Source organism: Macrotis lagotis, chromosome 7 (genome assembly GCF_037893015.1).
Source record: "Macrotis lagotis isolate mMagLag1 chromosome 7, bilby.v1.9.chrom.fasta, whole genome shotgun sequence".
Taxonomy (NCBI): domain Eukaryota; kingdom Metazoa; phylum Chordata; class Mammalia; order Peramelemorphia; family Peramelidae; genus Macrotis; species Macrotis lagotis.
The window spans coordinates 200,536,177-200,680,355 of record NC_133664.1 but is presented as its reverse complement, the minus strand read 5'-3'; the positions used below and the strand labels follow the sequence as shown (position 1 = coordinate 200,680,355).

At 37.5% G+C, this 144,179-nt stretch overlaps 1 protein-coding gene across 1 annotated transcript; it reads right to left on the bottom strand.

Moving 5' to 3' along the window:
- Positions 1-47,948: 47,948 nt before the first annotated feature.
- On the bottom strand, positions 47,949-110,667 carry CD9 (CD9 molecule). Its single transcript, XM_074194427.1, has 8 exons — positions 110,420-110,667; positions 68,484-68,586; positions 56,390-56,487; positions 55,514-55,588; positions 51,477-51,575; positions 51,234-51,323; positions 50,215-50,298; positions 47,949-48,477 (listed from the first exon to the last, which is right to left on the bottom strand). The coding sequence occupies exons 1-8, from the start codon at positions 110,483-110,485 to the stop codon at positions 48,412-48,414; spliced, it is 681 nt and encodes a 226-aa protein (XP_074050528.1). The 5' UTR covers positions 110,486-110,667; the 3' UTR covers positions 47,949-48,411.
- Positions 110,668-144,179: the final 33,512 nt, after the last annotated feature.

The window sequence follows — 144,179 nt, the reverse complement described above, 5'->3', positions numbered from 1 at the left end:
TGTAAATGTATATGTATATATATCTTTATATATGAATATATGTGTGTATGTATGAATATATACATATATATATATAAAATTATTCTATACATACTTCTATTAACAGTTTTTTTCTGGATGCATATAACATATTTCCTCTTATGTACTTTATGGTTAATTTGAATATTACCTTATTCATTCAAAGTTACTCTTAAAGCAGTATTGCTGGGGCAGCTAGGTAGCACAGTGAATAGAGCACTGGCCTTGGAGTCAGGAGTACCTGAGTTCAAATCCAGCCTCAGACACTTAATAATAGCCGTGTGGCCTTGGGCAAGCCACTTAACCCCATTGCCTTGAAAAATCTAAAACAAACAAACAAAAAAACCAGTATTGCTGTTCTTGAATATGTTTATTTCAGTCATCATTATTTCATGCAAGTCTATCCATGTTTTTCTAAAATCATCAAGCTCATCATTTCTTATGGCACAGTAGTAGATCACTAATATACACTGCAATGTGTTCTTTTATATTTTTTCCTTCATATATGATATTTGAAAGTGTCTTTCTCCCCTGAACTCTTAGTCTGTCTCTTCTCTGCCAGAGGTGGAAAGTGTTTTATTATCATTCTAAAGATAAGTAAACTGAGACCCAAGGAATTTCCCAGGATCACACAGTAATGTCCTCTGATTCTAGATCTTGTGTTCTTTTTTTTCCTTTTGTTTTTTTACAAGACAATGGGGGGAGGTTAAGTGACTTGCCCAAGGTCACACACTAAGTTATTAAGTGTCTGAAACAGAATTTGAACTCAGATCCTCCTGACTCCAGGGCCAGTGCTCTATCCACTGCACCACTTAGTTGTCCTGATCTTGTGTTCTTTTCACTCTACTATGCTATTCCATTGGTACCAGGGAAATAGCTCTGCCCTTAGGATCCTTCTTAGCTGGATACAACACTGAGCTCCTCTAAGCAGTGTCCAGTAGCATGGGAATAATATGGTGGCCCTCCCTTAATCTTAGTGTCTTGGACCTAGCACGCTGATAGAGAGGCCACAAAGCTCTCTGAGTGCTACGGGAACAAGATTAAAATGTAATTGGAAAATATTGAACAAAATAAATAAAAAATATAATAGAACAGTTGATATTAATCTGATTTTCTAAGTCAATATGTGACTTCAGAGATCCTTATGGACAGTTTAGTGAGCCCTCTTTCTATTTAAATTTGATACCACTGCCTTAATACACAGTACTGAGATTATGAAGCACCAGCCACCCAACCCTTTTGTCATATTTATGTGGAATTCCTCAAAAATGTTTCAGAACTGACTGCAAGAATCTGGTTTGGAACAAAGTGAGTATCAATGGATTGTTTCAAATATTATTAAGGTAGTAAAGGCTCTCTTGGGGATACTCATTCTCTCTGTGCCAAAACCAACTCCATAGAATTTAGAGATGTATCTGACCCTCACACAGATGGAACCTGTAATAGTGTGTAGTGCTGAAATCAGGAAGACCTTAAGTTCCAATCTGTCCCCAGAGACTTACTAGCCCTGTGACTCTGGGCAAGTCACTTAACTTCTATTTGCCTCAGTTTCCTCAGCTGTAAAATGGGGATTATAATAGCATCTCCCTCAAAGGGTTATGGTGAGGATCAAATGAGATATTTGTAAAGCACTTAGCACAGTGTCTAGTACATTTTTAGTGTTATATAAATGCTTATTCCTTTCCCCTTCTAGCTATAAGACCATTTGGTCTCCAGGACCAGATTTAAGTAAGCCAGGAGCAGCTGAGATAGATATCTGGAGATAGGTGGAAAGGGACAAGTATTGCCAAATCATCAACTATATACAAGAAGTGTCTGGTGCATGAGTTATTTCTTTGCACGCTCAAGGTTCCCCTCCCTCATCCAAGATGTTCTGATTTTCTGACATGCAAAATAGACTACTGGTGGGTGGGCCAAGAGAATATTGTGAAATTTGCCATTGCTTTGGCTTTGAGGATTTTTTTAAAAAATTACTTAATTTTTATTGATAACTTTTGTTTTTATATCATCTAAATTTCTGCCAGTATTACTTCCCTTCTAGTTCCCATCTCAGTATCATCCCATATAGCAATAGAAAAAGTAAGAAAAGAAAAAAGAGAAGAGAAAAAACGAGTGAAATTGATCAAGACACTGAAAAGTATGAAAATGTATGCAATCTTATACTTTGCTGGAACTTTATCCAGATCATTCCTGCTAACCATGGGTGTCTCACAGGGCTCTGTCTTAGGCCTTCCCTCTTCTCTCCTTTCTCTATATTTTACTTGGTGATCTCATCAGCTTCCACATTTTAAAATATCTCTGATGTTAGCCCTTATCACCTCATTCCTAGAACATTGTAAAAGGCTGCTGATGGGTTGCCCTGTCACAAATCTTTCAAACTCTAGTCCATGTTCCTTTCAATTGCTAAAAGTAATTTAAGGTAAAAATCTCTCATCCTACCCTGCACCTTCACATTCTATAAACTTAGTTGGCTCCCTCTGCCCTCTAGGATCAAATGTAAAATCCTTTATTTGGTGTTTAAATGGGTGTTATATGGGATGGTTCATTACTTGCCTCTGCCCTTCATCAGGAGCATGGTTAACATGGAACCCATGCCTTTTGAAATACAAGGTTATAACGACCAAATCCTCAGTATGACCAAACCAAGATGACTGATTCACAAAACTGCCAAAGCTTTGTGACAGGATCACACCTCATCCAACACAGGAACATGGGTGATGTTTTCCTTCTTTAGGGAAAGGCAAATAATTCAATATCCTTTGTCACTTATTCTGATGCCTAACAAAGACTCATCAGAGTTTCGTTTCTTTTACCTGAATCCCTCCTGATGCAGTTTTATGTAATTTTCTCATATTTTCACCGTAATAGAAATGGAAGACAGCTTCCTCTGTTTGATGACACTTCTGAGACAAAAGCCCCTGGTTTAGGTATCTCTGGGCAGTTTATATAATAACAGACTCATTCTCCCATTGGTCTCAGTCCCTACCATCAATATCATTTGGACCTCCTAGAATGGTTCTCTTTCTCTCCAAGGTAAGAACATTATTCAAGTTAGGTCATAGCTTTTAGAGATGGTAGGCAGGAATCAAGAAGATACATCTTTCTGATTTCAAATCCAGATTGAGACAGCTGTGTGTCCTGGGCAAGTCATTTAACTCTGTTTGCCTCTGTTTTCTCATCTGTAAAATGAGTTGGAGAAGGAAATCACAAATCACTCTTGTATCTTTGCCAAGAAAACCCCAAATGAAGTCACAAATCAGACATAACTGAAAACTGAATGATAATAATAAAGGGGACAATAAAGTCATTTTAAAGGTGAAGATGCCCTCCTCTGATCCTAATCCAGTTCTGTTGTGAACTCTAGGGCTTCTTTTGGGAATGTCAACATTTGTGTTGTGTCTAGATGTACAACGTGGGATAGGGGAACAAATATTGATTAAAAAGTTCAATGTCTAAGTTAATTTCAAGTCCCCAACTCTATTTCTGTTACTTTACATCTCTGAACCTCAATTTCTTTATTCATGAAATAGAGATAACTCATAGGAGATAGCTATGAGGAAACACTTTTTAAATCTTAAAGTACTGTATAAAAATTAATTATCATTTAGTCCCCAAATGTCCTTCTTCAGTGTATCTTTATGGCATGGTGATGACCTTGGATTCTTGAAGTTTCTGAAGGTATGAATTAAAAAAAATTATTACTGATGAAGGGGATTATTTAAGAAAAACTTTGAAAGATGTATAAAATGATGAAAAATGAAGAACCAAGATAAAATTTATCTTTTCTTTTTAAAAATTATTTAATTATTTTATTTTAACATTCACTTGAAAAAATTTTGAATTCCAAATTCTCTCCCTCCTTCCAGCTCCTTCCCTACCCATTGAGTAGGCAAACAATATGTCAGTTGTACATGTGAAATCATGTAAAACATTTCTATATTAGTTGTGGTACAAAAAAGCAAGAAAAATAAAGTTAAAAAAGTATACTTCAACTTGTACTCAAAATCCATCAGTTCTCTTGCTGGAAGTGGTGAGCATTTTTCATCACAGCTTCTTTGGATTTATCTTGGATCATCAGCTTCCATGTTTTTACTTATCTCTATGCTGTTGATCCTTGGATCTATTCATCCAAATCAGAGGACTTGCTACCTCTTCTTGGTTAAACTCTTTGATAATCAATTTCACTTTAAAAATTCACATGTTATATCTATCTTTGTTTTTTATTATCTACTAAGTTCTTTTTTTAAATCATCCAAAACATCTTATCATGTTTGTGGAAAGCCTAAAACCAATATATTTCAAGTATTTTGGTCAGATTAACATTTTTTAGTTAACAAAAGGTTAATAATCAATTTTTGAACATGTTCAATTTCTACAACTCTGAGATTATCATGGGATAATTTTGTGAGGCAAAATTTCTTCATCACATCTACTGATTTGATTTGCAAAATCCCATTCATTTCAGAGAAATCTTTATAGGCAGACATATGTAACAATAGCAAACTGAGAACAGGGCTCACAATTTTGAATTAAGTTTAATAAATTTCAAATATAATATAACCATTAATCCTGTAATATCAATATTAAAATAATTGATTGATAAACTTGATCCCCCCCAGGAAGTTCATTAAACCATACTTTTATCCTCAACAGAAAAAAATCTTGGAAGTTTGCAAAGGTTTTTGTTTATATATATAGCTCTATGGTTTGTTTACATATATTGGCTCTATGGTTGTCAAAAGGGGAGTTATATCAAGTTGTATTTTGGAAAATATTTTCCCTAACTTTTTTTACAGACCCAAGTGAGTCAGTTTCTCATCTCATTTTGAGCCAATTATAGCAATTCTTTTGAGGAGACATCAGCAACATCATGAAAAAAAGAGGATGAGGCAAAGCAAGATATTCCCTTGAGTACAGGAATAGTTTCTATAAATTCCTTAGTCAAGATGTCAACAAGTAAACAAGTATTCATTAATGTTATGACCAGGGTTATGTTCTGAGGCAGTCCTTACCTACATAAAGGAAGACAACATATAAAAGATAAAAGGGGTGGGAGAGGGGGAGAGAGAGAGAGAGAGAGAGAGAGCGAGCGAGCGAGAGAGAGAGAGAGAAGAAAGACAGAGAGAGACAGAAACTGAAAGAGAGATGTAGAGACAGAAGGACAGACACAGAGACACAGAGAGAGGCAGAGATAGAGAGACAGAGATAAAGAGCCTGGTGTGGATCTAGGAAAGGAAAGAAGGATGGTTAACCTGGGTATTTTCTCAAAATGGTGGTTCCAGGAGGAGTTTACCAGTTGGAAGGAAAGGGCTGGAAGCATGGAGAAGATTTCCAGAGTGAGAAGGCAGCTTTATCATGGTGAGGAAGAACTTCCTTAAATCCTTGATATAAATTAATCCTTGATTAATAATAAATATTTCTTGAAAGAAAGTAAATAGTGTTCAACAAACTTCTGTTGAATTAATTGCAGACTAGAAGAGACACTAACAGGAGCCTGAGAAGAAGAGGCAAAAAAAGTGGAGGATCAGCTCTTTGCTTATTAACATTTGTTTGCTCAAACAACAAGCATTGATTAATCATCTACTATATATATCTGGCACTGTGCAAGATATATATTGAAGATGAAACAATCCCTACTTTCAGGACCTGTTGCAACAGATGGTTGTGATGTCAATTAGATCTTGTATTTTATCTAAATAGAGATAAAACCTCAAAAGTCAGGAATCTGAGCTCTTTGTACTTGCTTTCAGCCTTTCCATAAAAAAAACTTTGCTCGGTTTCTTTCCATCTCTGACTTCACCTTGTAGTTTCTGTGACTTCTCACTGATAATGGGTCATAAATCACAGTGTCAGGGAATTAGCATGTGGAAAAGACCTTGGTGATCTCCTAGGTCATTATGCCAGACTAAAATAGAAACAAATTCCTGTGGGTAGACTTAGAAAACCACTAATTTACAATACTGTTATGGGTCAGTTAGTTGCTGAGTTTAAATATGACCTCAGATACTTACTAGCTGGATCATTTGCCTCAGTTTTCTTATTTGTAAAATGAGCTGGAGAAGGAAATGACAAACCTCTAAAAACCCCAACTAGGATCATGAAGAGTTGGGCATGACTGAATTGACTGAACAAAACCAGGAGAGAGGGTGAAAGGAAAACTAATGACTAGTAGCTGTTTCAGAAACTTCATCACTTCTAAACCATTTCAGAGAGGGAGTAAAAGAATCAGGAAGTTGAAGAGTTAGAATAGTCAGTTAGTCAATCAGTTAATTAAATGCTTATTACCTGCCAGGCATCATGCTAAGTATATCATGGCAAAAACAATTCCTGTCTTCAAGTAGCTCAAATTATTTTATTAATTAATTAATTTTCCTCAATTACATGTAAGCAAAAATTGTTAGCATTTATTTTTTAAAATTTGAATTTCAAAATTTCCCCATCTTCCCTTACCCTCCCTGAGAAAGAGGAAATATATACATATATTATATTTATATATTGATATAGATTTGCACATGTATAGTCATGCAAACCATTTTCATATTAGCCATGTAGCAAAAGAAAACAGACCTAACCACATCCCACAGCCCCCAAAATAATAAAGTAAAAAAGTATACCCCTATTTGTATTCAGACTCCATCAGTTCTTCCTCTGGATGTGGATAGCATTTTTTTTACCTTAAGCCCTTTGGAATTGTTTTAGATCATTGGATCTGAGAATAGTTGTCATTCACAGTTTATCATTGTATAATATTGCTGTTAACATAACAATATTCTCCTGGATTTATTCATTTCACTTTGCATCAGTTCATGTAAGTCTTCCCAGGTTTCTGAAAGCATCTTGCTTGTCAAGTAGTTCACATTCTAAGGGAGCACCCTCAGAATTACAACACCCCCATGCTACCTGAGGGGAATACCCTCTACCCACAAGACATATGAAGGATAACTGAGATAAACGAAAGAAGGGAAGCACTAGCATTAAGAGGGAACTAAAAAAGTTTTTTAAGAAGGTACGATTTTTATCTGAAGGGATCTGTCACCTAATATGATGTAGAGTAAATGTATTTGACTTGAGGGTAACATTGGGTGAAACAGATTGATAAGTGTTAGGGACAAACCCAGTGAGACAGAAAGACCATGGAACTTAGGGGAAACGGAATAGTCTTTGAACAACAGAGTTGGATAGACTGAAAGCTTGAGGATAGAAAAGAAAGAAAGAAAAATTACATCAGAAAGGTACTTTCTCCATTACAATGTACCATCCTCTGAAGCTGGTCACCCTGTGGAGGGCAACTTCTTGTGTTTGACAAAACCACAATGCACCACCAGAGGGGACTGAAGAGCTAGAGATAGTATCATGCTGGGGTCCTATCTCCGTGCTTCCCTACTGTTTCCAGTCCAGTTTACCTTTGGGCTTGGGGCTCCTCATACTTAAGGTCCAGAGCTGGTGATCATATTCTCATTTTCTACCATAAACAAAGCAAATGGAACACTAAAGGAAGTCCATTTATTTTTTATTTGGGCTCAAATCTCACCTCTGACTCTCACCTCTGGCTACTCAATTTCTCTGAGACTCAGTTTTCTCTTCAGTAAAATGGGAATTCTATACCTGTAACAACTATTTCACAGGGTGAATATGTAAAGTGCTTCCTAAGCTTTAAACTGCTGTACAAAGTCAGTTAAATATGGGAAGAGGCATGGTTCTGTTCTGCTATGTATAAGTTTCTTATCTGTGCCCTCTTGGCCTCAGTTTCTCCAACTAGAAGAATTAGGGACTTGGTTGATGATTCCTTTCAATTCTAAAAATAAGTGATTCTGAGAGAATGTTGACTAAGGTCTGAAGAAGCTACTTCCCTGGAGATGGAAGCTAGGGAACAGGAGAGATATTGGTCCTACTCTCACCCTTTTATCCCAAAAACTTGGAATGACTTATTTTATTTCCAAGTCCCAGTTGATCTGGAAATAAATGAGAGGTAAAGAAAAAGAGAAGTAGAACTCAGTCCTGGAAGACATGATATCCGGAGCCTTTTTTAGGTTCTGTTTTGACTTGAATGGCTGAGTATATGACTCAGTTTCCCTTTGGATCTGAGGAGGATGACACCAAGTTGACTGTGAGTAAAGGTAGTGGTGAGCAGGACAAAAATACCTGTATGTGTGTGTGTGTGTGTGTGTGTTTTCCTATGTTTCCTTCCCAGGGGGAAGTTGGATTTACTCTGGTTGCCTTTCCCAGGAGGGAGTTGGAGCAGTTTCTCTCCCTCCCTCTTTCTGTCTGTCTTTCTCTCTTTCTCCTTTTTTTCCCCTCTTTTTTCTTTTTTTATTTGTTAAAGATTTTATTTGAGTTTTACAATTTTTCCAAATCTTACTTCCCTCCCCCCCACCCCCCATGGAAAACAATCTGTCAGTTTTTTATTTATTCTTATTTTGTACAAATAATTTTTTTATACATTACTAAAATATTCTTGTTTAAGAGTAAACATAATACCCCTCTCCCAAGAAAATATAGACCCGCATAAGTGATAAAGTAAAGGGGAGAGAAAAAATAAAAATTAAAATAAAAAATAATAATAATTGTAGGTATGGCCAGGTGGCGCAGTGGATGGAGTACTGGTCCTGGAGCCAGGAGAACCTGAACCCAAATCTGGCCCCAGACACTCAACAATCACCCAGCTGTGTGACCCCATGCAAGCCACCCCAACCCCATTGTACTGCAAAAAACCAAAAAAAAAAAGGACCCAAAATAAAATAAAATAGTAATAATAATAGTAGGGGCAGCTGGGTGGCAGATAGATCACTGGCCCTTGAGCCAGGAGCACCCGGGTCCAAATCCGGCCTCAGGCACCCAACAATCACCCAGCTGTGCAGTCCTAAGCAGGCCACCCAGTCCCATTTGCCCTGCAACACCCCCATAAAATAATAATAATAATTAATAATAAATGTGCTTCAGTCTGTGTTCCAACACCACCAGCTCTGTCTCCAGTGGATCACATTCTTTAGGATAAGTCCATCACAAAAGTTACTTCCATATTTTTCCACCACTGCCATTGCTGACTGCAACTCCCTCCATTCATACTTCTCTACTACCATGATCTATATTTTCTCTCTCCTTTCACTCTGTCTCTGCTGTAGGGTAGTTGAGTGGTGCAGCAGACAGATCCTCAGCCCTGGGGCCAAGAGGCCCCAAACCCACATACCAGCCCTTACCCAGCATCCACTTGGTGCTATGGTCCCAGACAGGCCATCCAATCCCAGCCCCTGGCAAGAAGTAAAAAAGAAAATATGTTATATCTCACCACTCTCCCCCCATGGTCCATCCTCTCCTCCATCACTCACATTCCCTCCTTTCCCCCTGTCCCCCTTCTCTCCTTCTTACTACATATGTCTATACCCCATTGAGTATATATGCTGATTCCTCTCCTCACCACCTCAGATGAGAGCAAAGATTCCCTCATTCCCCCTTGTCTTCCCCCCTTCCATATCATTGTAATAGCTCATTGTAATAAAGAAAAATCTTATTATATGAAATATCTTGGCCTATTCCTCCTCTCCTTTTTTCTTTCTCCCATTATATTTCCCTTTTATCTATTGACTCCATTTTTACACCACAATATATCTTCAAATTCAGTTTTCTCCTGTGCTTCATCTATAAAAGCTCCCTTTACCTGCTCTATTAAATGAGAATGTTCATATGAGTATTTTCAGTATCATTTTTCTATACAGGAATACATGTAGTTCATCATCATTAAGTCCCTCATATTTTCCTCTTTTCTTCCACTCTCCATGATTCACCTGAGTCCTGTATTTGAAGATCAAACCTTCTGTTCAGCTCTGGCCATTCCAACAGGAACATTTGAAATTGCCCTGGTTCATTGAAAGTCCATCTGTTTCCCTGGAATAGGATGTTCAGTTTTGCTGGGTAGTTGATTCTTGGTTGCATTCTAAGCTCTTTTGCCTTCCGGAATATTATATTCCAAGCCCTACGAAATTTTAATGTAGTTGCTGCTAAGTCTTGTGTGATCCTGACTGCAGCTCCATGATATTTGAATTGTGTCCTTCTGGCTGCTTGTAATATTTTCTCTTTGACTTGAGAGTTCTAGAACTTGGCTATAATATTCCTGGGGGTTGGTGTTTTTGGATCTCTTTTTTGGGGAGATCGGTGGATTCTCTCCATTTCTATTTTTCCCTCTGCTTCTAGGATATCAGGGCAAATTTCCTGTAACCATTCTTTGAAAATGATATCAAGGCTCTTTTCTTGGTCATGTCTTTCAGGTATTCCAATAATTTTAAAATTATCTTTTCTAAATCTGTTTTCTATATCAGTTGTTTTTTCAATGAGATATTTCACATTTTCTTCTAATTTTTCATTCTTTTGGTTTTGAAGTATTGAGTCCTGATTTCTTGTAAATTCAACATTCTCCCTGAGTTCTCTTCTTTGTCTGATGTATTTGTTTTCCTTAGAGAGCTTTCTTATCTCTTTCCCCATCTGGTCAATTCTGCTTTTTAAAGCATTCTTCTCCTCAATAACTTTTTGAACTGTTTTATCCATTTGACCTATGCTGGTTTTTAACATGTCATTTTCTTCAGCATTTTTTTGGATCTCCTTAACTAAGCTGCTGACTTCTTTTTCATGTTTTTCCTGCATCTTTCTCATTTCTTTTCACAATTTTTCTTCTATCTCCCTCACTTGATTTTCAAAGTCTTTTTTGAGCTGTCATGGCCTGAGCCCAATTTCTGTTTTTCTTGGAGTCTTTAGATGCAGGAGCTTGTACCTCCTCATTTTCAGATTGAGTGTTTTGATCCTTCTTGGGATCACAGGCGAAGTATTTCTCAATGGTGTTCCTCTTTTTTCTCTGCTTACTCATTTTTCCAGCCTGAGCCTAGTTTTGGGGTGCTTTCTGAGCTTTTGGGACACCCCCACAAGGATACCTGTGTGTGAGGCTCTGTCCTCCCTCCTGGTCTGTGAATGATGATAAGCACTACCCTCTGCACGGGGCTGAGGTAGGGGGGGCCTGCTGTTCTATGCGGGGCCTAGACTGCGATCAGGATCTGAATGTGGTCAGAACCCCAGAGTCCTGTTACAGGGACAGAGGACAGAGCTCGGCAGTCTCTCTCCACCTCCCTCCTTAGGTTCAGCAAGCTCATGCCCTGGGGGCTCCTGCTTACAGGCTCTGCCTGCTTCTGGTTCCTGGATCTGGGCTGCCCTGGCTGGGCTTCACATGTTCACTCTGGCAGAGGTTCCCCCCATTCCCCCAAGTTGTGTCTGCTGCTCCCTGGGGCATAGATCAGGAAACTGCCCCTGCTGCTGTGAGCCGTGGCTCCCAGTGCCCTAGGGCTGCCTCCCGGAGGTTGAAGTTCCTTCACTTTGGCAGGCCACCACTCTGACCCTGTGGAGCTGAGCCTTTCCACTCTTTTCCAGGTTACCTTGGGTTGGAGAGTTGCCTCACTGGATCCCTCTCTGGGTTCTGTCTCTCGAAAATGTAGTTAGAGTCCTTAGTTTATAAGTTTTGCTCCAGAGCAACTGAGAGAAGGTCCTGTTCTGATGCCATCTTGGCTCCCTTTCTCTTTCTCAATCTCTCTCCCACTCTCTTTTTCTCTTCCACTCTTTTTCTCTCCCCCATCTCCATTCCCCCCCACCTCCATCCCTATCTCTGAAGATATTTCACAATATCTTGTCCAATGTTGAGATCTATCCTAGACCTAGGTTGGCCTGGTCAAAGACACTGAAAATTGGTTTCAAAACAGATATATATATATATATATATATATATATATATATATATATATATATATATATATATATATATAAAATATATATATATAATATATATATGTAATATATATATTATATATATATATTTTTATTGTGAAGCTCTGAATGAAATGCTGAGATCTGGTATCTCAGCTATATAAGCCTTTTGAAATTTAGCATGGGGCTTCAAAATATGGAACAATAAAGGTCATAATAAGGTTTTCATATCTGAATCCATAGGGGCCAAGGTTTGCTCTTCCACAGCTTTGCTCTATATCTCATTGCTCTTTCATCAGCTATTCCATTGATGCTCCCCAATTCAATCACTGTTCTCAGTTATTTGGTTGGTGCTTTGACATCTTCCAGCTGAAATTTGTCCTCTGATCTGCTTTGTTACTTTCTGAGAATCTTCTGTAGTAATACTAGTTACCTCCTTTCTAGGTACTCACTCTGAGCCTGCTGGTGACATAAAAATTTGTCTAAGGATTCATTGATAGCTACTGCTGGAAATCACACTATCAATATACAGAGCATTTTAATAACTGCTTTATATTCTTAAATGACTGGAAAGTTTTACATTGTATTCTCAGTTTACAGTGATAGGGGTCTGACTCTTGGGGCTGTGAAACTTAGTTATGGAATTATTGAAGGTCTAAATAGTCCAAAGGCATTTCAAAGTCCCAGAGGTAGGAAGGAGCTGTTACATAATGCTCAAGTTTTTAGGGGTTCATAGAGTCACTCCCACTCCTTTTCCATTTGTTTTTCCTTCTCCTGTTTTTCTCTGGGACAGCTGGTCTAGATTATGCAAATCAGCCCAGGCTGTCTCTTAGAGATCACTAAAAGGGAAGGAGAAGGTGAAGAGGAAGAGGTAGGATCTTTGGCTTCCAACCACAGTTCCTGCTTTGCTACTTTCCTAAGAAAGGACCTACCCAGTCTACTTTAAGTGCCTATGACTCAGATGGGGAACCCTTTCCTTGTCTTCCAATTGTTTTACCTTCAACCACCCATGGTAGGGAGATTATGATCTGAAGAAGGAAAGAGAGAGAGGAAGGAGAGAAGGGCATGGTGAGAAATTGTTTAGGTGTAAGGGTGAGAGAGAGTGAAGACTTATTTTCTAGATGTGGCCAGGAGGGGGGAGGCAGTACCACCCCACAGAAGGACAGAACTGGCTTTGTGAACTCCCAGGGGCAGGGCATTCAGGCTTTCATTCCTGTGGTTGACTCACTTCCATGGTAGAAGGATGAGTCAGCCTTCCTTGGGGCTTCCTGCCTACCCACTCCATCTGCTCCCCCTTTTCCATTGCCCTTCCCCACCCTCCCACAGTCTGGGCAAAGCTGAACAGATTTAGCCTTCCTTGTTTCAGAAAGGGCTCAGGCTGGAATTAAGAAAGCAAGGGAGACTGTGTACTTTGCTCCTACCTCTTTATCCCTCCCCTGCATCCTTTGTCCTTTCTGGGCCTCCATTTCTTTCTCTGATCTTCCAATTCAGGCACCCTGTGAGAGGTGATGTGGGGCAAGGGATATGGAGGTAGAAATCCAAGTCTTAATCTGGCTTTTTACTACTTAGGTGAGTCAGGGTAGGTCAGTCACTTTTGGGATCAAAGGATTTAGTGCTGGAAAGGACCCCTGAGATCATTTAATACACTGATGTTTAGGGAGATGCCATTGCTTGCCCCAAACCCCATAGGTAGTAAGTAGACCTGTGAGTCAAAGCATGTCATCGTGCCTTTCTGGACCTCAGTCTTCTTAATTGTACATAAATTGGGAGCAAAAAAATAATAAAAAGGAGAAACCCTCAGAATACTATTGAGGAAAATATTTTATAAGTTCTAAACCTATTTAAATCAGTCAACCAACTTTATTAAGTGCTTAGCATGTTTCAGGTATCATACTGAACATTAGGATAAAAAAGAGGCAAAAGACAGTTCCTACTGTTAAGGAACTTACAATCTAATGGGTGGGAAAATGTAATTTAAACTTTCTGATGGATTCATTTTCCACTTCTTCCCCTCCTGACATTGAGTTGACTTTTCCCTTTCTGAGCTACAATATTTTTTATTTGAACCTATTTTTTTAATCTAATAGAATGGATTTGAGGTAGATATTGTGTTTGTGTGTGTGTGTATGTGTATTCTTGCATGAGAAGTGAAGTGGTGCAGTGGAGTCAGGAAGATGCATCTTCTTCACTTCAAATATGTCCTCAGACACACTAGTTTATGCCCCAAACAAGTTCTTTAATCCTTATTTGCCTCAGTTTCCTCATCTGTAAAATAAGCTAGAGAAGGAAATGGCAGACCACTTCAATATCCTTGCCAAGAAAATCCCAGGTGGGATTTAAATTTCAATGGTTGTGTTATATAATGGGGTTTAGTGCCACCACTGCCCACTCTCTTTTCTTTCTCAGGACAGTTGATTCATAAAGCCTGGGAATGGTTTATACTTCCTTGCCCCTCCCCTTTCAAAAATGAAAACCTTAGAGAAAGGTAGTGGATGATGTTTGTCCTTCATTATTGAAGAGGACCATGACATCAGGGAGGTGATGGCCATGACAAGCACTTGAACTGAATTTGAGTGAGGGGATGCTGTGCTATAGGTCTCCAGCCTCACTTTCTCTCCCAGAACCATATAGATTCAGTGACCAAATATGAATCAGAACAACTGGAGATGGTCCTGGATGAGAGGCAATCAAGGTTAAGTAACTTGCCTAAGTTCACACAGCTAATAGGTATCAAGGGTCTGAGACTGGATTCAAACTCTATCCACTGCACCACCTAGCTGCCCCACCTAGTGGATAGAGAGGCAGAAATGACATGCTGCTTTGTATCTACAACAGTCAACTGACTTGCCTTAAAAACTTGTTCTGGCTCAGCAAAATGCTTTGAGATTCATTAGATATAAGAACCCCTCTTGGCCTGTTTCCCCCTCCCCTCTTTGTTTGGTACCAAACTCCCCCCCCCACCATAACCTTATTCAATTTGCCTATTCAATTTGCTTTTATTTAGACTTTATCCCATAATTGATTATCTTTTTTATTTTCTCATGGGGCAATTGGGGTTAAGTGGGTTGCCCAGGTTAAATAAATGTCTGAGATGGATTTGAAGTCAAGTCCTCCTGAGTCCAGGGTCAGAGTTATAGCCACTGACATCTAGCTTCTCCCTTTCTTGATTATCTAAAAAACAAAAACAAAACCCCATGACATCTGTTCATTATGGGGCACTATTTGGAAATTATTGCTCTCTTATGATTTTTTTCTTAATTGCTTTAAATGAGAATATTAGAGCAGTTAAGACCTTTAGGGACCAACTGGTCTCAACTTTCATTGTACAGCTGTAAACATGTACCTAAGCTTTAATGATACAAATAATTTGCACCTTTAGTACACAGTTGTTTGATCCATATGAGTGCTCTTTGGTCCCTTGGAGCTCTAGAAAGACAATTCAGAGCCTCATAAATCCTCTGGTGTCCCTATTGAACTCTTGTAAAGGACACTCCTTCAACAATCTCCTAGGGGATACCGTAAAGCAGGACAAACACCAGCAAATTGTCCCTGGCAAAAAGGAGATAATAGGGCCTTGAATTACCTGTTAAGGCTGGGTTGTTGTGATGAAGAAATACTTTGCAGTAGGAAGGTCCAATTTGATGAAAGGTTGCAAGTCTTGCCTCAGGTTAAAGTAACATTACAAACACAAGGAGACAGACGGTTATTATGTTATCATTTTAGCCATCGGTCAATAAATGTTTATGAAGCCCTTTGCCAAGTGGCGGAGAAATTGTTATTTTATAATTTTATCACTTTGCTATCTTTTCCATCTGTCGTTTTCCTGAACTTTTGGGGTTCACCAAAGGAGAGACTCGGACGTCAGGAGTCCTCCTCGTGCCACCAAAGGAATCTCCGAGACTGCGAACTTGGACGCTGCTTCTTTGGCGTCCCCTCCGGCCGCTTTCCAGACCCGCCTCGCCACTCTCGGGACCGCGGCTCCAAGAGCCTGTCTCTTTCTGATTGGCCCAGAAATGTGGTCCGGTGCAGCCGCCAATGGAAGATTCAGGCCCCGCCGAGCTGGGCCGCCTCAGAAGGCATCCCCATCCTTCTAGGGCTCCCTCCCTCCCCCTCCCGGTCGCTCACAAAGCTGTTCCAGGGGATCTCTCCATTTCCCCCAGTTACCAGTGTGACACCCCCACCCCGCCCAGTCATTCCCGGCATTCAGCATGGAGCAGCTGCCTCCTCCTCCCTCAGCTGTTTACATTCCTCTCTCGGGTATTTCTTACACTGACAATCAGCTTCTATAGAAGCAAGAGCTCTGGACTTGAAGCTGGTACACCTGGGCCGTACCCGTGGTAGATAACAGAGGAGAGACTGGAACCCGGGCCCAAACAATACATCAAAAGAAAACAAAGCCAAACCTAGAAAGCAGGACCGACAGATTTTTTTTTTAAGATTTTTTTTTTTGCAAGGCAATGGAGTTAATTGGCTTGCCCAAGGCCACACAGCTAGGTAATTATTAAGTGTCTGAGGCTGGATTTGAACTCAGGTACTCCAGGGCCGGTGCTCTATCCACTGTACCACCTAGCCGCCCCAACCTACAGACTTTCTAAAGCAGCATCCACTAAATAAATGTTCCGTGTCTTTCTAGCTACCTGCAACCCTTCCCTCATCCCCCCTTCTCTTTGTATCTCCACTCTCTTTTCCTTTCCCCATCACCTCCTCTTTCCCACCCTCCCACTTTTCTTTCTCCCCTTCTTCTCTCCTCCCCCTTCCCTCTTCCTCTTTGCTATTCCTATCTTTCCTTTCTCTTCCCTTTTCCTCTTTCTTCTGCTACTTTTCCTTCTCCTTTCCCCTACCCAATCTTTATGGGCTCTGCTCCCCAGCCAGGCTCTTGTGCCTCCTCATATCAGGGACAACCCACCTCTTTTCTCCCCAGTGGAATTTGTCCCCAATCTCCTTTGCCATAAAGGCATAACTCATGTTCCTCTCCAGCCCATTGTTCTCCCAAAAGTTCTCCTTGGGAACTGACTAAACATGGGTAAATATTCGTTTTGGCTCTAAAGGAGAAAGAAGGAAGGGAAGAAAGGGTGGGTGATTGAAAAAATGACTCAACATATTCTCCAGAGCTAGGCACAGAAGGGAAAGGGCAATGTTGTAATTACCATGGTGCAGAGTGGAAAGATATCCTGTCCTTCCCTTCACTTACTTGTTTATACCTTTATTTTATTTTATTTTTTTTATTTTTTTGCTAGGCAATAGAGTTAAGTGGCTTGCCCAAGGCCACACAGCTAGGTAATTATTAAGTGTCTGAGACCGGATTTGAACTCAGGTACTCCTGACTCCAGGGCTGGTTCTCTATCTACTGCGCCACCTAGCCACCCCTGTTTATACTTTTTCTAAAGCAATTGATCCTAGTCAAGATAGATGCTTCAAGTTTTGGGGATAGATACTAACCATGCAGTTGAAAGTTGGGGCCCCTAAAGCTAAAGGAGAACTCTCATCACCTAGCTAAGGGCTCAGATAGACTGAGGAGGTACCCTATTTGGCCTCACTGGATCAGAGCAAAGACCTGGATTGAGAATTTACAGAAAATTGTAACTTGGGGGACTAACACAAGCCTTAGCTTTATTACTATGTGACCCAGCAAGAAGGCAAAAACTAAAACAACACACACACACTATATTGCAATAGATATTCAGCCATACCAGGTCAGGATCACATACTATGTGAAGGAGAAGTGTAGTGGAGCAAGATCTCGGTGGAAGTACATGTTTAGAGTGGGGTCTGAGCAGGAAGGTTTTTAGTACCTTTACAGATTAGTTTGGAAACAAGTAATCCATGTTGGATATCAGAAAGGACATTTCTTTCTTTTTTTAAATTTATTTATTCTTATTTTGTACAAATGATGCTTTTTTATATACATTACTAAAATATTCTTATTTAAGAGTAAACCCCCTCCCCCAAAAATATAGACCCACATGAGTGATAAAGTAAAGAGAAAATAATAATAATAATAATAGGTACAGCCAGGTGGCGCAGTAGACGGAGCACTGGCCCTGGAGCCAGGAGCACTGGAGCCCAATCCAGCCCCAGACACCCAACAATCACCCAGCTGTGTGACCCTGGGCAAGCCACCCAATCCCATTGCCCTGCAACGCCCCCCCAAAAGACATAAAATAAAATAAAATAAAAATAAAAATAAAAATAATAATAGTAATAGTAATAGTAATAATAGTAGTAGTAGGGGTGACCAGGTGGCACAGCGGACAAAGAGAGAGCACTGGCCCTGGAGCTAGTATCACCCCGGTCCAAATCCGGCCTCAGACACCCAACTATCACCCAACTGTGTGGCCCCAGGCAAGCCACCCAGCCCCATTTGCCCTGCACCCCCCAAAAATAAATAACAACAACAACAACAACAACAACAATAATAATAATAATAATAATAATAAAAAATGTGCTTCAGTCTGTGTTCCAACAACCCTATCTCTGTCATGGGTGGATCACATTCTTTTTAAATCCATCACAAAAGCTACTTCCATATTTTTCCTCCGTTGCCTTTGCTGATTACAACTACCTCCATTTGTACTTCTCCACTGCCATATACTATATTTTCTCTCTCCTCAGAAAGGACATTTCTAGTCAGACCTAGAGGTGGTGGGGAAATTCCTTATGTCCTCATCAATACTAGTGGGGAGTTTCCTATTTGGGACTAGAAATTGGATGAGATAGGGGATTGTTAATCTGGGGACCCAGAAATAGGTGTTAGTGTACTGCCATTGTAATATTAGAGAGCCTTGTTCAATCAAAAATCTCTATCATTTATATATTTAACAGAGGGTCAGGATGAGTCAGGTCAGTGGAAAAGCACAGGCAATCATTGTTTATCTATTTATAGTAATTAGATCCACTTAGCTTAAGCAACTCCATATTGGAATTCTATTATTAAAATATTAAACAATATTTTTCAAAAATCACATTTACAAATTTAATCACAATTTAAAAAAATCACAATCACAGGAAGACTGTCTTAATTTGGAATGTATCACAAAACTCCCTTGTTCAGAAATATTTGTAGAAATTCCTTTAAATATCCTTTTCTTTGTATTAATAAGTCATTTTTTTGGCAAGGCAGTGGGGTTAAGTGACTTGCCCAAGGTCACACAGCCAGGCAATGATTAAGTGTCTGAGGCTGGATTTGAATTCAGGTACTCCTGACTCCAGGGCTGGTGCTCTATCCACTGTGTTATCTATTGCCCTTAATAAGCCATTCCTTAAAAACCCTAGAAAAGGTAACCTCTTAAACTAATCCTAGTCATTAATTTATTTCTTCCTTTTTCCATCTAGCTGGGGGAACCTATTTTGAAAGGATAGAAATTTTGAGCCCTTGTACCCTGAACACATTTTGAGAGCTAGAGGGGAAATTTAAAAGTTATAGTGCCTGGGAAGTTGGGGGCAACCCATGGGGGTACTGAACAGATGGTAGAAGGTAGTGCAACTTTGGAAAACTATTGTTAAATCCACAGGGACAGGACTACTATGCCAATCCTTTCTCCATTAAAGAGTTTCTCTGATCTGGACCTATGAATGCTGTTGGACTAGGTTCAGTTATGAGGGAGTCTGGCCTCTAAAGAGATAGGTCAGGCTCTCTGCTTATTAAATTCTCATTCAAATGCCCCAGAGGCAAAATTTACTAATAACGTTGGTAATGGATCATATTTAAGGTTCCTCAAAAGAAGGATATATCTTACAATATGAATTAGATATGACATGGGCAATGCAATGGATAGGATGCTGTGCTTAGAATCAGAAAAAACCTGAGTTCAAATCCTGCCTCAGTTGCTCTATCTGTGTGACTTTAAACACATCTTTTAATATCTTTCAGTCTCAGTTTTCTTGACTATAATGAGGATTAAAAATAGCATCTACTTCATAGGGTTGTGGGGAATATCAAAGGGAATAGGATATGCAAAGCAGTCTGCAATAAAAAATAAGAGATAGGATTTCGTAATTTATAACTAGTTATAATCTGCTGGGAAACTACTAAAGTCTCATCAGATGATACAGTAGTTTGCTGATTAGGCATAATAGTACCTTCTTGATAAAGGTAGGTTTCTGTGAGTAGCACCAGAAGATAGAAGGCACGTGAGTGATTAGAAGAGATCCAGATGGAAGGTAAGTTTAGCAATAGAGGAAAATTTCAGAGGGTAGCATGGAAAGAGAGGAAAGAAGGCTGGGGAAGGCTAGGGTCAAGATTATGTGGGTTGAGGGATACTGCTGGGGCTTGTGGCCTTCCTACTGATATCCTGCTTATCCTACTAAGCCCTGGTACTTTGTTCAAGAGATGTGGGTCTCCAGGTGCTTGTCAGGGGCTCAGTCATTCCCATCATGCTGGATAAGGAAAGATTGATTGATTGATGTTGACAACCCTGGGACCCTAAGGGTCAGCAGCCTAGAGGGCAGGGCAGGACAATTGAGCATCTGCAGCACCTTAAGATGTTGGTATCTGGGGCAAAGACTCTTCTATACTGTGCTTGCTCCTGCTCTGGAAAGGTGAAATGAGGTGGGTGGATTTCATTACCTTTGAATCTCAAATCTCTTGTTTCACAAATAGGAAATTTGCCTCAGTAGGAGGGTACAGGAGTTCCCAAGGGAACAGACAAGAGAGAGAGAACAAAGGGTTATTTCATTCAAGAATGGATGGCAAGGAGACTTCTGCTGTGACCTGTTGAGAGTATGCTGAGCTTTTGTTTTTGCCAGGAGCATGCAACACCTGTGCATGTCCAAAATGCAAATTGTCCTAGATGAGAAATTGAAGGAGCTAGAGGAATTAATTTCTATTCTCCAGATCATAAGGAGAATGAATCATTCCTTGAAATAATTAAGGGATTCAAGGAAGAAAAAATGAAGAAAAAAGGTTAAAAAGGCAGAGGGGACTTTTCTGCTATCAGGCAAGAGTTGAGAGGTGAAAAAAAATATAGCCATCTGAAAGAATAGTTTATTATAATATTTATTATTTATTTAATATGATGTAATATAATATAAATTTATGATAATTTTCATTATAAATTATAGTGAAATTTCATTATAAATTTCCTTCCAAACAGTAAGTTGTGAAAAATATTTAAATTATATATTTTCAATACTTGCAGATTCTAAAGGTACCTGGTAGAAATCATGATTTCTATAAAGTTTACTTGTGATTGTTGAACAACATAAATTATTTTAAAGATACAAATATAAAATTTCAAATTTGGGAAAATTTCTCAGGGAAAATAAATATTTAAGTAATTTTTATAATTACTCTTAAGTTGTCCACCTCTGAATGGTGAATATCCAAATATAAATAAGCCATGTAGCTGATCCAAAAAGGAAGAGTCTGTATAAGTACCGTACATGCATTCTGTTTTAAATGTATATATTCAAATATTTACTCACTTAAAAAAAAGAAAGAATGGATGAAGAGTAACTGCTGAACATTAGAAAATATAGAGTATTCTTCCTGTAGAGAGAGGAGCTGAGTCATCTTTAGAAGTGGGAGATGGAACATTGTTTATGGGGAAATGGAAGTAAAGTAATTGGACTAGGAGAAAAGGAAATGATAAACCCAAAGGAAATTATAATATATGATATAAGTGATAAGTGTATCAGAGAGTGGCAAAACAAAATATCATTTGGTATGTCTGAGGAGGGTAAAAATCTTTACTAACAGAAGGAATCAGGGGAATCTTCATGAAAGAGATGGTTTCCTTTACTGGTATTTGGGAAGCATTGAAAAAATTAGCTTAATCAAATACTGGAGGATTTGGGGCATATTTTGTGTCCTATGACACCCCCAATTCCTTTTGTGGATGGTATGGGAGGAAGTGTTTTTTTTCTAGGAATTAGAAGACCTACATTCTAGTCTCAGTTTTGTCTCTAACTACTTATGTGACCTAAGGTATGAAAATTTTCTTTCTGGACCTCAATTTCCTGTTCTGTAAAATGAAGTTATATTAAACAATCTTTTAAGTCCTATTTCAGGAGGGATTTGGTGAAAATGGAAAACTAGGAGTCCTAGTCTTTGAATCTGAAGTGCAAGGACATAGATTGAGCACAACTCAATCAATCAACAAACATCTATTGCACAGCAGCATGAGGGGAGCAGATAGAATGCTAGACTATGTTTAAGTTATGGCCCTGTGTTCCAGACACCATGTACATAGTTAGACAAAGACCAAAATTAAAGTTACTGCTCTCTGGGCACTTATGGTCTAGCCTTAAGAAAGCACTTACAAAACAGATAGAAGTTAATTTGTAAGGAAAGTCCATGGCAGCATCAGGAAAGACTTCAGCCAGGAGTTAGCACTTGAATTAAGAGCATTAATGGAAACCAGGGATTCTGATAAACTGAGGTGACAATGAATTCCAGACATGGGGGGAGGGATAGATAGAAAGCATTGGCCAATGTGGTTGTATCATTGTATTCATGGAAAAGAATAATATGCAATTAAGCTGGAAATGTTTATCCTGGAATAGGGAATCATGAGTTTATTGAGTAGTAGGGTTGACATGAAGAAGTTTGTGCTTTAGGAAAATCAGTTAGCAGCTGGAGGAAGGATTGAGGAGGAGAGAGACTTGAGGCAGGGAGAGCAGTTACAAGGCTATTGCAAGTGTTTAGATGAGAGGTGATGAGGGTTTGCACTAGGGTGGTAGGTACCTAAAACTAGGAATGTTGTATTGATACACAACATTGGGTAATGGTGTCGAAGGTGATGGTGATGATGAAGACCATTTTCAAAGAAAACCATCACATCAGGGAGGTGAATCAGATTTAAGTGAGGGGGTACTGTGACCAGCTAAGTCAGCAGCCTCACTTTCTCCTTCAGTTCTGGATCCAGTGGCCAGATATGAATCCAGACTACTGGAGATGTCCTGGATTCAAGGCAGTTAAGTGACTTGCCTAAGGTCACTTGGTAAGTGTCTGAGACTAGATTTGAACTCAGTTCCTCCTGACTCTGGACCAGCACTCTACCTACTTTGCCATTTACCCTTAAGAGACTCTATATCCTTCTTACAGAGTATATTTCCTTTTCTGTTGTCTACACTACTGTGCTCCTCTCTTCTCCAAAAAGCCACCTGATGTCAGTTTTTTCTCAATTATTGTCTGCCATATTCAAATCAATTACTAGCCTATCACAGATCCCTTCCAGATCCAAAAATTCTCTGCATCTTCTATTCAGCATATTTTTGTTGTTTTTAAGTTATTTCAAGACTCTTTAAGAGCCCATTTGAGGCAAAGATTTTGGAGTGATTTGCTATTTCCTTCTCCAGTTCATTTTACAGATGAGGAAACTGAGGAAAACAAAGTTAAGGTTTGCCAGATTTGTCTGAAATCTGTCTGAAGTTAGATTTGAACTCAGGAAGATCAGTTTCACTGTGTCACCTAGCTATCCTTATTCAGCATTCAGCTTTGAGAGTCTTATCCTGGAATCCATAGACCTTTGATAGATTTAATAGAATCTTGGATGGGAAAAAAATTACATCTTTATTTTTATTAAGTTCTAACTGAGGGGCAGCTAGGTGGCACCAGCCCTGGAGTCAGGAGTACCTGAGTTCAAATCTAGCCTCAGACACTTAATAAATCCCTAGCTGTGTGGCTTTGGGTAAGCCGCTTAACTCCATTTGCCTTGCAAAAAAACCTAAAAAAAAATTCTAACTGAAATTTAGATGTCCATGACATTAAAAAAAAAAAACAACTTAAGATCTATCAGGGGATGATGACTTCAACAGATTATCATATTCCTAACTATATACCTAACCATATCATATCCCAGTGGAAAAAAGTATGGAGTTCCTGGAACTATAAGCCTATGAATAATCTAGTTTCTGAGACAATATGCCCTTTTGGGATCCCGCATATTTCTCCTCCCTACCATCAGGGAAGCAATTAGAAATATTATATATACAGGAAATATACTATATTCAGAGAAGTTGTTTATCTCAATACACATGTATTTACTGGAGACAGCATTTCATCTGCTAGCTTATGTATAGGTTCTGATTACTGTCTGCTGGCTTCATGGTGAAACAAAGCATGGTATTGGGTAGTAACTGGCATCTGGCTAACACAAGAAATAAAGGAAGAGCTGGGACCAGAATCAATCAAATACTTACTGAGTATTGACTTTGTGCTTAGTAATAGTCATATAAAATACCTACCCCCACTCCCAAGGAGCTCTGAGTCTACTTAGGGAGACAGATGAATACATATGAAACCACTATGAACCACACAGGAGAATCTACATTTAAGCACACTACATAATCAATCGTAAAACTGTATGCTCCAATAGATGATTAGAGCAAAGGGAAATCAGTGAAGGCTGGGGCATAGGAAGATGGAAGGCTTGAGTGGCTATATGCTAGTTGGGTTGTGGGGGATAGCGGAAACAGGAACTAATAGGGACAAGTGTCAGTTCCTGCTTTTCTACCCTTTTGTTTTCCAGAGTTTTGAAGGATAGATATTAGAACCCCCAAATTCTGGATCTTTGGTTAACAAAGTACCTGGGAAGTGGAAATGAATTAGCTCTTGATTCCTCAGTCTTCCAGTTTAGATGAAGATCCAGGAGTGTTTGTACATTAAAAGCAAAAACAAACCAATACTGGATGCAAAGGTTGGAGTATTGAGTCCTTTCTCCACTCCTTTCTCTGTAAGGGAGCCCTTTACTTTGGAACCACATAAGTGGGCTAGACAAGGTACAACCCTGAGGGAGCCAAAGCTCTAATAAGAGAGGGGATTGGCTCCCTTTGCTCACAATCTCCAACTCTTTTAATCACCATGCCAACTGTGGGGATTGTAAAGCTTAGGTTTTTGACTCCTCTGCTGCCTCAAATAGGAGAATAAAAGGGTACTCAATGTACAATATGCATCAGATACGGGACAGATATTTATTTCCTACACACAAAAGAAATATTAATGCACACAAAGCATCATTATCAAAACAACTTAAAACAAGTTTCAGCCACTTGATTTTAAATGATTGTTACAGTCTGCAGGGAGGCTGATATTGAAACTGCTGACTACATTTCACTTTGGCTTCCAAACACTCTCAGTCTATATCTTTAGATCCTAATGGGTAACATTATCTTTTCCAAGAGGGTTGGAATTGTTTCTGGGCCATTCTTCCTAATTGGCCAGTTATAAGGGGTTAATAGACAGAGTATGTGGTCATGAGGAGTTCATCCTGAGAGTCACTGAGCCCGGGGACAACAGGAATGTCCATACCAGAGTGCTCTGAACTCAGGAAGGAGCTCTGGCCCTTCTCTCTGTTTGTTCTCTGCCTTTCATCCTTATCTTGTTTAAGATTCCCAGGAAGGTGGGGTGGCTAGGTGGCACAGTGAATAAAGCAGTGGCCCTGGAGTCAGGAGTACCTGGGTTGAAATCCGGTCTCAGACAATAATTACTTAGCTGTGTGGCCTTGGGCAAGCCACTTAACCCCATTTGCCTTGCAAAAACCTCAAAAAAAAAAAGATTCTCAGGAAGAAGCTTTGGTCCTTATCATCCTCATCCTGTTTAAGCCAGGATACACATCTTTTGTGGCATGCCCATTACTCTTTCACAGTGCCTGGAGATGAGGAATGCTGATAACAGGGGGACTAGGCTTATCTGTACCCTTACTCAACTATGTGAGTTAGAGATGTAGAGATGTAGTGTCATGTTAATAAAACCTGTTACGCATCTCTCCTGGTCGAACTCTCATTATTGAACATGCCGGTCGTGTCCATGTGGCGCCAACGAAGACCTTGGAACTAAGGTATGACCCAGCTGCCCAAAAGGAAAAGTCAAAGGACTTTTCAAGTGGCGCCCGAATGGGGATGGGGGTGGGGGATAGGGCAGAATAGGAACCTGGACCCTGTTTAAACAGAAAGACAGGAAGTAGTGAGAGTACCCCAAGAAAAAGGTCCGGAAGATGGGAAATGTGTTACCCATAATTAAACCAGAACAGGAAGTTTGGGCTCAACAATTATATAAAACTGTAAAGAAGCAAGGAGTAACTATAAATCTTCCAGATTTAAAGAGTTTCATAGAAAGAATTCAGACTGTTTCACCAGGGCTTCGAGATATAGAATTAACACCTGAAAAATGGAAAATAGTAGGAGAACAGATGACTAGCTATGAACAAGAATGCCCTGATTATCTTAAAGAACTAGATTTCTTGATAATTAGTATAGTGAAAATGCCTTTGGGGGAATGGAGCGACCTAAAAGACATTTCTCTATAGAAAGCCAAATAGACAATAAAATTGTACAAGATAAAAAGGAAATAGAAAAAAGAAATAAAGTTATACAGGAGGATGAAATTTGGCCTCCTCCTCCCCACCAGCTCCTTCTTACTAGTTTAAGAGAGACTCTCCCCTCACGGCACTCCTGAGACATCAGGAATCTGCCATTGGTCTGTGTTTGTGGTTATGTGTTGAGATTGTCAGTTTGGAAAATTCTGTTGCATTTGTGTGATCTGTGCTTGTGCCTCATCTGTCTTTATGTGTTTAGATTGTCTGTTTACTTGTGTGTTCGGGCTCTTCTATTGATTTGCTAGATGGGGAGAAAAGTTCCCCTAAAATTGTCCTTGCGTTGCCTCATTTAAATTGCTGCTCTTTGTTATTTTGGCATCTAATGCCCTCACTGGTTCTCTCCTTGAGCCTGCTTTCTGTGAGTAATCTGATCCCCCTCCTCTTGAGCACTTCCAAGAGGGATATTTTTTTGTTTTTATTTTTAAAAAAGGAATGGATTTTGGTGTTAAATTGACTGAGGCCAAACTACTCACCCAGTTATTTTACTATTATGAGAAGCCCCCCCCACCCACATTCCTTGTTTATGTTCCCTTCTCTTTCCCATTCTCTTTGATTCTGTGCTGCTGGAGTGTTTCCCCCTCCCTCCCCCTTTCAGGAGGGAGAGCTACTTCAGGAAAAATTAGTAAAGTAAGTAAAAAGGACCTTATTTTGAAGTTAAAGAAACAGCAAATATTACCAAATATGTAAAACAAAGAAATCATAGAAAGAAATTCTACTTTACTTTGAAAATAGAGAAAATAAATTTCAGAAAGACAAGAGAGTCAGGTTAATCCTAAAGTGTATAATATGGTTACCAAAATGCCCATATAGGGGAAACTAAATAATCTTTTTTCCAGAATGATATCGCATCATTAGAGCTTCAGGAGTTTATCAATATAGATTCAGATATTGTTAGTTATTACATAAAATTATGGGACATGTAAGGGTTGAAGAATAGAAGACCAACACCCCCCCCCAGAAAGAATCTAGGATGGTCTCTCTCTATAAAAGTTATTTAGTTTACTCTATTTGAAGAAGGGGGGGCAGGGAATATTCTAATTAGGCTAAGGGATTTTTGAATGACTGCCTTCTCCAGGATTTTAGCAGTTGTAATCAAGAAATGTTAAGTATTAAAACCTCGGAATGAAAAAATGCATTGTGAAAAGTGGAATCAAATCTGTAGTTTATATAGCTGTATAAGCTATGTGATTCTAGTTTGGTATAAATTAAAGTCAAGAAGAGGTAATGAAAAGGAATGGTGGAAAATGTGAGTTGTATAGTTTGAGTAAGAGATTCTGAAAGTACTGGAAAGAAAATCCAGACTTAGAGACAATTGGGGTTTCTTTTGAAACATTTGTTAAGTATGGAAAGTGTTAAAAGTATGTAGACAGAAGGTTTGAGCAGGGTTGACTTTGTATACAAAAGATGGATTTTGGGAACTTTGGAAAATGGTGTACAAATCATTATAAGAAAAGAAGAAAGTATAGAACTGTAAGTCTATAGGGAGATATGTGTTTATATGAGGTTGGGGTGATTTAAAATTGCATTAAATTGGTACTTTTTGCAATGTTTGGCAATGGATTGGTTAGAAAAATAATAAACCCCATAAAGTGAAAAGTTTGATATGAAAGCAATTGCTAGGTAAATGTTAATTTTATTATGTTATTATTGTTCCTATAATGTGCTAATCTAAAGATACATGTAAATTGAATTAAGGGGTCTGTAAAGAATATGTTTGAGTTTGGATTCTGATGTTTTATGGCCCCTCCAGAGTCATGGGAGTCAGGACAGACTTGTGAGTTAACTTTAGAATAACTAAACAAGAGGAAGTTAACATTTTACACTGATTGGAATGTGGATCATGTATTTGGGAAGAATCTGGATTGAGTAATGATAAACAGTAAAGGTAAAAAATTAGTACATATCACTTTGATATCTCAAATTGTGGGGAATCTCTAATTCCCAGAATATAGAATGTTCTAATATTAAGAAATGTTGGTCAGTGAGGATAGAAAGTTTTTATAAGTGAGAGCATTGAGAAGTTAGTATTGCACTGATAAAGATAAGAAGAATTTGCAAACATTTTAGGCTTTTGAAAAGAAAATGATTTAAAACTAATTTGAATATGACTTGGAATTTAAGACAAGTGTGAAGAAAATCTTGTAGTCATAAGAAGGGATTTTTTAGCAACAATTGGTCTTAAGAATTCTTTGTATTTTAAGTTTTAGAGAATAAATCATGTCACTGGAATTCCTTACAATCCTACAGGTCAGGCTATAGTTGAACATGCTAACAGAACTATTAAGGCGATCCTCGCTAAACAAGAAAGGGGAAGAGGATGTTTATCACAAGGAATTCTAGACAAAGCAATATATATGTATAATCTTTTACAAATTTCTAATTTGGACGATTTGTCTTCAGCCATGAGACATTTTATACAAATTAAGAAACAATTGGAAAGAAAATACTTTAAAAATAATTCTGAAACCAAATCTATGGTATTGGTAAAGGAGCTCAATGGCTCATGGTCTGGACCTTATAGAGCATTAATATGAGGTCCAGGTTTTCTTTGTGTTTCTACAGATCATGGAGACAAATGGGTTCCTGCAAAAAGAACAAGAAATGTAGGAACTGAGGAAGAATCGATGAAAGAGAAGGCAAGGCAAGAGAGGAAGAAAGAATCATGCTCATAAAAGACAATTAAAGATACTCATAAGAACATTTATGATGATGCACAAATGTTAACTGTAGGAAAGGCTGATATCCCTGATCATTGATGGGCTTTCATTCTGTCTCCACCATGGCTGAAAGCACTATCCTGGACAGATACTATGCCAGAATTTATTTTACATGAAAATCTTGAAGGGAGTGTTGAAGAAATAACAAGTAATGAATCCATACAGAACTTTAACAAAACAATGACTTTCATGGGATTGATTAAAGGATTTCCTGTGTACTTCCAGAAACAAATGGGAGGAATCTGGTTGAGCACTGAATAGAATTACACTAAAAATATTGTCTGCTGATAGATGGCGGACTCAGATTGTGGATGGAAGGATGTATTTGGGGGATATTGCTGTAAAAACAAATAAGAATTCTATACAAATTGACACCAGGAAATTTCACTTATATACATGGAGATTAAATGGTACTGAGATACCTTTGAATGAAACTAAACAATATCAAGGGAATGGTTAAAGTCTTCTTATAATTCTATTCTTCCTCATAATTTGTCACTTATGTATCATTTATCCTGGTTTCATGCCTTTTAAATATTGTCATACTCATCAGTGTATCAAAGTACCTTTAGACTTTATGAATTATACAGAATATTTAATATCTTGTCATAATACCACAAGAGACATGCAAGATAGAGGAGCAGTAAATTATCCTCAACTGCAATATATACATGGATCTGGGATAGAGGTTAAAGGGATAGAAAAACTTGTTGCATCGGTTGGGGGACATACTGTTCAAGGAATGCCTGAATTGGTTAATATTGATATAAGGAATAATATAACTAGCAATATCACTATTAGTGCTAGGGTATGCTTGGGTAAGGGATATGCATTTTTAGTAGAAGGAAAATCTAATATTACATTAACTAAATATTCTGATGGGGTGTTCAATTTATTTTTTTTTATTATTTTTTTTGCAAGGCAAGTGGGGTTAAGTGGCTTGCCCAAGGCCACACAGCTAGGTAATTATTAAGTGTCTGAGACCAGATTTGAACCCAGGTACTCCTGACCCCAGGGCCGATGCTTTATCCACTGCACTACCTAGCTGCCCCTGGGGTGTTCAATTTAACCTGTATAAATTGTTTAGTAAGAACCTGCATAGGCCCTAAATTTGCTGTAGGTATTTTTTCATAGTAACATGACCACATTATGCATTTACTATTGTAAAAACAAAAAATTGGTATAGAACACGTAGTGATCATATTTTTGAGACTATTAATGAGAAAATATTATCCTTTGAACAGAGAAACAGAAGATGTATTTCTTGTGTTATTTTGGGCATTACATTACTGGTAAAAAGCCATTGTGGCCTCTACAGCCCTTGCTATATCAATATCTAATACTCAGAATCAAATAGTTGAAGCACAGGGATTACAAGAATTAATGTGGAATGTTTCAGTGGGATTTAAATAACAACTTCAGGTAGATGAGCAATTTTATAAAGCATTATATCAATTACAGAAAGCTACTATGTTTTTGGGAGAAGAAGTACAATATTTGGAATTACAACAAAGGTTACAATGTGATTATAGATATAATCAATATTGTTTGACCAAAGAGTGATATAATGAATCTCAGGTAGAATGGAATGTTATTAGAGCCCAGTTACATGGATTGAGTATGGAAAATGTTACATTAGAATTGTCAAAATTAGCCCAAATAGCTGATTATATTGACCAGGCAGCAGATTCTGATTTACGACCTAATCAAGTTTCAGATAAACTGATTCAGTTATTTCATACTCCATCTGATGGTCTGTTGCATGTAGTGCTACCTTATATATTTATTATTTTGTTTGTGTGTGCCCCTTGTGATGCAAGTCCTCATCTCATGCATAAGAAGGGTTTTGACTGATGTTTTTTGTCAATCCTCCAAGACAACCCTTTTTTCTGGGAATCTATAGGGCGCTTCATGCTTAAACAAGAAAGGGTAAGGGGTTAATAGACAGAGTACGTGGCCATGAGGAGTTCATCCTGAGAGTCATTGAGCCCGGGGACAACATACCAGAGTGCTCTGAACTCAGGAAGGAGCTTTGGCCCTTCTCTCTGTTTGTTCTCTGCCTTTCATCCTTATCTTGTTTAAGATTCTCAGGAAGGAGCTTTGGTCCTTATCATCTTCATCCTTTTTAAGTCAGGATACATACCTTTTGCGGCATGCCCATTACTCTTTCACAGTGCCTGGATATGAGGAATGCTGATAACAGGGGGACTAGGCTTATCTGTACCCTTACTCAACTATGTGAGTTAGAGATGTAGAGATGTAGTGTCCTGTTAATAAAACCTGTTACGCATCTCTCCTGGTTGAACTCTCATTATTGAACATGCCGGTCGTGTCCGTGTGGCACCAATGAAGACCTTGGAACTAAGGTACGACCCAGCTGCCCAAAAGGAAAAGTCAAAGGACTTTTCAGCCAGTCAGTTCTGAGTAGAGGAACATAGGATCTCTGGATCTATCTCACGTACAAGGTGGTCTCCAAAATTATAAATATCCACCTTGGGATAGATACTCATTCACTTTCAGGTCCGGAAAGGGCAAACACAAAAGAGGCAGTTCAAACCCAGGCTTAGACATGCCTAGGCTGGATATGCTTGGGATGCTATGTATTCATGGCTATATGGTAGGTGAGTTATGAGGGGATAGGGGAAAGAGGAACTAATAGGGATGTGTCAGTTCCTGCTTTTTTACCCTTTTGTTTTCCAGGGTATGAGGGTCAGGCCTTGTTTTCTTAGCTGGGTTAATTGTTCTACTTAGTCAGGGTCTTCTTCAGACAGTCATTTACAAGAACATCAAGCTTGTCTTCTTAAAAGCCAAAGTTGTTTATCCTGTGAAAGTGCAAGTAATAATGCTGTTTCTCTAGGATAAGGGACATGAAGTTAAAGCAATAGGTATGGCTAGTCATTTCAGATGGTCTGAGGTCCTACACAGACTACAAAGGCAGAGTTAGACATATACAATCACATTAAAGGACAGTTAGTTAATTAATCTGTTTTATTATCTATCATCTATTATGTTTTCTATCTATTTATGTTTTGATTCATATTTCTCTTTTTATCAGTGTTTCACATGGTTGTTAATTGTATGCCATTCTTTTGAAAGTTTTTCCAGATCCTTTGATGTCTTTTTTCTAATGTAGAATAACCTTTGTTCTTTTCTCTTCATTTGTTGTCTATCTATCTAATCTATTATCTCTCTCCTTTTCTCCTATATTGACCATTTTGGAAGTGTAGCAATTATTCATGGCTTAATCTCACTACTTTTAAGCACAGAATCTATGACCAACTGTTTTAAAAATTTTTTTTTTCTAATTTTATTTATGGCAATGGGGTTAAATGACTTGCCCAAGATCACATAGATAATTATTAAGTGTCTGAGGCCAGTTTTGACTCCAGAGTCCTCCTGACTCCAGGGCCAGTGCTCTATCCACTGTGTCACTCTGTTTTTTAAATTGGACCAGTTCAGCCCTCTTTAGGTAGCCTGGTGGCCCTTTGCTTCTGAGGCTTACCATATTGGTGCCAGACTTAGGACAGTGCTACATCAATTCTAGCTCTGCTGAAGCACTAAAAACCCATGTTTAAGTGATTCATCAGCTTCAGCCTCCCCCATTAGCAGGGATTACAGGTATATACAACTAATTTTTACTTTAAAATAAATTTTTTGATAGCATTTGTTTTACATAACCTATTTAAAAAATATAGCTCACCTCCATTCCTTTCTAGAAAAACTGATAATTTAGAGTGAAGATGAAAAAAGAATTGACAAAACTAATCTGACATTATCTTCCATATTCATAGACCTCCACCTCTGCAAAGAAAGTTGGGAGATCTTTTCTTATATCTTTTCTTTGGTACCAAGACTAGTCATTATAATTTCACAGCATTCAAGTTCTTTTGTTTTCTTGCTACACTTTCCATTTACATTATTATAAATCTTTTTTTTTTAGGTTTTTTTTTTTGCAAGGCAAATGGGGTTAAGTGGCTTGCCCAAGGCCACACAGCTAGTTAATTATTAAGTGTCTGAGACCGGATTTGAACCCAGGTAATCCTGACTCCAGGGCAGGTGCTTTATGCACTGCGCCACCTACCTGCTCCTAAATTTTATCATATTATCTTCTTGGCTTTGTTTACTTCAGTTTGTGCCAATTAATGTTAAATTTCTCTTGCTTCTCTATATGCATCATATTCATTTCTTATAGTACAGTAATATTCTATGACATTCAGTTTGCTCAACGTGTTGAGCCATTTCTTAATCAATGAGTTTCCAGTACTTTATTTCTATAAAAAGCCCCATTATAAATATTGTGTAGTACATAAAAACTTTCTTTGTATTGCTGACCTTCTTGACAATCATGCCTGGGAGTGAAATATCTGGGTCAAAAGTTATGAACATTTTAGTCACTTTGTTAACCTGATTAAATTGTTTTCCAGAATGGTTGAATTATTACTCCATGTCTTTTTCCAGACTCTCTAACACCGATTTCCTTCTTTTGATATCTTTGCCAATTAAATAGGTGGGAGTCAAAACCTCTGAGTGGTTTTGATTCACATTTCTCTTTTTTTTTTATCAATTTCATATGGTTGTCAATAGCATATAATTCTTTTGAAAACTATTCACAACCTGATGCAAAGTGAATTAAGCAGAACCAAGAGAACAGGTTCACAGTGGCAGCTGTATTGTCAAGATAAATAACTGTGAAAGATTTAGTAATTCTCATAGCGATTCACCAGAATGTCAAGGACTCAAGATGGAAAATGTTATCTACATCCATGTAGAGAATTGATGGACTCAGAATGAAGATTGAAGCATGTTTTTCCCCTTTCTTTATTTTTCTTCCTTTTTTTGGAACATGACTAATATGGAAATGTTTGGCATGACTTCATATGTATAATGTATAATTCCTTACCATCTCAACGGGTGGGAAGAATTTGTAACTGAAAATAAAAATGAAGAATAAAGAAAACTTCATATCCTTTGACCCTTTATTCAAAGAACTTTTTTCTTTTATATTTCTGTCAGGTATCATCCATTTGTTTAAATAAATATTTTATTGCTATCTTTTGTTTTTATATCACCTTTATTTCTGAATGTATCCCTTACCTCTCCTTTTACTACCAACTCATCTTTTATGTAGCCCACTAGATTGACCATTCCCCCCCCCCCCCAGCATTTTTATAGGTCTTACAGCTTATATGGTTGGTTGGTTGGTAGTTGTCCTTCATTCTTGAAAAGGACCAAAATGATTTCACTATATTAGTCAAGTTGTAATGTGTATGACTGGCTGATCAGACTAATATGAACTTGAAATGGTCTACCACAGTTTAGGCATAAATAGTTCATGTGAACACTTGGGGTGGATTTTCCAAATTGGCATATCTCCAGTTTTTGTTCTTGAGCTACTTCAGTTCTGCTTTGCTCATAGAGCACAGCATCTTCTCTGATGAGGGCACCCCATGTTGGGTGGTCCTGTGCCAGTGTCTCCCATGTCACAGAATGGATTCTAGAGTACTTCAGATAGACCTTGAGAATATCCTTGCTTCTTCTGAACATCATGTGATGGCTTGCCCTGTGTAAGTCCTCCATAAAAATTGTCTTTTTTTTTTTGACAAGTGTATATTTGGCAAATTGCGCTCTCTGTGGAAGAGTTTGAATGTTTGCCAGTTTAGTTCGAGAAAGGACCTCAATGTCTGGTATCTTATTCTAACCAGGTAATCTTCAGAATCTTCCTAAAACAATTGAAATGGAAGTGATTCAGTTTCCTGGCCTGTTGCTCATATATTATCTGGATTTCACAGTCATACACAGTTTAAATAAGATACAGGAGATGATACACATTGTTACCCAGAATTTCCAAATGTCTTTGTTGCTGAATGTGTATTGAAGGAAGAAGCCAGGAAAGAGGGGATATTGGAATATCTATCTGGCTTAGCTAAAGGGGTAGGTCCACACACCCTTTCCAGGGGACTTTTTGTTGGTAATTGATATAGCTGACAGACCCTAGACTTCCTTAGACTGCCAAAAGCTGGTGGAGTGAAGACAGAAGGTATATTAGATGAGCCTGGGTGGTCAGAATTATTCGCATCTTCTCCTCTCCTAAATGGGAGCTTAACCTAAAGTCTCCCTTTCCTCTTTTGAATCTTTTGACAATTACTTCCTAGTTTTCTTTTGCCAGATTGGGAAAGACAAGTCAATGGTCCATTTTGGGCTATAAGTCCAAAGCTGTCAGGTTAATTGATAGATGATGTCTATGCTTTTGTTTCTCTGTTAATCTCTCAGTTCCTAAGCCCGATTAAAAAAAAAACAACTTGGTGGTTGTCACCTCAGGGTGATGGGTGAAACTGGGAGGAAGGAAAGAAACCAAAATCTATTAGGGAGAAGACATTTTTCTGCCTTTAAAGAGACAAGTTACTGGTGACGATGAGAAAACCTGTAACCAATAGGAAGTATATGAATTTTGTTTATCATTTAGACTTTAAATACAGTTAGATGTATAAGGATAAGTGAACTATAAATAGCTGAGTTGAGAGTTTGGGGTAAGGACCTGGAAACTATCACCAGGGCTACATGATTTTGGTAATGTATTGACTGGCCTTAGGTTTGCTAACTTTATTAGAAGGGATTTTGATCTCTAAATCCAATCCCATTAGAACTCTTGTAACATATACACATTTAGTTATATAGACATATGAACATATTTAAATATACTTGTATATATTTTATGCATATATATAAATAAATACAAAACTCATATTTGTATATGTATGTATGTCTATATGCACATTTCCTGTCCTCCAGTAGCTTATAATCTAATGAGAAAACATGCAACAAATATATAAAAATAAGCCATATGCAAGAAGTCAGAGAAATTGGCCAGAGTTGAGAAATAAAATTTCTTGTTCATGGAACAGTTAGGAGGCCAATGGCGTATAAGAAAACTGGAAAAGCTGGTTTATAGGTTATGAAGAGGATTTTTGTATTTGCTCCTGGAGGTTATGGGGAGCCATTGGGATTTACTGACTAAGGAGGTTAACATGGTCAGATGAATACTTTAAGAAAATCCCTTTGGTAGTTGAATGGAAAGTGTACTAGAGTGTGAAAAGGTTTGTGGCAGGCAGACCAATTAGCAAGCAATTGCAATAGAACAGGCATGAGGCTATTCTGGGTAGCCTGCACCAAGATGGTGAAGGTACCAGAGAAAGGGGCTTATTTAAGAGATATTGCCCAAGGCGAAATTAGTGAGATAGTGAGGAGTCAAGAATGATTGGCCCTGGGGGCAGCTAGGTGGTGCATTGGATAGAGCACCGACCCTGGAGTCAGGAGTACTTGAGTTCAAATCTGGCCTCAGACAGATTTAATTACTTAATAATTACCTAGCCGTGTGGCCTTGGGCAAGCCACTTAACCCCATTTGCCCTGCAAAAACCTAAAAAAGAAAAAAAAAGAATGATTGGCCCTCAATAGTAATAAGGAAGGTCTAAGGGAGCACAACTGAGCACACTGAGTTTAAGACGTCTATTGCACATTTAATTCAAGATATCTATGGGGAAGCTGGAAGTGAGAGACTGGAGGTCAGCACAGTTTGGGGCAGGATAGGGAGGTTTGAGAATTATCAGCACAGAGATGAAAATTGAATCCCTGGGAGAAGAGAAGAGCAATCAGGACAGAATTCTTTGAGACACTCAGGATTTGTAGATGTGGCCTGGACAAAGATCCAGCAAAGAAGAGTGAGAAGGGGTGGACAGTTAAGTAGGAGGAGAACCAGAAAAGAGCAAAGAGAGGATCCAGGAAAATAGGGTGATCAGCAGCATCAAGGGCTGCAGGGAGGTCAAGAAGGGTGAATTCAGAGCTGGGGTAGATTCTCTTTATCTGCTTGTATTTAAGTGAGAGAAATCTTTCCCACCTGGGCAAACATATGGCCTGTGAATACAACCTCTGTTTGTTTTTTTGCCACTTGGCATTTTTTCTTTCTATTTTTAGGTGAAGGAATATTGGAGATGGCTGCAACCCTGTCAATTAATAAAGATTGAAATAGTGTAATAATAATTTTGATACTTCCTACTCAGATTAATCAACATTTATTCAGTTTATTGTGATTTGATGTATCAGTGATTATATTAGTGAATTAAACAGAATAGGATTAAATTTAAGTTTGTTATGGATGCTGATGCTGTTAGAATGAGTTATGAATGCACTACTCCCCCCCAACTCCCAAACTCTGTAACATATTCTAATAAGGTTCGTTTGCTGGTACAATACCTCCATCCTATGAATCATTACTGTCCACTCCCTATGAGCTTTGCTTCAATCTCACAATTTCTTTGGACCCTAAGATCCTGTTGGTCAAATACTAGGGTCTTTTTTTTTTTTAGATTTTTCAAGGCAATGGGGTTAAGTGGCTTGCCCAAGGCCACACGGCTAGGTAATTAAGTGTCTGAGGTCGGATTTGAAGCCAGGTACTCCTGACTCCAAGGCCGGTGCTCTATTCACTGCGCCACCTAGCTGTCCCCAAATACTAGGGTCTTTAGTAGAAGATCCTGAAATATTGTCAAAAATATCCTGTGATCTTTGGAAAGCCCCTGCTGGGATAACCTAGAGATGATGACCTATGGAAGGTTTCATGACCTATGAAAGGCCTGTTGACAAAGTTGATTGATGGACATTTCCCTTGGCCAACCATAAGATTTCCCCAATTCTGGAATTGATTGTAATATTTCCTCTTTTTAGTGTTCTCTCAAGGGAGAGTTTCATGTGTCAACTCAAGGTATCCCTTCCACATCATAGGGGGTTAGGAATGGGGCAACCCTGAGATCTGGAAAATCCATGTAAAATGTTGTAACCTTTATATGTTACCTGTTGGCTTTCCCATTCTTTTTGCAAACTTTAACTTTTTACTTATTTTAACTTTAAAAAAAAATTGTGTATATTTATGGTATTAAAAGACAAAAAATGTTGATATTATACAATACTAAACAAATAATTTTTCTTTAGGTTTTTTTTTTTTGCAAGGCATATGGGGTTAAGTGGCTTGCCCAAGGCCACACACTCCAGGGCCAGTGCTTTATCCACTGCACCACCTAGCCGCCCCCTAAACAAATAATTTATGCATTTCTGAGTTCTTAAGTTTTTTCTGTGTCATCTGCTAGCCTTTGCATGTCATCTACCACTTCTGCAAAACTCACCCCAAATTCCAATTTAATTTCTTATGCCAACTTGTGATATATTAAAATTGCAATGGGGAAAAATTGTGATGTGGAAGGAATAACTGTATTAAACTATGAGTAGTATGAAAGTGCCAGGGGTAATAGGACAAATTCTATAAATTATTTGCATTATATTGGATTAAACTGATATCATCTGATTGGTATTGTTTTGAATATATGATAAGAGACATTTTCTTGTAATATGAAGGCTACGAAAAGCTTTTAAGGCAAGTTATTTAAAACTGCTAGAATAAACATGTCTGTTTCAATATTACTATATGTCTGAAAACTGCTACTCATCTAGTTAGGGTTTTATTTTGTTTTGAATTAGAAAATAATAATGACTTATTGTTGGGTGAAAAGAGGATCCTCTTTAGAGATCCTTGTCTAGAAGATTCCTTATCACTTCCTATTCTGGCAGGGTTATGAGATTTTAATAGCCCTTCTGAAAGTGTATTGTGAAACTGCAGCCCTGCAGTTTAAGGAAATCTTCCAGTCAAAATGGAGAAATGTACAAGTAAAACTTTGAGTAATAAGTAAATTTTATTTAAGATCATTTGGAGGGGCATCTAGGTGGCCCTGGAGTCAGGAGGACCTGAGTTCAAATCCTGTGTCAGACACTTAAGTGACCTAGCTGTCACTTAATAATTACCTAGTCACTTAACCACATTGCCTTGCCAAAAAAAAACCAAAAACAAAAACAAAACTAAACTCCAAAAAAAGGATCATTTGGTAAATCATGAAATTGCATTTTGAACCATACTATTCACTGTGCATAAATTTGCATTTACCATATATAGACATAAATGCTGATATTTATTAAGATAATAGCATCCTATTCCCCACAAGCATGCTCAGATGAAGAAGGGAAACACATTACAAGGCCAAACAGATGTCTTGAGTCAATAACTGAGGAAGGTAATCACTCCTCCCCCAGAGTTTCTATCACCAGGAATATCTTTTTTTGTGGTTCATTGCTCCAGATATCATCAACTTGACTAACAGCCCCTTGTCCAACTTTCCTAAGGTTTTAATCAGCATGTATTTTGTATTACAGCCTCTGGCGGCTATCTTTTAAGCTTACACCCTATTTAAGCACTTCAGTTAAGTTTTATTAATATGCCTAAGGCAGGTCATGATCAGCATTGTCTTGTCACAAGCTTGAAGCAAGTCCTAGTTTTTTTTTTTTTTTAGGTTTTTTTGCAAGGCAAATGGGGTTAAGTGGCTTGCCCAAGGCCACACAGCTAGGTAATTATTAAGTGTTTGAGACTGGATTTGAACCCAGGTACTCCTGACTCCAGGGCCAGTGCTTTAGCCACTGCGCCACCTAGCCACCCCCAAGTCCTAGTTCTAAAGCCACACCTGCCATTGTTATTCTCATCAAGGAAATTGTGCCCAAGTATGACCCACCTGTCTACATAGACTATAACAGAGGATCTCATTTCACTGATTCTGTTCTCTCAAGTGTATTCTAATTTTGATATCATTCCTAAATTCCACACCACCATACCATCCTCAAAGTTCTGATCAAATTGAACAAGACTATGGTGAATAAATTATCTTTTGAATTCTATTTGAAATGGCCTGATGTACTCTTATTGGCTTTATTCTATCTGTATAGTAGAGGGGGTGGGCAGAGAGCAAGGAAAAAGAGGGGAGATTAAAAAGATGTCTGTAGATAAAATTTGAGAAGTTTGATGCCACTATTATGTGAAAATTTTCTAAATTATTGTAAAATATTAAGGGTCAATGTTAAAGGGGCCATTTCCCCATTGAGGTTATTAAAATGAATATGATGCCTTCAAAAATTATAATGGCCCTTTGCCTTAAAATTTTTATGTTTTAATAAGAGGTCTGAAGATGAGTATTTCCTTGCATGATCATCAAGAAATATTATTGAGCCAATGATCTATGAGAGTAGCAGCTAATGAGAATGACATCTGCAAACTACTTCAAGTAGAATTTTGTCTCAAAGAAAGGTGGGCAGTATGACTTTTGGCATGAGTTATGATACTTCAGACTTGAATTCTCCAGTGAAAGGCATGTTGACAAAAGCAGTTAAGAGTGATGCACATTTTCCTAAGATTTTCCCCAGTTCTGTAGTTGATCAATCAGTGAATTGCAATGCCTCCTACTTCTAGTGTTCTCCCAAGTGAACAAAAGTAGCAAGCACCCAAGGGGAGGAATCTCTGACCATGAGGAAGGTCTTGGATCCAATTAATCAGGGACCCCTGAACTCCCTAATAAACTGATCAATTATGCTCAGAGTTTCCACAAGAGTGAAGACAAGAATGACTGAATCTGCAATCCTGCACCTCAGGACCCCCTGCACTTTGGAGAATCCTATTCATAATAGGTACAAAAATTTGTTAAAGATACAAACAAAATATGTGGAATAGAACAAAATAATTATGAATGATCTATACAACCAAGTAGATGTTATCTTATTTCCATGGGATATATTGTATGAGCTGTGGAGGTATTTGAATTCACCTAACTGAAGTCAGCCACTCATGTGGTGTGAAAATGGTTGGAAGACTGAAAAAAGGGTGCCAAACCTAGTGAAATATGGCTACCAGATAAAAGCTATTTTAAGTCTCTCCCCAGAGAGGTAGAATGGTAGAATATACTCCAAGTTGTTGTTAGGGAAATGTTTGTGTTTATGTTCTTGCTATATCTTTCCAGTAAACATCTCTTTATTGAAGTTAATTGATGATAATTGGTTAAAAAATATTGGAGCTTTAAACAATTGGGGAGGTACAGTGAGCTAGGGCCCCAAGCTGATAACAATAGAGGAAGAATCATCTGAATCCCTCAGGGTACCCTGGGGACCTAACCCATTAGAATTGTGAATTGGAATAAGGAATCCCTGGTCTATTTAAGATATGCATAAATACATAGATATTCATAAAATATAGGCATGTATATATGATACTACAGGACAGATGGAACTTTTTAGCATTTATAATAAAGAATAAAAAAGAAAGAGAAAAAAAGTGGATCAGTGAAACCCATTGATATGTCAGACACAGCCAACTGCTGTCATCTCTAAGTCTCAATCTCTCAAATAGCTGCCACCCTGGACAGGCACTCATCCCCTCATGCCTGGACTACGGTAAGAGCCTCCTAGTGGGTCTCCCTACCTCAATTCTAGTCCGTTACAATCCATTCTCAGTTACTAAAGTAATCTTCCTAAAGCCTAAGTCTAACCATGCTCAATAATTATCCAATAACTTCTAGTGGATCTCCATCACCTCCAGGACAAAATATAATCTCTGTTCATCTTATCTTTGCAATCTTCTTTCTCTTTCCTTTCTTCCACATCTTCAGTGTTAAGTGACACTGGGCTTCTTGATGTTTCTTATACAAAACACTTCCTCTTCCAATTTTCACTTACTATCTCATTACCTATAAAGCTTCACTCCTTGCTATTCTGATTTCCTTCAAGATAAGTTAATTCTATTTTATGCAAGAGAATTTTCCTGATTCCTCCTAGTGCCCTCCCTCTCAAGTTACTTCCATTTTACCCTTGCATGAACACAATTATTCGCATTATCTTCCATTATAATGTGAACTCCTTGAAGGCAGGAGCTAATTTTTGTCTTTGTACTCCCAGCATTTAGAATTATGGTTGGTGGATGGTGTTTAGGAAATACTTGTTGATTTGACTTGTTAACTTGATATTATATAGCCAGGACATTTACTTAACATGCACTAACATTTACTTAATATTTATCTGCATTCTGAAATGGGTTTTAAGATGGGAAGTTAAGGTAACAGGAAACACAGCCATCAATCAGGGTCCCAGCTTGTGAAATGTTGTCTCTGGGGGTGTCTTTTCTTCCAACCCATCTGCCACTGATGATGAGTCTCTGTTTGGAACAACTTTTCTGTTCTTACAGTAAAGCTTGATTTTGGCATGATGTGTCACAGAATGCTTATAAGTTGGAGGACCTTTAGAAGTGATTAGTTGAAACTTGTGACTAAAGGGTTTCAACAATGAGTGGCTTTTAAAGTTGGAAAGTTAGGATTGGCCACTGGAAGTTTATAGTTTGTAGTTTCATGCCTGGAGGCAGAAGTTTCTCTTATCCAGCAACCTGGAGGTCTCTTTTCTCTCCCCTCTTTGAGGGTGGAGTCACTTAGCACTGGTGGGTCTAATTAGACTTAACTAAAGTAGGGGTCCCATGCTAGTAAATGTTTAACAATCAGCTCTCCAAAAAGAAAGTACTCACGATTCACTTTTAGACAAAACAATGAATCAAGCCCTGCCTCTGTAAGCTGATTTCTGAGGTGTAAAGACTCACATTAGAAAATTTAACTGACTGTTGAGAGAGAATCAGAGCTGGCTCTAGTACATCTCTGTACAAGTAATGGGTTAGACACCTACAAAGACAACAAACTAGGTATTTGTGCTCATGGGAGAAAAGTATATTCATATGAATGGAATGGATCCAACCAAAGGATCACATACACACATCTTGAGGGAACTACCCTCCCTCTCCATCCCTCCATGGCTGAAGCCAGGAAACTGCATGAAGTGTCCTAATAGCCTCCTGTCAAATGAGATAATTATAAGGTATGTAAGTCACTTAATAAATGCTTATTCCCTCACTTTCTCCAATCACTGCTAGCACCTAAAGTGAACCATCAACTTTGAATTCAAACTGAGTTTTCTTTTTGGAAAATTTTTTGGAAGGATGGAAAGATGAGTCTGGATGGCAGGATCTTGTACAGTGGAAACTTTGGAATTGGAATTAGAGAACTTTTCTTCTTACCTATTACCTTTGTGATCTTGGTGCATTTTCTTTTGGAGACCATCTAGGTTAAATGACTTGCCCAGGGTCACATAATTGAGGTCAAATTTGAACTCAGGTCCTCCTGTATCCATAAGGGCTTTATCTACTGTGTCACTTAGCTGGCCCACCTATGTGATCCTAGGCAAGTCACTTCACTTTGATGGACCTCAGTTTCTTCATCTGAAAATGAGATGATTGTACTAAATAAACTCATGCAAAAATGATCACTAAACCATGAGTAGAGTTTTGCCACAGTGCCACATAGTGGCATTATTTGTTTGCTTGTATTTTTACTTTTTAACATATTCAGTGTAAATACAATGTAAAATGTAAATTTTACATTTACTTATTTCCCTATTACATCTTAATCTGGTTTGACCCACATTTGGGAGTATAATGGACTGTCTGGGGCCCAAGGTGTGTGTGACATCTCTAGGCTGGATCCCCTATGTAATAGCTAATTTTTGATATTTAGAGGTGGAAAGGAACGTAGTACAACCCCCTTGTTTTACAGCTAGGTCTCAGGGCAAATAACGAATCTCTTGAAACAATAATATCACCTATTCATAGTTAAAATTATATAAAATTTGCTCATTGGTTCCAGCCCACTAGAAATACACAGTGTGAATTCAAATACTACTTTTTCAGGGGATCTGTTATTCACACTAATCTGGACTTAGTTGTGTAGATGTGGAAACTGTCCAGTGTCTACTGACCTCTCTGTCTTCTTAGGTTGACCTAATTTGGAAATACCATTCACTGTGATTTTTTCCTAGATTTTCTGAGGAGGAATTATGTTGAGGAGCTTGGTTTTACTTCTTCTTGCTACTTCACCATCTTGGCTCCCCTTCTTGGAAATAACAAATTTGAAAACCAAAGATGAAATTTTTTCCCCATTCAAGTCTGTGGATCCCATAAAATCTAACCATGGGCCCCAGGTTAAGAACTTTGGGGTTAGAGGGAAGAGGGACAAATAGAAAGAGGATCATAGAGTACAACTCTTGCCCCTGACCCAAGGAATTGTACTATTATCTTTATTATGTTTAATGCACAGTTCTGACTTGATGCATATTTATATAACATTCTTTGGATTTTTAACTGCCCTGGGTCACTAGAATCTATCTGAATAGGGTTGATTATATTTAATCTTTCAGAACTAGAACCAATATTGAGACCTGGGTGGTTGTGAGGTAGTCAGGATACATCCATCTTCAGTACCTTATGTCTACTACATTGACTTGCCCAATGTCAAATAGCTGAAGGACTAGGAGTTGTAATAGTAGTATTTGAGGAAGGATTTGAACTCAGGTCTTTCAGATCATAGGTCCAATATCTGTGTACCAGGATGCCACCTAGCTGCCTCTTAATGGGTTTTCAAGGTTGGATAGAATGAATGTGGTCAGATTATGGAGGGACTCTTAAGGGCCATGCATTGGCATTTGAACTCAATGTTATGGGTGACAGAAAAAAATGTGGACTGGGACCCGAGTTCTAATCTTGATTTGTCAATTATTTGTTCTATGACTTTGAGCAAGCAACTTCAAACTTTTCTGGGACTTACTTTCTTCATTTGCAAAATGGAAAATAAAGCTTTCATCTATAATAATAATAATCCTTCCTCAGGGTCATTACAAATCTCAAAGGAGATAAGAGGGGACAGGTAGTGTGGAATTGGGGGGAGTCAGAGACTGTCTTGTTGACTCTGCCCTTGGGCAAATTACTTGCCCTCTCTGGGATTGTTTTCTCATCTGCAAAAAGAGGACATTGAACTATATGAATGCTTAGATTCCCTCTAGCTCTGCTGTTTTGTGATTTAAGATTTCTTTTATCTTTGAAGTTCTGTGACAAGGTGACTCAGAGTCTGAGTATAAACCAGAGAGCATTTGTAGCAGCTCAGGACTTTTTTTTTTCATTTCTATACCTTCTGACCTTTTAGGCTCACTAAATTAGGTACCAAAGTGGTTCTCATCAGGACTCTTTGGGTCACTTTGTAGATGCTGTTGTATCTGTGTGATGCCTATGTTAACCTATCTCTTTAGCCTGAGAAGTTGCAACCCTCTTCACAGATCCAGTAATGAGAACTTCTGACCAGGATGAATTACGGCTACAAAACATGCAGATAGTTCTTGAAAATCTTAAAAGTGAAGGAACAAGTTAGCTGTCTCTGGGTCTGCTATTGCTTCAGTATTGACAATAACTAACTCAGAACTCTTACTAATAGCAGCATTAAAGGTTAGGGGGTGAAGGGATCTTTGTCTACATGTCCTGCCTGTGTTTTATTACTGCTAGAGTTGAGAAGAGAGAAGCGAACAGAACACTAAAGCTTTCCAGGGGAGGTAGCTTAGCAAGTGATTTCTAGGAGGCCTTGAGCATCTCATTATGTCTTTGCTAAAGCCCAATGAGAGCAATTCCTGCTCAAATTTCCTTCCTTCCTGGATAGGGCGACCTATGAGGTTCTGAAGAATAACAGCAACCACAAGGCCATATTTACCCCAGAAAATATTTCAGCTTCCCTCTGGAATCCTGTAAGAGGGCAGTCATTCAGACTGCACTATGCACCTGTAATTTTAATTAAAAAGTCAATTTTGACACTAGAACTCACAGATCTTTCCTGTTTCACCAGTCCACTTTCTTTTGGAACAAGTCCTCAAATTTGTAGATTTAATTTTGGCTCAAGCTGTTTCCTTTCTGTGAGGAAGGTTTTTTAAAGAGGTGTGTGAGTTTGTGTCTTGGTGGAGAAGGGTTGACTCCATGGGTACTTCAAGCTCAACTATTCAAAAGATATCTCTACTTGGTTGTCCCACCAGTGCCACCAGGCAAGATGCCTCAAATAGGACAACTATCTCTTGTCCTAATTGATCTCTTTTTGACTTTACTCTCAGTGATATTGCCATTTACATAAGCTCCCATGTTCAAAATCTGAATGTAATCTTTGACTCTTCTCTGGTTTTGCTTATCATAGCCACTCTGTCATCAATAATTTCACTTACATTTCCCCTTCATCTGTAATTCCATTGCTGTCACTCTAATAGAAGCTCTTATACTTATTAGCTTGGACTTTTGCAGTTACTTCCACTCTCAAAAGTAGGCTCTTCTGCCTTCATTCTCTCACCACAGTCCATTCTTCTCACCCCTGCCAGACTTATTTCCATAAGACACATAAATGCCTTTAATGGCTCCCAATGGTCAAATGAATAAAATTCAAGCTCATTATCTTGGTATCATGGACTTTCACATTTTAAAAAAATAAGTTGATAATGATCTGTTTTTTTTTTTAACATCACTAGTTTTCCTCAGTATCTCTCCCCATCCCAGAGAGCAATCCAATAACAAATACTATTTTATAAAGAAAAAAATTAGGATAACTGACCAATGTATTGATAAAGTCTGAAAATTATGTTTAATATGATCCTAGCTCTGCAAAGGAGTGTTGGAAATCTTTTCATCCCTCTTGTTTCATGTTCACAAGTCAAGACATCATCCTATGATATCATTAGTCATCTTTGAAAATAAAAGACAAACAATATTATCTAAAATCAACTGGGCTTCACTAGCCTCAGTGACTATTTCAAGTCTTTTGCCTATTTCCATCCTATAAAGATGTTGCCCTTACTTCACTGAAAAAATTGAGAGCTCTTTTCCTCATCCTCCCTGCTTAAATATATTTCCCTCCTTAACTCCTCTTTCTGAAGAGGTGAACTTTTTGTATCCCAAGGCCAATTTCTTTATATCAGAGATGTGCTAGACTAGAATGTAAATGAGAAATATTTAGCAAAATAAATAAAATACAGCGTAATCTTAATTTGTTGTTTTTTGAGTCAATATGAAGGCAGGGAAACTCTATTTTGAGTTTGAACATTGTTATAAATCCATCCTTGATCATACCTTATTTAGAAGCTTACTTCGACTATCACCCCCACTTTAATCTTGCATCTACTGGCTTCTTCCTCTATTCTTAATTACCTCTGAAGATGTTTTTCCATGCATCCAGGAAAGTTGTGATGACATGAAACTGAAGCATTTTGAAAAGACTTGAAGTAACAGATTCCAGTCTGCCAATCACATGGTTAGAAGAAGACTTTTGATTGTCCACAAAAGTCACAATCAGGATTATCTTCAAAAAAGGTACTAGTGTCAAAGGTCTTAGTAGTTTTTTTGGTTGCACAATTCTTGGTGATTCTCTTTGACTCTACTGATGGCATCCCTTGAGAAATCAAGTTGTGAGGGAAGCTCCCTGGTTCATCTCCCGAAGTTAGGTGGTCCTGGGTATATCAGTTTGAATTCTTTTCTAGTCTTATTTGTTCTTTTCTCTTCTAGGTGAAGGGACTGGAGACCTTGGCAACTCAATGTTTTTTTGGAATCAACTTGTTATGGACCCTGATGAGCAAAGAATGACTGTCAGAACATAATTAGAGGTAGCTGAGACAAAGACACTCTGGTGATGATGCCACTTTTAGATGTGAAGTTGGTGGGAGGCCAGTGCTATGTAGGAACTGTTCCAAGAGTGAGTCCACTCTCCTCAGTGACTGAGGTCTAGTTATTTCCTTTCTCTGGGCATCAATTTCCTCATCTGTAAAACTAGAATGTTGACATTCTTAACACAAGGGAGAGTATTGTCCCTAAGTTATTGGCAGATGGTATCTTTACTTTTTTCTTGTTATTTCTCTAAAGTATTTTTATAAAAAACTAATTGATGTTAAGTGGTTAAATGTCCAGTTAACAGAAACTTGATAGTTTTCTTTATGTAGTTAAGGAATCATCATGTGGCTGGATTAGGCTTTTTCCTTTTGTTAGAGTGAGTAGAACTAGGAGTAATGAGCAACATTTTCAGAAGTAAATGTAGGCCTGATGAAAGGAAAAGTCTTTTTTAATTTTTAGGAGAATGGGCCACTTGGATAAACAGTGGCTTCCCACTTGATGTAGTTCTTCAATTAGAGACTGAATGACCATTTGTGAGGATGGTATAGAGGGGTACTGGCTGAGGTCCCTTCCAACTCAAGCTTCAGAGACTGAATTATTAATCAGGAAAGGTGGTACTCACCAGATATATGGGTGGTTTGACTCTATATAGCAACCCCAAGAACATTCCATTTGTGGATGGGTTGGGGTAGGGAGAGAGAAGACACCCAAGGCAGTACTACAAAGAGCTCAATAAAACATTTAAAAAATGTGGATTGTAGGTATTTAATTTAGTTCAATAACATATTTCCTTTCAGTGATCAAGGGAGAGATCATTTAGAAAAACCAGTCAAGCTTATTGTCATAATCTTTATTATGTATGAAATTGTCTTCAACATAAGTTACATCCTGATTAAATCTGAGATAAGAATTTTATTTTAATCTATTTAAAGGCCAATATGGTCCTTTATTCTGTACAATATCTTTAACTAGAGTCTAGCAAATATAGTACCTTTCATTGCAGGAGCAAAGCAAAAACTAAAAAACCCTCAACTACAAACACTGGTATCAAATAAGGCATTAAAAAGATAACAAATATAGAACAACTTTGTCCGTTTAAAAATGCAGAATGAATACTAAAGTTAGTGGCAAACACAACAAAAATAAAACAAAAGATACAAACAGAACAATTCTAGAGGGCAGACTTTCCTGCTCAGGGAATGAAAGCAAAGACTCTAGACCATTTCTCGGTTCCTCCGGATAGCACAGCATAGAATCATACTGAAAATCATGCCAAAAATCTGGAAAGAAAAGAAGTCAGAAATCAGATGATTCTACTGGAAGGAGAACAGGCTGTCCTGCTTTTGGCAGAGAGGTGATGCATAAGGGTCATGGAGAAAAAAGAAGACATGTTCAGAAATGGTTAATAAATTATTTGTGCTGTTTGACTGTAATTACTTGTCATAATGGAGAGGCCTATCTAGAAGGTTATGAGGAGTCAAAGGGAAAGAACTTTTTTTCATAAGGAGCATCAATAAAACATTTAAAGAGGAAAGGAGGAGGCTGATAGGAAGGTAATGGAATGATTGTCTCTCAGGTAGGGCAATTACAAGCAGCATATTGTCTACAGGAAGTTATTACTCAAGTTGGGTATCAGAGAATTTCCTGCTAAAACTTCCAGGAACCTGCAATCTGCTATCTCTCTGAAAGCTGGGAAACCTCACTGAGAGAGGGGAGGATCAGTCTAAGTCTTCAGTTCATAGAAGAGAACAAGCTTACAGAACAGTAGAAAGAACACTAGATTATGAGTCAGGGGACCTGGCTTTGAATTTTAACTCAGTTAATTAATTACCTGTGGGACCTTGAACAAATTATTCCCCTTTTCTGAAATCAGGGGGTTGGACTAGATGATCCATAAGGTCCCTTTGAGTTCTGAATCTCCTAATCTTACACTGAGGAAACAAGTCCTGAGAGGTAGACTTGTCCAAAGTCAAAGAAGGAACAAATGGCAGAAGTAGGACCAGAATCCAGATCATAGTCGAGACTATTTCTCATCAGGGACAGGTCTAGAGGAATATCACTAAAATACACCTTTGTTCAGGGATTCAAGTGGGAGATCTGTCTCAGTCAAAGCTCTCTGCCTGGATTAGAGGGAAATCTATTTGCTTAAGAAGGGTCAAGGTCTTTTCCTGCCTTTTCAAATTTTTGTACTCTGTTGATCATGCTTCATTCTATCACAGATAAAAGAATGTTCAAAGGTAGGTGCCTAGAAAGTTTACTTATCTTATATTATATGAAGTCTAGGGACTTCAGAAGAAATTCAAACTGTGCTGATCAGCTATAAAGTGAATTATTAGCTACTTTAGCTAATTACCTACTGTCCTTTTTTTGCTGACCAACTTTTGGTGTTTTTTTTTAAAGGTAAATATACTGAACTTGATAATCTCTAAGGTATACTTAGGAGTTCTCATCCTGAATGTAGCTAATACTGGATAAAGAAATTAAGTGGTAAAAGTTAAGCAAATTTAGCTTGCAGTGATCAACACTGGTTTGTAAAAAAGCTGGTAAGGGAAGAATTAGGCAATAATGACAAAATTCAATCTTAGGACTGTGTAGAAATAAGTAAAGGGCCTGAATAATAATACATAATCTCACATAAGTCCATTGAAGACTGAGTGGTCTATAGTTGAAGTTGGGAGGATGGAGAAGCAGTGCCAACATAATTGGTAGTATGACTCACAATATGGCTGAGTGCTGAAGGACTCCCCCTGCCCTATTTAATCTGGACATGGGGCTCCTTTAACTATTTCTCCCTGATCACCTTTCCCTAGGTGGTACTCACCTACCTACCACTTAACAAAAACCCTACTGTTCATTCATATCCTGGTTTAATGGCCCTATTCAGCTGCATATCTTTGCCCATGCCAATGCCCATCCTTCTCAGGTGACCAAGACCTGATTTACATGACTTTCCTTCTAACCTTGCCTAGCATTATACCATGAACAACTGCCCCCCCTTCATCCTTGCCCCTACTCACCATCACAACAGCAATCCCTATGCCAACAGCTCCAATGATGTGGAATTTATTGTTGAAGACTTCCTCAATAGCTGCTGGGCAAGACTAGGCAGAGAATACAAGGACATGTATCACAACCCATGCTTTGACCAGCTTTACCTATTAGATATTATTTGTTTTCTTGCAAACCAACATGATTGATGAGGAAAACAACAAATGGGGAAAAGGCAGAGAAAAAGAGAATTCAAAAGAAACTCTGGTTGAAAGCTAGGAGGGAAAACCTGGAAAAACATGAAAAGTGGTTAGTTAAAAACTGGCTGGGAGATATAGAGAGAAGTAAAATTTTAAGTTGCTATCTTAGGAGCTGGTCTCAGGTTAGGTAACTTTCTCTGTTCCCAGTACCTACAAAGCTACACTTCACTGTCATCTGAGATTCATGACAATCCTGGATTGTTAGTAGTATATTTTTCCATTTTACAGATGAAAAAACTGAGGTTCAGAAATGTCAAAATTATTTGCTCAATAACACAGAGTTTAATCTTTGGATCCAAGAAGTAATTATCCTGATTCATATCTGGCCACTGGATCCAAATAGGTCCAGAGGAGAAAGTGAGACTGGTGACTTAGCACAGCCTCCCCTCCTCAAATCCAATTCATGAGCACATCATGGCATGATCTCCCTGATGTCATAGTATTCTTCAAGAATGAAGGACAAACAACAACGATGTCATGTTGAAAATGTTCAGTTGGCAAGTCAGGAGGGAATTCTAAAGTATGAAAGTTATATTCACTGTGTGAGATACTTTAGATATCATAGTGATTGCCAAAAATATTTGAGTTCTCTCCCCAACCTCTACTTGTTTTGCTATTGTGGACAAAATAAGAGGCCAAAGGATAACATACAGGAAATAGTTAAGACAAAGCTACCCAGAGGGGAGGAGGGATTTATTTAGAAGATACTTGAGAGTTTAAACAATGGCTTGCCCAGATAGCTAGGAAGTGATGGGGTGGTGAGGAAATAAGAAACGATTGTTTTTTACCTTCATAGTTATCCCCTCGATAAAGTTCTTGTTGGGACAGGTGTCTGTGATCAGCTGATCTAAAGGTCCAGCCATACCACAGCAATTTAACTGTAATAGGATAAGTGCAGGCCACATAGAAAAAAAAGACAGAACAGTTTGGTTCAACTATTAGCTGAGTTGGCATGAAAGACCTGTACACACACTCAGATCATCAACCCCTCCAAAGAAATTAGGGAAACCCAGCATAGAAGAAAAACATACCGCATGATGGATGGCTTTGAGGGTTTCCTTGGTGGGGCCTTCTTTGCTCTTTATCTTTTCATATGTTTCCTTATAAAAATCCTGGATCTCACGGATCACCTATAGGAGAATACAAGGAATAACAATATTTATTCCACAAATCCTTTTACTCATTCCTTGTAGCAACTGTTGAAAACTTTCTATTTAGGGACTCATTCTCCTTTCCTTCTTCGAGTAGATGAGTTCATTTATTATTTTTGGAGAAAACGGATGCCATGTGAAATGATCTCTCATGTTCCTAAACCTCTTCCTCCTCCTCCCTCTGCATGTTCACATTATCCCATGACTCCCATTCTTAATTTTCTCCTCTCCATTGGCTCCCTTCTGCCTTCAAACATGCTCGGGGCTTCTGTATCCCCAAACAAAACAAAACCCTTTGCAACCTCTTTCCATCTACTGCCCATCATCTCAAAAGCAGAGGTGATAGAAGTTGGCAGTGTTGGTAATCTAGGGAGATACTAATTAATGGCATACTTTTATGAAATGCACACACATTTATAAATACCATTATAGTCTGTTCTCCTTGGCATGCTGGGATGTATTTTGCATAACTTAAGTGAAGTCCAAAATGTTCTAGTGAATTCTGGAATCTACATGAAGACCTCCATTGACAAAAAATTCATAATTTACAAAATCTTTTATTCTGGGACCAAGCAGAACATATCTAACCCTTCTTTCACAGAACTGTATTTCATCTCCTTGAACAAACTTCTCCTTTGAGGTTCATTCCATCAGATATACCAACGTTTCAAGAGCTGGTTGTTATTCTCTTATCAGGGGTTTAATACCTGGATCCCAGTTATAGGACCAAAGATTGAGCTGGAAAGGACTTCAGAAGTCATTTAAGTTTTAAATTCAGGTCTTTCTTATTCAATCAATTACCAAATTTTATGACCTCTTCTTGAATCCATCCACTCATTTCTCCCCACTGACATTCCCAACTGTTCAGGCCTTTTTTACCTTTTGCCTGGGCTTTTGTGGTATTTTCCCACTTTTCTTTGTATTTGCTTTCTTCAAGCCATTTTCTGTACATTTTCTGCCAAGTTGCTATTTCTAAAGCACTGGTATGATTTTGTCACTTTTCTGCTCATTAAGTTTCAAGAGTTCCCCATTGCTTCTAGTAAAATTTTCGGTCTTTATGGTCTGGTTCCAGCCTATCCTTCAGGCAGATTATATATCACTTCTCCCACATATGTCACACTCTTGCCAAATTAGACTCCTTAATATTCCTTGCATATATTTCATTTTCTACTTATGTATTAAAGATGCCTTTGTACAATGCCTAAACTATTTTTCCTTCTTACTTCTGCCTCAAGCTCCCTTCAAAACTTAGTTTCAGTGACTTTTTTCCTGATTTACCACATTGTTAGTGTGTTTTCTGAAATTATTTCATACTTTTTTTTAGTTTACTCCTTACACCTGTAGAGACAATGTGATCTAAAGAATACAGAACTGGTATTGGATCCTGCAAGATCTGAGCTCAAGATCCATCTCTAATATACACCAGCTGTGTAATCATGCATAAGTCACTTAATCTCTCAATGTTCCAGACAATTCTCTGACACTGTTTCAGAACAGCTGTTGATCTGTACTGACAGAGGTAATTTCCTCATTGAAATTACAGACCTGGTTCAAAACAAAATATAAATATAAATTCTAATCTTTGTTTGTGAACAAATTGTGTCTCCCTAAGAGAATGTAAGCTTATTCAGGACAGAAACTTGTCTCACTCTTGTCTTTATTCCCAACCAAGTTCATGAATTCTTTGAAATCTCTACGTGGTCCCCAAATTAAGGGCCCTTACTTTATTCTTTTTAAATAAGTCAAAACATTTTGTTTCCTTATAAAACCAAATACATCAAGTCAATATTATTATTATTATTTCTTTTCATATTTTTCATTGGAAGAAATCAGAGAATCACAGAACTTCTAGAAATTAGAAGGACTTTAGCATCATTTTCTTCACCTGTAAAATGATAGGGATAAACTGGATGATCTTAGAATTTTCTTTCACCTTTAGATTCTAAGATATTAATTAAGTGCGTATTTCTCATAAGGCATTATGCAAAGTGTTGGGGAGAGATATAAGGTCCCTTACTTTTAAAAAACCATCAGATAGCATAAGCTTAAAAGAGTTTTAGCATCCTTTGAACATTCTCCAATTCATTCATATTTTTCCTAAATGTGGAACTTAGAACTGATCACAGGGCTCCCAATTTTATCTGAACTGGCGAGAATATATAACAAGACTATCATTTCCCTTAGATCCAGATACAGAGTAAACTCTTATTAGTTTTTCTGTTTATGATGCAACACTGACTCAAACTGAACTTGTGGGCTACCAAAACTTTGAGATTTGCACACTAGACCTATCTTTTATCATTAGACTGAGAGCTCCCTGAGAACAAAAACTGTCTTTTGCCTTCTTTTATATACCCAGCAACTGGGCAAAAAGTTGGTGCTTATGAAATTCATTATTGACTAAAGACTGACATGTGAAGCATGTGAAATTGCCTTTTGAATCCAAGTAGAAAACTTTATTTTTAACTATTATTGAGTTTCATCTTATTATATTTATCCCAAACCCCTAGTCTTTCAAGATTTTTTTTTGAAACCTTACTTTCTCATCTAATATATTAGTAATCTCTCCCAGTTGGGAGAGTGGCAAATTTGATAATTAATAATGACACCTATGCTTTTATCCAAATCATTCATAAATATATTAAAAGGCACAAGACTAAATATAGATTTCTGGGGTGTTTCCAGTGGAAACCTTCTAAAGTGATACTGAATGACTAATAATTACTCTTTAGGGCAAGTCATGCAACCAGGAAATTCAAACTGTACTGCTTTCTAGCCTACCTTTTACCATCGTATCCATAAGAATGGCAGAGGAAACTGATAAAAACTTTGCTAAAAAATTGCTAAAACACAGGCTAACCTAACCCGTTCCTGATGAAGCTAAGCTTTCTCTTTAACACTTTTTGATATCTCTATTGATTTTCTTCTAACAGTGCAGCTGTTTTCTATATTATCTATTTTTGTCTCTATGTACATGTGACTATATAACTATTAAACTTATTTAAGCTTAAACTGCACCAAGGCTTGAGGCACCCTATATAGACATATATATCTAGATAGCTTAGATATATAGATCTAAATATATATACACACCTATATGTACAAATCTATATAAATATTTATCTACAAATATCCATTTGAATAGAAATATAGTTATATATCCAAATAGCTACAAATAGATGTGCACATGTATAATGGATGTTGCAATAGTCTTAGCAATATTTTAAGCTTTAATAGCTTAATATCCAAACTGAAAAGGAAGGATGAAAGAGAACTTGCCTTTCATCTTTCTAGTTTTAAACATTCAGTTGTCCTTTTCCCCATGTGACATTCTCTCACATTCCTTTACAATGCAAATTAAATGACTCTCCATTTCTTCTTTATACCATTCCCTCCATTGAAATTCCTCACCCCCCATCTTTGCCTCTAGAAATTTTAGCTTGAATGTTATCTTCTTTCATGAAACCTTCTTGGATCCCCTCAGTCTAACTGGGGTCTTTTTTACCTCTGATTTCATATAATTTTTTGCATCTCTTAGAACTTTTGTCATGTCCTGACTTGTATTCTGGTTATTTATCTTTGTCTTATCTTCTCTATTAGGGAAGGACATTTGTTTCCTGCAGCTTTATAACCTCTATAATATTTATTACACTAACTGGTTTTATATTTATTGAGAAGATACTTTATAAATATATAATGACTAAATATACAAAGTGTCCATCTCAGCTCTGCTTTTCTTAGAAGGCAATGTTTTCTTAGGTCCTTTTTGGGGGGGTAATGGTGGGAGTGTGGGAGGAAGATTGAGAAGGAAGGGGTAGCCCACAATATCATTCAAGTGTTGGGAGAGCCAAAGGGCATGAGACCTGAGAAGTCACTATCTGATGATTAGCCTGTTACCCATAAGAAGCAAAACCTACCTCTTCTTTGTGGGAATAACCCCAGATGGCTGCAGCTATTTCGATGGCAAATATCACCAAGAGGAAGGCAAAGAACTAAAAGACAAAAAATGGGGAAGACGATCAGGAGAAGAAAAAATACATACAAACACACACCAAGTAGTTAAAGCATGGAATTTCTGTATGTGTTCTGAACAATCTTAATTATTTCCTTGATAGAGTTCTCAATGTGTCCTGAAACAAAGGAAAATAGAAACCCTAGGGGAAAAGAGGATTCTGGGGCACAAATAATTAGTTATATGCTAGGGAGTAAAAGGGAAAGTATTATAACAAAATATAATAAACATAATATATAATTATAATAGTAGGATTAAAGTCAGAAAAAAATCAAATGTTTAGAAGAGATGAAATTATAAAAACATTGCCACATTTTACTTCCAAAGATCCTAAATCTTAGGAAAAGGGAAAATAGTTGATAGATTCTGGGAAGAGTTAAGGGAACTTGAATTATTTTTAATGGAAAGAGGGCAAAGATACCTGTGGATTCAGGGAAAAAAAGCAAACGTAGTCTTCAAAAAAAGAAAAAGCAAAGTTCTGGCACTTAGTTGACTAGAGGCAGCCACGGGAAAGAATCCAGGAGGAAAGAAGAGAAAACCAGTCACCATCAAGGAGGAGAACTAGGATATAAGAAGTCTGGCCACCTGCCACCCCCCCCATCTCTTGTAAATAGATAGAGCGGGCTACCCTAAGGGAAGAGTGCTAGGGAGATAGAATTGGGATGATAGTTCCTTTTCTTGGAGAACCCTATTTCAAACCAAAGAGAGATGTTATCTGAGTTTAGATGGGACTAAGAGGACTGGAGGGTAGTGATGAGACAATTTCAAATGGGATACTCACCAAGCCCAACATGCATTGTGACTCCTGTATGGCCCCACAACAGCCCAGGAAACCCACCAGCATCATGAGGGCACCAGCCCCAATCAAGATATAAACACCTAAGAGGACAGAAGGAAAAGAAGATAAAACACTCTGGCTTTTTTAAAAAGAGTCCTTAGCACAGCTATGCAAATAGTTAAAGAAAATGCATCTACTATTCTAGTTGATTTTGTATACTAGGTTCAAGAAACAAGCATGGTGAAATTGTAAGAAAATTGGATTTAGAGGCAGAAGAAATAATAATTGAATCATCCTGATCAAATTAATGGGCTTCTCTAGCTCTTCAATTCTCTATTATAATGTGAAATGGGAGTGACTATCAAGCACTTTTTGTTTTTTTACACAAGGCTAGTTGGAATGATATAGTTAATAGAAAATACATGCCTCCAAATTTGCCAAGGAAATGATTCGGGGAAGCGGTTGACCTACTGAACTTCACAAAAGATGTCCTCTGGGAGTATTATGGTCAAACTGGACTTAAGTGGTAGAAATCTTCTAAAGTAATCAGTTGCTAGCTTTTAAAGATTGTAAATTCTTAGAAAATAAGAATTATCTTTTTGTATGTGATGTTCTTTATAAAGTACCTTATAAAGGATCGTAGTTAAATAGGTACTTATCAATGGAAAGAGGGCTGGATGTGGAGTCAGGAAGGTACTATTTGGCAACATGACCCTGGACAAGTCATTTCACCCTTGTTGGCCTCATTTGGAAAATGAGGATAATAATAACACCCACCTCACAGAGTTATGAGGCTCAAATGAGATAATATTTACAAAGTACTTTAAAGGCTAATAGAAATACTAGCTATGATTATTATAAATGCTTTTTTGTTGATGAAGTTTTAAAATTATTTTTAATATTTTATTTTCCCCCAATTACATGTAAAAACAATTATTAATACTCATTTTTTAAAAGGTTGAGTTCAATATCTATCCATTCTCCTCCCTCCCCTCCTGACTCCCTGCATATTCAATCACATAAAACATTATTTCCATATTAGTCATTTTGGGGAAGAAAACGTGAACCCAAAAAAGAAAAGGAGAGAAAGAATGGAAGAAGCAAGCAAACAAACAAACAGAAACAAAGAGGGAGAAAAAAAATGTTTTGAGATACATTCAGGTGGCTCCAATCTTTTTCTGGAGGCAGATAGCATTTTTCATCATGAATCCTTAGAGCTAGTCTTGCAAATTGCTGAAAACAGCTAAATCATTAAAAGCAGCTTATCGTACAATATAGCTGCTATTGTGTACAATATTCTCCTGATTCTGCTCATTTCACTCTGCATCAATTCATGTAAGGCTTTCCAAGTTTTTTCAGAAATTTGTCTACTTGTCTTTTCTTACAGTATAACAAAATTCCATTGCAATAACATACAACTTGTTCAGCCATTTCTCAATTGATGGGCATCCCCTTAATTTCTAATTCTTTATCACCACAAAAAGAGCTGCTATAAATATTTTTGAACAAATAGGTCTTTTCTCCCCTTTTTTTGATCTCCTGCTTGATCATGTGTATTCATAGTTTGATAGTCCTTTGAGCAGAGTTCCAAATTGCTCTTCAGAATGGTTGGATCAGTTTACACTGCCCGCCCCTCCAATATTTATCATTTCCCTTTTCTGTTTTAATAGCCAATCTGATAGAAGTGAGGTGGTTCTTCAGAACTGTTTAACTAGGACCACTATTTCTCTAATCAATAGTGAGCTAAAGTATTTTTTCATATGACTATGGCTTTGATTCTTTGTCTGAAAACTGCCAGGTCATATCTTTTGATTATTTATCAATTGAAGAATGTCATATATTCTTATAAATTTGATTCAGGTCTCTATATTTGAGAAATGAAGTCTTTTTAAAAATTTATTTATCTATTTTAGGCAATAGGGTTAAATGACTTGCCCAAGGTCACATAGCTAGGCAATTATTAAGTGTCTAAGGCTGAATATGAACTCAGATCCTCCTGACTCCAGGGCTGGTGCACCCCCTAGCTGCCCCAGAAATGAGGTCTTTATAAGATATAATTGCTATAAGATTTTCCCCCAAGTTCTCTGTTTTCCTTCTATTTTGTCTACATTGGTTTTATTTATGTAGACTTTTAAATAATTATTCTTTTTGCATGCTCTCTATTTCTTGTTTTCTCCTAAATTCTTTCCTGATCCATAGACCTGACAAGTAAAATATTCCATGCTTCCCTAATCACCTTCTTTGTCTAAATCATGTACCCATTTGACTTTATTTTGATATAGAGTGTGAAATGTTGGTCTATACCTAGTTTCTGCTATGCTGTTTTTCAGTTTCCCAGCAGTTTTTGTTAAAGAGTGAGTTTTTGTCTCAAAATCTAGGATCTTTGGATTTATCAAACACTAAATTTCTATGGTCATTTACTACAACATGCTGTGACTGATCTTTTTCACTGATCCACCACACCAGCACCAAATAGGTGTTTATGAATTTTTAAAATTCTGAAGGACATCAGAGAGAGGAAAGCCTTGGAGGAATGAAGAACTTTGGAGAACTTAGCAAATGAAGATACCAATTGACTTGGTGGAATATTATCTTTTACAGGGTCTAGAGCAGGGATGGGGAACCTTTTTCCTGTGAAGGGCTATTTATAGATATTTATAACATCATTTCAAGCCATATAAAATTATCAACATAAAAATTAACCTGCTATATTTGGTCAAAATTTTAATTCAACCCTAAAAAGTTCCTAGATTTATTGAACTTCAAAAGTCTGCCTACAGTTGCTGTGACAACATTAGACCAAACGATTTCATGGGCCTTTTATGGCCAGCAGTGGGATGATCCCTGTAGGAGATGCCAAATGAGGTTGCTTAAAGTTTAAAAATGGATTAGAGCACTGCTATTCATTGTCTAATTGAATATGAAGACTCAGACAAGTCATTTGGAATGACTGCTGGAGTCTAATATTATAATCTCACATTTATGGAGTACCTGAACTTCTTTTACAGCCTGATGAAATATTGTTCCCATTTCACGGACAAAGAAAAAAGAGAGGTTCAGAAAAGTAGTCAGATTTGCCCATGGTTCCACAACTAGGCTTTAAAATAAGAATTGAACTAAATGATCCCTAAGGTCCCCTTCTAGCTCTAAAATGGTCTATATTATTTTATCTGAACTCTGGCATGTTTAGAATGGATTTTTGTCTTCACTGGATTGTGAATGCTAGAGTGGAACTTTGTGAATGACACTGTCAAGGGTTAAAAGCTACAAGTATTTGGAAAGAAGGTGAGGAAAGGGGGTGGGTAAGCACCAAGATTGGTGTGAATGAGGTCAAATATGCCCATGCTCTGTCAAAGGGTGAAGGTAGAAGACTCTGGAGGACCCTACTTTTATATTTGTTCCATCTTGTTGGTTATTATATATTCACCATTGTTCTCAGAGGTAGGGAAGACATTACCATTGAGTCCAAGGTTTATTCAGTCTAGTTTATTCATCAATTCAGCCACCTGGATGGCAAAGGCAATCCCAGAATATAATCAGAAAGTTTCATGGAATAGTTGACTGTTTTGACTTGAACCTACATTATATACAAGACATTGTGGAAAGGTTAAAAAAATTCTCTTATCTTTAGCTGGTCTAAGAAATTGAACCTGTGATCTCATTGGCCAAAGGAGCTTCTGGTAAGAAACTTCTACTTCTGCCAAATTGGCATCCTCTCTGTAGACTAGGGCACAGGGAGGAGGTTAAGTTCTTTGGCCAAAGTCAACACTTAATAGAGCCAACTGCTCTCTATTTATATTTTGTACCTGCTTATATAGATTTTTCTCCTACATTAGAGTATAAGTTCCTGGAGGGCAGGGAGTCTTTGCTTTTTTCCTTTGTTATCCTCAGCACCTAGCCACAATATTAGGTAGTTCTAGAGAATCCAGATCTTCAAGACCCTATGAACAGGGTATACCACCTCTCATGAATATACAGAATTGTAGTTAAAATGATAACTACAAACATGAGTTTGGATTAGGATACTAGGACCATATGTCATAAAGATAAGATGTGAGAGGTGCCTCAGAGTACTTTTAAACTAACTCCCTCATTTTCCAGATGAGGAAACTGAATCCCAGAGAGCTTTAGTGATTTGCCTGATCACAAAGATAAAAAGTACAGTTAGCATTCCAAGTCAAGCCCTCTGCCTTCTTAAAAGTCCAGTGCTCTTGTCTCCTTTCCACTGAGGACTACTTTTTTCCTTTTCTATTGCTTCTTTCATGGGCTTTTCAAGTGTTTATGGGCATTTCATTTATTCTTATTCACAATGCTTAGGTGGCACAGTGGATAGAGCACTAGCCTTGGAATCAGGAGGATGGGAATTCAAATCTTGCCCCAGACACTTGCAACTTATTAGCTATGTGACCTTGGTAAAGTCACTTAACCTTGACTGTCTTGTATCCAGGGCCATCTCCAGTCATCCTGATTCATATCTGGCTACTGAATCTAGATTGACTCTGGTGAAGAAGGTGAGGCTGGTGACTTAGCACAGTATCCCCTGATTCAAATCCAATTCATGTGTTGTCATAACATCACCTCTTCTGATGTCATGGTCTTGAGAATGAAGGACATCATCATTCACCGTGCTTGATAACTACTTCCAATTTATGGACAGAAAAAAATAGGCTTAAAAATGGTCTTATTCAAGATCAGAGATAGGATGGTGATGGTTTCCAACCCTACTGTATACATACAGATCAGAAAGTCCAGGCCCAATCAGTATTGATTTCTTTGCATGAGACAAGCAAGATGGATGATTCTGAAACTGAAGGCCAGTAATCAAGAATTCATACTTCCTCTGCCTTCCGCAACTACTACTACCTGTCTAGAGTGATGTCAAGTCCCTTGGGTTTACTGTAAAATTCTTGCTGATCATGGTTATAATTTCTGGACAATCCCAGGGATGGATGGTTTATGGGGGAGGGGGTGTACAAAACCAGATTGCATCTAAATATCTCTTAGAACCATGCTTTATTAAAATACCGTGTTGAATGCAATAGATATCTAATACCATAAAGGAGTCAATACAACCACAAAATATCATATCTGCCAAGATTTTATGGTTCTTTAAGGTGAAGAAAAATATTTTCCTCAAAACAGTTATATGACAGAGTATAAAATATTATTTCCATTTTAAAGAGGATGAAACTGGGGTTTACTGAGTTTAACTGATGCTTACAGACACATAACTAGAAAGTGTTAAAAGACAGGATTTGAACTCAGGACTTTTGACTCCAAGTGCAGTGCACTTTTTAAAAAAATTTATTTATTTATTTATTTTTGCAAGGCAAACGGGGTTAAGTGGCTTGCCCAAGGCCACACAGCTAGGTAATCATTAAGTGTCTGAGACCGGATTTGAACCCAGGTACTCCTGACTCCAAGGCTGGTGCTTTATCCACTACGCCACCTAGCCACCCCTGCAGTGCACTTTTAACTAACAATGTCTTTTGGGTGGGATTTAGGAGGCTGAGATTTTCATCTTGGTGCTGCTTCTAACTCACTGGTCCCCCAGGGTTCTTTTTCTTGCTTCTACATGGGGATAATCATAGCACCAACTCCCACAGTTGTTTCAAAGAGAAAATGAGAAATTTGTCAGATGCTTTGTATCACCTTAAGGTGCTGTTAATATAGTTATTATTCATAAAGGGAGTGATTAAGAAATTAAAAATGATCTATAGTTCATTCAGATGGAAAAATTCCTCCAAATTTTTTCAAATTTTATATAACAGAGATACCATGGTTATAAGGAGAGGGCACTAACAGCACTTAAGTATCTAGGGTTTACCTAGAAGATACCCAATATATATATGCACATTTGTTCTAGTGGTTATTAAAAATCTATGTGCTAACAAGATACAGCCTGGATATATTTGGGGATAGTCTTGGAAGGAAGGCACCATGGTCAAGAAGATCTTTCAGAAGATAGAACTTTAGGAGAGACTTGAAGGAAGTTAAGGAAGCTAGGAAGTATAGAGATGGAGGGGAAGAGCGTTCTCAGTTTGAGATGTGAGCCAGTTCTCAGATGTGAGCCAGGTTTTTAAAGTGGAGATACCAAATTACATGGTGACCCAAGTGGAAACAGATTCCCTTTTTAAAGCCTTCAGAGTAGGGCTGGGCTTTTAAATGGGCAGCTTATTTTGTCTCCATGAGAAATTCCACCATTATTTTCAACCAATAACCCTTAGCAACAGCAGCCAATGTCAAGCTGTTAACAGTTTACAAAAAAAATGCATGTTAGTTTTTGGGACTGACTCATGGAAAAAGTCATCTGTCATTGAGCATTCTCTTCTCTAGGATTACAGTATTAACTTCTATAACAACACGATGTTTTTCCCATTCTTTCAAGCAGGCGAGTCAAGCCTCATACACATTACAGGCATTTGGATTAGGAACATTCGAACTTTGGGTGTGACCTTTATTAAATGCAGGGATGGCCATCACACCAGGATATATGATTAGATTTCTGAGACTCAGCAAAAAAGAAAAGAAAAGAAAATTTCCCATTTGCTTCTCCTGACATTTACCTCTTCTTCATTTTCCTCCCCTGAAATAGTACTTATTTAGCTCTGCAAGAGAGTTCCCAGATCACTTAGGGGTTTTTGTATATAAATAAAATCCAGGAAAGCCTTTGAGCTCCACTTGTTTGGAACAATTATATTTCTCATTTCTTTCTTATCAGAGAAGCACATATTGGGATTGAATTTGGGAAACTACTTTATATATCAAATTGTCTTGATACTAATTTTTTGTTGTAAAAAGCAAGTTCTTTCTTTGAAAATCGGTATCCTTAGGGGGTCCAAGGTAAAAATTTAATGTCTCTTTCAGATGTCCAAAATATATGGTTGCTTGCTCAGGTTAAAACAATTTTTTTTTCCAATGAGTGGAACTTTGTGAATGACCCTGTCAAGGGTTAAAAGCTAAAAGTATTTGGAAAGTATTTTAACCTAATCCCAATATATTTATCCCAAGCATCATACTGCCTGTTAGGACCCCCAATACTTCACCCTCAAAGATCACTAAGTAAGAGCAATTGTTGCTTTCTTGTGAATATAGAAGCAACAATTAATTGTTTGCATCAGCTAATCATAAGGCACCCAACCATTAGCATTATTATTGTCCAAACCCTTCTAATACCAAGAGCTTTACCAATTTGAAGGCTCTATGACCACAGATATCCTGTTGGATTTCCTGGCAGGTCTGCTTCCCACTGTTAAGAACTCTGGCTGTCAGAGCGGCTAGGTGCTGCAGTGGATAGAGCACCAGCCCTGAAGTCAGGAGTATCTTAGTTCAAATCCAGCCTCAGACACTTAATAATTACATAGCTGTGCGACCTTGGGCAAGCCACTTTTACCCCAATGCCTGGGGAAAAAAAATGAACTCTGGCTGTCATTGTCAGTGATGGGCTATCTATTCAGTTGAGTCTTGAGGTGCTCCTGCAAGCTGAAGGGTCTGGGTCATATGAGTTGGGGTCAATGGTACTGATATACTTGAGCCTCGATTGACAACTATACTGCTTCCTGAATCAATTATCAGCTCCTTCCTGTCCCCAGTCCAATTCTGTCTCAGCATTCGTAGAAGGCATTATATAGATGTTATTGTCTATGTTCCTCTAAGTGACGTGTTCTGGTCACCTACATAGGTAACTGTTTCTTCTTGAAGTGGAAAGCCACTCCTACCACTTGAACTTGAAAGCACAAGTCAGGGCTCCTGCTTGTTGGGGTCTCAATTTATCAAGTGCCTTTGTGGAAGGAAGAGAGGGTAACTGCTATCCAGAGCTAATGGTGCTGCGGCCATTCAGAAGCCTCTGGGTTTTTCCCATGGGAGAGAATCTATAGGAAGTTTCTGCAAATGACTTGCTTCCTAAAATGATGATGGGGGTGAGAAGGTTATAAAAATAGCAATTTCTCTGGCAACTCTACTATACAGTTTAACTTGTCAGCCTTTATTTAACAAAACATTTCAAACTACAGAGTCATGCAACATGTCTGTTATATAAAATGTATTATTCACCCGAAGATAATTAGCTGAGACTGAGAATATTTACCATTATCTCAGACTCAAATCACCTATGTTAGCCATGCCCAGGTGATGACTGGCATCTGGCAAAGGTAGTGAAGAGAAACTAGCAAAGGACTGACAAACAAGACATGGGCACGAGGTCAAGCGACTAATCACCTAGGCTAGTCTTGGCCATGTCCCACCTAATATTATTTCCCATTACCTTCATTCATATGCCTGGAAGTTGTAGTATAATTCATGGATTTAATTCAGGTTTTAGGTATACCATAGTGGTTGGGTGACCCTGGGCAATTCACTTTTACCTCTCAATTCTCCAGACAACTCCCATATCTATAAGATGCTTTATTGGTAAAGGGAATGGCCTTTATCAATGAATTCAAAGATCCAGTCTCCCTTCTTTTACTAGAAAGTGGTTGCCTTACAGAAAGCTACCAACTATCTAGAGAAGAATGTGAGGGTCACACAGCTATTAGCAGTCATGTCACTGGTGATGCAGGGAGATTTTTTCAACATTACTATCACTTTTTTTTTGGTGGCGAGGGGAGGAAACTTCTGTTTCTGTATTTCTTAATACAGAATAATTCCATATTTCTTAGTTTGCCTATCTGAAAGAAGAAGAATTTGGCTTAGATAATCTCAAAAGTCCTTCTTAGCTCTAAATCCCAGGAACCTGTAAGATTTCCTAGCTTGTTCCTCAAGTTTTAGTTGAACAGTTTTACAGTGGCTGTTCATGAGAGCTTTGGACCCATGTGTCTAGGATGGTGTGAGCTTGAGAGAGAAACAACTTCGCCTTCTTAAAAGCTTTCCAGGTCTTGCTCACATTGCATAATCTTCTGCACTAGGCAGTTGATCTAGCCTTCCTAGGGGCTAGTTTTGGCTGCTCCATTCATCTTGATGAATGGCAACAAAAATCAAGTTCTTGACTGACTTAGAGTTAGTGCTTTTTCTTACTCTTGGAGGCTATTTGTTAACTAGAGGTAATGACCTGATGTCACCCAGTGCAAGAGAAAAAAATTTACATGACTTGTGACTACCTTCCAAACCACAGGGGAAGTTTCATGGGAGAGGAATAAGCATTTATATAGAGCTTTATAAAATTATTACCCCTTTTGGCAGATAACACTTGATAGATAATAGTCTCATGTTTCCATATAGTCTCCATCCATTCCCTCCATTTTGCAAAACATTGAGTAGCCAAGATACATTCTCAGTCTGCCCTGGTTAACAAATTTAGCCAACATCCAGGACATGGTTAACAAAATAAACATCTGGTTGTCAGCAGCAATTAGAATGGGAACGTTGTTCACTCTGTGGGGAGCACAAAGAAGGAATTAGGACCTCTTTGGGGGAGGAAGTAGAATCCTGGCATGCCTTTGAGGGGATGTCAGGAAAGGAGAACTGAAATGATTCCTGATTCTTCTCTAATGGCAATTTTGCTTTCCCTAAAGGAGGGACCAGAGAATCTCAGAGTTGGAAAGAGGGAGACCAGAATTTATTAAGTAGCTGCTACAGTATGAGGCAGGCCTTTCTGCTAAGGGCTTCACAAATTTTATATTTACAATTATAATCAACTGATCCTCGCAATCACCTTGGGAGGGGATGTAGGATTATTCCAATTCTACAATGAAGGAAAAGTGGCAGAATTTCCTGACACCAAGCTGAATTAGTAAAGAAGTCCAGAGGCCACTGTGGGTCATCCTATAATTTGGAGTCCCTTCTAGGATCACAGGGTCCAAGAGATGGGAAGGTATCAAAATTCTTCTTTCCCCACTCTTTCATCTGAAAGATGTGAAATCTATAGGACCGCCTTTGTCCAAGTTCACACTGATAGTAGGACTTGATCAGGATTTGAACCTGGATCTATTGACTCTAGAGCCAGTGGTCTTACTACTTACTGTACCCAAATACTTCCAACATCCATCAAACTCTGCTTGAAGACCTAATGAGTGCAGAACTCCATTTTTGTAGTTCAGTTGTTTCAGGAGTATCCTACCCCTCTTGCCCTCATTTAGGGTTTTCTTGGCAGAGATACTGAAGTTGTCTGCCATTTCCTTCTCCAGCTCATTTTACAGATGAGGAATTGAGACAAGCAGGGTTAAGTGACTTGCCTAGGGTCACATAATTAGTTAATTAGTTAGTATATGAGTCTGGATTTGAACTCAAGTTTTCCTGACTCCAATTGTTAGGAACTCAGTCTCTATGTCTTCCAGCCACTGTTCCTACTACAGCCTCTGGAGCTAATTAGGACAAATTGAATCCTGATTCTACATGACATCCTTTTAAATATTTGGACATTCTTTCTGGTCAGAAAGGCAAAAGTGCTGTTCTACAGCAAAAAAGAGTATTTGCCTCCCAACCCCATCCCCTACCTCCAAAGATCCTCCAACCCTCCCTTCCTCTATTTCCTTTTACACTACCTCTTTGTAAACATATCTCTTGAAGCCAACTGTACAGGATGGCAAAACGCTCCTGTAGCCTTTCCCTCTCTCTGTTGCTAAAAACATGCTGGGACACTATGGAAACCTATTCTCTTAAAACTGTTTTTTTTTTTGACTGTGCTTACTCTTCTATTTCACTTTCTTTTGATAGTGGGTGGTATACCCTAAAACAAAACAAAAGACAAAGCAGTTAAGCCCCAGCATAGTCTTGTTTGGAATGCAACCAAACAGGCTGTGTGAACAGACTCCTTCCTGCTCTGACTAGATCCAGTGGAAAGTCAAAGTCAAAACTCATCCTGTCTTTGGGTGAGGGGGTAAGAAAACTTCTGTCTACCAATTTTATTCTTCCCTTCTTTAAATGACTTCTTTGGTTGAGCTCTCTGATAGCATGGTTTGAAAATTAAGAAGTTTCTTTTGTTTCTTATAAATGGAAACACCTATTCAAAGCACTGAACAGAAAATAGAACATTCTATGTTGTCCTTGGAAGCCTGGAAATCCAGTCTGATGGCCCTCAACTGACATTTAACTCTGTCTTACATCTTATATTTTTGTGAGGCACTCCATTACATGATGTAAAAATTGAAATAATGATGAAGCTTGGCTCCAGAAAATAGTTTACTTTCTTCCCTTCTCCAGAGATGGGGTGTGGGTTTCACTGTATTGCTTTCCACATCAATCTTAAAATCTTATTTTAGAATTTTTTTTTGCTACAAGTGTTGACATGTTTGGTGATGAAATAGTAATAAAAATGAGATTAAAAAACTAAAAGTTCTGGGGTAGAGTGGGGAAAGAGAAGGTGTACACACACACATCTATGTAGTAAAAGTTTGAATTTTTACTTATTCAAATGTCCCCATGCAGTTATGTGTCAGAATGGATAAAGCACCAAGTTCAATTCAAGTCTTCCACATCTACTAACAAGTTGATCCTGTGTAAGTCATTTAACCTTTTTTTCCCCATTTCCTCAACTGTAAAATGGAGATAATAAGTATTAATCACTATATGTTTCTTTCCTTCTTTCCTTTCTTCCCATGGGAATTTATATTTAAAACCTTTAATGCAATACAAACTACTTGATCCTCAAGGTTTACATCTGTAGCTGAAGCCTATATTCTTGGGTTCTCTCTGATTTACTACTATTAAATGGCTTGGAAAACAAGTGTTACCTGGATCTCAGGTTCCCTGGAGTCAGGAGGACAGGAATTTGAAGCCAGCCTCAGATACTTTCCAAGAGCTGTGTGACCTTGGGTAAGTCACTTAACCCTGATTGCCTTGACTACAGCCATCCTGATTCAGGCTACTGGACCCAGATGGCTCTGGAGGAGAAAGTGACTTAGTATGGTACCCCCCTCACTCCAATTCAAGTGTCATCATGATTTTCTTTGAAGGAAAACACCATCGTTTGAAACAAATGGGAACAACAAAATTTAACTAAGCTCTAATTCCATAGTAGGGAAAGGAAGGAAGCATACTCTTTAATCACCTACTAGTAAGCATAATTAGCTAGAGAAAAGGACCCTCTCCAAATTCCTTCCCTAAGAGATCACTTCTCCACAGTTGAGAGGTTCCCACCCTCTTTCTCCTTTTTTAACCTTACCTGTGTAGAAACTGGAATTGTTGTCTTCCTGTTCAAAGATACTCTTCGTCTGGGAGTCAAATCTAAGCCATAGGCCAATGGCAAGGACCGCAATTCCTGCAAGCTAGAGAAGGAAGACACACCTATATTAACCGCTGTTACTGAGAATAACAGTCCTGCAGCCTGCACTTATTTTACTTTCAAAGTGTTTTGTGCTTGATCAGTATTCCTTACCACACATATCAGGAAAAATTTTTAGTCAAAAAATTTTACACACAAGCATCTACCATACTCCATCACTCAAGTGAGGATGAATGTGATGATGCTAAGACCCCACTGTATGAATGAATGAATACCAAAGAATTAGTTTTGCTCCTCCTTGCTTCACTCCTATTTACCCCTCTTCCCAAAAGAAATAACCAAACTTTGTTCCCTAAATGAAAAAACTTTTTTTTTTCCAGCTAGGGACCTAGTAAATATTAAACAACTAGATCATGTTTGCTCTGGTGGAAGAAATCATCTTATTTTAAAAGTGGAGAAACTGAGTCATAGGAAAATGGGAGATTGTCTAGCTTGATCAATATATGGCAATAGGTCAATAGGACAAAGACTGAATTATAGTTTCTAGTTCTATGTGCTCCATATCATCCCTATTCTGCTCTATCCTAGGAGCATTTTTTTCTTTTCTTTTTTTTTTAAGTTTTTTTTCCAAGGCAATGGGATTAAGTGGCTTGCCCAAGGTTACACAGCTAGGTAATTATTAAGTGTCTGAGGCTGGATTTGAAGTTAGGTACTCCTGACTCCAGGGCTGGTGGTTCTATCCACTGTGCCACCTAGCCGCCCCTTCCTAGGAACATTTCAAAAAGACAGCTAGGTGATGCAATGGATAGAGTATCAGCCATGGAGCCAGGAGGAACTAAGTTCAAATCAGTCCTCAGACACTTGATACCTACTGTTGTGTGACTGGGCAAATCACTTAACCCTGACTACCTTGCATCCAGGGCCATCTCCAGTCCTCCTGATTCATATCTAAAATCTAAAATCTCAACAGCTAGGTGGTGAAGTAGACAGAGTACAGGACCTGGAGTCAGGAAGAATTCTCTACTGTGAGTTCAAATCCAGCCTCAGATACCTCAGATACTTACTAGCAGTGTGATCTTGGGCAAGTCACTTAACCCTGTTTGCCTCGGTTCCTCAACCATAAAATGATCTGGAGAAGGAAATTGAAAACCTCTCCAATATCTTTGTCAAGAAAATCCCAAATGGAGTCATCAAGAATCAGATGTGACAGAAGTAGGATACTTTCAAGTCAAAGCCTCTTAGAGTCTCTAGTTCCCCTATATTTTTGAGCTAAGTGCTTTATAAAAATCTTACAAATCACCTTTGTTATGGATAGTCTTTACCTTAGATCAACCATGTCTAGCAGCAAGGGAAAAATTGCCCCTTTTCAGTATCCATGTCATTCCCAAGTTAGGAGTATCTTCTCCTGGGGGGAAGTTCCAAGTTGACTTAGTTTGATTTTAAAGTTTTATGTAAGCCTTTCCCCAGGCTTAGAGAAGAACAGCTATGGATTCTTGGATTTTAGTTTTTCTAACTTAAGCAAAAATGATAAGGCACCATTATCTTCTTGAGTATGGCTAAAGGGCCAGAAGGTCAATCAGCAAGTCTTTATTAAATACCTACTTTCATCTGTTACAGGATTTGGACTTTCAATTTCAAATTGCAAGGAGAATACATTTCAAAAGATGGACCACAAGCACATATAAAAACAAATAAATATAAAGCAGTTAAATACAAGTTAGTTTTGGGGGGACCACTGGCAATTTGAAGGCAGGGAAATCAGAAAAAGTTTCCTGCAAAAGATGATGCCTGGGACTCTGTGAGGTAGTAATAAGGATGAAGGGTGAATCAGAAATACCTTGTTTTAATGAGTTTTGTTTTTTTGTGATTGTGGGCTTTTTTCTTTCATTTTACAAATCGAAAGTTTGTGTAAACCTGTGTCAAACAACTCTATTAATGCCATTTTTTCCCCAATACTATGTGCTCCCATTTTGTCTCTGTGTCACATTTGGTAAGTCTTGTAATATCTCAAACTTTTTTTATAATTACATCTGTTATGGTGATCTGTTATCCTGCTGTTATTATTGAAACTGTTTTAGAGAACCATGAACTGCATCCCATATAAATCAACAAAATTAATCCATAAATGTGCATAATCCATTTCACCCACAGTAGTGACCTATCTCCCTCTCTTTCTTCAGGCCTTCCTATTCTCTGAGACACAACAATATTGAAATTAGACCAATTAATACTCTACAATGACCTCTAATTGTTCAAGTGAAAGCAAGTATCTATTATGAGGCAAACTTCATTATTTTATATTTTAAGAAATTCCCATAGCCATCCCAACCTTCAGTAAGCATCACCCTGAATCAGTCAATGATCAGTCAACAGTCATCAACATAGAAGTTAGATCCTTCACTGACAAAAAGGTTATGACTTGCTAAAGGTGCAGATGACATTTAGCATTTTTCTAGCAATAAAGTTTTTAAAATTAAGGTATATACATTCATCATTTAGATATAATTCTATTGCACATTTAATAGACTACAGTACAATATAATTTTATGTGGTGGGGAAAAAAAAACTCAGGTGATTCACTTTATTGTGACCTTTACTTTAATGCAGTGGTCTGGAACTGAACCAATCCTATAGAATACCATCCCTGACGTCAGGAGAACCTGAGTTTAAATTTGACCTCAGATACTTCCTAACTGTGTGACCTGACAAGTTACTTACCCCTATTTGCCTCAGCTTTTTCATCTAGAAAATGAACTAGAGAAGGAAACCACTCCAGTATCTCTGCCAAATGGAGACAAGACTGAAATGACTAAACAAAAGGGAATATGAAATGTTTTTAATTTTCTTTGAATCAGTCAGTAAATCTGTATTAAAAACCTATTTGTGTGCTAAGCACTATGCTAGGTATTAGGAATACAAAAATAAACAAAAAGAAAGATAGTCCCCAAGCTCAAGAACATTACATTCTAACGAGGAAGACCACAGGTAAAAAGGAAACTAACAAGCCAAAAAGGTAGAGTTCAGAGAAATTAAGTGGGAAATTAAGACACAGCTGGCTTGGATGTCCTCCTTAAATGGATGATGTTTTGGGAGGAGCCCTCCAATCAGAGGGAGAGTCCAGAGGTCCAGGGAATTTCCCAGGACTGTGTTCTAGGAATAAAGGATAAAGAAGTTTCTAGTCCATGATGGACAGGTCCAGAGCAATGTAGCCTGATTTGGGGGGGGGGGGGGAATTTAGCAAAGTGACTAGTATATAATAGGTGCTTAATAGAAGTTTGTTGACTATGGGAGTAGAGAGAATATTAGCTGAGAGATGCTGTGAAAGGAAAAAATGGCAAGATTTGGTCATGGATCAGAAGTGGAAAGGAAATCATATGGAAGGAAAATGAGTAAAAGATAACGCAAGATTTTTGAACGTAGGAGACTTGAAGAATAGATGTGCCTTTTCTAGAAATAGGACAGTATGGAAGAAGGGACACACAATGTCAACACAAAAACATTTGTTCATATATTTCAAACATTTTTTAAAAAAATGATATTTTAAAACAATTTTTAACATTTGTTTTTAAAGTTTTGAGTTCCAAGTTCCATTCCTCCTTCCCTGAGAGGGTAAGCAATCTAAAATAGGTTATTCAAGTGTAATCATGTAAAATATTTCCATATTAGTCATTTTGTACAAAAATAAAATAGTATGTTTCAGCCTATATTCAGACAATATCAGTTCTTTCTCTGGAGAGAGATAGTATCAAATAAATACTTTTTACATTTTATATCAAATACCATGTGCAAGAAACTGGAAGAAATATGAATGAGATGATACAAAGTTCATGCTTTTTTAGAATTTACAGTTTACTATATATATTTATGATTAAGATACAATACTGTATTATATATATATAGTAAAGAATTACAATACAAAATGAGATATGCCTTTCAAGAGGGTGAGAGAAGGAACTGTAGAAGTGATTTGGAAAGAGGAGACCTTCGGAATTCATTCCACTGACGAAAACATAGACAGCCCTTTTTCACATCATTGCTGTTCCCCATAGTGGGAAAGTCACTCAGGACTGCCCTTTGAATACCAATGGGTGTTCAATCCCCCCATGGGTCAGCAGACTAAACATGTCATTGCTCGATATCAGTGTAAATCTATTGACCTTTGTGACCCGATCTGACCACATGACAGCTTTGGAAGAAAAAAGTAAGTTTCAAAGGAAAAGATGTTTTGAGTTCAGACAAATAGGATTTATTTTTAGTTTAATTAACAAATAGCTATGCAAAGAAACATCAATCTATGGACCTGATTATAAAGAAAAATAAAGTATCATTTCATTTAAAAAAGTAAAAATGCATTCTTCTCTTATTTCCCCTTCACCCTCTTATTTTGTTCAGGAAAAACATAAGATTACAGATTTAGGTTTGGAAGCGATCACCCTCATTTCACAGATGAGGAATTTGAGGTTGAGAGATAAAGTTGCTGAGGGTCACATAGCTAAAATGGTTCTGGGGGCTAGTTTTGAATTCAAGTCTTTCCTAACTCTAAGACTAGTGTTCACAAGTCACATCAGCCCCATTGTGGAGACTGGCTGGTAAAACTGGGTGAAGTATTCTTAGATTTTAGGGAAAAACTAAATAGACTTTGTGCAACAGGGGAGCTTACTTGGGGTTCTGAGGGAGTTGATTCATCTCTTTAAACAAAACAGTTCAATTTCAGTATTAATTAAGCATTAAGTACAGCAGAAAAATGGAGAAAGAATGAACAAATTCATATTGAATGAGCTTCTCCAGTCCTCCTTTCAGTCTCCTGGCTATCTTCCTTGCTTGAAAGGGTTACCATCTAGAGCAAATAGGATACAGCCCTGCACAGTTATGGGCCCTGGCAGAAGGCTCTGGGTTTTGGAGAGAATTCAGCCCACAAATATTTTTTCTTAGTCAGTAGTGCTCTTGTGATGGAGTACAGCTGAGAGCCAGGACCAGTGGTAGTCTGGAGGAAGACCCTCCTAGGACTGTGATTTCCTGATTTCCTTTCCTGCTTTGAACCTCTACTGGGGGCAGCCCTGGCTTGGATCAACAAGTCATCTTACTTATTAGCAAGCTGTTGAGTGTAATTATCTTATTCCTTGATATGCCAAGAAAAATCTTAAAAACCAAAAAATACCATGAAAAGAAGATGAGTAATCTAAATAAACAGATGAAGACTTTATGTAGTTTATGTTCATCTCAAATGACACTGGAAGAATGGTGGACCCAGGAGTCAGTAGGAGATCAAATTATAGCTCCAGTTTGGCAACTAATTAGCTTCGTGAATTTAGATAAGTTGATATGTCTGTCCAACTCTATGATTTGTTCTCTTTGGGGGGCTTGGAATACGAACTCTTCAAATGATGTAATTTTGAGTGAAGAATATTAAGCTTCTCAAGGGCAGCAAACTCAGATGGAAAAATAGGTTAAGTGACTTACCCAAAGTTAATTTAGGTGGCAAGGGACAAGGCTAAGTGTCAAAACAACATCCTGAGACTCCAAATCCTGAGTTTTTACTACTGAACCACAATGGACTCTGAGAAATACAGGGAAGCTAGAAAACCCACCATAGGCAAAGTGGCGTACAGCTTAGGAATCCCATCTCTGGGGACACACTGTCCCCAGAACTAATAGTGTACTGCCTGTTTGTATTAAAGACAAAGTACTTAGTTACATTTGGTTTTGGAGAGGTACAATGAATTGTAATGTCTCAGGCTCTATAAGTAATTAAAATTAAAAAGGAAGTTGAAAAGAAGGGGAAGTGAGGCAGGGACAGGAGTTTTGAGTCACAAAACTCATAGTCACTGATGATGGTTGACGTTTGCTCCCTTTTCTGATTGAATTAGGGATCTAAAAGAGGAAGATGCTATGTATGACAATGAAGACATCACTTTATTCTTTTAAAGGTGTGGAAGAGATTGCCTTCCAAAACATGCAAGCAGGACTAATGGATAGTGATAGTAAGTAGTACCAAAAAAGAACATTAATAACATGTCCCTAACAGATCAAGATTACATCTGTAGGAAATTTTAAATACACTCAAAGAAATTCGGCATGGATTAAGTGCTTATTAGATATAAGGCAAGAGGCAACATGGAACTGGATAGAGAAATGGTTTTTGTGATAGGAAGCCTGTGATAGTTCATCTTATGTTTTCAAAGAGGACCATTGACATCACTGAGGATGACGGTTTGATTTGTTCATGAACTGGATCTAAGTGAGGCAGTGCTGCACAGTTGCCAGTATTACTCTCTCTTCCAGAGTCATTGAAGTCCAGTGGCAAGGAAACAGTCAAGGTGACTGGCAATGGCTGAGAATGTAGTGGATGACCTTGGGGTCCTCGATATCTGATGGATCTCTAAGCACTTCCTGCACTTGTTTCAGCCGCTCTCATGGCTATTGGAATAAATTGTTCTTATCCACCCATCCTGCCAGGAAGAAGTCCTCACAAGCTTGGGATGGACATTCCCTTAACTCACTGACACGTTTGAGACCCCTTGGTTACTCTCAACCTGATTTAGCCCATCTGGTAAAACAGTTTTATTATGATGTGGTTACTGTACATTCTCTGTGACAAGAAGTCATAGTTGAGAGCTGAGTGAAAGGTGAACACCAGAGTTGGATAGGATAGTCCAGTAAGTATAACATTGGTTAGAATGTAATAGAAGTAAGCCCCTCTCTGTCTTAGAGAGATTAAGAGAAAGATATTGCTTTAAAAGAATGGGAATTAGAGGTCCAGAAGATAGAAATGGTTCGCAGCAAAGTAAAAGGGTTTTGTCAGTCCCTTGGATAATGTAGCAGAAGGATCACGGGACTACCTGGGTTCAGGTGCTAGCTCTGACAATTATTAGTCAGATAACTATGGCCAAGTCACGTCCAAGCCAGACTAACTGAGCTTTTATAAAAGTGCTTTTTTTGTGTGTAAAGAGTTCTACTAGGAGATATTAAGACAGAAATCAAAACAAACAACAGCAACAAAAAAATAGAAGAGAAACTTCCATTGTAAACAGAGAAGCAAAAACAGGACAGTTTGAAGGAGAATCTAAAAGGAGGACAAATGAAGAAGAGGGAGCATTGAGATGGGTCTAAGACAAGGATTCAGAGGCAAAGTTGAAGGGCAAGTACATTCCAGGCACAGGGGACAGCAAGTGGGACAAGGTGGAATGGGGAATGAAATAGATGGTAGTTCAGATTGACCATGTCTTTTGCCTGGGTCTCAATTTCTCCATCTGCAATACAATCTACTACATTTTGATTACAACAGAGGTCCTTTTTGATTTTAGACATACATGAGAAATGTCATATTTAAACTCTGAAAGGGTCATACTGGTACCTTCTGTCTCAAACTACCATTCTATTTAATTTCCAGGAAGGAACCTGTACTCCCCTAAAGAGCATTTTGTTCCTAAACAAAGGACTCAAGATAAATTTTAAAAAAAGATCTCAGAAAATAAACAAATAGACCTTTGGAAGATTACAAAAATTGTCTGGATATCCTTCAATGATCACAAAATGAAATTCAGCTATGAAAATGACAGTATACAGTTGCCATGAATTGGTAACAATAGTTAATGTTTTAAGTTTTTAATAATGTTTTATAAAGTTTTTATAATGTTTAAGTTTTTATATTTATAAAGATTATCTTATTTGATCTTCACAATGATCTTATGGAGTAGTTTCAATAGATGCTCTTATTCTCAATTTATTGAGGGAGAGGAAAATAAAATTCAAAGGTTAAGTACTTGTGGCCACACAGTTGATAAAGATGGAAGACAGAATTCAAAGTCAGGTTTCAAATTCAGAATTTAATCCACCATCCTTTCTCTCATACTTGTTCCGTTACTATCTACCATCATACATTACTATCTGTTAGACCTTGAGTACCTTCTTAGACAATATTTTATCTGGGGTTCCAAAAGGAAGAAGGCTGCTTCTACTGTAAGACCATATTCGTATCATGTGATGATAGATAGACCTAGATTACTCTACTTCATTTCATTTTCTAACCATACTAGAATGGAAATATTTTGTCTTTGCTGAGAATGGCACTGAGGAGATAACAATAAAAGGCTTGTTTAGTTGGCTATGGGGGAAAAAAGGGGAAAGGAGAGAGTTTCTCAAGTTGTCCTGAGACACTGCATTGTATTTTCACCATCTTCTTTCAGTTCTGTGTCTGTGGAATATGGGGCCTTGTGCAACCCATTCTTTCCTGCTTCCTAGATCTTGGTCCTGTCATCCCTTCTTTCTACTGAACTTCCAAACTTCTTTATCATGCAGTCCTCCTAAATTCCTTATTATTCCTCATTTATCTAATCATTTGCTAAATTTCTGATGATTCTATCTCCATACCACTGACTGAATTTGACCCCTCTCTGTACTCACATAACTACTACTTGAATTCAGACCTTTGTCATTCTCTTTCCCATACCATTGAAGTAGCTTTCTAATAGGCATCTGGGTGATGCAGTAGATAGAGAGCTCCCAGAGTCAGGGATACCTCAGTTCCAATCTGACCTCAGATGTTTATTAGCTATCTGACACTGGGCAAGTCACTTAATTTTTGTCTCCTTCAGTTTTCTCTTCTTCAAAGTGGTAGGAGTAATAGTATCTAAATCTCAAGGTTTTCATGAGGAATAAAAAGAATTTTTTTAAAGCAATTTGTAAATCTTAAAAATATAAAACAGTTAGGTGGCACAGTGGATGGCACCAGAGCCTGAGGTCAATTCAAATCTGGCCTAAGACACTGACTAGTTGTGTGACCTTGGGCAAATGAACAGAAGAAAATGGCAAAAACCACTCCAATGTCTCTGCAAAGAAAACCCCAAATAGAGTTGAGAGTTGGATACATCTGAAAACAACTGAATGAAGGGCTAGATAATGCTTGTTTGCTATAATTATAATTATTGGTCTCTCTGCCTCAAATTGTTTTTTCCACTGGGCAACTAAAGTCATTTTCCTAAAATGCAGGACTAAATGTGTCACTCCCCTATTCAAACTCCATTGGCTCTCTATCTTCTCAAGAATCATAGAAATACCTCTAGTTGGCATTTAAAGGCTGTGATAACCTGGCTCCACCCTACCTTTCCAGCCTTGTTCCCTTTGTGCTCCCTATAGGCTAGTCAAACTGGCCTTAATTATGTTTCTCATCCAAGAGACCCTGATTTCTGTCTCCATTCATATGCCCTGATCATCTTCTGTGACTGGAATATTTCCCTTCTCACCTTGACCTCTCAAACAGCCAAGTTTCATTTAAAATACAGCTGAAGTGCCAGCCTTTCCTGCTACCTATCTCCCCAGATTTTAGTGCCTTCCCCCTAAATTATGTTTCATTTATTTTGTATATAGGATAGGTTGATGGTGAAGTACACAGAGTGCTGAGCTTGGAGTCAGAAAGACTCATCTTCTTGAGTTCAAATCTGGCTTCAGACACTCACTAGCAGTGTGATCCTGGGCAAGTCACTTAACCCTATCTGCCTCAATTTCTCATCTGTAAAAAGAACTGGAAAAGGAAATGACAAACCATTCCAATATCTCTGCTAAGAAAACCTCAAATGGGTTTATGAACATGGCTGAAACAACTCTATTTCAATGATTTTTGGATGAATACAAGATATACTATATATCTCCCCTAAATTTTTTTAGTTTATTTAAGGCAATAGGGTTAAGTGACCTGCCTAAGGTCACACAGCTAGGCAATTATTAAGTATCTGAGGTCGGATTTAAAGTCAAGTAGTCCTGACTCCAAGGCTAGTGCTCTATCCACTGTGCCACCTAGCTGCCCCACATCTCCCCTAAATCTTGAAGGAAGCTAGGGATTCTATAATGAGAAGGAAGAAGGCTTTATTTTCAGGTATAAGAAAAGTTTGGAAAAAAATCCTTTCTAATGTCTAGATCTAGAACCAGTAAGTGAATGAGACTTAAATTTAATAGAAAAGATGAAGGAGAGCCATAGCAATCTGTAAATATAGAATGGAATCAGTTTGAAAATGGTTTTTAAAGGCCATATTAAGAATTTGTGTTTTAGCTCAGGATACTAAGGAGCCCCTGATGATTCTTGAGCTAGAGAATTACAAGAGTCAACCTAAGTTTTAGGAAGATTATTTATAGTTTTATGGAGCATGTAAAGGAGGCAGTGATAATGGAAAAACACTAATTTGTGGTTGTGGCTCAAGTTCAAAATCCAGATCTTGCCACTTGCTGTAGGACCTTGAACAAAATACTCTATGGGCTTCAGTTTACTTTTCTGTAAAATGAGGGGACTAGATAAGATGATTTTTGTGATCCTATGGGAAGGGAAAGAATAGAGATAAACCAGCAGCCTAGGTCCAGCAGTCCAGACAAGAGATAAGGCTCTAATTTGGGATGGCATGTAGATAAGACAAGAAAGGATGGATACAAGAGATAGTGTAAAAGCAGAATAAAAAAGATTTGGCAACTGATTGGAAATTGGAGGTGAACAAGAAGGTGAAGTTAAATATAACTAACTCCTGGTTACACTCAATAGTAGCAGGAAAGTTTGGAGGAAGAATACATATGGGGTGAACAAGGAGATGAGTTTTATTTTGGAAACTATGATTTTTTAGATAAGATGGAATATCTAGATAGAGATGTCCAGCAGGGAGCTAGTGAAGTGGAATTAGGGTTCAGGAGAAAGACTGTGGATGTATATATGGATTGGGAACTGAAGAAATCACCTCAATAGAAGATGTGGAAGGAGAATAGTAAAGAGCCCAAAATTGCTGGGTTCTGCTCCAAGTTCTTCCACTAGCTAGCTATGTGATTTTCTCTCTCTTTGTCCTTTTAGTCCATTTCCTTCCCCCCCCTCCCCCCATGAAATTACAGGAATAATGGGCAGTCAGAAGATGACTTGAATACGGAATAGACACTTGGCTCTGGATTGAGTCTAACATTTGAGCTCATGGAACCAAGAAATTCAAGTTCTCTTCAAGATGGCAAGAAGTCCAATGTCTGGGTGCTAGATTATTTTAAAAGACAGAGTTGTTTTTTGTTTTCTTTGAGTAGTTTGGTTAAGTATGGACTTTTGCCGTTGAAGAAATACACAGAGCTACAATGACACAGCTGGCAGAGTTCAAGATTAGGTCACAGGATCTCAAATGGATCTCCAGTTCAATCTATAGTTGAGGCAAAAATCCCCACTAGAAAAGTCATTTTATCTATTGTTTATACACCTTGGATCTCCTGTCTTTTAAGGCCATGAAGATTTCTACTCAACCAATTTAATTAGGAACAGGGAGTCTCTGACTGTATTGGTGTGGCACTGCCAAAATAACTTCAGGAAAGACTCAAAATTCAATAAATCTAGGAGCTTTTTAAGGGTGAATTAATTAAACATTTAGCCAAATATAGCTTGTGAATGATATTATAAATATTCAAATGGCCCTTGGCAGAAAAAAGTTTCCCCACCCCTAAATTAAATAGTCCGAGAATGGCCAAGCCATATAAAGCTTACATATGTGAATTACCTCAGCTTTGACAAAAAAAGAAAGTTCCAAATTAAGCACTAATTCATTATTTCTTGAAGCACTGGCCTGGGAGTTAGGAGGATGGGAGTTCAAATCCAGTCTCAGACACTTGCCACTTACTAGTTATGTGACTTGGACAAGGCACTTAACCCCGACTGCCTCACAACCAGGGCTGTCTCCAGTCATCCTGATTCATATCTGGTCATTGGACCCAGGTACCTCTAGAGGAGAAAATAAGCCTGGTAACTTAGGACAGTGCCCCCTCACTCAAATCCAATTAATATGTATGTCATGGCATCACCTCTCCTGATGTTATGATCTTCTTCAAGGATGAAGGACAGGGGCAGCTAGGTGGCACAGTGGATAGGGCACCGGCCCTGGAGTTAGGAGTACCTGAGTTAAAATCCGGCCTCAGACACTTCATAATTACCTAGCTGTGTGGCCTTGGGCAAGCCACTTAACCCCATTGCCTAGCAAAAAATTTATAAAAAAAAGAAAAAAGAATGAAGGACAAAACATTCTCTCACCTTTGTAAGTGAAAATTAAACTGAACCAAGAGCAACATTCATTAAAAATTGGGATAAATCTTTTAAATATAATATTTTATTTTCCCCCAATTATATAAAACATTATATTTAAAAGATTTGCCTCCTAGCTTTTTTTCTTAATAAATTTTTAGAAGAATAATACAGAAAATCAAACAGCAACAAAAGCAACCCGAGTTAAAATTAAAAACAAGTTTCTAATTCAAAATGAGGCTTAAGTTTTTTTAAAAAGTATTATGGAGATTTGGGTCATCTGGCAGTACAAAAGTTGCAAAACTGGTTTCTGTTTAGATCATGAGTAAGTATTTCTATTCAGTCAGCCAATTCAAAAGAAATACTTGAAGTAGGTGTGGATTGAGGGGGCAAAAGAAGATTAGGAATCTCAGTAAATGAGGGGGAAAAATTATACAAGTCAATAACAAACAGGTTCAGATTTATCACAGAACCACAAAAGGTCAGTGTTAGAAGAGCTACCAGAAACCTTGTAATCCAAACTACACTTGAACAAAAATCTACCCTAGAATATTCAGCCATCACACTGAAGCAGTTCAGTGGTATTGTGCTGAGGAACCTGGATTCAGGAAGTCAAATTCATAACCTGCCTCAGCATTTAATGAGTAGATGTTGGGTTCTGGCAACCACAAGTTGCTGTGAGGATCAAGTGTGATTTTTTTTTTTTTAGATATGAACCTCAACTATCGTTTTTTTAACTTTTATTTTTTTTAGTCTATTTTATTTTTAAAAATTTCCCCCCAGCTACATGCAAAAACAAATTTCAACATTTACTTCCAAAACCTTGAATTCCAAATTCTCTCCCTTCTTTCCACCATACTCCCCCCCACTGAGAAAGCAAGTTTCTTGGTATAGATTAAAAATGTGTAGCCATGAAAAACATTACTTCAATAATCATGTTGTAAAAGTAAACATAACGCCGCCCCCAACATACACAAAGAAAGAGAAACTGCAAGAAAAATAAAGTGGAAAAAAACCCTACATTTTAGTCTGTATTCAGACACCATCAGTTCTATCTTTGGAATAGATACTATTCTTTATCTTAAGTTCATTCCTTTAATATTGTTCCCCATAGTTGCTTTTGCTAGCTGTAATTCTCTCCATCCTATCCCCCTCCCCTCCCATTTATTCTATTCTCTCCTTTCACCCTATCCCTCCACAAGTGTCTAGCACCTAATTACCCTCCCCCACTCTTCTAACACCTATACATTCCCCCCTCCCAATCTTTCCCTCTGTCCCCTTTCTCCCAACCCTCCATCCCTTTCCTTTCCTGTTTTCCTTTGGGGTAAGATAGATTTCTATATCCAATTGTGTAATATTATTCCCTCTCTGAATCACTTCTGAAGAGAGTAAGGCTCACTCACTCCCGTCACCTTCTCCCTCTTCCACTCCATTGCAAAAGCTTTTTCTTGCCTCTTTTATATGAAATAATTTATCCCATTCTAACCTCTCCTTTCTGTTTCTCTCAGTATGTTCCTTTCTCCCCCATTAACTGCATCTTTTAAAAATAGTATTCCTTTAAATTCAGCTCCCTCCTGTGCCTTGTCCATATATCCTCCTTCAAACTGCCCTAATAAATGAGAAGGTTCATATGAGTTATCAGAATCATCTTCCCATGCAAGAATATAAGCAGTTCAACATCATTAAGTCCCTCATAATTTACCCTTCTCATCCACCCTCTCTATGCTTTACCTGAGTCCTGCTCTTGAAGATCAGACTCTGTTCAGCTCTGGTCATTTCATCTGGAAAGTTTGAAAGCCCCTGTTTCACTGCATGTCCATTTTTCCCTCTGAAATAATATGTTCAGTTTCTCTGGGTAATTGATTCTCAGTTGTAATTCAAGCTCTTTTGTCTTCTGGAATATCATATTCCAAGTCCTTATGAACCCTTAATGTAGAAGCTGCCAAATCTTGTGTTATCTTGACTGTGTAGCTCTACGATATTTGGATTGTTTCTTTCTGGCTGTTTGTCTCCTTGACTAGGGAATTCTGAAATTTGACTATAAAATTCCTAGCAGATTTCATTTTGGGATTTATTTCAGGAGGTGGATTCTTACAATTTCTATTTTACCTTCTGCTTCTAGAATATCAGGGCAGTTTTTCTGGAGAATTTCTTGAATTCAAGAACTCAATTTTTCTGAGTTCAAATATGGTCTCAGATAATAATTACCTAGCTATGTGACCTTGGGCAAGTCACTTAACCCCCATTGCATTAAATAAATACAATTTAAAATTTTTTTTAAAAAGAAGAGATATGATATCTAGGCTGGTTTTTTTGGTAATGACTTCCAGGTAGTCATTTTAATATTTAATTTAATTTTTTAAATTTAAAATTTAATTTTTAAGTTATTTATCCTGGATCTGTTTTCCAGGTCAGTTATTTTCCCAATAAGATATTTCATATTTTCTCCTAGTTTTTCATTCATTTGGTTTTATTTTATTGTTTCTTTTTTTTTTTTTAGGTTTTTTGCAAGGCAAATGGGGTTAAGTGGCTTGTCCAAGGCCACACAGCTAGGTATTTATTAAGTGTCTGAGACCGGATTTGAACCCAGGTACTCCTGACTCCAAGGCCGGTGCTTTATCCACTATGCCACCTAGCCACCCCTATTTTATTGTTTCTTGATTTCTCATAAAGTCACCAGCTTTCCTTAGCTCCATTCTACATTTTAAGGAATTCTCTTTTTCATAGAACTTTTTAATCTTCTTTTCCATCCAGCCAATTCTGCTTTTTTAAGGCATTCTCCTCCTTATTGGCCTTTTAGACTACTTTTACCATTTGACTCAAACTAGTTTTTAAAATGTTATTCTCTTCAGTATTTTTTTGCATCCCTTTCACCAAGATGACTTGTTTTTCATGATTTTCTGACATTGCTCTCATTGCTCTTCCCAATTTTTCTGCTACTTCCCTTACTTGATTTTCAGTTTTTTTTGCATTCTTCCATAGTCTTAAGATTAATTCACATTTTTCTTGGAGGCTTTGGATACAGAAACTTTGACTTTGTCATCTTCTGAGTGTGTATTTTAAAACTCCATGTGGCCAAAGTACTTGTCTACGGTCAGATTTTTTTTTTTCCTGTGTTTGGTTCATTTCCCCAGCCTATGACTTGATTTTTTAGCTTTTTGTTAAGGTGGGGCTGTGCTTTGATAGAAGAGGATGCACTTTCCCAAGCTTTTGTGGGTTTTTGCAGTTGTTTTCAGGGATACACCCCCCCCTCCCCAGGGACCTGCAAGTTCTCACTTCCTTCAAGGTCTTATGAGAGGCTATGACTGCTCTTCTGATCTGTGGGTAACCACAAGCACTCCTTTCTCTTCTGAAACTGTGAGGAGAATGCATGCTTCACTGAAGGCCCTAAGCTCTGTTTTGCTTCTGCTCTGCTCCTTTTTCCTGAGACTGGGGCCCCAGATTGGGACTGAGATCTGAGTATGGGCAAAGCAACAGAGAGTCCTGCCTCAGGGCTAGCAAAGAGACCTCAGCAATCTCCCCTAACCCCCTCACTATCTATGGACTGAGTGCTCTGGAAGCAGTTGTTGGGTGGCTCATGTTTGGATGACTCCCCAGGCTTGCTCCTGGTTCCTGGTGCCAGGTCTGTGTTGAGGTCTGCACCAGACTGGACTCTACTCTTGCTTTATCACAGCAGAGCTTTCCTAATGACCTTCTAAGTTGTTCTTGAGGCTGAGAGGTCTAGAAATGACCCCTGCTGCCATGGACCCAGGTGCCCCCAGGACACAGGCAACCTGTGGGTTGTTCCTGGATGGCTGGAGCCAGTTTGCTCCAGATTGCCCAGGCTGAGTTGTGGGCCTTCTAACTCCAGTGTAACAGACCCTTCCTATAGATCTTCCAAGTTGGCTAGAGTCATTATTTAAAGATATTTGGAGTGGTTTGGGGGAGAGCTCAGGCAACTCCCTGCCTTTACTCCATTCCCCTCAAGTGTGATTTTAAATATATTGCTTTGCAAATCTTCAAAGCACTATAGGAATGTAATCTATTCTTATGTGGTCATCCAGTTTTCACTTGCCCTATAGTGAAGGAAAATCTCAAGGAAGCCCAATCTATTTTAATATTTAGAGAAGTTTTAATTATAAAACAAGATTTTCCTCTTATCAAATTCCAGATCTCTAAGACTTCTACTCTTGCTCTCTGAGCTCAAGCTGAACCAAACTAATCCCTCTTTGATTTTTGTATTGTGTGGACTACAGGACTGTCTATATCTTTAGGATATGTTCCATCTTACTGTATTTCTTCCTAAAATATGGTGTTAGAAACTTAACATTCTTCAGATGTCTTTTGATCTGGACAATCTCCACTGGAACTATGAACTGCCTAATGCTGAACCCTGCAACTCTCTTAATGAGGCTTATAGTTACATTAGGGGTGATTTCTCCTGTTGAATCTATTCCTTGAGAGCATACCTGTCCTTTTCTGAACCTTCTGAAATCTGTTCCCAAGACAAATCCTACCGAAATTAACTATCTCCTTATTGTAAAACTTTTTTTAAATTAAAAAATAAATTTTTATTTATTGTTTTTTCCAGCAACATACAACAAAAGTTTGCACCAATCAATTTTTTGGCAAGTAAAAATTCTTAAGCCCTTCTTAGTTAGCTATGTTTCCTTAGGTCTCTCTTCCCTATCACTACTCTGGATTTCCTCCACAGAGTCAAGAATTAATTTTTATTTCTTGGTGTTAAATTTTTTTTTAGGTTTTTTTTTTTTGCAAGGCAAATGGGGTTAAGTGGCTTGCCCAAGGCCACACAGCTAGGTAATTATTAAGTGTCTGAGACAGGATTTGAACCCAGGTACTCCTGACTCCAAGGTCAGTGCTTTATCCACTACGCCACCTAGCTGCCCTAGGTGTTAAATTTTTAAAGAAAATTAACCTAAGTTAATTAATTTTAAAAGATTTTCCAAACCCAAACCCCTTGTAGTACACCAAAATCCACATCCATCCTTCAAAATAGAAGCAATTTATACCACTTTGTCCTAGGATCAGTCTAAAGCCTAGAATAAGTATTGAAAACAGACATAGAAAAAAGTTCCACATAGGTACTTACCTGCATGTTTTTGCAGGAAGTTTTCTCTTATATCCTGCTTAATCCTCACTGAAGGTTATTTCTTTTTCTTTCTTTTTTTTTTTTAGTTTTTTTTTTTTTTGCAAGGCAAACGGGGTTAAGTGGCTTGCCCAAGGCCACACAGCTAGGTAATTATTAAGTGTCTGAGACCGGATTTGAACCCAGGTACTCCTGACTCCAAGGCCGGTGCTTTAGCCACTACGCCACCTAGCTGCTCCCATTGAAAGTATTTCTTTTGCTAATCTGACTTTAAAGAATAGGAATAGGATCACATGGTGGAGAGAAGAAGGGAGGAATCAGAAAGATGCTATGGTATAATTGAATTCCATTTGAGAAGATGGGACAAGATAGCAGTGATGCATTGAGAGGCTGAGTAGACTTTCCTCTTTTACTTGGAAAAGCAGTTAAGAATCCGAGAAATTCAGGACACCAGCCTTCAAGGCGTGTCCTTCAAGGGGTGGTGGACAAGAAGCGAATAACAGGTTCAACTTCCCAGTTACCCCAGAACCATGAATTCAGTCCCTCAAGACAGTAAGGATCTAACCTAATCAGACTCAGCAACCATACAGGTAAATTTCCACCAGCCATGTTATGCTCTGGGAAAAAAAAAGGTATAACCTTTTAATATCTGCAATGCACTTTTACTGAAGTTAACTATTAAACTCTCAAATTCTGGAGTAGGCATTGTTAACCCCATTTTATGAGCAAGGAAACTGAGACAAGCATGTGAAATGACCTGTTCAAAGTCATAATAATAAGTGAATGAGGGGCGGCTAGGTGGCATAGTGGATAAAGCACAGGCCTTGGAGTCAGGAGTACCTGGGTTCAAATCCGGTCTCAGACACTTAATAATTACCTAGCTGTGTGGCCTTGGGCAAGCCACTTAACCCCATTTGCCTTGCAAAAACCTAAAAAAAAAGCATGTTTTAGATTCACATCTTCCTTATTCCTAAGGAAAGCCTCCATTCACTTATGCTCAAGCAAGTTGCAAGCTCTGTTATTCCTCAGTAAAATGAGGGATGCCTTGCATTGCTTCCTCTATCTTCACAAGTAATGAGGATCAATTAAGAAAATGCATGCAAAACACTTTGAAAACCCTATATAATTCAAGAAATATTTATGAAGTATCCACTATGTGAAGAGCATTTGGAACCAGAGAAGGTGCTGGACTTGGATTCATCTCCAGACACTGACCCTTACTAACCCTGTGACCACAGTGACTTGGTAAGTCACTTCAACTTTTTACACCTCAGGCAGCTCTGTTACCCATCACCTAAGTTAAAGTCAAACATTTTTAAGCAGAGGGAGATCCTACACCCAAGGGAAAAAAAAAACAAATTTTTCATTTCTGTACAAGGCATAGTTCAGTTGGGGAGAGAAAAAGAAAAATAAATAAGCAACCAACAACCTTAGGGGTTGCTAAAAACTAATGGAGGGAGAGAGAAAAGAATTTGGGAAGGACCCAAATAAACATGGTACAAAATAGAACATGGAAAGGACAAAACAGAGAACCAAGATAAAGATTCTTTTTTTTTTCTTTTTCTTTTTTAGATTTTTCAAGGCAATGGGGTTAAGTGGCTTGCCCAAGGCCACAAGGCTAGGTAATTATTAAGTGTCTGAGGTGGATTTGAACCCATGTACTCCTGACTCCAAGGCTGGTGTTCTATCCACTGTACCACCTAGCCTCCCTCAAGATAAAGACTTAAAGAAAGTCTGAAGAGGGAGAGATAACTGGTACATATTAGTTGTTATTCTTATTCTTATATATTATTATCTTCTAAGGATCATGAATATGAATATTTCACCCACTCGCAAATACGTTTACTTCTACTGTCAGTTACCCCAAGTCACCCCTCAGGGGCAGACCAGGTAGTTGGATCTTAGAGAAGACCAACTCAGTCACCTTTCTCCTAGCTTCCACCCTGGGATTCAACCCAGTCTGGCATCTACTTCCAAGCTTCCTTCAGTTCCTTCCCTCTCAGGATTTTCTTTAGCCAGGACCCAACTTCCCTAGGCACTCTTTTCAGCACTGGTTGCCCTTTCATTTCTCCAACCCTTCTTTCTACTCTGGTCTCAAAAAACCCTTTGTTCTCCATCGCCACTTCCAGGTTTTCCCTCTACCACCATTAGTAAGCAATTTCTCCTCCTTTGAAATTCACACTATCCATGTAATCCAGATTTGAGAGACAGTTATCTACTGACCCACAGAACAGTCTTCTTCCTTCCTCAGTGAAGAATAGACTTCAGTGATCTGGAGCCTGGCTCATAGCCTCTCTCCACCACAGATTCTGCCCTTATATTAGGGAAATCCAACAAATATTTTGAAGATCCTTCAAATAAACTAACATCCCACTTCCTCAGTCCACCCAGTTGCCAAGACCTACTTCTCAGTTCTACCCATATGTGGTTGTACCTTTGATCTTGTCCTCACTAACATTTCACCTTACATGATCAACTCCAAATTCTTTTATCTGATCACAATTACATTTTTGCCTATGTCTTAGGATTCCTAATCCTACTTTTTTTTAACCTCACTGTTAAAACTCATTCCATTTTCTCCTCCCCCTCCAATTTCATGCAAATGTAGTTTTCTAAATACATCCTTTTGCAAGCTTCTGAGTTCTACATTTTTCTATCACTCTCTCATCCCTCCTCCTTCCCCAAGGCAGTGAACAATCTTAGAGGTTTCATATGTACAATTGTGTTTAACATATTTCCATATTAGTCATATTGTGAAAGAATTAGAAGGATGAAAAAACCATGTGAAAGAAAAAACATAAAGAAATTTTAAAACATGAACATAGTATGCTAAGCTCTGCATTCAGACTCTCTAGTTTTTTTTTTTTTCTCTGAATGTGGATGGCATTTTCTATAACAAGTCTCTCAGGATTGTCCTTGACTAAAGACCTGCAGAGTGGAACTGAGTCAATATAGTAGATCACCTCACAATGTGTTGTTAATGTGTATAAAGTTCTCCTGCTTCTGTTCACTTTACTCAGCCTCAGTTCATACAAGTCTTTCCAGGTTTTTCCAAAGTCTGGCTGCACATGATCTCTTTTTTTTCCTTCTTGGTTTTTGCAAGGCAATGGAGTTAAGTAACAACAACAACAACAATAATAGTTGTCCTTCATTTTCGAAGAAGTCCATGACATCAGGGAGATGATACCATGACAAGCACATGAATTGGATTTGAGTGAGGAGGGGCTGTGCTGTCATCAGCTTCACTTTCTTCTTTAGAGCCATCTGGGTCCAGTAGTCAGATATAAATCAGGGCAACTGGAGATGGTCTTGGATGCAAGACAATCATGGTTAAGTGACTTGCCCAAGGTTACACAGCTAAAAAGTATCAAATGTCAGGTCACCCTAACTCCAGTACCAGTGCTCTATTGCATCCCCAGGTGCCCCCTCCCCCTATGATTTCTTATAAAACAATAATACTCCATCACATTCCTATACTATATCTTGTTCATCCATTCCCCAATTGATGGGCATCCCTTCAATTTCCAATTCTTTGCCACTACAATGAGATGCCAAAATTATTTCTGTACATGTGGGTCTTGTTTCCTTTTTTATGATCTCATTGGAATATAGAGCTTGTAGTGGAATACCACTGGATCAAAGGGTATACAGTTTTATTGCCCTTTAGGCATAGTTCCAAATTGCTCTCCAGAATGGTTGGATCAGTTCATACCTCCATCAATAGTGCATTAGTGTCCCAGTTTTTCCATATCCTTTCCAACATTGATTTTTTTTTTGTCATTTTAGCCAATCTGATAGGTATGAGGTGATACCTCAAAGTTGTTTTAATTTGCATTTCTCTAATCAATAATGTTTCTTTTTTACCTAATTAATTTCACTGGTCCACCTCTCTACTTCTTAGCCAGTACCAGACAGTTTTAATGACTCATTTTATAATAGTTCTAGATTTGATATATCTAGGCCACCTTCCCCTCCATTCTTTTAGGTTTTTTTTTTTTTTGCAAGGCAGACGGGGTTAAGTGGCTTGCCCAAGGCCACACAGCTAGGTAATTATTAAGTGTCTGAGACCAGATTTGAACCCAGGTACTCCTGACTCCAAGGCTGGTGCTTTATCCACTACGCCACCTAGCTGCCCCTCCCTCCATTCTTTTAAAAAATTTTTTATTCATTTCATTTTTAATTTATGAAATAAAACAGGCCTTTCCATAATACAGTAGGATTTTAAATGGTGACTGAACATGAAACTGCAAATCTACCATGTACAATTTGCTATTCATCTTAAATAAAGTTATCATGTAAATTTCTTTTTTTCTTCCTTCCCTCTCTTCACTCCTGAGATATTTACCATTAGATACAAATACATATATATGTAAAATCATTCTAAACATACTTCTATTTATCAGTTTTCTCTTTATACAGATGGCATCCTCTTTTATAGTCCTTTATATTTGAGTATTTATAAATTAGTCACTCAAAGTTGTTCTCAAAATAATCTTGTTATTGTATACAATGTTTTACTCTTCATTATTTTGTGTAAATCAATTCATTTTTTTTTAAGATCAATGAACTCATCATTTTTTATAGTACAAATTTCCTTCAGTTTTTTCCTAGCCATCTGATCTGCACTGGCTATACTCTTGGCTTCTCGATTTTGACCTCTTGTTGAACCAGTTCAACTCTACACTACTCTCTTCTCTGGAATTCCTTACAGCCTTGCCCTTTTATCTCTGCTCATACCCTGCCAATTCCAACCATCCACCCTAATTCATTAGTCTTAATGTTTGTGCTGCTTGAGAAAAATCACTAACTTGTGCTGAATAGGTCCATTATAAATTAGTTATCTAATACCAGTTGGGCCTCCACCACAAAGGGAATTCTTTTTATAAATTCTTTTCTAATTAATTCCACTTCAATATTCACAATAACTTGTCTCCCCTTGTTGTTACATCACCTCCTCCTCCATTCTCTTAAGTGTAGGACCTCATTTTATTGCTTTGCTGTTCATTCATTTCAGTCATGTCTGACTCTGTAACCCCACTTGGAGTTTTCTTGGCAAGGACACTGGAATGATTTGCCACTTTCCTTCTCCACTTCATTTTACAGATGAGGAAACTGAGGCAAACCAGATTAAGTGACTTATCCTGTGTCATAGGGTTAAATGAATCCAGATTTGAACTCAGATCTTCTGAACTCCTACTCTATCCACTATGACACCTAGCTGCTCCCTTATTTTATACTTGATTGAAAAAAAAATATTGTTAGAGAGCTTCCTCTTCTCTTTTATCATTCAAAAATCTTTCCTCTTTTATCTCCACTTTCTCTCCTGTCTCAGGTGAAAAAGTGGTCTTTCTCCTTGCCAAGTGAATGAATTCTTGATCCCATCTCTTCCTCTCTTCTTCAGAAGTATCTCTAATTTCCAAATTTTCTTATCAATTAACTATTTCCCTGCTGCACTTTGTCTCCCCATCCATAACAAAAACCTCTTTCTTGATCCAACCATGCCTGCTAGCTACCATCCTAAGCCCTCTTCCTTTTCTCAGCTAAACTCTTTGAGAAAGTCAGAGACTTTCTCCTTCCCTCTATTCTAAACCTTCTACAATCTGACTTCTGACTTCATCATTTAAATGACAATTAACTGGAATTCTCATTTATTTTTGGTTCTGATTCTGGTCTGTTTTGGTTCCTACTTTATTCATTTGAAATGGAAAATGAGGCAACTAGAAGAGGATTTTAGTGGAAGAGAGTGACTAATTATGGAAAAGCAGCATGACCTAATGAAGAGTCAGTTTCAGAGTTAAAAGGACCCAGGTTCAAATTCCATTTCTTACACATACTGACTGTGTGGCCCTGGGCAAGTCATTTAACTTTTTAGGGCTCCCATGTAACTTTCTAAGACCAAATCAAAGAGCATTTGTTGATCTGCATTGGTGGAGAGTTTCCCTACTGGGAAATCCTTCTATCAGTGAAAACAGACCTAATTCAAACAAAAACAAAATCTCAAAAAAATTCCCTGGCTAATTAGACAAGAGAAAATTAAAGGGAAGCAAGGCAGACAGCTTCAAGTATGTGAAAAGCTATTCTGGGGAAGATGGGTTGGACTTGTCCTGCAATGCTTAAAATTGGAGATAGGCAGTTTTAAGTTACCATGCAAGGAAAATCTTCCTGACACAAGCTATCCAGAAGTGCCAGGGACTACTTTGCAAGATATTGGGTTCTTTCTCACTGGAGTCTGACAAACAAGGGTTAGAGGATATGGAAAGGATTATTATTATTATTATTTTTTAGATTTTTCAAGGCAATGGGGTTAAGTGACTTGCCCAAGGTCACATGGCTACGTAATTATTAAGTGCCTGAGGTTAGATTTGAACCCAGGTATTCCTGACTCCAAAGCTGGTGCTCTACCAGCCACCTAGCCGCCTGAAAGGATTCTTATTGTTAAAACAGTTTGAATACTTTCCAAGTCTTATGAACTCAGGCTCTATGACTAGCTATTTTAAAAAATATTTTATTTATTTTGTTTTACAATTTTTCCCCCCAATCTTACTCCCCCCCCCACAGAAGGCAATTTGCCAGTCTTTACATTGTTTCCATGGTATACATTGATCCAAATTGAATGTGATGAGAGAGAAATCATATCCTTAAGGAAGAAACATAAAGTATAAGAGATAGCAAGATCAGACAATGAGGTATCAGTTTTTTCCCTAAATTGAAGGTAATAGTCCTTGGTCTTTTTTCAAACTCTACAATTCTTTCTCTGGATACAGATGGTATTCTCCATTGTAGACAGCCCCAAATTGTCCCTGATTCTTGCACTGATGGAATGAGGGAGTCCATCAAGGTTGATCATCACTCCCATGTTGCTGTTAGGATGTACAATGTTTTTCTGGTTCTGCTCATCTCACTCAGCATCAGTTCATGCAAATCCCTCCAGGTTTCCCTGAATTCCCATTCCTCCTGGTTTCTAATAGAACAATAGTGTTCCATGACATACATATACCACAGTTTGCTAAGCCATTCCCCAATTGAAGGACATTTACTTGATTTCCAATTCTTTGCCACCACAGACAGGGATGCTTTGAATATTTTTGTACAAGTGATGTTTTTACCCTTTTTCATTTTCTCTTCAGAGTAGAGACCTAGTAGGAGTATTGCTAGATCAAAGGGTAAGCACATTTTTGTTGCCCTTTGGGCATAGTTCCAAATTGCTCTCCAGAAAGGTTGGATGAGTTCACAGCTCCACCAACAATGTAATAGCCAGTATGACTGGCTATTTTCAAAGCTTAGGGAGAGAAGTGGAGACTGGGTGGGGCAGTGCATAGAGCACCAGGGCCTGAAGTCAGGAAGACTTATTTTCTTGAGTTCAAATCTACCCTCTGACAAGACACTTACTAGCTGTGTGATTTTGGGCAAGTCACTTAATCTTGTTTGCCTCAGTTTCCTCATCTGTAAAATGAGCTGGAGAAGGAAATGGTAAACCGTTCCAGTATCTCTGCTAAGAAAACCCCAAATGCGGTCATTCACAGTAGAATACAACTGAACAACAACAAAAGTAGTAGAAGAAACAATCTTAGTTCATTTGGTAGGAGTAGCTTGAGGAAGATGATGGTCCAAAGACAATCAGAGGTGGAAAAGTCCACAGCACAGTACATTACAGTAGTGAGTAAACAGCTTGCACTCTACTTTCTCTTGTCTACTTTTCTGCTCCATTTAAGAGTTTGAAAACATTGCAGATTGTTTTAATTCTTCAACCTTTCATAGAACCTTTATGTGAATTGGTAAGGTGCCAGGTCATCATGGGCAAAAGGTCTGAGGAGTGGGGAAAGAGAAAGAACAGAGGGTTCAAGAGAGACCAGCAGATAGTGGTGAATTTAAGAGTCAGCAAGTCAGAATTCTGGCTTATATAAGGAGGCAGGATTATTCATTTATTAGCTACTTGAAGCTGAGAAAATCATTTAATTTCCCTCAGCTTCAGTTTCCTCATTTATAAAATGGGGATGATAGCACCTACCTCCCAGGCTTATAGAGAAGGTCAAATGATGTAATCTATATAAAGCATATTATGAACCTTGCCTAGCTAAATACTAACTGTTCTTAATCTCAATTTCTTGATAAGTCAAAAAAAAAAAAACAAACAACCCAAAACCTTTCTAATTCTTTGCTCCACAACCAAAGAACCAGAACATGTTAGAACTCATTCTGGTTAGAAAGGACTCTAGCAGAAAACTATCCCTTTACTGAGGAGGAACTAAATCCATGAGAAATCAAATAAATTGCCCAAGGTCACATAGTCAAGTAAGTGACAAAGTTGAATGTAATGAAGATTATTGTTCCTTCCAAACAAAAACTTCAAAGTATTCATGCCCTCACTGATATGGGCACTTCCGCCAATGATTCAAAACCCACATAGCTCACCTATGCATTATATAACTGTTCAATGTCTTCGAGAATTCCCCATTGATCTCCCACTTCAGCTAGCAGTCTCCTTCCCCCTGGGTCTTAGTTATCAGATGTAGACCAATGGAGCACAAAGATTAGCCAGTACTTAGCCTGGGGTTTCCTCACATAACCAGTTCTTCTTTTCCAGTTACCTCTCATGTACTTTATGCTACTACTCTTGTGCAATTCTTTGTGAAGGGCCACACCTATCATGCCCTGTGAGATACCAAAAAAAACCCCAAAAACAAAACATTGCCTTGTGAATAATTTTGATTTTAATTCTTTGGAAACCGAAATTCCATGAGTTATAAAGAGCACGTGATGTAGGCATGTGATCTGTTATTTCACTGGTCCCAGGAATTCTGGGATAAGAAAATTCCCCAAACTCATCTTGGAGCCTAAATCACTGAGAAGTTAAATGACTTGCCCAGGGTCACAGAGCTGGAATGCTTCAAAGATCAAAGGGACAGAGGTGTAATGCATGAGGAGAGATCAGGGTTTAGCTGAAAAATATGATTCTTCAAAAGTTACTAAATATTAATTTGCAGTCCTATGTGGAGACAGATGAGGGAGCAAATTTTGAAACCACTGTTTACTATACCACTGTTTACTATAAACATTAAAAGAGGTAAAAATGGGGAGAGATATTACAGAGGCCTCCGTAGGTTGCTGATCACATGATTCTATTTAAGGGATGAACACAAGCCAAGGGAGACTTACTACATAAGCAATGCAGATTCAGCATATGTTATTCTAACACTTCTATTCAGGATTCAACCAACCCCCTTTCCCCACCAGTTGGGGCCTAAAGGGCAACATCAGTAATCTTCTATCCTCTTTGAATGTAGGGGAAAAAATTAGGCAGCTGCAAGAATCTGAAAAACAACAGATTTGAGAGGTTTTTTTTTTTTGCAAGGCAAATGAGGTTAAGTGGCTTGCCCAAGGCCACACAGCTAGGTAATTATAAAGTGTCTGAGGACAGATTTGAACTCAGGTCCTCCTGACTCCAGCATTGGTGCTCTATGCACTGTGCAACCTAGCCACCCCTTGAGAGGAATTTCTTAGGGTAGACATGACTTCAAAGCAGGAACTATCATCCTATCATCCTAGAGACTAAATAGCTTTTTTAGCATGGACTGCTTTTTAGAAAAACAGTCTTGAGGGGCAGCTAGGTGGCACTGGTCCTGGAGTCAGGAGGACCTGAGTTCAAATCTGCCCTCAGACACTTAATAATTACCTAGCTGTGTGGCCTTGGGCAGGTCACTTAACCCCATTTGCCTTGCAAAAACCTTAAAAAAAAGAAAAGAAAATAGTCTTGGACTGAATTCAATGCTTTTACCCACTGTTTAAGTCTTACTAAACAAGTTTATTCTGTTTACATATTATCCTCCTGTATCTTTGATTTTGTTCAGACCAAAATACAGTACTTGGAACAGAATTGCCTATTCCCAAACCCCATCTCCATTGAAATTCCTTCCTTCATTTTAGACACAATTTGCAAGTAAGTACCTTAGTACTCCAATGTCCATTCTGCAGAAAATCTCCCCCTTCTTAATATTTTCCATAAGAAGGCTTAGCTATTGGCTCTGTCTCTCTATAACCATAATTCTCTACCTTATACTATATATCTTTGGGGAAGATACTGTGATCCTTCCTCCACATCTTCACTGTCACAATACCTTGTACACAGCAGGTATTTTATTAATTCTACATTTAATTCAGCATTACTACACGTTTCTAGTAAACTAAATCAAATGTAGAATAATCATCTCATAAAGGACTTTTAAAAAGTAAAAATAAAACCTCTCACAACTGGACACACTTGCTTTCTGTGGTGCTCAGGTCTCTAAGAATCTAAAGATTCAAAGCCATGCCACCATGGCCAACAAGTTTTCTGGTTATCTGAAGATCAGTAATTTCAGAATCACTTCCTCTATTAAGTGGTCCATGATGCTGTTCCTATAACAGAGCAAGGTTCTCCGTTGAATGGATCTAACTTATGAGTGATTAGCATCACAAGCAAGTGGGCTTTTCCACATTTGACAAAGATATTTCTTATTTTCCAAGTATGATCCATGGGGAGACTGGGTCACTGACCGCACTGAGTCAGGTAAGGGAAACAGAATATTATTTTAGCCAGGTCAGAGCCAACATCTATTCCATTCGTCACCTCCTCCTATTGTTTTTTCTGGCCCTTTTCACATGAGTTATTCTCACATAATCTATAGGTCTCTGTTCCTTTTACTTTTACCTCTCTAATTAACCTATGTCTCATATATATACGTATATGTGTGTGTGTTTGTGTGTGTATAGGATACATATATCCTTTCTAATACCTATTTAAAATAATACTTTCTTCCCTGTGATATATAATCTTAACTCAAAAGGGGAAACTTTTGGTCCCTGAAGGTTCCATAGTAACCACAAAAACCACTAATTTTTCATTGATTTGAAGATACCCTTTACATTCCAACAGCAACACTAAAGGGCAGTCAAATTCTGGTTAGAATATAATGAACAATCTTGGTTCAGGAGAAAAAACATGATAAAATACACTTATCTCCACAGAATGGTGGGAGACTGGGAATGTTTATACATGATTTGAAATGTAGTCCCTATATTGTTGTCCCTTAGCTGTCACAGTGAACTGGATCTGTAATCAGAAAGATCCAAGTTCACATTCAAACTCAGATAATAATTAGCTGTGTGACCCTGGGCTAATCATTGAACCTCTGCCTCAGTTCCTCATCTGTAAAGGAAAGATAATAAATCCATCCAAATTCCCAAGGATGTCGTGAAGTTAGCATGAGATATCTGTAAAGGATTTTGCTACTACAGAAATACATACATGATAGTATTATTGTTATTTTGCTTGACTTTTTCCTGTTAAATGGGAGAGATCAAGGTGTAATTTAGAAAAGATGATGTAAAAGCAAAACACAACAGTAGTTTTCTGTTCTAACAAGGTTAGAAACAAAAGTTCAGGTATGCTTTACATGTTGCTCCTAACAGAGTAAAACTAAAATCGCTCTGTTGCTATTCTGTTTCTATTATCCCAAACTAACTACTCCCTTGTAACACTGTTTTTGCCTGAAGTGGTGTTTGAGGAACCAGTTAATGCCAACAGAAGGGCTAAAATGGTACGGCTGTCCTCCAGAGCAGGGCCCACAATGGGGAGGACTCATGCCAGTCAAAAGCAGCTTCTTCAGCCCATAAACCCTGCTCTCTGGAGCAGGTTCTTTTGAGTAATTTGGCACATCTGTCTTTCAGTCTGTAAAAAAAAAAAAGTGTGTGTATGTGGGAAGTCATCTAAGTTTAGCTGCAGATGGAAATCTGGCAAGGACCGCCAACTGTGCATCTATCAATAGGCCATTGTGCCTTTGGACAGAGGGCAGTTTATCAACCACTGGCCCCACTCTCAGAATGTGCTTAATGTTGCCCTGCCCCTTCCAACAGCTATGTCCAGGCAATAAAATGGCTTCATGACAGGACCAAGCTTCTCTTTGACATTGCTTAATAGGATGCCATGTGATGGCAGCAGGGACTCTTGGGAGGAGGCCTCTTTAGGACCTTTGCCCCTCAGTCCCTTGGCCTGCTACTACTGTTAGCCTCTGGTTCAAGGATTGTGCCTGCTCTTAGCCTATTCTTCCCTGCTATGCTGACCTGTGAAGGGGTTCCTTCTACACTAAGTGCAGGAAAAATTTTGATCAGGGATTTTGTTTTCATTCATCAACTTACCAATCCAATTGTCAAATTTCTTTTCTTTTTAATTTAAATTTATTTGTTTATTATTCCAACTACATGCAAAGTTAGTTTTCAACATTCATTTTTTGGTAAGATTTTGAGTTCCTCCTTTCCCTCCCCCCCCATCTCCTTGACAGCAAGTAATCTGATATAGGCTAAACATATCAAATTTCTGCATGAGGCTTCAGCATTATTATATCAATTTGACTAAAATATTTACTCACAATCTGCCATATGCAAGGTATCATGGCTAGTGGTACAGTGAGTCATAATGGTGGATGGGCCATGAGGAATACCTGAGTTCAAATTCTGCTTCACAAACTAATTAGCAGTATACCAGTTACTTAACCTCTCTGTCTTGGTTTCCATATCTCTAAAATGGGAATAACACTAGTTCCTACCTCACAGGGTGGTTGTGAGGAGCAAATGAGGTAACATTTATATAGTAGTTTCAGCTTTCAGTCTTGTCTCACTCTTCACGACCTCATTTGGAGTTTTCTTGGCAGAGATATTGGAGTGGTTTGCCATTTTCTTCTCTAGTTTATTTTATAGATGAGGAAACTGAGGCAGATTGGGTTTAGTGACTGACCCAGTTTACAGCTAGTAAGATTCTGAGGTAAGAAATTGAACTCAGAAAACTGAGTCTTCCAAAACTCTATTCACTGTGCCACCTGGCTAGCTGCCCTAGGTACAGCCCTTTGCAAACCTTAAAAGGCCATATAAATGCTAGCACCGATTCCACTATTAGGTCTGTATCACAAAGAGATCATAAAAAGGGAAAAGAACCCACATGTGAAAAAATATTTCCAGCAGCTCTTTTTGTGGTGGAAAAGAATTGGAAGTTGAAAGGACACCCATTAATATGAGAAAGGCTGAAAAAGTTATGGGATATGAATGTGATGAAACATGATTGTTTTATAAGAAATCATGAGTGGGTGGAGTTCAGAAAAACCTGGAAAGACTTAGATGAACTAATGCTGAATGAAATGAGCAGAACCAGGAGACACTGTACACAGTAACAAACACTGTGTGATGATCAACTATGATAGACTTAGCCCCTTTTCAGCAATGTAGTGATCTTTCCAGAGACTTTGCAAAGTTCCAAAAGACTTTTTTTTTTTTTAGGTTTTTTGCAAGGCAAATGGGGTTAAGTGGCTTGCCCAAGGCCACACAGCTAGGTAATTATTAAATGTCTGAGACTGGATTTGAATCCAGGTCCTCCTGACTCCAGGACTGGTGTTTATCCACTGGGCCACCTAGCCACTTCCCAAAAGACTTTTCATGGAAAATACCATTCACATCCAGAGAAAGAATTAGGGAATCAGAATGGATCAAAGCATACTATTTTCATTTTTAAAAAAAATTTCTATTTTTTTCTTGTGGTTTTCGCTTTTTGTTCTGATTCTTCTTTCATAACATGATTAATATGGAAATATTTTAAAATGATTGTACATGTACAAGCTGTATCAGAATACTTGCTGTCTTGGGGCAGGGAAAGGTAGGAAAATTTGGAACTCAAAAATCTTGAATTTTGAAAACTCTCATATGCAATTCAAATGTACCATTAACTGAAAAAAAATTGTTAATTATTCGGAATATTCCTGATTAGTGTCTAAGGCTGGCCAAGACTGTAAAGAGCAAAAAAGGAGCTCCCTTAAATGAGCAATTAAGGGGTGGCTAGGTGGCCCAGTGGATGGAGCACTGGCCCTGGAGTCAGGAGGACCTGGATTCAAATCCAACCTCAGACACTTAATAATTACCTAGCTGTGTGGCCTTGGGCAAGCCACTTAACCTCACTGCCTTGCAAAAAAAAAACAATCCCCCCCAAAACCCTAAAAAAAATAAATAAATGAGCAATCGTGAAATAGAGAGATACTCTAAATATGTGGATTATTTTTAAATCATTTCTCCCCCAATCTCTTCAGTTCTGGAAGTCTGGAATCCAAGCATTAGAAGTCCTCTTAATAGAGGATCTTAAAAGAATCACATCTCCCCTCCCCCAAGTTGGAAGGGAAGTCACTGACCATATTTAATAGTTCATATCTCACAAAAGAAATTCTGCCATAAAATAACCAACAAATAGACAGGTAGCCTTTTTTTTTTGAAGGTCTTCAGGGAGTGAGAAACATGTACACAAGACAAAAAAACAAACTCAACTACACTCTTTAATATATCTATGTCTGCCATTAATCTTGATCTTTCCTCCTCAGATGACTGGGTCGCTAAATATCAGTCCTTGACTCTATTCTACAAAAGGAGTTAATAAAAAATGAGTGGCTTGGATAATAGGACAGAAAGCATGACTATTAATACCTGAGTAAATACCAAGTAAAGAAGCATAGTCAGTATGTTGTATTTTAGAGTCAAGATCCAAAAAGCTTTTGACTTATCAGGACAATGGACCAAATCTAACAAGATGAATCTTACTTATGTTTTCAAAAGCCATAAATTTCATAAGTACAGGAAAGAAGAGGATGTACAACAATTTGTATTAAGAAGATCTAAGAGGACACACTAGATTGCAAATATAAGTCACAAATACTGCTGACAGTAATGACAGCAGCCAAAAAATAAATTAATGTGATATTAGGCTAAATTAAGAGAAGCAGAGAATCCAGGACTAGTAAAGGATAGTTCTTCTGCATTCTCTCCCAAATCAAACCACATCTAGAGAATTGGGGCCAATTCTAGTCACCATGTTTGGGGAAGAAAAATTATAATCTAGAGTGTTCAGAGGAGCCCAACCAGGGAAGAATCTTCAAAATCAAACCATGGTAAGGAGGTCAATAGAAAGAATTATGGATGACTGAAATGAAGAAGACAAAAGATAGAGGGGACAAACATGACAGTAGTCTCTAAATATTTAAATAGCTATCACATGGTAAGGGAATTAGGCTAGATCTGGGTTGGCTCCAGAGTTTTCTCTTTAAGCAATAAGTAACATCTTCAAAGAAGATGATTTAGGGTACAACGAAAGGGAAGACTCTCCTCAACAATTAGAAAAATTTTAAAAAATTGGTTGCTTTAAAAAGTTCCTCCACCCTAGAGGGGTAACTTTGCTTAAAAGAAAAGTATGGATTACTCATGGTATGGATCACCCAATGGTGACGATCTAATAGTTGAGGATTTTTGTTGAAGTGCTTCTAGGACTGGGTGGCTTTCAAAGTTTCTTCCAAATCTTGAAATTCTATGTTTATACTTCAATCAGGGAAATGACTCATTCTCAAACTTTTGATAAAGTTCTTTATATATTTGAGACCTTTATCTGAGAAAATATCTATAAATTTTCCCCCACCACTTTTTGTTTTTCGTCTGTTCTTAGTTATATTTGTTTATTTACAAAACTTTTTAATTTAATGTAACTGAAATGATTCATTTTACACCTAACTTTGCTCTCTATTTATTGTTTATCATAAATTGTTGGATCATAAATTGTTGGTTCTATCCAGAAGTCTGATAAGCAACATGTTCTATGTTTTTCTAATTTTCTTGGAATCTCTCTTTCTATCTAGGTCATGTATCCATTTTGACCTTTGGTGTAAGATGTTGGTCTATGCCCAGTTTCTGTCATACTGCTTTTTCAATTTTCTCAACTTTTTTTAAGTATTTAAATTTTTTTTATTTATTTAAAGCAATGGGGTTAAGTGACTTGCCCAAGGTCACACAGCTAGTCAATTATTAAGTGTCTGAGGTCGGATTTCAACTCAGGTACTCCTGACTCCAGGGCCGGTGCTCTATCCACTACACCACCTAGCTGCCCCCAACTTTTTTTTAACCAAATAATGAATTCTTATCTCACAATCTTAAGTCTTTGCACTTGTCAAATATAAGGTTATTTTATTTATTTGCTGCTGTAAATTTTGTGTCTACTCTGTTTCATTGATCTACCTTTCTATTTTTTAGCTTTCATGTAATGGAAGGTTCTTCTGGGAGCCGAAAAATCTCTCTTTTTCTCAGAAATCACTCAAGGAATGATCAGGTAGAAATCTTTAGAACCCCTGCTTTGAGGAGAAGCAAAAGGATAAGACCTTCATGGGTGACCTTCCCTTTGTTCTGAAATACTGTCAAACTATGGAAAAATTGAACTGAGAGATGAAGCTTGGCAAGAAGCTAATAAAGTTATACTTGTCTGAACTATGAATATAAATCATCACTCATTAAATTTAGAAAAGAAAGAAGGAAAAGGGTTCAAAGTTGTTTTTGAGACTCTGTTTAGGTCAAATGTCAGAGCCAGCATGAGGAGAGGTGGTGAACTTGCTTAGGGAGTCCTCTGGACATAAGAATATATGAAATTCTTTCTCCATTAATTTTAAAAAATGTTATTGATATATTGTTTTTATATAGCATAGTTTACTGATTTTCTTCTCCTTTCACTAAACCATCTGTTTTAAAAGGAAAATTCAAGCAAAACCAATACAGGGAACATGTCTGATATTATATACATTACACTTTCACACCCACAGTCTCCAGAGAGGTATTGTACACCTTTCTATGGAGAGAGAGAGGCATGTTTCATCATCTGTTTTCCTGGACCAAGACTGGTTATTACCAACTTTTAGTGTCATTGTAATTCACCATAATTATTTTCTCCTAGTTCTGATTTCTTTGTTCTGCAACACTTTATGAGAATCTTCTCAAATATCTCTGAGCCTTCATTTCTTATGTTTCAATAGTAATTCATTACATTAATAAACCATAGTTTATTCAGCTATTCTTCAATTAATGATTACTTTTGTTCATCTTAAGCTACTACAGAGAGTACAATGGAAATTTTGGCATATTTTCTTTCTGCCTTTTACTACTTTGGAGCACATGACTAATAGCCATATTATTGAACCAAAGGATGTGAGAAGTTTGTTGATTTCCTCCATTTCTTCTCCCCCTATTATCTTAAATTTCCAGAATAGTGGAAACCCTCCTCTTCTTTATGCAATGGATAGGAATGGGGAAAGGAAGAAATTTCTCTACTGCACAGTGGGAAAGTTATAGGACACAAGACAGAGTTGGGGGGAACTATCTGAGGAAGAAGTGTCTTGAGATAAAGGGGGGGTGAATGTCCCCCCCTCCCTGGGTTCTGACCTGGATCTTAGTCTTTTCTCCTTTGATATTACTTCCTTTGGTGATCTCATCAGTTCCCATGGATTTAAAATATTTTTATGCTGTTGACCAGAAGCTAGGTGACACAGTGGGTAAAAATGCCAGGCTTGAAGATGGGAAGATTTTTTCTTCTTGAGTTCATATCTAGCCTCAGACATTTAACTAACTGTGTGACCCTGGGCAAGGCACTACTAAATGCTGTTTGCCTCAGTTTTATCATCCGTAAAATGAACTGGAGAAAGAAATGGCAAAACAATCTAGTATTTTTGTCAAGAAACCCTCCCCACCCTGCAAAGGGATCATGAAGAGTCAAGACATATAACTGAAAGGACCGAACAACAAAATATTGATGATTCTCTAAACTACTTTTTCTGCCTCAATTTCTCTGCTGATCCCCAATCTCACATTTTCATTTGTCTTTCAGACATCTTAAACTAGATATCCAGGAGATCTCTTAATTTCAATATGTCCAAAATACAACTCATTAGCTTTCCTCACCTCCAACCTTCCCTATTACTCTATAGGGAAACACCAAGAAGACCTAATCCCTTAGGCTCACAATGTAGGAATCATCTTGGATTCCTCACTATTTATTTTTTTATTTTTTTGCAAGGCAATGGGGTTAAAGCCACACAGCTAGGTAATTATTAAGTGTCTGAGTCTGGATTTGAACTCAGGTCCTCCTGACTCCACGGCTGGTACTATTCACTTGTGCCACCTAGCTGCCCAGATTCTTCACTCTATTTTAACCCTTCCAGATTCAAGCTGTTGTCAAAATTTGCTTTCACTTTTGTAATACCTCTTGAATATGCCCCCTTCTCTTCTATGACACTGCCATCACTCTAGTGTAAGCCTTCAACACCTCACACCTTACATTAACCTGCAAGTGGGTCTACCTCCCTCAAGTCTCTCCCTACTTCAATCCATTCTCCATTCAGCCACGAAGGTGATTTTCCTAAAATACCTATCCCATCATGTCACCTTGTTATTTGATAAACTCCAGTAACTTCTTACTTCTTCTAGGATCAAATACAAAATGCTCCATTTGACATTTACAATCCTTTATAATCTAGACTCCTCCTACGTTTCTAGTCTTACACTTTACTCCTTGGCCCATGCTCTTCAATTAAGCCACATTGATTTCTAGTATGTTCTACCAAAAAGATACTGCACTTCTTGGCTCTGAGTCTTTTCTCTGGCTCCCCATTCCTGGAAGGCTTTCCCTTTTCTGCTCCAGTGAATCTCCCAACTTCTTTAAGTCTCACTTTCTACAGGAAGCTTTCTTAAACATTTCTTAATTCTAGTGCTTTCTCTTTTCTAATTATTCCTATAAATACTGTATATAACTTGCTTTGTATAAAATTTTTGAATGTTGTTTCCCTCATTAGAAGGTAAGCTCCTGGTGAACAGGAATCGTCTTTTGCCTCTTTCTGAATTCCCAGAATTTTCAGAGTGCTTGGCACATTTTTTTATTGTTGTTGTTCAATTTTATCTGACTTTTTGTGACCCCATTAGGGATTTTCTTGGCACAGATAGTGGAGTGATTTGCCATTTCCTCTCCAGTTCATTTTATAAATGAAGAAACTGATGCAAATAGGGTTAATTGACTTATTTACAGTTGGTCTCACAGCTAGTAAAAATTTAAGGTTGGATTTGAACTCAGGTCTTCCTGACTTGTCTGGCTCTTTCTCTTCATTGTACTACCGATCTACCCCGGAACATAATAGGTGCTTAATAAATATTTATTAAGTGACTGATAATCACAAGAATGGTAGGAGATGGCTCAGTTCAGAACAGCAATCAGTGTCATTGAGTCTATACAAAGAAAATAAAAACTATCTAGATATACTTGTTATTAAGTTATCCCATCTGGGACAGAGATGTGTCTTTTATAGCTACAAGTTGTCACTTGACAGAAACTGAGAGTTTTCTGAAGAATGAAATATATAAATTGTCTGTTGTCAAATCTCAAAGGTTATAAATCCCCAATTCAGAAAAGATGCCACATTTGAATTTGAGACCTCCTGTTGATATGAAGTAAAACTTAGTGGGATTAAGAATCTCTATGGTTGATCATGAGAGAAAGCTTATGAGTTTATCTTCTATTTTTCAAATGATACTGCAAAGTAGTGACTATATATAGCCATCAAGTTTGATGTATGATCAGGTGTCCTTTGCTGTGTATCTGGAAAATTGTTATAGGTTTAAGTTCACACTGTGCCCTGAAATGCTTTTTCCCTTTGTCAGTCAAAGGCACAGAAGATAAGAGTTGTCAATGCTTGATTCAAAGAAAGTGTATTCAAACACTAACTGGAGCAAAGGGTGGAAGATGAGAAAGGGGAGCTATGGAGAAGGAAAAAAAATCTAACTTCATCCCTCTGTTCCCAAATCAACAGAAACAACTTGCTGCTAGCAAAATTTGTTGTACCACTTGTGATCAGAGAAGGAGTTTGTATTGTGAAAAGGATACTGGATTGGGATTCAGATGAGTTGTGCTCAAGTCTTGCTAAGTCAAAAACTGTGTCCTTGGGTGAGGAATACAATCCCACTTGGCCCTAATTTCTTTGCAAACTTTTTATTTACTTTGTAATTTCCTTGTAAAAAGGAGTTTAGATGAGATGAATCTAACATTCTTTGATTTTTAGCTCTAGATTTTAAGACTTTAATATATTAGATTTTTCCACTTACTTTTCCACTTGACTGCCAGACTAAGCCATGTGATTTGTCAGACTTTGAGTTAACCAGAAGAAAGGCACCAAATGGATCCAGGTATCACTAAAAATGACCACACCCATTTACAAATGAACTGAAATGAAGTCAAATGGAACTTCCTAGGTTTTTGGTTGTTTTTTTTTTCTAGAATGGAAAATTTCTATGCAACATGCCTCCCCAAAGAGTTGTTCCTGAACTTGAAAGCAAGGAAAAGGACAGAGAAGAGATGTCCTTTTCCCCCAGGGTTTCAGGTGCCCTATCCTCTCCTTCCCCTAACCAGTCAGAGCTTCAGCGATAACAGCCTCATCCGCCCATTTTGTATAGATGCCAGGGGCGGGAAGCCATTTCAGTACAATGCTCCCTCTTTAGAGGTTTTCTTGGCTCAAATGCCCTCATCAAGAATTAGAGCTTCTTGGAACCCTGGATAAATTAGGGAAATTTGGTGAAGGGGCATCAGGCACCTTTCTCTCTTCCCTGAACTCCTGTTATGCATGCTGGCACTGGAAAGTTGTTCTTTATAAAAAGGAGGGGCACTGCCCCACAGCCTCACAAGTTCTAACACATGAAATGTGGCTACATGATTCAGTAATTACAGAGACAGTGAAGGTTTAGGGTGGCCTGGACCTGATGAAGGAGGGCAAAGAAGGAGAAGGAGACAGAACAAAGGTTGTATGTACCTTTATGGAAAGAGCTGTATTTATGGTTTGAACTTTCACAATTCCACAAGGAACTGTTCCCCTCCCATTATAGGCTCTCCCTGCTCCTCTTTTACCCTTTTTTTTTTAAAGTGAAGTTTGGTTTTAAAGGCATAAGAGGCTTCTGTGTATGTGTGAGGAAAAGGAATATCCAAACAGACTAGCCCTAAGGTCAGAGGCAGCAGAGTCTCTCCCTCATCTCTACCTCCAGTCAGCAGCCTGGCAGAGACAATCTTGAAGCAGTGGGCAAGGTTTATTACTGAGTACACAGTTAAGAATTATATTCTAGAGGTGAAATTGAAGGGACCACAAATAGGTCCATTGGACTTAAAATTGGAAGGGAGCCTTCAAGATTATATATGGTTTAACCCCTTTATTTTACAACAAACTAAAGTCCGAAGTAGTGAAGTGACATACCTAGTGTTCAAACATTCTCCATGGGACTAGATCTTTGAATCCCAAATACAGTGCTTTTTCTACCATATCATATAACAGTGAAACCTAGACCTGTGAAAACTGGCATAATCTTCATAATCTTCTCAGCTTCCCAATAAGCCATTAACTTATTTATTGCACAATTTGTGTTTACTTCTACCTTTTGGTTTCTGCTTCAAGTTGGATTAGCCCTGCTATGGAGGACAGTGAGGTGGGCTCAGTTTTACAGAACCCTAGGTAGGAGAAGCTGATTCTTCTCAACTGTAAATACCCCCATCAAATATGCTCAAAGATGAATATGGTAAATATACCATCTAAGAACATTACACCACTGCTCAAACTCTGACCCAGGTCTTGTGGGCCAAAATTTATTTTGGAAAGAGTGGGGGGAGAGTCTGGAAATAAAACTATCATAAAACTGGGTAGTTTAAATGATTCTGGCACTTAAGAGAACAAACAGATTGTTGGTGTGGTTGCTGTCTTCCCAAGAAGCTACTCCGCCCCTGAGTGCCAGTCTATATCAGATGCCAGAAAGCCAAGAGCAAGGGTATGTTGAAGCTAGCCCAAAGCTGACCCATTCAAAATAATCATTTATTAAAGGTATTGTAGGAATACATAGACAAAACCCAAAAGAAGCTTTCGAGGCACTTTACAGTTTTCTCAGCAATACAAGATGCAATTGACCCAAAATTGTTTCAAGATAATGAAGCATAGTTTTTTAACTTAACTCATCTTTTTTCTCAAATCCCCCATAAACTCTTTATTCTAAGATCTGCTTCAAAATACATACCTGCCTAAATTCTTGAAACAGGGATAGCCAGAGAAGTGAGAGCATGTTTTTAAAAACTACTGTGGTTACTGGTCCCCTTCCTTTCCCAACATTTTTTCTCTTCTTCCTCCATCAAGTCTCAAAACACCTTCCCATCAATGCCTCTCAGAAAATGGGGCTATAAATGTCACACTGCTGACTCAGGAAAACCTGGATACTAACTAGCTCATAACCTTGGATAAGTCATTTTCTTCATTTGTGAATCAGGGATACTACTGACTCAGATGATATTATGAATGTAAAGATAACCAGTTTTTGTAATGCACCATATATATATTTACATCAATACTAAAATTACTAATATTTGGTGTCTGACACAAATACTGATTCCCTCCCCCCCAGCCCCTCTTATCTATTGAGTAAAAATGATAGCTAAACTTCAGAATCAGAAGTTATATTCATTAGTGGCAGAACCTGAATTAGAAATTTCTCTACATCCTTATCCTTAGTCACATAACTTAACCAAGACTTGGTTTCCTCACTTTTTTTTTTATCAAATGGAGTTTAGTTAAATTATCTTTAAAAAGGTTAACGTCTTATTACTCTCCTTTACCTTCTAGTAACTGAATAGGAGCACAAAGCCCATGATCTGTCTTAATCCTGAAAATACCTTACTAGAAAAAATTAAATAAGAGCCAGCAGCAAGAACCAGATGTACAGGATTCTGATTTGCTGGGAAGGGTACCCATTAGAATCTGAACATGTCCAGTGATGACCATTCCCTGAGGAGGAGGAGGAGGAGGAGGAGGCACAAGAGGTTGTTCTGCCTAAATATCAGTTCCTGGGATGAATTACAGATGATTGGGGTCTAGTATGGAGGAAATATAACATCTAGTATGAGAGAAGGAAGGAGTCAAGTCATATTTGCTTCCCTCTGAAAGTTGAGAGGAGTGCAGGCAGATTCCTCACCTCTACCTATTACAAAGGAGGGAGATAAACAGTATGACAGGTGACAGGGTAGAGGAGGAAAGAGCTGATCATCAAAAAAGCCTCACCAGCATTGGCCGGCTGAGAAGAAAGGAGGGACAAAGCTACAGGTCCTGATGGGTGGCTTTTTATGTAGCAATTAATGGCCTGTGTCTAGCTTATGAAGACTCTACAAGAATTATGAGAAATCCTGTCCCATGCAGAAGGACAGTAATCTCCCCCCAAAGTGAAAGAGTCAATCCTGGATCTGCCACTTTCTGTGTGACCTTGAACAAAATTTTTTTTGTTCCTTTTTTGGGTCTCAGATTCCTCATCTCCAAAAGGAAGGTGTAGGATTAGATGCTCTTTTGTTTCTTTCCAGTCTATGATCCACTAGATGGAAAAATGTATTCTGAGTATCAACAAGGTAGCAAAGAGATTTTCTCCAAATTGCCAAATTGTCTCATATTTCTAATTTCAGTGAATGAGTAGAGTAGTAATATTTTTCACTACTCCCCATTCTCTCCCTCCCCTTCTAATTTAGGACAGTAGCCTTCAGTCAAACTTTTATCTAAAAAAAGGATCACATTTTTTTCCAAGTCTCTTCCTGAGATAGCATGGTGCAGAGGACTAGGACAGCTAAGTATTAGTCCTTGTTTCTGACCCACTTTAAATGGGGGTGGGGGGGAACAAAAAGGGGATCAGTTACTCTTTTCTCCAACACTCAGTTTTTCAACTCCCACAGGAATAAGGTAGGACTCTAGCTAGTCCTTGGTTGAGCTCAGGTAGGTGGAGCTCAGGTAGTTCAAGTTCTGGGTAAGTGGGGTTACAGAACCTTGGTGCCACCTAAGCCTGGGGGAAGCTGTGAGGCGTTTTTTTCCTCCTTTGGTATGAGGGCACCTGATCATCCATAACCACGCATGCTCCTAGCCATGAGAACCCCAGGACTCAATTGGGAAATCAGGATAGATAGAAATCTCCCAGTATCTCCTCCCCCTGCCCCCAGCATTTTCCCAATTAAGATACTTATCAACCTTTAAGGAAGAAAAAAAAAGAGCAAAAAGTAAGACGAACTAGACTTTCGGGTAGGTTTTTAACAGAAAAACTGACCTTTTTCACGGATGAGCCCCGATAAAGGTGAGGGGTAGGACCAGAAGGGATAAAAATAATTCACTTTGACTGGTAAAGGGGGGGGATAAACACTAGAAACACTTTTAAAATCAGCCGGGACAAAGGAGTGGCCTCTGCGAGGGGAAAAAAAGTCTTCATAGCTTCACCCCTTTCCCCATGAACTCTCCTTCAATTTTCCCCTCCTTAGACCATCTCCACTTTGAAAAACTGCTTTTTAGACCTCTCCAGAACCATCTAGAAAAGCCCAAGAAGCGATTCCAGAGCTGGTAGTCTTGGGACGGGGTGGGGTCAGGGAGGAGACTCCAGGGGGGAGGAAAAACAAGTCCTCACATTAGAGGCGCCAGAGAAGAGAAACAAAGTTCTTGATCCCCACTCCCGGTCCCCAAATCCAAGGAGATCCACCCGGACAGTAAATCTCTTGTGTGCACCAAGGCCTGGGCAGAGCATCCTCCCGACCCCGTGCCTTCATCTCCCATCGGGTCTCCTTAGCCCCCGGTGGGAAGATGCTCCCCCTGTCCCCGGTGCTGCCCCGGCTGGTCCCGACCCGCGCAGCTGCGCGCCCCCGGGGGAGATGCCAGTTGGCCACAAGAGCAGGCATTCTTTTCGGAGTCCGGCCAGTCTGGCCCGTCCCGCCCCTGCCATCTCCCCCGCGGTCCGACCCCAGCTCGGGCGGCTCGGGCCGCCGGCTCTCTCTGCTCCACCCAGGATGAGGAGCAGGTGGAGAGCCGGCTGGGGGGCGGGGGTCTGGGGGCAGGGCAGGGGGGGGGGTCTCCGCTCACTCACCCAGAAGATGAAGTTGAACCCGAACAGCAGATATTTAATGCACTTGGTTCCTCCTTTGACCGGCATGGTGGAGACTGGGCTGGGCTGGGCTGGGGTTCTCAGGGAGGACAGTCGGGCGGCACAAGGACCGGATCAGACCCAACAAGTAACTCTACTTCGGCAGGTTCGGGCACTGGGTGGCCTTAGGGCTGCACTTTTAAAAAGTGCCACTCCTTAAGGCGCTTCGCTGGGTTCCGTGCGCATGTGCGGAGAAATTCCGCGCCCCCGCCCCCGCAGACCCCTCCCCTTTCTGCCAGCACCTGCCCCGCCTCCGCCCTCCTGATCCACTCCACCCAAGTTCTGGGTGGGGGGGTTGTGTCCAGCTGGGGGGTGGCCGATGCGCTGGGGGCTTCACTGACAGTGCCACTGCCAAGGTGCAGCTGCATGGTCGGGGGACGCCTCCTGAAGTCCTTCCATGCCGCCTCAGCCAGTAGCACACAGAAGTCTTTGTAGACAGCGCCTTTCCCCCGCCTCACACCTTTCCCAGGATACTCATAGGCACGCCCACTGAATCCTCTCTTTATTGACACTGGACTGTCCCACCAAGTTCTCACTTTTTGTGAAAATTCGGAGACCTTATTTCCTGCCCAAACTTTAAGATTTAGTACTGGAGGGAAACACAGAACTCTTCTAACTCAAGCCCAATTGCCTCATTTTACAGGAGAGGAAATTTAAGTAATAAGAGGTGACATTAGAAGGGAAGCGACTTAAGATCTGTCTCATAAACCAAGATACCAACTGTTTCCAGTTTACCTTCATCTCTAGTTGGATGGACGTAAAACTTCATTTTAAGAGAAATTTCCTACTTATCTCATTTCTCATACCTTGCATCCAATCAAAGGATACACTCATTTAGCAAAGTAACCAAGATTGACAGAGGAGAAAAACTTAGAAAATGAATCATTCTCTCTTTGCATTAGCGGGAGAATATGGTTAGGGAACCATGATTTATTGGTTTCGCTGAAATGATTTTTTCCTTAATTTATTTTTTTTTTTGGTTACAAGAGAAGATGGTTACTATCTGTAATAATTGCATCCAGAAGTTTAACCAGAATTAATTACTACTACAAAGGGACAAAAAGAGCCCAGAAAACCCCAAAAGAGCCCAGAAATAAATAAATGACTTGCTTGAGGAAAGATACAGTTGCCAAAAGCAACACAGGGTTAAAATAGAAAGCCATTTAAAAAAAAAAGGATGATTGAAGGTTATGAGGACTATTGTCTCATAAAGCAGAAAGGAATAGTGGAGGGTAAAATCAGCTTAAATGAAGCTTGGCAAGATATCCAGCTAAGCAAAGTGTATCCGAGGACATTCAACAATGAAAATGGAAGGACTGCTAGCAGAAGAAAAATGGAAAAGATTTACAAAAACATTGAAACAAACTTTTCCTGGTTAAGGCCTGGAGTGATGCCATGCATGAACCCTAATTTCACAGTCCCAGATATGCTTATAGAAGAGGTAGAAATGATAGTAAGAAGTACAAAGGAAAGTGATTGCATTCGAATGAGATATTTGTAGAAGAGATTCAAACTGGCAGTAATACAACTGTAAGAATGTTGAGAAAGCAACATAGATAAAAAGTATCTGGAAGAGAAGATATCAAAGGTGTGGAAAAATTATTGAACTTTATTAATACCAAAAAGCATGAGAAAATATTAATAACTATTGTTCTATATATTTTATTTCCTTTCTCCATAAAAATCTTTAAAATTCCTCTATACACTAATTAAAGGCTGTACTCTACTGTTGTAGAGTAAATAATTTGTTCCCTCTGCACTGAACCTATTTACATTAACACTTAAACCCCAACTCTATGGAGATCAGGTCAATAAACTACAATTAGAAAAAAAGAAAGACAATCTCTGCCTTCTAGAAATTTACAATCTATTGAGGGAAGTCAACACACAAAAGAAAGATGTAAGTGTGAAGAAGGAGTAACTAGGAACTAGGAACATGTCCAAGTAGGGACAAGTGGAGAAATCCTAAAGTAATGCAGCCAGGTGAAAAATGAGATGTTCTAAGTTGAGCTCCCTCCACAAATGGAGATTTTAGAATTTGTATCTCTTCTTTCCATTCAGAGGGAAAGAGTGGAGTGATGAGATAGAGTACAAAGGATGATGGGTTCTTGCTGGATGACAAGGCTTTCTAATAATGAGTCAAGACAGATCATGGTAGAAAAATATTCCTGTCACAGATGACATTGTGCTGGTTGCAGCACAGAACACTGCAGTCTCCAGGAAGAGAATTACAATCACTCAAAGGAGTTTGATTAGTCTGTTGTTTGTCTCTCATTTTTTTCTCAAAAGGACCAATAATATCAAGGAATGATGCCTTGATTTGCTATGAATTGGATTTAAGTGAGGCAGAACTGCATAAACTCATCTGTCGAATTCTCGCTTCCATAGTCATGGAAGGCCAGTGGCAAGACAAAAGTCAGAATAATTGCCATGACCCGGGGTGCAAAACCTTAAATGTTTGACAAAGTTCTAAGCACTTTACAGCACCTGCTTCAGCTGATTTTGAGACTTCTGGAATAAGTTGCTCCCATACACTCTTTCTACCAGGGGAGTTTTCACATGGTTGGAGCAGACATTCCCCTAAGTCACCAATGAGTTTGAGTCTTGTAAGTTACTCTTAACCTGGTTTGCCTATCTGCTGAGTAGATTTTACTGGGGTGTGACCTACAGGGCAGGTGCTATAACTTCTTGGAGTCACAAGTAAGAGTTGAATGACAGGTGGACACCAAAGCAGACCTGAAAAGGCAAACCATCACCCCAGAGATGCTGGTTGGTATCTACCCAGGAAAGATCAAGTGAATGAAGAATGTCTGTTGCTCAGATTTCAACATGCATTTGGATATATATTTAATAGAGTTTGTACAACAGTATATTGGACATTTGAAGTACATTGCAAGTGGACAATGATCTAGACTTGAACAATGATCTAGCTGAACAGCAGGAGGAGGGAAGAGGGTGGGCTAGATTGCTTTAGTGACACTAGAAAGCTTTTTTACTGACTTGGCTTAGGAAGTTAAGATTTCCAAGACAAAGACCTATCTTTTCAATGTTAGCATTTAACTATCATTGCTGTTGGGAACTGTGATTTGGAACACCACTCTCTCTAAAGAACTAAAGCTGAGTAACACACAGAGGATGATGGAAGGGGTGGAATGGTGTGAATCAGCAAGCTGCAATTTTAACTGTGGAACTCTGAAGAACAGGAGTGAAGGATATTATGAAGAAATTATGTGACAGAAAGAGAAAATGAATTGACCACATGACAAATGTGAAGGACGACAGGTAGATTACCAGAGTATCCCACTAGTATGTAATATTAGGAGAAAGTATGGAAGGGGTCTAGTATGTTGGATGGAGCCCTGTGCTGAACTTTTGGAAGAGTATGGGCAAGAGTGGCCCAGGATGGGCAGGCATGGGTGGGTTGCCATCTGCATCACTGGACAACATTCCTAAATTAATGAGATAACAGTTTAATATAGTCCTATTGTTCTTTATTTCTGAAGAAGACTAAAAAGCATCAAAAGGTGATTTCTTGACTTACTGTGAATTGAAAATAAGTGGGATAGAGTTGTACAAATTGTTAGCCTCACCCTCTCTTGAAGTCTGATGTTATATTTGTCCTTCATTCTTGAAGGAGCCATTTGGGTACAATGGCCAGATATAAATTAGTACACCTGGGATGACCCTGGATTTGAGGCAATTGGGGTTAAGTAACTTGTTCAAGGTCACTCAGCTATTAAGTGTCAGGAACCTTAGACTGGATTCAAATTCCTGTTCTCCAGACTCCAAAGCCAGTACTTTAACCACAGTGCTACCTAACTAGTGGTAAGACAAAGGTCAAGTCACCTTGCAGCTGCTCATGTGGCAGTGAATGAAATTGGCTAGATTTTTCTCAGGTCTCTGTTTGCCTGAGGCCACACACAGTCAATAAATGAGGACTAAGAGTAGAGACAAAAGATGGCTTAATTTACCCTAAAGGAGATACCAATCTGGGAGGGGAAGACCCTCAGGGTTTCTGACCAGAACAGAAAACAATTGCAATCTTGTTTAATTCTGTGAAAGTCTTATTTGGGTTTTAAGGAGGAGTCAAGTAGCTCCATTTAGAACACAATGGGCTTTTAAAAAGCTTGTCTTGTCAGAACTATATTTCAAAAAATCAAAAATGAAAATCACACAGGGCAAAAGTAAATTGTTCCAACTTCTTGAAAAAATAGTTAAAGAAATGAAGAAGAAAGAAGTTTTAAAAAATGTGTAAATTTGTGTGACAAGATTTAACTCACAGCATTTATTTCTCTCTGTGTAGAGGCTTCCTTCAGAACTCTTTTTGTTCTTGCTGTTTGTCTTTTTTCTCAAAGTTGTTTAAACACTCTAATGAAAGATTATTTCCTATTTCCCAAAATGCCTTATTCCACTTGTGGAAGATTTTCTTTATGTAAAGACCCTTTACACCTAAGAACAGATCACCTCCCCCAAGGGCCCAGATATTGGAATCATGAAGACTAGGTTTAATCTTTGAGAAATTTACCTTATCTCCCGCCTCCCATTTAAAAAAAAATATTATTATTATTATTATTATTTGTTTTTGCAAGGCAATGAGATTGAGTGATTTGCCCAAAGTTAAGAAATTATTAAGTACTGAGGTTGGATTTGAACTCAGGTCCTCTTGACTCCAGGGCTAGTGCTTTGAACTGTGGTCTATCCACTGTGCCTCCTAGCTGCCCCTCACTCCCCATTTTTAATCAATGTCTCATTATCTCTGGCTCTATATATCTTAATTCCAGAGCCTAAGTCTGGGGACAATTTGCTGAACAATATTTAAGTTTGGTTTATGTGTAGGGTCTCCTCAAAAGGGTTTAAGGGGTGGGGCACTGTCCAATGAAGGCTCCTTCCTTAGGTCATGTGAAATATACTTTACATGGTAATGATCCATGTATAGTCTTGTTAAATTTGCTTCTAGAAATGCAAGATATAGGCTTCCTACATCACTTCAGAGTATGCACAAGTATTCTCTGTTGTCACCTCAAAGACGATGATAAAAAGCTTATTAATTGGTTACTGGGTCAAAGATGAGTATTGTATATTAATAAAAATTTGTCACTACTTCTCTAGTGGTAAGTGAAGCAAGAATTATGGGAAGCCATTTGCCTTTGAATGCATACTATCTTCCCTCTTTCTCTCTCTCCCTCCCTCTCTATTTCTATCTCTCTCTCTCTTCTTTTTTTCTGTATTTATTCTTTACTGTTCTTAAGTAAATGAAATTCAGAGACAGAACAGATTGTGGGCAGAGAAACTGGTGTCTCCAATAGAGATTGAAAGTTGGTGAAAGTGAATGAATTGACTTCCAGGATGGAGCCAAGATGGTGTCTGTGAAGCTAACATGCTCCCAGAGCTTTTCCCTGAATGAAGCCTCTACTCTGACATTGAAACTACAGATCCCACCAAGAAAAAGAGAAGATTCCAAGAAGTTTTCAATTGTGCACATTGGGAAGATCTTCAATGAAGGTCTGTCTTTTAGGGGGAAAAGGGTAAGTAAAGACCAGGAGGTGGGAGAGTAGGAAAGTCATCAGAAGGCTTTTAACCACAGTGAAATCCAGGTCCTGACAGCATAACAATAGCAGAGGTCCGCGCAGCTAGATAGCAAGCCAGCAGGGAGGACTACAGCCATAAACCAAATCTGAACCTTGAGAACACTGGGGTAAAAGACAGGACTGCATTGGGAACAAACAAAAAAGAGGGGAAAAAAATCTGCAAAGGCAAGGACTGGACTGCATAGGTAACATCTTGGCCAATAGCAAGCCAGGAATCAGACGCCAGCCCTAGCAAAAAATAAAAAAAAGCTTGGGTGTATACTCTCTGTAACCCAGGAGCAGAGCTAAAACAGCAAAGATGAACAAAAAAGCCAAAAGAGTACTCACTATAAAAAAAAGCTACTTTACAGATGAAAATTCCATATCTGAAGAAGAAAGCAGTGAAAAATCACTCACAGGGGAAGTATCAAAACAGTCTATAAATTGGACTCAAATACAAAAGCTCATAAAAAGCTTAAAAAAGAATTTAAAAAACAAAGAAGAGAGGAAGAAAAAAATGGGAGAAAGAAATGAAAGTCATGCAGGAAAATGATGAAAAATTGACCAAAGAAATCAGCTCTGTTAAAAGTAAAAGTAACCAACTGGAAAAGGAAACAGAGAAGCTAATTGAAGAAAATAAACTCTAAAAATTAGGTAAGATTCCATCAAACAAAATAAAAAGGCTGAAAAAAATTGAAGAAAATGTAAAGTACCTTTTAGGAAAAAGCGAATGACCTGGAAAATAGATCCAGGAGAGACAATCTATGAATCTTCAAACCACCAAAAAGTTTGAATCAAGAACTATTGTGCAGGAAATTATAAGGGAAAACTATTCAAATCTACTAGAACAAGATAGCAATATAACTATTGAAAGAATCCACAGAACCCCCTCCAGAAAAAGTCCCCAAGATAGAAACTCCAAGGGCTGTAATAGCCAAATTCCAGAACACTCAACTAAGGGAGAGTATATTGCAAGCAGCAAAAAGAAAACAATTCAAATATAAAGGAAACAGATTCAGACTCACCCAGGACTTACCAGCCTCAACATTGAAGGATCAGAAGACCTGTATTAGCACATTTTGGAAAGCAAAGGACCTGGGATTGCAACCCAGAATGTACTACCCTGCAAAATTGAGTATATACAGTCAGGGGAAAAAATGGATATTCAAAGAAATAGAGGATTTTCAGAATTTTCTGACACAAAGACCAGAACTGAACAGAGAATTCAATCGCCAAATACACAACTCAAGAGTTGCATAAAAACAAAAAGTAAAGGAAAAGGTGAAGAAAAAATAAAACAAAACAAATGTTGATCAAGATTACCAAATTGTATACAACCCTAAAAGGGAAGATATAACACTTTTAACTCTTTAGAACTCTACTTCTCTTAGGATAATTAAAGGGCAGAATTTAATTGGAGAGAATGCATCTAAAGGATATGGGCATAATTGGTTCTTATCTCTCAATTGAAGAGGTCCAAGATGATATTACTGTGCTTGAGACAAAAAAGCCCTGAAGAAAAGCAGGGGTGTTAACTTTAAACTTAAATGTCTCATTATCCTTTGACTCACTTTAATCACAGGGTGCTAAGGATCTTGTCTAATAAGGCTATCATAAACTGCAAGGACCTGAGTCAATGTCCCTGTAACATGCAATCATTGGTAAAGTTCTCAGATAAGACCTCCAGAGCCTCCCAGGACTTAGAGATCTTAAAGAGTCTTACAATTAATTAGATCAGGGTTTGACTTAATCAGTGTTTCACTTAACAAGGGGTTAAGTACCCTGGGTAGGGAGGAGGGGAAGTAAAGTATGAAAGAAAATAGGCCTGGGGGGAGGGGCACAAATAGTTCAAGAAATGATATGGCTTTGGCTGATATTTTGGCTCATGAGGAGGATTGTGTGTACTTGAAAGATACTTGAAAAGGGCATAAGGTCAAAAAAATAATTATAATTATAATTTGATGCAATTTGAGTCAATGCTGCTTATCAAGTAATCAATCTGTGATGATAAATTAATAACAATATGAGTTTATCAAGCAATCAAATAATCAAACTAATTGATGATACCTGTTTAATAATATTGGAGCAATAAATAACACCAAGGGAAGAGGCAAAAAGATTTATAATTTTAGAGAAAAAGAAGGAAGAATGTGAATGCTGAATAAATTCTCTTCAATAGATTTAGCTTAATGAAGGAATAAGACACATTCCCACTTGGGTTTAAAAATCTAACTTAATCTATAGGGAAGGGGGGACTGGGAAAGAGCATGATAAGGGAAGAAGGGACTGATAAAAAGGAAGGAAAGGTATAAGTGAAAATAAATGAAAGTTAAGTTTTTAAAAATATATTTTATTTGTTTTTCAATTATACATTAGTAGTTTCTGCTTATCATTTTTTATAATATTTTGAATTTTACAATTTTTTCCTCCCCTTCCTTCCCCCCTGACTGAAGATGGTCTGTTAATCTTTACATTGTCTCCATGCTCCACAATGCTATACATTGATCAACATTGAATGTGTTAAGAGAAAAATCATATCCTTGAGGACAAAATAAAATATAAGAGACAGCAAAATTATGTAGTACATAAGACAACTCAATCTCCCTCTCTCAGAACTAGATAAATCTAACAACAAAATAAACAAGAAGAAAGTTAAGAAGGTAAATGAAATCTTAGAAAACTTAGATATGATAGACCTCTGGAGAAAACTGAATGGGCATAGAAAAAGAATATACCTTTTTCTTGGCTGTACATGGCACCTTCACCAAAACTGATCATATTCTGGGACACGAAAACCTTATAATCAAATGTAGAAAGGCAGAAATAATAAAAGCACACTTCTCAGACCTCGATGCAATAAAAATTGCTTGTAATAAAGGGTCAGGGAAAGATAAACCAAGAACTAATTGGAAACAAAATAACTTTATCTTAAATAATGGGTGGATCAAACAGCAAATAATAGAAATAATTAATAATTATATCAAAGAAAATGATAATAATGAGACATCATACCAAAATTTATGTGATGTAGCCAAGGCAATTTTGAGGGGAAACTTTATATTCCTAAAGGCTTTTATGAATAAAGTAGAGAAAGAGGAGATCAATGAATTGGGTTTGCAACTAAAAATGCTGGAAAAAGAACAAATTAAACACCCTCAATTAAATAACAAATTAGAAATTTTGAAAAATCAAGGGAGAGATTAATAAAATTGAAAACAAGAAAACCATTTATCTCATAAATAAAACTAAGAGCTGGTTTTATGAGAAAGGCAATAAAACAGACAAATCTTTGATTAATCTGATTAAAAAAAAGAAAGAAGATAACTAAATTATCAGTATCAAAAATGAAAAGGGTGAACTAACCACAAATGAGGGGGAAATTAAAGATATAATTCAGTACTATTTTGCCAAATTGTATGCCAATGAATTGGATAACTTGAGTGAAATGGATGAATGTTTAAAAATACAAACTGCTCAGATTAACAGAAGAGGAAATAAAATCCTTAAATAATCCCATTTCAGAAAAAAAAATTGAAAAACCATCAATAATCTCCTTCCAGGACCAGAGGATTTTCAAGTGAATTCTACCAAACATTTAAGGGACAATTAATTCCTGTTCTACATAAACTATTTTAAAAAATAAGAGAGGAAGGAGTTCTGCCAAACTCCTTTTATGACACTAACATGGTGCTGATAACTAAACCAGGAAGAACCAAAACAGTCAAAGAAAATTATAGACCAATCTCCCAAATGAATATTGATGCAAAACTCTCTTAAATAAAATTTTAGCAATGAGATTGCAGCAAGTTATTACCAGGATAATACACCATGATCAAGTTGGATTTATACCAGACTGGCAGGGATGATTCAACATTAGGAAACCACTTAACCTAATTAAATATATCAATAGCAAAAGCAACAGAAATCATATGATTCAATAGATGCTGAAAAAGCCTTTGATAAAATATAACAGCCATTCCTATTAAAAACACTAGAAAGTTTAGGAACAAATGAATTTTTAATTAAAATAATATATAGCATCTATATAAAACCATCAACAAATGTTATGTGTAATAGAAATAAACTTGGAATATTTCCAATAAAATTGGGTTGAAACAAGGATGCCCATTATCACCATTACTATTCAATATAGTATTAGAAATATTAGCAGTAGCAATAAGAGAAGAAAAAGAAATTGAAGGACTCAGAATAGGCAATGAGGAAGCAAAATTTTTACTCTTTGCAAATGATATGATGGTATGCCTTAGAGTACCCAAGAAGATCATCTAAAAAAACTCCTTGAAACAATGAACAAATTCAGCAAAGTAACAGGATATAAAATAAACCCACTTAAATTATCAGCATTTCTATATATGAACAACAAAGTCCAAGAGCAAGAGATAGAAAGAAATTCCATTTAAAATAACTGTAGTCAGCATTAAATACTTGGGAATCTACCTCCAAGACAAGTCCAGAAAGTAAATGAGCACAATTATAAAGCACTCTTCACCAGTCAGGTCTAAATAATTGGAAAAATGTCAAATTCTCATGGTGAGGTTGAGCTAATATCAGTAAAACAACAATTCTACCAAAATTAAATTATTTAGTGCCATACCAAACTACCAAATAACTACTTTACTCAGCTAGGAAAAATGGTAACAAAATTCATGTGGAGCAACAAAAGGGCAAGAATAGCAAGGGAATTGATGAAAAAAATGTAAAGGAACATGACCTAGCTCTACCAGATCTAAAACTATAATATAAAGTAGCAGTCATCAAAACTGCCTGGTATTGGTTAAGAAATAGAGTGGATCAATGGATTAGGATAGATTCAAAAGAAACTGCATTAAATGACTATAGAAATATACTATTTGATAAACATAAAGACATCAGCCTCTGGGATAAGAACTCACTATTTGACAAAAATTGTTGGGAAAACTGGAAAATAGTATGGCAAAAACTAGACATAGATCTATATTTCACACTCTATACCAAAATAAAGTCAAAATGGGAACAGGATTTAGACATAAAGAATGATACCAAAGATAAATTAACAGACCAAAAAATATTCCATCTATCTGATATATACAACAGGGATAAATTTATGATCAAACAAGAATTAGAGCCCATTATAAACTACAAAATTAATGATTTTGAATATATTAAATTACAAAGTTTTTACACTAACAAAATCAGTCCTGCTAAAATCAGAAGGAAAGCAATAAGCTGGGAGACAATCTTCACAACTAGCTGTTCTGATAAAGGTCTCATTTCTAAAATATATACAGAATTGCATCCAATTTATAAGATCACAATTGATAAATGGTCAAAGGATATGAACAGACAGTTTTCAAATGAAGGAATTAAAGCTATATATAATCATATGAAAAAATGTTCCAAATCACTATTGATTAGAGAAATGCAAATTAAAACAACAATGAGGCATCATCTCACACCTATCAGATTGGCCAAGATGAGAAAAAGGAAAGATGATCAATGTTGGAGAAGTTATGGGAGGGTTGGGACATTGATGCATTGCTGGTGGAGTTGTGAATGGATCCAAACTTTCTAGAGAGCAATATGGAACTTTGCCCAAAGAGCAATAAAACTGTTCATACCCTTTGACCCAGCAATTCCAATTCTAGGTCTATGTCCAGAAGAAATTTTACAAAATAGGAAAAGTTCTACATGTTCTAAAATATTCATAGCAGCTCTTTTTGTAGTGGCAAAGAATTGGAAATTGAGGGGATGACCATCAATTTGGAATGGTTAAACAAGTTATGGTACATGAATACTATGAAATACTATTGTTCCATAAGAAACCATAAGTGGTCAGACGCTAGAGAAGCATGGAATGACTTAAAGAATCTGATGCTGAGCGAATGAAGTAGAACCAAGAGAACAATGTACTCATCAATAACAACCTTAATGGAAGCAGCTTCTCTTGGCAATCCACAGAGCTAAGGACAAGTGTATTTGACTGGCTATAGATTATATTATCCTCATCCAGAGGAAGAAAAACAAAATAAAACAAAACACACAGATTAAAAAAAACCCTTATTCATCTAATGAACTCTTAGGTTTTGTTTTTGTTTTTTTTGCAAGGCAAATGGGGTTAAGTGGCTTGCCCAAGGCCACACAGCTAGGTAATTATTTAGTGATTTGAATACAGGTACTCCTGAGTCCAGGGCTGATGCTTTATCCACTGCGCCACCTAGCCGCCCCACTAATGAACTCTTTATGAAAATTATGTCTTATGTATCTCTTCCCTTAATCCTAATTCCTCATGCCCCAAATTACAAATTTGTATGCATATTTATCAAAATATGTACATAAAATACTAACCTGATTGTTCCCTGCTGAGGGGAGGGGGGTGGGAAGGGAGGGTGGAGGGAAATTTGTAACTTGGAAATATGCATGTGCACATGAATGTAAATAAATTAATTAATAAAAAAATAAATTTGGCCTCAGACTCACTTATCCTCTGTTTGTCTCAGTTTTCTGATAACACCTACTTCACAGGTTTGTTATGTGGATGGAATGACATAACTGGAAAGTGAATAGACCAATAGCATATAGTAAGTCCTGTATGAATGTTAACTGTTATTAAATGAACTCATGATGAGCATTTTTACTTGGTTCAGAGGAAACTGATCCTCAAAGAATATGTATTATGAAACAATGTTAGAAAACCCAAATTTATCAATAATTAAAGATTACAAGATTCTGCAGAAATCTTTGGTGTTCAGAGAATATGAAAGATTATGGTGTTCAGAGAATATGGAAGAAATTAGTGATTTGAAACTAATATAGAAAACTTTGTAAATGAATTATCTTAGTTGAATTGGAAACAGAGATAAAACAAAGACCTATCTGTAAAACAAAAGAAACAAGTCATACACAATACAAGATTTATTGAAGTATGCTGAAGCAAACCCTGTTGCAATGAAGCTGCAAATTAAGAAGGTTGAAACCCAACTTGCTTCCCAGTCAGCAAAGTAAACTGCTGAGAAAGCTATTGCTTGGAGTAAAGTAGACACTGCATTTAAGAAACCCAATAATTTTACCTAAGATTCTGGAGAGCCCCTGGTCAGACAAGTGGGTGGAGTTGTACTCAGAGAAATTGCCTTTCATGTTGGGAACCTCAGTTATAGAATCCCCTCAATACAGAATTTTAAAATACCAATGGGAAACATAACATCATCTCACCTGAAGATGTAAGTTAATACGTCAAAAGAGAATCAGAACTATTTATAAAATTTATAAAACTGATTTCTCTAGCCCTCTACCTGATAGCATTGCTATGGAAATGGGAAACACACTGATACAACCCCAGAATTCACCAGTTTGATGAATTCTCTTCAAATTTGGCTTTGTAGGATTCTAGGAGGAGGAAACCAGAATAGAAGAAATTGTCTGACTCAGGTTATGCAGGAGGAAATATGATTAAGCTACACCTACTTTTCAGATTCCCTTGTAGCTAACATGGTCAGGACTAGTTTATGCAGTTTGCCTTCTGTTACTCCAGTCCCAAATCTCGTTGATATAGGACTCTTTGCTCATTGGTATAGATCAGTACCTTGCAAGGAGCTGGGTGGAGAAAGCTGGAAAGATCCAGTTTCTTCAGGGCTCTTTAAGCTTCTAGACCCTTTGGCTGCTTTTATATTCTTACTAGAGAGAGATGAATGAAATCAACTTCTCTTCAGGTTGTTGAAGGAAAAGACTCTGGGAAGATGACAGGAACAGTCTTCATCTTGTCTGTAGCTTCTAATCGTCTCCCCTCCCCCCAACAATGTTATGTCCAGCATCTGATTATACACAAAGAAAATTCATTGGCTGCTAAATCCTAGTCTAGAGGGATCAATGCCAATGAAAATAGAGATTTCGGAAGATGTTTTGATCCCTTTAAAGAATTGGCAGACCCATCTCTTGAGTGGGGAGTTAAGGCTCAGAGGGAAGGAATAGCTGTCATAGATCCCAATTCCAAATGGAAGTCCACAGATAAGGGGAATGTTCCAAACTCATGAACCTAATTAAGTACTTGCAAATTTCCAATATACAGGAAAAACCTATATCTGTATCTATGTATCTCTATCCATATCTATATCTATCTCCATATACATGCATACATATACAATATAAATATATAAAAGCTTACATATATATTATATATAATATATATATATATATATATATATTTATATATACATACACATGTAGATAGAATAGAGCTCAGACTAATTTTGGAAAGTGCAAGCTGAGCTAGGACAGGATAACTTCCTGTGGAGGTAATAGTACTATACAGATGAATTAGTTCTGTTACTCATACTTCTTATCTTGGGGTGGGGGAAGAATAGATTTTCCATACATAGTCCTTCTAGACATGACTAAACAGCTTCCTAATGTGAAAGCTTTATCTTTAGGAATAAATTTTTGAAAGTATTTTTTGACTGCTGCTTTCTGTAGTATTGTTGGAATTTTTGATTTATTATAATTTTGAAAGGTTATTTGATTATTATGATTAGGTTCTACATGATGGTTTAGAGCATTGAGCTGAGATCACAAGTTATGAAGCCCTCCATTTATACTAGTAAATTATAACTAAAGATTTTTATAAGACAAGAGATATTATAAAAAAAATTGCAAAGCAATATGGAAGACTTAGAGTGTTGTTGAGTAATCCACGGTGTCCTAAACATCTTAGTGAAGACTTGTACAACTTAACATTGCCCTAAGGTTTTTAGGACCCCTTCTATATAGTAACATAAAGATAGGTGAGGTCAGTAAGTTCTCTTTGAATTACCTGACCCATTTGCTCATTCAAACATTCCTGATGTTCTGAAAATACATGGCACAGTGGATAGAGGACTGGCCTTGGAGTCAGGATGATGGGAGTTTGAATACAATCTCAGATATTTGACACTTACTAGTTGTGTGACCTTAGACAAGTCACTTAATCTTGATCGCCTCACATCCAGAGTTATCTTCAGTAGTTATAATTAATATCTGGCCACTGAACCCAGATAATTCTGGAGGAAAAAGGAAGGTTGGTGACTTAGCACAGCAACCCCCACCTCCACCCCATTCAAATCCAATTCATGTGATTGTCATGGCATCACCTCCCTGAGGTCATAGTCTTCTTCAAGGATGAAGGACAAACATCATTAACATTGAAAATAGAGAATAGTACCCGGGAAATAAGTTCTAAGCCACCCTCTGAGAAGGAAGAACTGCTTAGAAAAGTAGAACCTTTCCTGAACAAAGAAGGCTTTCCCACAGAGAAGTTGACAATCACATTCGAGTTTGAAAACAGCATTTGCCTTGTATAGAAAGCCAAAGTCAGACCACCTGTTCCAGAGAGCTAGTACAGGTCCAAATGACACATCTTTTCAGGATAGGAAACATGTCACTTTAGAGAACAATTATGGGAAGCCAGAATGGCCAAGTGTCATATCCACTACAGCACTGGTGGATACTAGTCAGCCAAGAGATTGTAGATTTATGGAAAGTTTAATCTAAGAACTGTTAGCTTTGTAAAAGGCTTAAAGATCACCCAGTGAGGAATAGCAGGGCATGCATGCTTACCAAAACTTAGAGATTAGAATATGACGGTGATGAGACATCACAAAGGGCACATGCTATATTTATCAATTAGATTATTCAGTGTAAAGAAGAAATAATTGAATTTTACTTATAGAGTGGATTCTCAATTAAGAGACTAATAGACACCGAGAAAGAGGATAAAGTAAAATTGTAGCAAACATAACCTTGATTTACAAATCTGAGGTGTAGGTTCATGTTACTGATCTTGAGTCATGACCACAGTTAGCCAAAGTGAGGCAGATATTAACAGAGATATAAGATCTCAATACCTCTGTAAAGAAGAGTTCAACCTTCACATATTTGGAAATATCTACTCATGTATACACCACAGAAGCAAAACAAGAAAGTCATTCTGCAAATGAATATACAAAGGAGGGAAGAAAGATTAGAGATAGATAAAACTGTTTTCCTTAGAAAGGTAAAAAGTCAAGGGAATACAGGCTATCATGACCTGGATGCAAGAATACCTTCATCTGGACATGATCAGAGAAGCAGATCCATCTTCTGTTAACAATGGTGGGTTAGATGACCATACATATAAAGGATGTAACCTTTATTCTGCAGGATTTAGGAGGAGGCTATGGGGCCAGGGTAGGAAGTTGAAAAAGACCTCATTATTTATTGTTTTTGAATTTATTTCATTTGAATTTGTAGGGCCCATGAAGGGGTGATGGTGAAGACTGAGCTTGTGGACTGCACTAATACCCTGGATTTCAATTTTCCATACTATTCCAATAATTCTATTTTTTTTAGGTTTTTGCAAGGCAATGGGGTTAAGTGACTTGCCCAAGGCCACACAACTAGGTGATTCTTGTGTCTGAGGCAGGATTTGAACTCAGGTCTTTCTGACTCCGGGGCTGGTGCTCTATTCACTGCACCACCTAGCTGCCCCCTATCTATTTTTTATGTATCTAAGTATATATGTATGTATATATATGCATGTATGTATGAATCTGTCTATCTATCTATCTATCTGTCTATCTATCTATCTATCTATCTTTCTATCTATCTACACAAAGAGATTAAATATACATAATTACAAACCAGTTAGATACAAGGGAGTTTGGGGCAATGGCCCTAGAAACTAGGGGAAAAAAGGAAGACTTCATGTAGAAGACAGTGCCTGAGATACATTCTTTTTTTAAAAATTCATTTTAAACAAATTCAAAATGAAAAGAACATTTCCATGTACACAATGGAACATAAGAGAATTTAATATAAAACAATCAATTTTTATTTCACAAAAATCTATGTAATAAAGCCTACATGTTTTCAAAGCAGCTTGACTTTTCTTTGCTTCCTTCTAGATTTTCTTTTGTTCTTTACTGTGCACTTTCAATTGTATTTCCCCCACTTCCTTCCCCCGCCCTAAAAAAGCTACAATTATATGTGAACATAAATATCTACATATCCATTAAGTTACACACACACACATACACACACATATGTGTGTGTGTGTACACATATATGTAAGATCATATTATGTATATTTTTATCTGGAGGACAGCATCTTCTTTCTTAGGTCCAAGTCTTTCCTTGTTTTTCTAAATCAACTGAACTCATCATTTCTTATATTTCAGCAATATTCTACCTGAGCTATAGTCCAAGGAAAGAGAGGCACTATAAGATAGAAGGAAGGAATGCATTCCATAAATGAGAGCCAGTTTAAAGACACAAGAATAGAATGGAGTGTTATGCGTGAAGAACAGAGACAAGTACAATATGACTGGATCTCAATGTTTCATCGAATCAGTTTTCTTTGCCTCAGTTCTCTATGGATGACCAATAGTGAGAGCAAATGAATGATGGTCTAAGAGAACTGACACTAAGAAGCAAATAAATGATGCTCAAGGACTCAGATTTCAATTGGTCAAAGGTACCTTACTATTGAGATCAGGGTAGAAATTAGAGTTATGCAAATAGAGTTACATGCTATATTGTAACTGATTATATATCAGAAAGCAGTAAGTGCTAAATAGATCATATCACACTGCATCTAGGAAACTTTGAAATGAGTTTACAGGACCCTGGAGCTCATGAGAAACACATTTTGTAGTCTAAGATGCTATTAGATGTCACTAAAAAAAACTTGTATCTGATGTGTGAAAAGTACTGCTAATTTATATCACAAATTTAGAAAATATGTGTTCTATAAAATCATTAGAACTTATTTATAATGACTTTTCACCTTAGGAAGGAGAAAATAATATGCCATATCTTAGTTCCCACAATTCCTTAAGTATTGTGAGAGATGTAGGATCCAGAGAATTTGAGAGCAAGTAACAAATAAAGAATTGTTAGTTTTGAAAGATATCAAAAAGTATAAAACTCTACTATCCATATAACCTCTGCATATCAGCTGCATACTGTTGAAGATATTAGGAACAAACATCTCAGTGGAGTCAGCATGTGATATTTAACATTTAAAAAAATTAATATTGATCTGAAATACAAAAAAATTCACAAATACAGCACAACCACAAAAGAAGATTCAACATGAAACTATGAATCTCCATTTCACAGTTTACTTTTTGAAAAAATTATGAAAAACAACTACACATCATTTTCAAAGCTACCCTGCTTTTCTATGCTTCCTTCTGAATTTTCTTTTGTTTTCTGCTATGTAATTTTTATTTTTTCTCCTTCTCTCTTCACCCCACACATGAGACCACCAAAAGACATAGATATGTACATATCTGTATATATGTAAAACAATATTTGCACATAGTTCTACTTATCTACTTATGCTAGCAGTGGCTAACATCTTCCTTCATAGATACTTTATAGTTGATTTGTATATTTATAATACTCAAAATGATTTAGTTCACAGTTGTTCTTAGAACAATATTACTATTACTGTCTACAATATTCTCTTGGCTCTGCTCATTTCACTCTTCATTATTTCATATAAGTCTTTCCTTATTTTTCTAAAATCAACCAGGTCATCACTTCATATAGCGGAGTAGTATTCCTCATAATCATATTCCACAACTTGTCATTTTCCAATTGATGGGCAGCACAATTTCCAGTTCTTTGCCACCACAAAGAGAGCTGCTGTAAATGTTTTAGAACATATAAGTTCTTTCCCTTTTATTCTAATCTTCTTGGGAAATAGCTTTAATAGTGGCATTGCTGGGTCAAAGGGTATACACAGTTTTATAACTCTTTGGGCACAATTTTAGATTGCTTTCCAAAACTGGATCAATTCACAACCAACAGTATATCAGTGTTCCAATTTTTTCAGATTATCTCTACTTTCCTCTTCTATCATCTTAGTCAATCTATTATGTATAAGATGATATCTCAAAGTTCTTTTAATTTGCATTTTTTCTAATCTAATTGGAGCATTTTTTCCTATGACTATATATAGTTTCAATTTCTTCATTGTTTATATTTTTTGACTATTTAGCAATTGGGAATGGCTTATATTCTTATAAATTTGACAAAATTCTCCACATACTTGACATATAAAATCTTTATCTGAGAGTCCATAATTCCTCCCCTCCCCATTTTCTTCTTTCCTTCTAATTTTGACTTGGTTTTATTAGTACAAACCCTTTTTAATTTAATGTAATTAAATTTATCTAGTTTTTTTTTAGGTTTTTGCAAGGCAATAGGGTTAAGTGATTTGTCCAAGGGCACACAGCTAGATAATTATTTAGTGTCTGAGGCTGGATTAGTTAGAACTCCTGACTCCAGGGCCAGTGCTCCATCCACTGTGCCACCTAGCTGCCCCGATTTATCTATTTTTTACTTCACAACATTCCCTGTCTTTTGTTTGTTCATAAATTGCTCTCCTCTCCATAAGTCTGATAGGTAATATGTTCTATATTCTTTATTTTATAATGATAATCTCTGTTTTTATCTAGATCATGTATCCATTATGACCTTATCTTGGTAAATGGTTGTAAGATATCGGTCTCTGACCAATTTCTGCCAGACTCCTTTCCAGTGGTATTTCTATTACACATGTACAACTGCACCAGGAATGATGCCGCAGTCTTTTTACCACATTTTACTAATTTATTAATTTTCATACCATATTTACTAACTATGTTTACCTATTGACTGCACTGGAGTTTTGGAGAAAGGTTATGATTCAGATATTTATAATCCATACATCTCTCAGCTGACCACCAATTAACTATAATTTTGGCTCAGAAGAGACCTGCAGAGAAATGATGATGTGAACAGCTTCAGCCCTTTGTTAAGACCTTCCATATGAAGATAGTTCTTCTGTTGGGAGATCTTGGTATTCAAGGGACACTCAAGTTAACAGACCAGTGAACAGGTAATCCATACAAAATTGTTGGGAGTTTGGGAAACTTTGGGAAACTATTTACAGAATAGCTCCACAGATTGGCCGGGGGGGGGGGGGGGGGGAGTGATAACAATAATAAACCACACCTACTTCTTGCTTAGAGGAGAGCTACTTGGATTTTCTGGTCATCAGGGAGAGAAAAGAGGTGACTTGCCTCATGAATTTTGAGTTAAAAAAAAAAACATCCACAAATTATACAGTGTCTAACCAGAAATTAATGCTGCAATTAAGGTTTCCAGTAAGAGATATCTTTCCTTGAGCACCATTTTAGAAAGGGTAAAAAGACTGGATTCAATGGCAATTCTTTTCTTATCTAGAGTTGTAGCTAGAGAGATTCCACAGAATGGAAATATTGATTCAAAAAGTTCAGGTTTTGTGTAGCAGGCCTATGTGGTTTTGAGAAAGAAGAGAAGGGGAAGGAAGAGGAGGAAGAGGAGGAGAAAGAGGTAGATCAGTTAATAGAACTCTGTACTTGGTGTCAGGAAGACAATTAGAATCTGAACTCAGACACTATATGTATCCTAAAACTATCTATTTCATAGGTTTGTTATGAGGGCTATATGAAATAATATTTGCAAAGTGTTTGCAAATCTTTAAACACTACGTTAACATCCACTATTATTGTTATTACTACTATCAACTAATGTAGGTATAGGAGCAGAGAAGTTATCAGATAAGAAATGAGCTTAATCCATTTGACATGTGGTCACTAATGATATTAGGAATGAACCAAAAGTTACATATATAACTAGGCAACAATACTAGAAATTACCAATGTAAATGGGCCTTTCATGTAATTCACATTTATTGATACACTTGTTACTTTTAGCATTTTGAATTATAGTTTTGTTTTATTTTGTCATATTTAGTTGCTTATACACTTGCAGTATAGCAGCAGTATCTACCTATTAGCTATATATCACTTTTTTGTTCAGTGTTTGTGTAGTTACTAATGACTATACTTGTTTATTCTTTATAGGCCTATTCATAATATTATAGCACTTTTTATGCTTTATGGTTATTTGCTTTTGTTTTATGGATATATATCTACTCTTAGGATGTGTATGTAGCAGTTTCCTCTCTGAAGAGGAAACTGGAAGAGAATAGACCATCCATTTTAAACTCCATTGATCCTGTTGTTTTCCAGGATTATTCCACATCTGATTTCTAGAGTCCTTCTTCTTTGGGACTCTGGATTTGACAGGACAGTGGAAGTGTTCATTATCCACTCTACTCTATTTCCTGTTAGTTTGAAGAGGAAGAGACAGAAAGAGAGAAAGGGGTTCAAATTCTGCTTCAGACACTAAACTATGAAGTTACAGTAAAATCGCATCACCTAAATTCTTAGAGTCTTGGTTTCCTTTTCTGTAAAATAGGGATAATAAGATTTATTCTGCTTACCTCACAGGATTTTTTAAATAAGAAAAACAGTTTGCAAATGTTAAGGTGCTATGGAAATAAAAGCTGTTATAATCTTTATAGATGCTGATGGAAACTATGCCTCAGGATTCTCAAGTATTCTGGTCTTACACAGTGTAGTTTGATGCTAGGAACCTTATTTCATGAGGATTATTGTTGAATTTCTGCTAGCTGAAACCCTCTGTCTAATTTTAGGAAGACTTCCAAAAATACTCAGGGAATCATTTGGTTTTCACAAATGTAGACAACAGGGTCACCAGCTTCTGGACAACCAAAGTTGACTTGATTGGTACTTGTCTGAGAAGGAGGGGAGCTCTCTAGTCTTCTTGAACATTCATTCCAGTATACCACAAACACCTCATGTCTAGCTTTTTATATTTCTAGATCAATTATTCCTTGTAGGCAGGCACCCTACCCTAACTCTCTCCTTACCCCTTTATAGCTGTACACAGCTTCTTGATGCTCTGGGAGTAGGCAAAACCCTATCTGAACTCATACCTCAATGATGAACATACTTGCACCTTATCATGCTCTTTCCACACAAGTGATTCTGAACTTCTAACTGCCATTGATCAGATGCTATTCCCTAAATTTACCTGTTTCCTCATTCCATCTTCCTTAATATGCCCTAACCAATCCTACTCTAAAATTATCTACCTCTTCTACAATGCTGTCTCTTGTTTCTTTTACTCCTTGAACTCTGGTTTCCTCCTGATGACCCAACTTCTTGGAATTGGAATCCCTTTTCAACACTGGTTTCACTTCACTCTTATGTCAATTTACTGGTTATGGTATAGGAGTTGGAATACTCTTTATTCCCTATTACTACTTCCAGATTCTCTCTCTCTACCATCAACACACATTAACCTCTCCTTCTTTGAGTTTCACTCAATATATAGCTATTACCTACCCAATCGATATTCTGGTAGCTATTACCTTACAAATCCTCAATAAGTTCAGTGACTGGTTCACAGTCTTTCTTTTTTCCCCAACTCTGGTCTTCAAATATACATAATTGAAATGCCCTCAAACACCCTAACCTCACAATTTCTTAGCTCTTTCCTCCTTACCTACTCCTCCCATCCATTTCAACTACTTAAAGATGGTCACACCCTTGATCATGCAACCACCCACAAGTGTTCCATCTTATCTGATCCCAAACTGTTTTCATTCTTCATCCTCACAGTTACCTCTGACCTCTCTTTGCCTCAGTTCTTTCCCAAGCTATCATCCCTTCACTGGCTACTCTCTTTTCCTTTCCCCCTTGACCCTGTGTTAATCTAGGTCAACTCTACACTGCCATATTTTACCCCCTTATCCTATTAAAGACCTTGCCAAGTTTAACCTGGATTATTGTTATCATCTGCTCAACAAAACTGGAAAAAAATCATGAAATTGTGCTGATACTACACATTTATGTTATGTAATTTGAAGTGGGCTCTCACTGCAGCAATAGAATCCTTTTCTTCCTCTCAAATAGAGTTCACCCTTTGCAAGAGTAGTTCTTGTTTGGGAGGCTTTGAAAGAAAGTGTGGAACATAAAAAAATATTATGCCTAGAGCAATTGTGCTGACCTTATATTTAGAAAAGATCAGTTTGTTCTGGAGGCAGATAGCATGTTTTATAAGTGCTTTGGGAGTGTTTTGGATCATTGTATTGCTCATAATAACTAAGTTATTCACAATTCTTCATTATATAATATTGCCGTTTCTGCAATTTCTGCAGTTCTGCACATTTCACTTTGCATTAGTCCATTTAAGTCTTTCCAGGTTTTTCTGAAATCATCCTACTTGTTATTTCATATGACACAATAATATTTTATCACAATCATGGACCATAACTTGTTCAGCCATTGCCCAATTTTTGGGCATCCTCTCAACTTCCAATTCTTTGTCACCACAAAGAACTGCTAAAATATTTTTGTAAATATATGCCCTTTTCCTTGTTTTTTTCCTCCCCTTTGGAACAGACCTAGTAGTGGTATTGCTGGATTAATACTTATGCACATTTTATAGCCCTTTATTCCATATTGTTTTCCAGAATAGTTGGATCAGTTCTCAACTCCACTAACAATGAATTAGTGTTTCAGTTTCCCCACGTCCTTTCCAACATTTATAATTTTCCTTTTTTTGACACATTAGCTAATCTGATAGGTGTGAGGTGGTACCACAGAGTTGTTTTAATTTGCACTTCTCTAATCAATAGTGATTTGGAGATTTTTTCACATAACTCATATGATAGTTTTGATTTATTTGTTTGAGAACTGCTTGTTCATATCTTTGACCATTTATAATTAGGGGAATGACTTATATTCTTATAAATTTAACTCAGTTTTCTATATATTTGAGAGATAAGGCCTTTACCAGAGATACTTATACAATTTTTTCTCCCTTCCAATTTTGGCTGCATTGATTTTGTTTGTGCAAAACCCTTTAAATTCAATATAATCAAAATGACTTTTGTTAGCAATTAATGTTTGTTATTATGATAATCATTACATAGTTGTAATAATTATGTAATAATATTTGTTAATACTTAATCTCTATATTATATACATTATTTAGAAAAATAGACAAAGAAATAGTCTTACTAAATTCTTTTCATGTCACACATATGGAGCTGATACCTAAAGCAGAAAGAACTAAGACAGAGAAAACAAATTCTAGACAAATTTCCCTAATAAACATTGATGCAAAAGTTTTAAATAAGAGGAGATTACAGCAGTATATCACCTAGAATCATACACTATGATCAAGTGGGATTTTTATACCAAGAATGCAAGACTGGGTCAATATTAGGAAAAATATTAGCATAATTGATCATATAAATAACAAAACCAAGATAAATCATATTATTATTATTGCAATAGATGCAGAGAAAACCTGTGACAAAATGTAGCATCCATTCCTTTTACAAATACTAGAGAAAAATATGAATAAATGGACCTTAATTTAAAAATAATAAATAATACTTTTCTAAAGTTATCAGCAAGCATTATCTGTAATGAAAATAAGCTAGATGCTTTTCCAGTACATCCAGAAATGAAGCAAGGATGCCTATTGTCACTGCTATTATTTAATATTGTACTGGAAATGCTAATTTTATAATTGGAAGAAAAAGAATTTGAAGAAATCAGATTAGACAATGAGAAATCAAAATCTCACTCTTTGTAGATGGTATGATAGCGAATCCTAGAGAATCAACTAAAAAACTAGTAGAAATAGTTAATAATTTTTGCAAAGTTGCCCTAAATAAAATAAATCCAAATAAATCATCAGCATTTCTATTTCTATTTGTGGATCAATCACTCAACCAATCAACAGCAAGAAATAAAAAAGAGAAATTCAATTTAAAGTAACTACAGACAATATAGTACAGCAGAAACTAAATATAGACCAACATTTTACACTGTGGGCCAAGATAAGGTCATGATTTAGAAAAAAGGTTATCACAAGCAAATTAGTGGAATAGTTTACCTGCCAGATCTATGGATATGGGAAGAAATTATGACTAAACAAGAGCTTACTGAATTTTCTTAAGAATCATGTGGCAAGACAAGTTACCAGACACTGAGATCATTTCTCAAACAGAACTGCCAAGAGTTCAAACTCTAATGCAGAGTGCAACTCCAATGAGCTGAGCATGTTGTTTGAATACCAAATGTACACATGCCTAAATGACTGTTTTATGGAGAACTCACACAGGGCAAACTTACATGGAGGTCAGAAGAAGTGATACAAGAACACTTTCAAAGTCTCTCTGGAAGTGCTTTGGAATTGATTGTGAGATATGAGAGACACTGGTGCAGGACTGTCCAGTATGGTGTACCTTCATCAAAGATGGCGCTCCAATCTCTGAGCAAAGCAGAATCACAGTAGTTCAAAAGAAATGTGAGATATGTAATTAGAGACATCTTCACTCCAAATGTTAATGGGGACTATTTGTGCCCTAAATATGGTAGAGCCTTCCAAGCTTGAATTAATTTGATCAGACACTCTGTACTTTGACCCTAACATAATGATATCATTTTGGTCCTCTTAGAGAACAAAGAGCAACAACCAATCGATTCACTTCCTCACTGAAGTTTTTCTAAATCTTTTCACTACTGAACAAATCTTCCCTCAAGTCACTCTTATCTCATCCTCTCATATAAGAACCTTCTCCTGTATTTCATGAAAAAGTTGAGGCCATTCCCTGAGAGATCTTTTCTTCTTTCTTTCTCATCTCACATTATTCAGAGGAGGCTCTGTCCTGGTCCCTCTTCTCTTCTTCCTCTATATTGTTTCACATGGTGATTTCATCAGTTATCATAGATTCATTTTATCTCTTTGAAGATGATTCTCAGATCTAATCATTTTGCTCTAACTTTTCTTCCAGATCTACAGTCATTGGTCATTTTGCATTTTATGCCTCATAGATATGTAAAACTCACTATGTCCCAAACTGAATTTATTATCTTTCTTTTCAAATCTTCCTTTCTTCCTAACTTTCCTATTACTTTTGAAGCTACTATCATCTTTCCAGTCACTTAGGCTCAGATTCTAGGGTCATTCTAAACTCTTCATTCTCTCTCATACCCTTGTATCTATCTATACCCCCTACCCTACCCCCAATTTGTTGTTAAGTTCTTTTTATTTTATTTTTTATCTTATAAGTATTTCATTTTTTCCAGTAAAGATAGTTTTCAATATTCATTTTTGCAAAATTTTGAGTTCCAAACTGTTCTTCCTCCCTCCTTTCTCTTCTCCTTCCCCAAGATAGCAAGCAATCTGAAATAGGTTATACATGCACAGTAGCCAAGTCTGTAGATTTTAACTTTGTAACATCACTTGAGCATCTTCCTCTTATCTCCTCTGACACTGCCACAGCCCTGGAAGAGTCCTCTTTATCTCTCCTGAACTATAGTAATTTGCAATACTCCATTACAAATCTTTCCCCACTCTAGGCTACCCTCCATTCAATTGTAAGTGATCTTGGCTGTTGTGGTTTATGAGGAGGGTGATGACTAAGATCTGCATAAGAAACAATTAAGGGCGAAAACAAGACAGGGCAGGATATAATGAAGCAGAAACTAAATATAACCAAGATTTAAAACATGCTGAAAATTGTTTATAGATGGCCAGTAAGTACTATAGGCCGGCAGACTGTAGGAGGAGACAATGTATTTGAGACAATATAGTAAGTTATCAGGACAGGAAAAGTTGGGAAAATCACTGAATCAGATAATAAAGAGTCATGATGAGAACCTTTCCAAGCTTTGATACTTTTCCTTCCCTCCTCCCTGCATTCTCCTCTCCCCCAACTTTTCCTTTGTTCCCTTAGAGCATCTGGAAAAATCTGGCTTTAGACTCTTCTGACTTTCTAGTGTTGCAGATTTTACATACATGTCCAGGGAGTGATTTTGACTGCCTGGACCCTTGAAATATTCATTTATTCATTCACTCATATGACGAACATTTATTAAATGTAGCATTAACATTTTCTCAGCTTTTAGTCACAAAGGATTACTCTAAAGGGAAATAAAGCTAGAGATCTCTCAAATGTTACCAGGATCCTCCCAATTGACTTCTCAAATGGCATTTTCTCAGTCCTCATCCTCTCTGACCTCTATGCAACATTGACCACATTTTCCTTCTTGAAATTTTTTCCTGATGGACTTTCTTGTCTTGGATCCTTCCATCTCTCTCTCTCTCTCTCTCTCTCTCTCTCTCTCTCTCTCTCTCTCTTCTTTTCCTGTTCAGCTCCAATTCTCATCCCTCCAACCAAATAGAATCTCTTCCTGAGAGCTCCTCTTCTAGCTTCTTTGTAAATCAAACAAGTGACTATTTCTATTTGTGGGCCAGTCACTCAACCTCTCTCAGTTTTAGCTTTCCCATCTGGGAAATGGGGCTAATAATCTTTATGTTAACTATCTCATAGGGTTGTTGGGAAGAAAGGAATTTATATACTTTAGAAGGTGATTAAAATGTGAGTTATAGAGTTGGTACTCAAATTAATTTCTTGGATCAGTATTTAGGTCTTTATATAAATGTCGGCTTCTGATTGAAGATAATAAATAACGAGGCAGTTAGTTCAGTGTAGCAGAAAGAATGCTGAAGATGGAGAGAGAAGATCTGAGTTTGAATCCTGGCTCTACCACTTAACTGCTTATATAATTGGCAAGTCTCTGGGCCTTCTTCATCTATAAAATGAGGAAGCCAGACCAGATAATTTCCAAGGCCTCTCCTATCTTTAGATCTCTGATCCTATTAACTCCTAGAAGGTAAGAATGTGTCATTTCTTTGTCTCCTTTAAAGACACCAGCACATAGTCAAGGTTATGCTGGAATCTCCTTAAATTGGACTGGAAACAGTGGATTGCTAAATTTACAGAGTGAGCATTTTATAACTCTGAAAATTAGCTAACACTACAAATCAGGGCTTGATTTTTTATTTTGTCTATAGTCTATACTTAAGAAAATGATGAAGAAAATATTAATAAATACAGACTAAATTTGGGTATGTATTGCATTCTTGGAGATGTGGTTATTAAACATTTACCATGAATATATTGGGCCTTCTAAATATTCCATACTGTTATATACTGAAAGTACTTGTACATATAGCTTTCTAAAACTAATAAATTGCTGTATTTTCCATAAGACCCAGTGCAATGATTCTATAGAATCATAGCATTCTCAAAGATGGATAGTATTCAGGACTGTGGAAGCAAATAGCTCCACCAAATGCTTCTCTGGTTAGATCATATATGGAATATTCAATTCATATTTCCATACTTTAGGTATATGTCTCATCCAGAGGAGGGCAATGGAGATGGGGAAGGTCCTCTCTATTGAGAATTGAGAATTGGTGCTTCTCCACAAGATCTCTAAAAAGCCCTTGGGTGAAATACAATCACCATCTTCAAGCATTTGAAGAGTTTTGGGACTTGAGCTTGCTGTTTTTGGTTCTACCTCAAGGGTAGAACTGTCCATTATGGTGTACCCTCAATAAGGGAAGTTTCTGAGAGGCAGATTTTGGTTTAATGAAAGGAAATGTTTTCCAACAACTCCAAAATGGAAGGAACTGCCTCAAGAGGTTATGGGTTTCCCCATAATGACAATCTTAAATCAGAAGTTAGGAATGACCACTTGTCAGGGATGTTGTAGTTGCAATGTTGATGCCTTGAGCATCAACATGACAATTTAATTAAATGACAATTTAATCTGCTTGCCTCAGTTTCTCCGGGTATAAAATAAAAATAAGAAAGGCACCTTCCTCTCAGGGTTAATTTGGGGGATTAAATGAGATAATAGTTATAAAGTACAGTGTCTGATAGTATGAGGGGGGTTAATAAATGTGTATTATCTTCATTTCTCCCCCTCCCAAAATTTAGATTCTGCGATCCTATGAGCCTTTCATTTTGATACTTTTTAGTGACTTTACAAGAACAAATATCTCTTCCCCACCCTTTACATGTAAAAACAAGATTCAACATTCACTTTTAAAATCCTGAGTTCTGAATTCTCTCCCTTCTTCCCACCTCAACCCACCTCACTGAGAAAGCAATTTATTTGATATAGGCTAAAACTATGTAGTCATGAAAAACATTACCACAGTAGTCATTTACATGAAAAATATGGAAAAAATTTTTTTTACTTAAGACTTTCCCTATTATATCTGTTGATATAATTATCTGCCTTGGCATAGTGACTAGAGAACTGACCTAGGAAGAAGGGAGACTCATGTTCAAATCCTACCTCAGACACCTCCAAATATGGAGAAAAAACAGCCTTGTTGTCTGAACATGCTACTTGATTTAATTAAGGTTCCCTTATCCCTTTCTGCTGCAGATTAACTATACTAAACTTAAGTAAATTATTCCACCTCCATTCCTTTGTAGAATGATTAACAAAACTTGATTCAACTCCTGCCATTCCCCTTAGGGTGAATTATACATAACTCAACTGCACACAGCCTTCTTTAGAAGCCTACAAGTCCAGAAGTGGTGCCCCTAGCTCATACTTAGAAACTTTCCAGACTTTCTACATTGTTTTTATTTAATTGTTCAGTTACTTCTGACTCTTATTGACCTCATATTATTGATCACATGGAGAAGTATCACCTACTATCTCTGAAAGTCTGTTCAAGCTCATCACTGTGTCCGTGATACTATCAATCTATTTCATCCTCTGCTGTGATCTTTTCCTTTTACCTTTCAATTTTAACTTTAGAGACAGACTATATCCTTTAAGTCTATTAAAAGTTTATAGAGGGGGCAGCTAGGTGGTGCAGTGGATAGAGCACTGGCCTTGGAGTCAGGAGTACTTGTGTTCAAATCTGACCTCAGACACTTAATAATTACCTAGCTGTGTGGCCTTGGGCAAGTCACTTAACCCCATTGCCTTGCAAAAACCTAAAAAAAAAAAAGTTAGCAGAGGCTGCTGATTCGCTATGTTCTCTAATCAGGCCTGAAAAAGTCAAATTTGTAGAAAGTTGAAACTGCCACCTGTAAGCAGTCTTCATACTTATGCTAATATTTCTTTCTTTTAGTGTGACTACTTTTATTTGACCTTCATTCTTGTTGACTTAATGGTTAGTGGGTGATGTTCTTCCTGGGCTCCCAAGAAACCCAACTTGAAAAATTTCTCAATCTTAGTTGTGTGACTCAAATCAAATTTCTTAACTTTGTTGAACTTGTAACCTCAGCTATAAAATAAGGATAATAATATCACCCATTTCAAATGATGGTAGTGGGGAGCTAATGAGATAATATGTGTAAAGATCTTTGTTAACCTTAAAGAGCTAGAGAAATGTTAGGTACCATTTTTTTTCAAAATAAAATTAAAATTTTCCTCAATCATATGTAAAAACAAATTTTATTTTTTTTACTGTTTTGAGTTTGAAATTCTATCTCTCCCTCCTTCCCTTTCCCCCCTCTGAGATGGTTAAGTAAACTGATAAAAGTTATGCATGTACAATCTTGTAAAATATTTCCATATTAGTCATTCTGTACAAGAATATGTGAACAAAAAAGAGAAAAATAGTATGCTTAAGTCTGTTTTCAGATAACATCAATTCTTTCTCAGGTAGTAGATAGCATTTTTTCATCATGAGTCTTTAGGGATTATCTTGGGATCATTGTATTGCTGAGAATTCATCATTGTTCAATACTGCTGTTACTGTGTAGTGTTCTCCTGGTTCTGCTCACTTCACTTTAATGTTAGTTCATATAAGTCTTTCCAGGTTTTTCTGCAATTATCCTGCTTGTCATTTCTTTTTTCTTTTTCTTTTAGGTTTTTGTAAGGCAAATGGGGTTAAGTGGCATGCCCAAGGCCACACAGCTAGGTAATTATTATGTGTCTGAAGCTGGATTTGAACTCAGGTCCTCCTGACCCCAGGGCTAGTGTCCTATCCACTGTGCCACCTAGCCATCCACTGCACCAGCTAGCTGCCCCCTGCTTGTCATTTCTTGCAGCACAATTATATTCCATCACACTCATATACCTCAGCTTTTTTTTTAGCCATTCTCCAATTGACGGACATCTCCTCAATTCCCAAATCTCTGTCACCACTAAAAGAGTTGCTATAAACATTTTTTTACAAATAGGTTTTTTTTTCTCTTTTTAAAAAAATTCTCTTTGGGATATAGATCTAGCATTAATATTGCTGGATCAAAAAGTATGCAAAGTTTTATAGTACTTTGGGTCTAGTTCTAAATTGCTCTCCAAGTTGGTTGGATCAATTCACAGCTCCATTAGGTATTTAATTTTTTTTTTTAGATTTTTCCAGGCAATGGGGTTAAGTGGCTTGCCCAAGGCTACACAACTAGGTATTTGTTAAGTGTTTGAGGTTGGATTTGAACCCAGATTCTCCTGACTCCAAGGCCGGTGCTCTATCCACTGCGCCACCTAGCCGCCCCTTAAATTTTTTTTTAAGTTAAAAACTTAAAAAAAATTGACTTCAATGCAATCATCATGTTAATTATTTCTCTAATATCTCTCTAATTATTTTTCTCTATTTGAACTATCCTAGGGAAGGGAAATGAACATCCAATTTTATTGCACCCATCTCTGTGCTAGGAACTATGTTAAATGCTATATAAATATTATTTTATCTCATCCTCACAACAATGCTGTGAGGTAGGTGCTGTTATTATCCCTAAGTTACAGTTAAAGAAAGTGAGGCAGATGGAGACTGAATGACTTATACAGGGTAACATAACTAATAAGTGTCTGAAGCTGAATTTGAAATCAAGTCTTTCTGCCTCCAGGGCCAATGCTCTATCTATGTCACCTAGCTGCCTTTATGGAACACAGCTAGTAATATTTCTGGCTTAAATTCCATTTAGGAAAAATAAATAATTTTTGGATGTATTGCTGCAATCTTTTTGACTGTGTTTTATTTAATATTTTGCATTTGAGCTCCTGACCTTCTGACTGAAAAGCTAGTGCTTTATCCACCGTACATCTAGCTGCTCCAACATTTCCATATTAGTCTTGTTGTAAAAGAAGAATCAGAACAAAAGGGAAAAAAAACTGTGAGAAAGGAAAAAACCTAAAACCAGTACTTTGGTTGTATGACTTTGGGAAAGTCACTTAACCCTGACTGTCTCACATCCAGGACCATCTGAAGTTGTCCTGATTCATATCTGGCCACTGGACTCAAATGGTTCTGGAGGAGACAGTGAGGCTCATGACACAGTACAGCACCTACTCACTCAAATCCATGGACTTCTTTGAGAATGAAGGACACATATTATCATCATCATCATCATTTTGCATCCAAGTTTAGAATTTCTTTAGTCCAGGATAATTCCATATTAGAGAAAAAATTAACATGATAATTACTTTAAAATAAAAAATTTAAATTAAAAAAATTTTTTTAAAAATACCTAATGGAATTGTGAACTGACCAAACCAATTTGGAGATCAGTTTAGAACTACACTGAAAACTCTATAAAACTGTGCATACCCTTTGATCTAGCAATGTCATTGCTAAGTTTGTATCCCAAAGGACTTTGGTTTTAGAAATCTCACTTTGGTTGGCTGTTGCCCAAATCACTTATTGGAGAGCTCTTGAATTCATAATTCAACAATTAAGACTTGGATATATTAACTTCTCAACAGTGCTTCTTGCTGTCTTGTAAAGTAAGGTAACAGAAAGACAGAAAACAGTCAGGTACTAATTTCAATTCTGCCAAAGCAAGCATATGTCTCTGGATTTTGTAGCAAGTTATCACTGGTGGTGAAGATTGTCTCCCAGACCCTATCTTCTTTTTGAGGGAAAAAAGGAATTAGAGAGGAATCCCAAATAAAGAAGGGCCAGAAAGAGACATGTCCATAGCTCTTCTAGTCCACAGAATAGGGAAGTTCCTCCAACAAGAAACAGTCCCTTCCCATGTTCAGTAACCAATTATTTTCAATTAACTCCATTCCCAAGTAAGAGGGGAGCAATCTGGAATTCCTTAAGTAATCCCAGCAAAGTTCATTTTCCACAGGTAGTAGCTAGAACACATGCTCAGTTCCAAAGGAGGTTCTCTAGAGTTTTTTTTTCTACATTCTTTGTGATTTCTTTCTTTTCATAAGTTACTCTCATTAAATTAGTTAAGAGCTTATCAGTTTTGTAGGTCTTTAAAACAGTCTTTTTGTTTAGCCAATTAGTTAAAATTTTAGCTATTTTAAAATTTTAGTACTTATTTTTAGATTTATTGATTTAACATTTTTAAAATCTGCATGTCCAGTTCATTAGTCTTCTTTTCTTCCTATTTTTTTAATTTAAGAGTTCAACAATATAAACCTTTCTCAGAACTTCTTTAGCTCTTTTTCATGAATTTTGTTATGTTGTGTCACTACTGACATCTTTAATATAATTTAGTTTTTGAGATTTGACATTATTTTTAGCTACAGTCTTTTGTTCCCATTTTTTCAGTGAATACTATTTTCAGTGTCATGATCTTTTAAGGAATATGAGTCCTTCCCTTCTACATTTTTTTATGAGTTCATTCTATACTAGCATATAATCATTTTTTTTTGAAAATGTACTGTGCATGCTTGAAAAAATGTAAATTCTTTAAGATTTCTATTCAGTTTTTTATTCTGTTCAATTCATGTGTTTTTCTAGCATTTTATTTTCTGGTATGTTTTTCATGTTCAACTTTCTCTTTGAAGTGCCAGGTTCTGGTTTCCTTTTTTTGAAAACCTTATTAGCTAAATATTTTTTGCATTCCAGTTAACTGTTTTTTTTAAATGTACTTAACTGCTATGCTATTATTATAAGCATAATATAGTTTTCCTATTTGTCTTCTTTCATCTATGTTATGGCTCAACTTTTTTTGTAATGATTTCCACTCATGCTTTTTTTGACCTTAGTTGAGATATAAGATATTTTATTTCAATTTTAAATCTTTATGTAATCCTGCACTTCAGATATAAATCCTGAAAGTATCATATTGTTGGGATATATATTCTAAGGCAATCTGCCACTTTCTTATATTATTGGTTGTTTCAATTTGATTTTGGTTTGATTGATTTTATTTTTCTCTCTATTGTTTCATGATGCTTTGTTTTTTATCAGTATAATGTTCAATATGATTTGTTTCACTAATATAAAACCAATCTTAGCCTATAAACACACAAGATACAAGTTCCTTTTCCTCTTACTCTCAAATGTATTAACAAATAAGCAAATAAATCCATAGATACTGAGACTCTACTCTTACTTTACTGTCCTTTCAAAATTTCCCTGCCTTTGCCCTCCTCCCATCTAAAAATATGGTTTAGGGAAAAATCTTCCTCCACTTTTCCTTCATTTCA

Excerpts from the sequence above, each read along its gene's own strand:
- CD9 (XM_074194427.1), bottom strand. The coding sequence starts at position 110,485 with ATGCCGGTCAAAGGAGGAACCAAGTGCATTAAATATCTGCTGTTCGGG. Across the intron at positions 55,589-56,389 it reads CACAATGCATGTTGGGCTTG|TTCTTTGCCTTCCTCTTGGT; the intron begins GTGAGTATCCCA and ends TTTGTCTTTTAG. Across the intron at positions 50,299-51,233 it reads TCGAGGGGATAACTATGAAG|TCTTGCCCAGCAGCTATTGA; the intron begins GTAAAAAACAAT and ends TTCTCTGCCTAG.